At 43.4% G+C, this 144,179-nt stretch overlaps 3 protein-coding genes across 3 annotated transcripts; 1 reads left to right on the forward strand and 2 right to left on the reverse strand.

Annotated features, from left to right (window-relative positions):
* Window positions 1-10,262: 10,262 nt before the first annotated feature.
* supt7l (SPT7 like, STAGA complex subunit gamma) lies at window positions 10,263-27,438 on the reverse strand. The gene is made up of 5 exons (XM_038967726.1): window positions 27,343-27,438; window positions 14,889-15,368; window positions 14,250-14,574; window positions 13,002-13,239; window positions 10,263-11,084 (listed from the first exon to the last, which is right to left on the reverse strand). Exons 2-5 carry the CDS (start codon window positions 15,323-15,325, stop codon window positions 10,804-10,806), a joined length of 1,281 nt encoding a protein of 426 aa, XP_038823654.1. The 5' UTR covers window positions 15,326-15,368; window positions 27,343-27,438; the 3' UTR covers window positions 10,263-10,803.
* A 207-nt stretch (window positions 27,439-27,645) lies between these two features.
* On the forward strand, window positions 27,646-41,212 carry LOC120023680 (solute carrier family 4 member 1 adaptor protein). Its single transcript, XM_038967733.1, has 14 exons — window positions 27,646-28,507; window positions 28,733-28,931; window positions 34,568-34,696; window positions 34,790-34,850; window positions 35,102-35,241; window positions 36,664-36,824; window positions 37,149-37,218; window positions 37,531-37,720; window positions 37,959-38,061; window positions 38,306-38,531; window positions 38,991-39,080; window positions 39,364-39,449; window positions 39,842-39,911; window positions 40,939-41,212. Exons 1-14 carry the CDS (start codon window positions 27,647-27,649, stop codon window positions 40,986-40,988), a joined length of 2,436 nt encoding a protein of 811 aa, XP_038823661.1. The 5' UTR covers window position 27,646; the 3' UTR covers window positions 40,989-41,212.
* A 5,710-nt stretch (window positions 41,213-46,922) lies between these two features.
* si:dkey-16j16.4 lies at window positions 46,923-107,996 on the reverse strand. The gene is made up of 5 exons (XM_038967541.1): window positions 107,344-107,996; window positions 89,044-89,125; window positions 88,361-88,869; window positions 58,418-58,471; window positions 46,923-47,680 (listed from the first exon to the last, which is right to left on the reverse strand). Exons 1-5 carry the CDS (start codon window positions 107,410-107,412, stop codon window positions 47,555-47,557), a joined length of 840 nt encoding a protein of 279 aa, XP_038823469.1. The 5' UTR covers window positions 107,413-107,996; the 3' UTR covers window positions 46,923-47,554.
* Window positions 107,997-144,179: the final 36,183 nt, after the last annotated feature.

Here is a 144,179-nt window from a genome sequence, read left to right on the forward strand (position 1 = left end):
ATAAGGCAGGAAAATTATGTGGATATATTAAAGCAACATCTCAAGACATCAGTCAGGAAGTTAAAGCTTGGTCCCAAATGGACAATGACCCCAAGCATACTTCCAGAGTTGTGGCAAAATGGCTTAAGGACAACAAAGTTAAGGTATTGGAGTGGCCAACACAAAGCCCTGACCTCAATCCCATAGAAAAGGTGTGGGCAGAACTGAAAAAGCGTGTGCGAGCAAGGAGCCCTACAAACCTGACTCAGTTACACCATCTCTGTCAGGAGGAATGGGCCAAAATCACCCAACTTATTGTGGGAAGCTTGTGGAAAGCTACCCAAAATGTTTGACCCAATTTTAACAATTTATAGGCAATGCTACCAAATACTAATTGATTGTATGTACACTTCTGACCCAGTTGAAATAAATCATTCTCTCTACTATTATTCTGACATTTCACATTCTTAAAATAAAGTGGTGATCCTAACTGACTTAAGACAGGGAATTTTTACTAGGATTCAGGAATTGTGAAAAACTGAGTTTAAATGTATTTGGCTAAGGTGTATGTAAACTTCCAACTTCAACTGTATTCTACTGTATTTTAGTCAATGCCACTCAGACATTGCTCGTCCTAATATTTATTTATTTCATTCTTTTACGTGTGTATTGTTGTGAATTGTTAGATACTACTGTAGTGTTGGAGCTAGGAACACAAGCATTTTGCTACACCCGCAATGACATCTGCTAAATATGTGTATGTGACCAATAAAATTGGATTTGATTTGAGGGAATTCAATGTGAAATCAACAAAACATTTCACCATGTCATTGGATCTAAGTTAAAAGTTGGGTGGAAAAAATACTGTTTTCCACATTATTTCTACATTATCACACAGATTTCTTGGTTTGAAATTACGTGGAAACAACATTGATTCAACCAGTTTTTGCCCAGAGGTTAATATGTTGAAGTGACAAAAGCCCTCTTCCTCCTTCCTCTCACTCTCTCTTACTGCTGGAGATGGCAAGGGACAGGGTTCAGTAATGCCTCAGAGAGAGAGAGAGAGGTGAATGAAAATATGGTGCCGTGTAGGCGTGGGATTGACTCAAATCGTGGTTGGCTGTCAGTGTGAAAATGTGTTCTTCTCACATTAATTCAATCTAAACTAAAGGGAGTGGGTGAGCTCTTAAAACCCTCTAATGGAATGTGGTTGCACATGGCTGGTCTCAATGGGACTCATGTCATTGTAGCACCAGAAAGCGGCGTCTACTTTAGTGTTTACTGGGAGACGTTATGAGCTGTTTTGTGATATGCCGCTTGTGGTTGTAAAAGTACCAATTTTTCCCCCTGCTGTAGCAAACTGGCTCAATATAAGCTCCATGACGGCGAGTGACGATTCAATGACTGACATCGGATTACATCTCACCACTGAATCTAGACATACTGTGCCTTGCAAAATTATTCATCCCCCTTGAAGTTTTTCCTATTTGGTTGCATTACAACCTGTAATTTAAATTGATTTTTAAATTTGGATTTCATGTAATGGACATACACAAAATAGTCTAAATTGGTGAAGTGAAATGAAGAAAATTACTTGTTTAAAAAAATAAATAATTATAACTTTAAATGGAAAAATGGTGCAGGAATATGTATTCACACCCTTTGCTATGAAGCCCCTAATAAGATCTGGTGCAACCAATTACCTTCAGAAGTTACATAATTAGTTAAATAAAGTCCACCTGTGTGCAATCTAAGTGTCACATGAGCTCAGAATATCTACACACATCTGTTGTGAAAGGCCCCAGAGTCTGCAACACCACTAAGCAAGGGGCACTACCAAGCAAGCGGCACCATGAAGACCAAGGAGCTCTCCAAACAGGTCAGGGACAAAGTTTTTGGGAGAAGTACAGATCAGGGTTGGGTTCCAAATTTTTTAAATCAGAAACTTTGAACATCCCACGGAGCACCATTAAATCTATTATTAAAATATGGAAAGAATATGGTACCACAACAGCCAAGAGAGAGCCGCCCACCAAAACTCACGGACCAGGCAAGGAGGGCATTAATCAGAGAAGCAACAAAGAGACCAAAGATAACCCTGAAGGAGCTGCAAAGCTCCACAGCGGAGATTGGAGTATCTGTCCATAGGACCACTTAAAGCCGTACACTCCACAGAGCTGGGCTTTACGGAATTGTGGCAAGAAAAAAGCCATTGCTTAAAGAAAAAAATAATCAAACACGTTTGGTGTTCGCCAAAAGGCATGTGGGAGACTCCCCAAACATATGGACGAAGGTACTCTGGTCAGATGAGACTAAAATGTAGCTTTTTGGCCATCAAGGAAAACGCTATGTCTGTCGCAAACCCCGCAAACACCTCTCATCCCCCCGAGAACACCATCCCCACAGTGAAGCATGGTGGTGGCAGCATCATGCTGTGGGTATGTTTTTCCATCGGCAGGGACTGGGAAACTGGACAGAATTGAAGGAATGATGATGGCGCTAAATACAGGGAAATTCTTGAGGGAAACCTGTTTCAGTCTTCCAGGGATTTGAGACTGGGACGGAGGTTCACCTTCCAGCAGGACAATGACCCTAAGCATACTGCTAAAGCAACACTTGAGTGGTGTAAGGGGAAACATTTAAATGTCTTGGAATGGCCTATTCAAAGCCCAGACCTCAATCCAATTGAGAATCTGTGGTGTGACCTTAAAGATTGCTGTATACCAACAGAACCCATCCAACTTGAAGGAGCTGGAGCAGTTTTGCCTTGAAGAATGGGCAAAAATCCCAGTAGCTAGATGTGCCAAGCTTATAGAGGCAGCAAAATAGGAAAAATGCTTGGGGTCATTATCAATTTGGAAGACCCATTTGCGACCAAGCTTTAACTTCCTGACTGATGTCTTGAGATGTTGCTTCAATATATCCACATAATGCCATCAATTTTGTGAAGTGCACCAGTCCCTCCTGCAGCAAAGCACCCCCACAACATGATACTGCCACCCCCATGCTTCACGGTTGGGATGGTGTTCTTCAGGCTTGCAAGCCACCCCCTTTTCCTTCCAAACATAACAAAGGTCATTATGGCCAAACAGTTCTATTTTTGTTCCATCAGACCAGAAGACATTTCTCCAAAAAGTACGATCTTTGTCCCCATGTGCAGTTGCAAACCGTAGTCTGGCTTTTTTTATGGCGGTTTTGGAGCAGTGGCTCCAAAACCGCGCAAACAGCGCAAACTGTCTCAAACCAGAATAGAAAGAGGAGCGGGAGGCCCCAGTGCACAAGTAAAAAAGATTTTCCCCTAACACTATAATATTTTTTAAATATAATTTTCCCCTAACCCTACCACCCCTCTCCTAATTGGAGTAAACTAATGGACAACACTTAGGCTTCTACTTCCAGCTTATACATACTATATACATTTCCAGGAACAATTACATTAGGCAGACTGGGAATGCACATAAACTCAGCAAAAAAATAAACGTTCCTTTTTCAGGACCCTGTCTTTCAAAGATAATCCGTAAAAATTCATTGTAAATGGTTTAAACACTGTTTCCCATGCTTGTTGAATGAACCATAAACAATTAATATACATGCACCTGTGGAACGGTCATTAAGACACTAGCAGCTTACAGACGGTAGGCAATTAAGGTCACAGTTATGAAAAGATGCCCAGGGTCCCTGCTCATCTGCGTGAACGTGCCTTAGGCATGAGGACTGCAGATGTGACCAGGGCAATAAATTGCAATGTCCGTACTGGGAGACGCCTAAGACAGCGCTACAGGGAGACAGGACTGACAGCTGATCGTCCTCACAGTGGCAGACCACGTGTAACAACACCTGCACAGGATCGGTACATCCGAACATCACACCTGCGGGACAGGTACAGGATGGCAACAACAACTGCCCGAGTTACACCAGGAACGCACAATTCCTCCATCAGTGCTCAGACTGTCCGCAATATGCTGAGAGAGGCTGGACTGAGGGCTTGTAGGCCTGTTGTAAGGCAGATCCTCACCAGACATCACCGGCAACAACGCCGCCTATGGATGTAACAGTTTAACTTCAGACCGTCCCCTCGCCCCGACACGGGCGCGAACCAGGGAACCTCTGCACACATCAACAACAGTCACCCACGAAGCATCGTTACCCATCGCTCCACAAAAGCCGCGGCCCTTGCAGAGCAAGGGGAACCACTACTTCAAGGTCTCAAAGCGAGTGACGTAACCGATTGAAACGCTATTAGCGCGCACCACAGCTAACTAGCTAGCCATTTCACATCCGTTACATGGGCACAAACCCACCGTCGCTGGACCAGACAGGACTGGCAAAAAGTGCTCTTCACTGAAGAGTCGCGGTTTTGTCTCACCATGGGTGATGGTCGAATTCGCGTTTGTCATCGAAGGAATGAACGTTACACCGAGGCCTGTACTCTGGAGCAGGATCGATTTGGAGGTTGAGGGTCCGTCATGGTCTGGGGCGGTGTGTCACAGCATCATCGGACTGAGCTTGTTGTCATTGCAGGCAATCTCAACGCTGTGCGTTACAGGGAAGACATCCTCCTCCCTCATGTGGTACCCTTCCTGCAGGCTCATCCTGACATGACCCTGCAGCATGACAATGCCATACTGCTCGTTCTGTGCGTGATTTCCTGCAAGACAGGAATGTCAGTGTTCTGCCATGGCCAGCGAAGAGCCCGGATCTCAATCCCATTGAGCACGTCTGGGACCAGTTGGATCGGAGGGTGAAGGCTAGGGCCAGAAATGTCAGGGAACTTGCAGGTGCCTTGGTGGAAGAGTGGGGTAACATCTCACAGCAATAACTGGCAAATGTGGTGCAGTCCATGAGGAGATGCACTGCAGTACTTAATGCAGCTGGTGGCCACACCAGATACTGACTGTTACTTTTGATTTTGACCCCCCCTTTGTTCAGGGACACATTATTCCATTTCTGTTAGTCACATGTCTGTGGAACTTGTTCAGTTAATGTCTGAGTTGTTGAATATTGTTATGTTCATATAAATACTTACACAGGTTACGTTTCCTGAAAATAAATGCAGTTGACAGTGAGAGGACATTTCTTTTTTTTAGGTGCACACACACACACTTGGAATTATATTCTTCAGACTACCATCTGCTCTGGAAGACAAGCTAGGTCTGGTTCCCCTCTAAGCAGGAGTGTCTTCTTGTTGCAGGTTCAGGGTGAAACATGGTTGTGTAAAAACAGTCTCTCAGGGATAATTATCTCACTGAGTACATAACATGTTTTAATTTGGGCAGAGGAGCCACCGTTGATATCACACGTGCCAATGGAAACATCTGGAATGGATTACTTTGCCTCCCTCCAATAGAACTGCTGCCAGTTCAGTAGGAATCACTGTTCAATAGCAGCAGTACTAAGAGGAGTATGGAACACCCAGTCTGCGGAGGAGGATTCAACTGTCATGATTGGCGTGTGGCACAATACTGCCACCTGATGGAGAAAGTGCACTGAAAGCCCGATGGGAGAAAATATAATTTGTCAAAGAGTTGCTGATTTAATGTCACCTGTGTTTTCCTGTATAATTAGGGATGGTAACCGGATCCTAAATCTATGTTGGCATTTTCTTCCCGGAGTGTGAGGAAATTGATGTGGTGAAAATATAAGATACCTTTTCAAAAAAGTGAGGGATTGAAAACATTGTGTTGGAATTACTTTTTAAACAGAGATTCTCATTTAGGACAGCACGAGACCAAAACAAACTGTTGGATCACCCTAATGGTCAAGAAAACCGTTTTAGGTTAACCCCACTTGAACTTACAGTAATACCCTTTTCCCAGCCAGCACCCAGTCTCCCTCCAATCACCACAAAGGATAGGATAGGGTTGATATATTGTGGGCTATGGGTAATTAAGCATCTTCCAGCACAATCTCCAGTAAGTATTTATAATTTGTTTTCAGGTAAGAGTACAAACAGGAGAGATTCTTAGACTTTTCAATATCCCACAGAATTAACATGAATGCTATTGAAGATAGAAATGCCTTTCCATGTCAGTGATGCTTTCACTGCAGTGTCTACACAAGTGTTCCCAGATCAGTGATGCTTTCACTGCAGTGTCTACACAAATGTTCCCAGATCAGTGATGCTTTCACTGCAGTGTCTACACAAATGTTCCCAGATCAGTGATGCTTTCACTGCAGTGTCTACACAACTGTTCCCAGATCAGTGATGCTTTCACTGCAGCGTCTACACAAGTGTTCCCAGATCAGTGATGCTTTCACTGCAGTGTCTACACAACTGTTCCCAGATCAGTGAGGCTCTTTAACTTTTGTGAGATACATTTGCTTTCATTCCTCTGAGAGAAGATGTTTAAGTTATATTGCAGAGTGACTCATAATTGGTACGAGTCAGACTCAATTTATCAGCCCAATCAATAATAAACGTTCTTGAATCAAAACGTTTTAAAGTATGTTTTCCCCTCATTTATTGCACCTTATAAGCTGCAATAAAGGCAACTAAAGCTGTGGTTTTCTCTTTACTTAAAATAAGAGAAGCAATTGCACATCTGAGTTTTCTGAAGTTTGTGAATCCAATTGTGATCGTTTGCTGAGTTGAAGTGTAAGAAGAATGTTATGCGTGATTATTTCCCCCTAGAGAACCAGTTTCATGGTTTGATTGAACAGGGTCCTAGGTTTATAACAGGAGAGCACCAAATCACATACTGTTTCACAGGGGGCATGAAGACAAGGGCTTTAAAGCGACAACAGCGGGGGGAAAAATTGTCTTGAACAGGTAATCAAATGGCTTACTCATTTAGCATGCAGATGTATGCACGCTGTAATTAATTTGCCATTAAGCCTTGATTGATGTCCCTTTGCTTTTTGAAGCCGACATCAGGCTATAATTACTTCCCGTGTTGCACTCGCAGCACTGTTCCATTAGGGTAAACAGATGCTAATTTAGCTGTGCAGTATCTTTTACAGTTGCAGCATAGGAAAGTGTTGAATAGGAGTGTACAACTTCATGGGAATTTGTCCTGCCGTGTGCGGAGTATGACCATGCGTGGAGCGTGGAGGAGCAATTGGGGATTGTTCCTTAATGTGAGGTCTTGTAGTTGCTGCCGTTTCATGTTCTTGGGTGCATAATATATTCTCTATGTCGACAGTGTGTAGTGACTGGTAATGGCCGTTGATTGCTACACAAACGGTAATGGATGGTAATAACTGTTACACTAACGGTGTATGTGACCTGTGGGACAAGACATAGGAAGTAGCATAATCCTCATTCAGCTGGTAAATAGCATCAATCCACACTAACACATTTGACAACAAGAAGGCATTTATTAATTTTAACATTAAATGAACACCATCTCAAAGAAAGCATTTATCCAATTAATATTTCCTACATGGAAGAACATAAACTAATGTCTTCACTATCAGTTCATCAAGTGAGGAGTTGGTGGGAAAAAACAAAACTAAGAGCCATTAAATCATTTGGAAAATAGAGAAAATAAGTACTACCTGACCCACAGAATGTGTGTAACCGCGCCATCTTGTTATCTCCTTTCATGGCCATCCATTTGCATTCTGCAGTCTCTCAATGGTCCTTCTGAAGAACTTTGTATGACCACCCGGTCCAGTAGATAGAATGGCCACCTCTACTACTCAATAGCCTTTCCCGACGCACACCCAAATCTAACCTGACACTAGGTTACATTTTGGTCATATTAGTGTTGTCACAATACCAACATTTTACTAACGATATGATATCAACCCAAGTATCACAATATCGAGTAGTATTGCAACACCACGGGGGGAAAAATTCAGAGCTGCCTAGCGTCCTGTTCGTCCCATCCCCCACTGACGCTTGTTCATGTTTCTAAACGTTATGTGCTTATGCTACACAAAAAACCTCTCACTGATATTCACACTTCTACTCAATACAACACATATTGAATTTAACTTCACACTGTTCACTTGTATAATAGAATACTGCATAGAAATGGCTGATTTGATCATATTTGCAAAGGCCTACCTGTGATTTGGTTGGAGGAATGGGAGGAAGGAATATACATGCATAATGATCTGCATGTCATTGTGGCAGTAAGGGGAAAACACTACATTACATTTTCTTTACTCTTCAGTTAAGAGACCCACACACTCTCTCCCTCCATCCCTCACACACACTGTCTCCCTCTCTCATAAACACACACTGCTCTCTCTCCCACAAACACATACACACACTGCTCCCAACTTTAAAAACGTTAATCACCAAGCATAATTTAAGGGGCACCAGAAAGAGATTTTTTTTATATACTGAACAAAAATACAAATGCCACATGTAAAGTGTTGATCCCATGTTTCATGAGCTGAAATAAGATTTCTGTGCATATGGGATATTTTATTTCTCTCCAATATGTTTACATCCCTGTTAGTGAGCATTTCTCCTTAGCCAAGATAATCCATCCACCTGACAGGTGTGGCATAACAAGAAGCTGATTAAACAGCATGATCATTACACAGATGCAACTTGTGCTGGGGACAATAAACGGTCACTCCACCCAGCACAGCCAGAAGAGGACTGGCCACCCCTCATAGCCTGGTTCCTCTCTAGGTTTCTTCCTAGGTTCTGGCCTTTCTATGGAGTTTTTCCTAGCCACCGTGCTTCTACACCTGCATTGCTTGCTCTTTGGGGTTTTAGGCTGGGTTTCTGTACAGCATTTTGAGATATCAGCTAATGTAAGAAGGACTTTATAAATAAACTTGATTTGAATTTGAGTCACTCTAAAATGTGCAGTTTGTCACACAACACAGTGCCACAGATGTCTTAAGTTTTGAGGGAGTGTGGCATTGGCATGCTGACTACAGGATTGTCCTCCAGAGCTGTTGCCAGAGAATTGAATGAATTTCTCTACCAATGTCGTTTTAGAGAATTTGGCAGTACATCCAACCGGCCTCACAACCGCAGACCACGTGTAACCATGCTAGCCCAGGACCTCCACATCATGCTTCTTCATCTGCGGGATCGTCTGAGACCAGCCACCTGGACAGCTGATGAAACTGAGGAGTATTTTGGTCTATAATAAAGCCCTTTTGTGGGGAAAATTGGCTGGGCATTGCTCCCCAGTGGGTGGGACAGTCTCCCAAGTGGATGGGCCTATGCCCTCCCATGGCTGCGTCCCTGCCCAGGCATTTGAAATCTATAGATTGAGGCCAAAGGAATTTATTTAAAATTGACTGATTTCCTTACATGAACTGTAAAATAGTTTTAATTGTTGCATTTATATTTTTGTTCAGTATAGTTTAGTCTTACATTAGGCCTATATAAATCCTACCTTTTGAGGCACATCTCATGAGTAGCAGATCATTTTGCTAGACCTACTGTCAAGTTACAAGATTGTTAGCTAGGTAACATGACTGAACAACGTTTTTTTTCTTATCAAACCAATAATTAGCGAACCTGGATTCAAACAAGTTGGTTTGTGAAATTATTTGAAAAAACTTGCTAGACAAGCTGTTTTCTTTGCTGTAATGCTGCAATCATGTCTTTAGCGAAGCGGCTTTTCCTCTCTGGCACTTAAGAGGCTGCATGACAGCGAACTTGCAAAGCCTACTCAGATTGGCCTGTGGTCTTGGTTATTCCAGGGATGAAATTATATTTTTATATTCTTAATCCCATTCCTTTACTAGATTTGTGTTATATGTTGTGTAATTGTCAGACACTACTTGTTACATATTACTGCACTGTCGGAGCTAGAAGCACAAGTATTTCGCTACACCCACAAAAACATCTGTTAAACACATGTGACCAATACAGTTTGACAATGTATTCACTTTTCTCGCTCTGCTTCAATGTATAACATTTAACAACTGAAGACCTCTCAGGGTCTGCATCCCCGCTTGCCATCACAGCTAAAGGAAGTGCGGAAGGAGGAAAGCAGGTGAGTAAGGGCTGATAGGGGATGTGGCTGGCGGATTACAGCTGCCACACGTGATATGCGCATGAAAGTGAAGTGGACTTTATTGGACTGGCACATACAAGACTAGATTCTGTTGCTTACATTACACTGTATTTATAAACAAAACGGACTTTATAACAGGCGCCAGTGGGTTCTTTAGATCGTATGGGGCGAAATGTGGTAGTACTGGTATTTTTTAAAATGTTGGTATCATGACGTTTTGGTACTGTGATATTACCGTGGTACCGGTATACCGTGCAACACTAGGACATAGACCCCTTTCCAGTACACAACACACTGACGTCACCCACAGATGTGCGCCACTCTTGGCTGCGCTCATTCAACATAGACTATATTACATTTTTTATTACTTCTAAACAAAATAACCTTTACAGTGCTTGAACAGTCGCTAAGATTACATTTGGTTGTGATCGTTGCAAAATAACTATTTTGGATGCAGCAGTTGTTCGCTAGAATGCTAACGCTCATTGCCAAAGAGCCATTTTACTGGTTGAAGTTGAAGTGTTTTTTTAAGTATAATGCAGTTGATTTGCGATGATGACACACATATTATATAAAGCGGGACATTCACACGAGCCTTAAAATCCAATTATAATCCAAAAGTAGTGTGAAATGCATTCATAAGCAACATGTAAATAGAGGCTTTTTTCGCTGGCATTCTAGAATAACTCCCGTGTTCTGCCACCAACTAGCGCGCATGGCCCTCGTGCGGAAATGTGTCCATTGTTGAGACCTATCCAATACTTTCAGATCTGTTCGGGCAAAATGGACAACGGCATAGGAATTTGTTTGCAGCCTTGCAATGGTTCTTATCGCCACTATGTGCCCATGTTACCTTGACACAAAATGGCTACCTCCGTGAGGCTCCTCATATCTTCTTCATGCGCTTCCTGGGCCTCTGGTTGAAAACAGGTGACGTGCCCATGAGTGAGTCGGGAGAGTGCGAGGCGTAGCTGCCGTCCGACGCCGCCCCTCCGGGCGAGGGCGCCATGCCATCTGCCTCGCTCATGGTGGACATCGGCCCTCCCTCCTCGAACACATCACCTCCCAGTACCCCGTGGCCTGACACCTGGCCCTCCTCGCTGTCCTGGGGCTCCATCTTCACCTGCGACAGGTGCCACAAGGGGGAGCTGATGGCAACTCCGCCGCCTGTCAGGGACACAATGGCCAAGATGAAGGACAGAACTCGGTTACAAATATTGTATATGAAATAGTTATTTGTAATCAAATCTATCTCATGAAAACAATGCTATGTTATACAGTTAATCCTATCATTGCCTCTTGGTCCCTGAGGGTATCATACCAGTGTTTGTCCGACTTAAGTAAAGTACTTATATCATGTAGGCCTAAATGAAGCATATATCTATGTCAAATGCTAAATGACACTTTTATACGATCACTGTTATGATATCATGCGAGCCAATGTTAGAATCAGTGCAATACTTTTAGGGTATTTTTTAACACAACCAAGTATGTCCTTACCATATGTATTTGGGCAGTGAAGCTAACATGTTCACTTGAGCTCTAAAGAGCATTTAGAATTTCAGATCAAATGATCACTGTGGCACGATAGTACAGAATGTCACCTCTTATCTGACCTGGGGAAAACTGGATTTCATCCACACACACACACACATATTTATTCACCTTTATAATAAAGCATTGCATGCATTACATCGCATTTGCGTAGTGGCATGAAGCAGTAAATTAGAGGCACTTACAGAAGTTGCCCACATGGAAAAATGTTTTTGGTAACCTAGGGTCCGGTACAATTGTTGACTTTTATAAATACAATTCTACGTCATTTTACATGACTGGAGACTTTGGCAGAATCTTTTTTTTAAATGCGTACAAATAATCAAAATGACAGGCTACTTTGACACTGAGAATCTGAGATCAACAAAGCTGAACTTGTCTTGAATCAATGGCCCGAGGCGTATGGAGACATATTGTCGGCTACAATATCAGGAGGAAATTATCCTCCTAAAAATGCTTTCCAGTTTCACTAACTCACACAATGATGTTCAGCTCATTCACTGGTGATGGCCTATGCACTCGTGCCAAAAGTCTTTCTCTCGTTTTACTTTAAAAAACATATTTGGAAGTTGATCAAATATTTTGGTAGCCTACAGCAGACAGATTCGTCTTCTCTTTTCAGCAGGAACCATTTGCTTTCCAACCTGTGTTTTCCCTCAATTGTATTTGAAATATTGCAAAAGGCCTGTTTTAACTGCATGCTGTTTGTTCACTGACAGATTTGCCATGTGTTCCCGACTGTAGGCTATGCCTTGTTATTGGGCTACATCCACAGCTTGGAGAATTAACGAAGAGGCAACTCGAATGAACTTTGATCTCTTATTATAATTTTTTTAATATTGCAAAAAGTGAATTATTTTTCATGCCACGACAGGTACCGGATCCAGCCAAATAGGTTCCGTATTGAAACAGTCCAAAACGGAGATGTTCCGGATCCTGTTCGGGCAGGATCTGGCTCAAATGAATCACTATACATATGTTTACATTTGGACATAACAGCACTTTATGGATCTAGTCCCCCCCATTTGAAGAAATCATAACTATTTGGACAAATTCACTTGTATTAAAATAGTCTAAAGGTTTTTGTTCCCATATTGCTTGCACCCAATGACTACATCAAGCTTGCGTCTCTAAAAACGTGTTGGGTGCATATGCAGTTAGTTTTGGATAAGTTACAGAGGTTACACAACATAACCTCTCACCATTACCAATAACAGGGAAGGTTACCATTTTTGTACCATCTTTGTACCTCTAACTTTATCACTCGTCATTATTCACGATTCATTCATGATTTGTCATCATCGCGGTAGCATCCAAATGAATGTAAGAATGTTCAGACAGACAGTTCAGTCATTGCGTGCAAGGGATGAGACCAAATACTACACTTTAAACAACATTATGTTAATCATTTGATCTCAATTCCAAAATGCTAGAGTACAGAGCCAAAATAAAAAAATGTAATTTCACTGTCCAAATACATATGGTGAGGACTGCACATAGTATTATTATTATGGGGGGTATATACGGTACCTGAGGTGTGTGGTGAGTGTTCCCCCTCCAGGCCCCCAGCCAGCCTCTCGTTTGGGGCCCCCAGAACCCCCATGGGGAGGGCCTGGTCCCCAGAGGCCTGGTCCGCCTCTGGCTCCTCGCTGATGGGGAAGGCAATGTCATTCATTGGTTCCTCTTTGATCCGCGGGGGCTTGGAGTCCTCCAGGGCCTTCTCAGGGTTCACCAGCCGCTCATACTCCTCCGACAGCTCCTTGCTGACCTGGGAACAGCCCCAGGGGATAGATAGAGGGTTAACAGTGAGCTCCTTGCAGGGCCCTACACTGACATTGTTTTTCTAAAATGAGCAAAAATGTTGGAGCACACAAAGAAATTTAGGAACACAATGAAAGTATGCTTGTTTTTATAATAAATGACTAATGGTTCATGAATAAAACGTTTTTAGGAGTGTTCCATGCTCAATCAAGCACAATGTACCCTCAAATATTTCAATTACTTAGGTGAGACAAATGTTCATCTGCCCTTTTAAGGGCCGGAGGTTACAGTGGTAACAGGACACTGTCTGTCCGACCATCTTCTCGCAAGCAGTTGAGCAAGCTCAAACTGACATTGAAAAACGACCTAGCGTGTGAACAGAATAATGTAAATAGCCAAGAAACACGAGGACATCACACTTTAGTAGACGTTCGGGTAAATTGGACTTCTATGCCTGTGCGCTTCTAAAAGTGACTCTTTCAGCACTTCACTCAGAGTGCGCACAGCCCCCCCCAGGCACTATTGCTGCGCGAGGTGGGATAGCTATATGGGATCCGTAGTTCTTTGTGTGATTAGCTACCCGCTATAAAACAGCTTGCACGTGCTCAGAGTTGACTTTTTTCTGTTCTCACGTATACATGTTTGGGCGCAAATGCGAGTAAAATGGTTGCACTGTGGAGCCTGGTATTGCTGACTTTGAACAGAACGAAGGGATAGTTTTAACAGTGGGGTGGTAAATAGCTCTTGGCTGACCTAGGAACAGTGGGATAATCTAACCTACACAGGACTAGAAGGTCAAATAAACTCCTCAGGGTGCAGGTGCCTGGTCTCACCTAGCCATGTCAATATCAGGGTCATGTTCCGGAGGGAGTAATACTATCGGAGTCTGTTGTACACAATGGATGTCTATATGATCCTTTCACAACGTTGTGTCCTACTAAACACGACACACTTTTCTCCCCCAGCCACCACATCACAAACAAAGTCCATCCCAAAACAACACCAGCAATTCCTCACCTGGAGCATGTGGCTGTGGTAGTCCTTGATGCGCACCTGCCAGAAGCGCTGCAGGGCCAGCACGCTGCCGATGCCCACCTCGTGGAACACCTGCTCTACCACGTCCGGGAAGGGCGTGGCGCCCAGGCGGGCCTCGCGGTCCGCGGCCGTGCGCAGCAGTCGGCTGAGGCGCAGGTAGTGCTCGTGGGCCAGGTCAGTCAGGGTCTCCAGCACGCTCTCCTGGGCCGACTCGAAGCCGGCGTGGGCCAGGACTGTGGCCACTGACTGGTACAGGAGCTGTCGGCACGATGGCCAGCTCAGCTCCGTGACGGGCTCACCTTTTCCCCTGTATGGGGAGAGGGGAGGAAGAGGGGGTGAGAGACAGAGGGGGAGAGAGGTGAAGATTGAAGGAGGGATAAGACAGAACTAGCTCACAGGAGAAAACTTGGAACTTAACTGATAATTCCTTGCCTCATTGTTGCCAGAGCACTGTTCACCACATTCTTCCACAAAAAAAATACGATCATAATCCATTTTGCTTATCTTCATTTGCTTATTGTGACTTGAATGCAAAGTTCAATTAATAAACATAGATCACAATACAAAGTGACACTGTGAATGCCACTGCAACAAGTCAAGACACAGCCATTACTCTCTTACATGTAAAAGTCACTCTCAGGGTCGCTGTGGCAGAGCTGGAAGGGCTGCCAGGGTGCCTTGCTGTCCAGGGGCAGCAGGTCATCGGGGGCGGCCGGCGGTGTGGGTGGCCGTGGGGGCAGAGCCTCCCCTTCCTCCAGCCTGCTACTTCCTCCAGCACCACCGCCCTCCGAGGGGACCAGACCTTTCCCCTGGGCTGCAGCCAGGAGGCTGCGGAGGCGTCGGGTGTGCTGGCATAGCTGCACTGTGTGGATGGTGAGACTGCAGGGCTCAGAGGGAATGTCCAGCATGGTGGTGGGCCGGGGCCGCTGGGCCGAGGGCTGGTGCAGAGGGGGGTCCTGCATCTCCACCGAGCGGAACTCGCGCTGGAGCAGGTCGAAGGAGCTGCGGCTCGGTGGGGCGCCTGCCGGCCCGGGGATCTCGCCCCAGTAACGCATCATCGTTCCCTAGTGAGCCGCTTCAGGCTCTCGTGTGATGAGGTTTCTGGTATGTGACAAAGCAGGGGAGATGGCAATCAGCACACACTAAAAGGAACAAGGAACTAATTTCTCTTATCTAGCCCTATATTTCTGCCTACCGTTCTGGAGTGTGAATTGATTACACTTAGTAACACAAAAAGGGAAGGACGGGGATAAGGGAACAAAAATGGCCCTACCAACTAACCCTACACTCATTAAAACCACTATTCCACTACTTGGCCATATCTGATCCTGCACCAGGCCAGCAGCCTGGGAAGACGGGACACTATTGTTCAACACACCTTGAAACTCTTCTGCAGTAAAATCTCGTACACCCACGTACTTCTCTGCAGCTGCTACCACAAAATGTTTTTTTCCTGTGATTTAAATTCCAGTTCTGCAGTACAGTTGCTAACAATAAACACTAAGAAACCAACCATACTGAAGCACGTTATTCCCATCACTCTCTATTGACCTCTGCCTACTCACAGCAAGCCTCTTAGGATCCCTCCTCCTGGACCCATCTTCCTCCACTACTCTCTTCACTGTCTAAGCACTGTCTTCTGTGCTACTCCGATCCTGGCAACCTCAACCTGCCTTCATCTCACCGGACACTTCTAAGCTCCAGCACCATTAGTACCCAATTCCTTTGCGTCATGCCCCTCCTGCACACGTCTCACATCTAGGAATCTCCTAGCCCTTCATCAGGACTCTCAGTTCCATTACATTACAGATGAGAGTCATTGGACGAAGGCGTCTTCTGTACAGGGGAGTTTTGCTAAGAACATTAACACGTATCGCTTGCAGTACGGTTTTGGAAGCATAAGGACCTTATATTAAAAAAAAAAAATTTAAAAAAAAAAAAAAAAACTCAAGGTTCAATTGATACACACTTTTATAGGGTTAGTGTTCCCACACGGCCATATCTCCACGTTACAGCGCGCGTTTACAGAAGACAGAGGGACCCCCTGTGCTAATTAGCCATCTAAGCATGTTTACGAACACCTGTGTGTAACGGAAGAAGGCTGCAACTGTCGGCTGCAATTGTGATGAAGCCGGTTAAAACACAGTACATACATTAAGTGTATATTCGCATTTGGGAAGTTATTTTTGATGTGATATGAAAGTAAAGGGCTTTATGTTTCTAGAACAGTATTGCAATTGAGAATCGATTCAACAGGTGTAGACCTTACCGTGAAATGCTTACTTACAAGCCCTTAACCAACAATGCAGTTCAAGAAATAGAGTTAAGAAAATATTTACCAAATAAAATAAAAAGGAACACAATAAAATTACAATAACAAGGCTATATACAGGGGGTACCGGTACCGAGTCAATGTGTGGGGGTACAGGTTAGTCAAGCTAATTTGTACATGTAGGTATGGATATAGTGACTTTACATAGATAATAAACAGCGAGTAGCAGCGGTGTAAAAAAGTGGGAGGTGGGGGTTCCTTGTAAATAGTCTGGGTGGCCATTTGATTAATTGTTCAGCAGTCTTATGCTTGGGGGTAGAAGCCGTTAAGGAGCCTTTTGGACCTAGACTTGGCGCTCCAGTACCGCTTGCCGTGCGGTCGCAGAGAGAAGAGTCTATGACTTGGGTGACTGGAGTCCTTGACAATTTTTGGGTCTTTCCTCTGAGACCAACTAGTATATACAGTTGCAAGAAAAAGTATGTGAACCCTTTGGAATTACCTGGATTTCTGCATAAATTGGTCATGAAATTTGATCTGATCTTCATCTAAGTCACAACAGACAAACACAGTCTGCTTCAACTAATAACACACAAATGATTGTATTTTTCAAAATATTCTGTGGACAGATGAAACTACAGTTAAGTTGTTTGGAAGGAACACACAACACTATGTGTGGAGAAGAAAAAGGCACAGCACACCAACATCAAAATCTCATCCCAACTGTAAAGTATGGTGGAGGGAGCATCATGGTTTGGAACTGCTTTGCTGCCTCAGGGCCTTGACAGCTTGCTATCATCGACGGAAAAATTAATTCAAGTTTATCATATTTTGCAGGAGAACGTAAGGCTCTCTGTCTGCCAATTGAAGCTCAACCAAAGTTGGGTGACGCAACAGGACAACGTCCCAAAACACAGAAGTAAATCAACAACAGAATGGCTTCAACAGAAGAAAATACACCTTCTGCAGAGGCCCAGTCAGAGTCCTGACTGAAACCCGATTTGAGATGCTGTGGTATGACCTTGAGAGCGGTTCACACCAGACATAAAGAATATTGCTGAACTGAAACAGTTTTGTAAAGAGGAATTGTACAAAATTCCTCCTGACCATTGTGCAGCTCTGATCCGCAACTACAGAAAACGTTTGGTTGAGGTTATTGCTGCCAAAGGAGGGTCAACCAGTTATAAATCCAAGGGTTCACATACTTTTCCCACCCTGCACTGTGAATGTTTACACGGTGTGTTCAATAAAGACGTGAAAACATCTAATTGATTGTGTGTTATTAGTTTAAGCAGACTGTTTGTCTATTGTTGTGAAATCCAGGTAATTCCAAAGGGTTCACATACTTTTTCTTGCCACTGTAGGTCCTGAGTGGCAGGAAGCTTAGCCCCAGTAATGTACTGATCTGTACGCACTACCCTCTGTAGCGCTTTACGGTCGGATGCCGAGCAGTTGCCATTCCAGGCGGTGATGCAACCGGTCAGGATGCTCTCAATGGTGCAGTTGTAGAACATTTTGAGGATCTGGGAACCCAGGCCAAATCTTTTCAGTCTCCTGAGGGGGGAAAGGCATTGTCGTGTCCTCTTCATTACTTTCTTGGTATGCTTGGACCATGATAGTTTGTTAGTCATGTGGACACCAAGGATCTTGAAACTCTCTCGACCCGCTCCACTACAGACCCGTCGATGTGAATGGGGGCGTGTTCGGCCCTCCTTTTCCTGTAGTCCACAATCATTTCCTTTGTCTTGCTCACGCTGAGGGAGGGGTTGTTGTCCTGGCACCACACTGCCAGGTCTCTGACCTCCTCTCTATAGGCTCTCTCGTTGGTGATCAGGCCTACCACCGTTGTGTCGTCACCAAACTTAATGATGGTGTTGGAATCGTGCTTTGCCACGCAGTCGTGGGTGAACAGGGAGTACAGGGGGGGACTAAGCACACACCCCTGAGGGGTTCCCATGTTGAGGGTCAGTGTGGCAAATGGGTTGTTGCCTACCCTTACCACCAGAGGGCGACCCGTCAGGGAGTTCAGGATCCAGTTGCAGAGGGAGGTGTTTAGTCCCACAGTCCTTAGCTTAGTGATGAGCTTCGAGGGCACTATGGTGTTGAGCTCTGAGCTGTCATACCGACCTTGTGCCATACTGGGATATTCGGTAATACCCCACTCATACTCTTTAATCCAAATGTTAGCAATGCTAACAAGTACATGTAAAATTCCATTGAGAAGCCTAACTAAATGCTAATGAGTGCATTGTGAACATTTTGTACACTTTCGGACCTAAAACTACACAAATAATTAAAAAGTGCTACTCAGTTTGCTGCACGCACAAAACAAATATTAGACAGCAAGGCTCTTGATCCATTAGGGGTTCTTAAGAGGGGATTCTCTGCTTTTAACAAGCGAATGCTTGCTTTTGGAAGAAGCTAACTAGCTACTAAATTAGCAAACCATATGCACAACTGCAGAGCATTTAGCACATTTTAGACAGTTAACTTTATAGTTGTAAGCCATCTAGCTGGCAAACATTTAGTTGTGAATTCCCTACTGTAATTAGATCACCTGGCGCATGCTGCACAACATTGAGTGACTCACAAGGCTCTGGTCTCTTGTAGTTGTGTGCTTGTAAACAGACTACAGACTAAGCTTCATAATAATTTGACAGGTGAAATGAAGAGCGCAATGTTCTTTATCTCCTAACATATTGCACAAGTTGACTGCATGTATTTTCTTACAAAGTAGCTACAAATATTCAAATTCATAAGATTATTATTTATTTTTTTAATAGTTCCAATGGTATTGATGGTATTGAAAAACCATCCTGTGGCTTTTTCCAAATAACCCGGTATACGGTATACCGCCCAAGTCTAGCATCCACTACTCCAGGGGTTTTTCAAAATGCATACTACCATGCTCCAAGCATGCAAATTGGAGCACGGGACGGTCGGAGTATGATCCAAATTAAAGTATGCCAACCGGAGCATGGACGTCACTTCTCGAATGTGTACTCCGTTTGTATACTGAACAAAAATATAAACACAACATGCAACAATTTCAAAATTTTTACTGAGTTACAGTTCATATAATTGAATGCCACACCTTTGTGCACAGAATTTGAGAGAAATAAGCTTTTCTGTGCGTATGGAACATTTCTGGGATCTTTTATTTCAGCTCATGAAACATGGGACCAACACTTTACATGTTGCGTTTATATTTTTGTTCAATTTGACGCAACCACGTAAAAAATGTGGCACAATTTCTTGAAATCAATGGCGGACATTTATTTGAGCTGAAGCGATAGAAAATACATTCCAATTTAGGAATAAAATGTTGCCTATTCACATCTCATATGTTGCCTGACTAAAATATTTTATCTTGACATGTTAATAAATACATGCTGCGTTAATTTTGGCATATTTACCTGCCTACCAACCGTAGATCGCAATCCCATAATAAGTCAATAGGGCTAACTGGCTAGCTACTGATGTTAGCTAGCCAGATAGCCACGAAGAATTGTTAGCTAGCTACCCACGAACAATTGACATCTAACTTGCATCACTGTCTGTAATTTGTCTCAATAGACGTCATGATGTGTAGCCTAACATGTGCACAATGATGTACCAAATCTGTGATTTAGTGCATTTTTATTGAGTAAGCATTAGAATAAGGCGACTTAATATTTGCAGGCGTAGGTGGTAATATTTCTCTAGGAAGAAATAATTCTAATGTTAAGGTAAGATTTGAATGGAGAACGCTGATCATAGAGCAGTGCTCCCTTTCTTTTGATCCTATCAGTATCGACACATGCTCCAACGACGCACTTAGCACAGTTCTCTCTGTGTGTTGTTTTGGGAAACGCATGTTACATCTTTGGCCGTTGTAGGAAAGATACATAATTAAAAACACTAGTAAGCCTAAGTTCCATCGCTATCGGAAAACCGGACCCTGGACCCTCATTTATAAACGGTGTGTACATTTTACACTAAATATCTGCACCAAAATATTTATAAACTTGGCTCAAGCCATACATACACCAGTGGCGGCTCCTCAGAGGAGGAAAGGGAGGACCATCATCCTCAGTGAATTTCATTAAAATAAACAATTTAAAAAATGTTATCCTTTTCGAAAAAACTATAATTAATATAATCACATCACCAAATAACTGATTAAAACACACTATTTTGCAATGATGGTCTACAGTAGCCTCAACAGCACTCTGTAGTGTCGCACCATGGTGTAGCCAGAGGACAGCTAGTTTCCGTCCTCCTCTGGGTACATTGATTTCAATACAAAACCCAGGAGTCTCATGCTTCTCACCCCCTTCCATAGACTTACACAGTAATCATGACAATTTCCGGAGGACGTGCTCCAACCTATCAGAGCTCTTGCAGCATGAACTGACATGTTGTCCAGAGAATTAATCTAGTACTGAAAACATAAGCTACAGCTAGCTAGCACTACACTCAGGGTCCGGAATTAACACCCGCCAAGTGCCAAATGCGGGTAGATTTTCTGTTTGGTGAGTAAATCTCAGAAGGCTATCCGCAACACTGGCGGGTAAATGTTTGAACCAAAAGAGTAATGTACTAAAATATCTGGCGTGATGGTTCGGAGGAAACGACTCATGTTTGCCAGCCACAGACCGTCTCTAGTGCTCCTAGTTTCGCGGCATTGTTTATACCATACGGGACATCAGCTACTCGACATTGCTCACTTGCCACGGGTCTGCTGCTAGCTACCGTTCATTAAATAGCTGTTATGTGCCGACATTTACCTGGGGTAAGCCAACCTTTGAAACGAAAACCCACCGAAGAAAAGGAGGACGAATCACATTTAAAAAAAATAAAGTTTTGTGAGAAATGGAGGTTTGGAGATAAAGGAGTTTCAAGAGGCTGGCTACAGTATGATGCTGAGGCTGTGGTGATGAGTTGTTCTATGTGTCGCCAGTATGCTAAAGATAAAAGCAGAAACAACTCATTTGTCATCGGAAAAAGAAAACGATGAAGCTGGCGAACATTCGTGACCATGAACACAACAAGTGTCACATTGCCTGCGTGCCTGTGTCCCGGGCTCAATCGGAGCCTCTCCTCTTGACACCCTCTGTGACAGCACTAATGGCAATGTCAGAGCAGACCAGTACGAAGATGAAGATACTGTTAGGACTGTACATAACATTGGCAAGGCAAGACCACTTTCTGACTTTGAGTGGATGTGCGTGCGGATGTCCAGTATTGTAGGTTATTTCTCAGCTCTTGATAAGCTTTGGTTCACCTCAAAATAGTGTATAAATACCATAAAATTATAGGCCTACTGATGCTGACATGGATCTCCAAGCTTTCCTATGGCTCTGTAACATTCTATTTCAATGTTAAACAGATTACCGACCATTTCGAATCCCACCGTACCTTCTCCGCTATGCAATCTGGTTTCAGAGCTGGTCATGGGTGCACCTCAGCCACGCTCAAGGTCCTAAACGATATCATAACCGCCATCGATAAGAGACATTACTGTATACATTACGTATTCATCGACCTGGCCAAGGCTTTCGACTCTGTCAATCACCACATTCTTATCGGCAGACTAAACAGCCTTGGTTTCTCAAATGACTGCCTCGCCTGGTTCACCAACTACTTCTCTGATAGAGTTCAGTGTGTCAAATCGGAGGGCCTGTTGTCCGGACCTCTGGCAGTCTCTATGGGGGTGCCACAGGGTTCAATTCTCAGGCCGACTCTCTTCTCTGTATACATCAATGACGTCACTCTTGCTGCTGGTGATTCTCTGATCCACCTCTACGCAGACGACACCATTCTGTATACTTCTGGCCCTTCTTTGGACACTGTGTTAACTAACCTCCAGACGAGCTTCAATGCCATACATCTCTCCTTCCGTTGCCTCCAACTGCTCTTAAATGCAAGTAAAACTAAATGCATGCTCTTCAACCGATCGCTGCCCGCACCTGCCTGCCCGTCCAGCATCACTACTCTGGACGGTTTTGACTTAGAATATGTGGACAACAACAAATACCTAGGTGTCTGGTTAGACTGTAAACACTCCTTCCAGACTCAAATTAAGCATCTTCAATCCAAAATTAAATCAGCTTCCTATTTCGCAACAAAGCATCCTTCACTCATGCTGCCAAACAAACTCTTGTAAAACTGACCTTCCTACCAATCCTTGACTTCGGCGATGTCATTTACAAAATAGCCTCCAACACTCTACTCAACAAATTGGATGCAGTCTATCACAGTGCCATCTGTTTAGTCACCAAAGCCCCATATACTACTCACCATTGCGACCTGTACGCTCTCGTTGGCTGGCCCTTGCTTCATACTCGTCACCAAACCCACTGGTTCCAGGTCATCTACAAGTCTCTGCTAGGTAAAGCCCCGCCTTATCTCAGCTCACTGGTCACCATAGCAGCACCCACCCGTAGCACGCGCTCCAGCAGGTATATCTCTCTGGTCACCCCCAAAACCAATTCCACAATTGGCCGCCTTTCCTTCCAGTTCTCTGCTGCCAATGACTGGAATGATCTCCCTCACTAGCTTAAGCACCAGCTGTCAGAGCAGCTCACAGATCACTGCACCTGTACATAGCCCATCTGTAAATAGCCCATCCAACTACCTCATCCCCATACTGTATTTCTTTAATTATCTTGCTCCATTGCACCCCAGTATCTCTACTTGCACATTCATCTTCTGCACATCAATCACTCCAGTGTTTAATTGGTATATTGTAATTACTTCGCCACCATGGCCTATTTATTGCCTTACATCCCTTATCTTACCTCATTTGCACACACTGTATATAGACTTTTCTATTGTATTATTGACTGTACGTTTGTTTATCCCATGTATAACTCTGTGTTGTTTGCTTTACTCTTGGCCAGGTCGCAGTTGTAAATGAGAACTTGTAAAATGTTTGTCTCCAGATGCTGTTCACATTTTAAAGCATTGTGACACAATCGACTTTACCAGCCTTATAGTGTTGATCCTTAAGTAAACAAAGGGTAGAAGGCTAATTTAGCACAATCAACTGCCAGCTAAATTGGATAACACGATTGTATATTTAATTATTATTGAATTCATTTGATGTTTGATTTTTGCAGTTTGAAAGAAAAAAAGGAATTGCTGTGGGCTCAGCATATAGAAAGGAGAAGCAGGCCAAATAGTTTTTGCACCATATTGCAGAGGTGGAGAGAAACAGCATCAGAGAGAATCTGAAAAACACCACATTTCTCTCCATCGTGTCAGATGGCTCCACAGACAGTTCTGTGAGAGGAGGAGTTAGTTTGTCAGATTCTGTCACAAGAGCAAGATCGAGTCGAAGTTTGTTGGAATCAAGTCAGTGGAGAAGGCAGACGCGGCACCCATAAGCAACACCATCAGTGCCATCATGGAGGGAGCGTGTGATGAGTGGGGGAGCAAGTTGGTCGCTCTGGGAACAGATGGAGCTGCTGTGATGACCGGAGCCAAGAATGGTGTGGTCAGCCGGCTGAAGGGTACCAGGGCCTACATCATCGGCATCCACTGTATGGCACACCGCCTTGAACTGACCATTTCTGATGCCATCCGGTCCAACGTGATGTTTCAGAAAGTAGAAGACCTCCTCAGTGGGCTCTACACCTTCTACCACACCAGTTCACTGAACAGGGCAAACCTGGTAAACAGCTTCCAGGTTATTGGGCACACACCACTGGTGCCCACCAGAATTGGCGGGACCCAATGGGTTGGACACCTATTGCGTGCACTGGACCACTTCCTGCGAGGTTACCAGGGGCTTGTCCAGCACCTGGAATAGGTAGTGGCTCTAGATTGCTATGCTAAGTACTCCAAAAGTCATCATCAATATGTAATGTCCAGTAAACAACAAACACGGTTACAATTGGTAACATCATGTTTCAATGATTTATGCACTGATAAATGTGTCACATCTAATATAGGTTTTTTTGGACAGCAATTAATTGTCTATTTGTATGTCTTTGTTCTTTATGTATTTCAGATGCAATCTGCTGATGCCCAAAATGTACAGACTTCATGGAGCGTGTGAGGAGTTTGATGAAGATGATTAAAAGTTGATTAAAATGATTAAGCATTTGATAGGTTTACAAAACCTTCAAATGTACTTTTATGTTTGATCCTTAAAGTACATTTAGTAGCAAATCATTTTGAGTTCAAGACTTCTTCAGTTGGATTCAGGCTGGGAAATTAAATCTAAACCTATGGCTGTTACATTGAACTGAGTGAATGGAATATGAATGACAGTCATCCAATATGCTGTATTAGAAATAAGGCCATGCTCATGGAGAAAAAAAGAATCATCCTCCCTCATCTTAAACGGCACTGACATACACGTTTCCCGTTATAAATCAGACCGGTCATAAAACTGTGCATGTGAGAACGAGCATTATAACTCTGCCTGAAAAACACCCATTATTCACCTTACATTGTGACAATAATGCCCTTATTTGTTGTGTACCTTGAAAGTATAGGAATTAGGCAAAGGCAGTATCTAAAGGAGTTAGCAATGGTGAACTTGATCAAATGTCTTAGGAGGTGTTGGCGGATAAAAAATAATTGTAGTGACATTTGTTGTATCTGACCATTTCTGAAAGACAAAAACAATTGCAAATTGTTCTGGAACTGTAAACAGATGGTTGGAATTCGATAGTGTTCTGAATGTACTTTTCCCAAATCTAAATATGGTGCACTGCCCGCAAATTCTAAAATATTGTCTACTCTGAAAAACATACAACTACAGTAGCCTACAAAAGTCAATGCAACAGATCAACTTCATGTTCACCTGTATGTTATAAACAGCTTTTAAACCGCACTCCCTTTCGGATGCATAGAGCAAAAACTTGAAATAATAATAGCCTTTCGAATAGGCCCAATTAAAAGAGAGATGTGCATGGTAATTTGTTTTATGGCTACGTCGTGAATAATAACTCATCATGGCCAGAAAATGTGAGGAATTTATTCTGCAATATTGCCAATTTCTTTGCAATATATTAGGCCTATGTATTGTTTATAAATGAAATATTGTCTACTCGAGAAATGTAACATTCCATTATTCAGACATAGCCTACAAAAGGTAAATGGAAAAGGTGAACCGTCTGTTCTACCATTAAACTGCACTACGGATCGTATCGCATAGAGCAAAAATACTTGAAATAGAGCATCTATTTACTACTGTGAAGTGGGTCCAATTAAATGAGAGATGGGACAAATGGTAGCCTATCCTAACTTGGCTTTTAGGCCATTTCGTGAGTACAAAACCATCAGTCACAAACAGGTGAGGAATTGATTCTGCAATTATCATGCAAATTAAATTAATAATATAAATAGATGCCTCATTCTAATTATTTTTGAATGTAAAGATAAAATACAGATATTTTCACAAGTCACGAACAGCAAATGATTGCATCTTATTATATTTAGGCCTAACTGCAAGTTTTTTTTGTTACGAATAAGATTGCCATCATATATTCCCCAAGGTTACTACTAGGCTACTTTTGCCTTCTTACAATGTAATACTTCAACCACTAGAACTTGTCCGTTTTTATGGTCTAAAGGTTATGGGAGGATAAGCACATTCAAGTCAAGTTCAGTTTTTATAAATGCCAACTTTAGCTTGGAAACTGGCCCACGCATGTTTTGGGGCATTTTTGTGCGTTTGTAGCGTTTATAAATGCGGCCACTGTCCACTTTGACTCTACCTTTCCCAGTGCAGCCCCCATCTCCCTGACCGCAAATGGATCTCCCAAAAACACATCATTTTCCATGAAACGTACTCAAACAAGGAACGAGGCATTATTAGATAATATAGATAGAATACTATCTTTATTAACAACTTTAGTCCATTTTGCTACATTTTCAACGCTACAATGTTCCATTAACTCTACTCAACGCGCCATCCGAGTCTAACATACTTCCGCCTTTCCCACAGACAAGTCTGAACCAAAGATTTATATAACTAAACCAAGATACAACCACATCCTTTCGTTTGCATTGGGAACAAATTAGTCATAGTGGGCAGACCAAACACGAGCTAGCAGGCATCTGCATATTTCCGTTAGGGAAAATCTACTCTGAAGTAGAATCTCAATTCGTCTTTGCACTCCTAAACAACGCGATTTTTTACAACTCTGCCAAAAGTTAGTCTACAAAACGCAGTCCACTCTGTTCGTAACATATTTCTAGTTTCGGGAACAGAAAAATGTACTGAGATCAAATGTTTCATCCATGATAAAAGTTATCGGCCAAAATCCATCTCCTTCCACTATCATATTTGGTATTGAGTGGAAACGCCAAGCGAAAGCTTCACATTTATACATCCGGTGAAATATCTGTCTCATTGTTCTGTCTGAACCGTTTCCACTCTCTGTACAATATCACGCTCTGTACAATATCACGCTCTGTACAATATCACGCTCGTCAGGTTTAATTTCTTAGCTACCGGAGTACGTATTTTAGTACTTGACGCCAGTCTTCGTCAATACTCAACTCCTCCAAAAAAATCGACACGCTTCTTTCTGCTACTTCATCCAGTTGTAGAAAACTGTTCAAACGGTTTTTGTATCTTGAATTTGCCGCCATTACCCCAATACCATTTCTGCCCATAGTATAGTGCTAGCTGGTTACTCGATACAAATTGCAATTACACAAATAAGGTGCATAGGTTGTTCTATGTAGCTTCTTAACTAGCTACGCCCGCTCAATTAATAATCCACGATTGGCGGCGCTTTATAATTTAGCTAGTTAACACAGCGATTTTATAGATTAGTACAAAATATATAGCTAGCTTCTCACCGTATTCGAAGAGATGTAACAAGAGTATAGTTTACGTCCAGAACAAAACAGCTTTCAGACGTTGCTTCTGGTCCGTGTCATTAAAAGGCACCGTGTAAATAATTGGAATGTTTGGAATAGTTCCTCCTTGCGAATAATTTGGCTTCACACAGTAACGTTAATGTATAAAAAAAAATCGTTAACATGGTACCGCTTTACGGGTTCTGTATTTTAGGGTAGTTCATAATATTTGCATAATATCGGTAACAATTAGTATAGAATTGTGTTACAGCACGGTCCGAGTTGAGAGCCGAACCAAATAAACATGGCGGATTCCTCGCGCACAGTAGAGTGTGAAATATTTACTGGTAAAGAAATGGACACTCAAATGGAAGAACGTGTGAGTAATGAGAATGGTGGTGAATGTGACAAGGAAGAGGACGTGACTAACACTCAAACAGAGGACCCTTTCAAAAAACCTGCTCTCTTTGCGGCGCCTTCGCTCATGAGTAAACGAGGTCTTGTCGCGAGCAGAGCACCAAAAAAGCCTACACATGAAGAAAATGGCGACAAAGAACAACTACAACCATCTACTTCTGATAGTAGTGAGGCATCTTCAGATGAGCAAACCACCCCTTCCACGTCGGATAATGACAACACAACCTCACGGAAAGGTGCAGAGAGCGAAAAACATCCCGAAAAAGACAAGACTAGTGATGGTGTAGCCGCAAAGACCAAACTGCAAGACGTCCAACCCCCACCAAGATTTCCTGTCAAAGGAACACCTATTGGCAAATTTAAACCCCACCCTCCTGTTCCATACGCCGAACCTCCTTGGGCAGGAGTGGCAGATGTCCCATATTCCCTAGAAACCCTCAAGAATGGCACTATAGTTGATACGGTCCCACTCACCCAGCAGAGTTATTTTGTGGTCGGGCGTTTACCTGTGTGTGATGTATCCCTGGAACACCCCTCAATCTCCAGGTATCACGCTGTCATTCAGTACCGTGGGCTGGCAGGAGAGGAGGAGGCAGTTGGAGAGGCGAGAGGGTTCTATGTCCATGACCTGGGCAGCACACATGGTACATTCGTCAACAAGAACAAGATACCACCGAATACCTACATCAGAGTGCGGGTTGGGCACGTACTCAAATTCGGGGGAAGCACTAGACTTTTCATCATGCAGGTAAAAAATATAAGAATTGTTCCTTCATGCCAGAAAACATTACTTAGTGTTCATACCATTCAGAAATAGGCTAAGTAAAATGTTATACACAGTGCACTTACTACCACAAGTAGGCTAGATGTACTAGACCAGAATAGACATCCTTAGACTTCAAACCTCTATCACTTATGTAGTCCTTTACCATTGTAGTTCTGAATAGCCCTATTCTACTGTCTGTCTCTGCAGGGTCCAGAGTTTGACGAAGAGGCGGAGTCAGACCTGACTGTCACAGAGCTGCGGGAGCGAGCCAGGAAGCAGCGGGAGGACCTGGAGAGGAGGATGATGGGAGAAGGCTCGGATGAGGAGGAAAAGGAAGAGGGGATAGAAAGCAGTGGCATCAGGGGAAAGAGTTTAAACGATGATTCGGGCTGTTCCTGGGGAATAGGTAAGCTTTCAGTGCTCAGCACCAGGAGAGACTGTAATGCATGGCTCAGAATAGTTTACTTACACTAATTGCAATTAACCACTGCTACCATATCACAGCTCTGTAGCTTCAACCCAAGCCCTCAATATGTTAACTTTAATCTCTCTCTCGCCTTCCTATCTATACATACAGTTGAAATCAGAAGTTTACATACACTTAGGTTGAAGTCATTAAAACTAATTTTTCAACCACATTTCTTGTTAACAAACTATAGTTTTGGCAAGTCGGTTAGGACATCTACTTTGTGCATGACCCAAGTAATTTTTCCAACAATTGTTACCAGACAAATTCTTTCACTTATAATTCACTGTATCACAATTCCAGTGGGTCAGAAGTTTACATAGACTTAAGTTGACTGTGCCTTTAAACAGCTTGGAAAATTCCAGAAAATGATGTCATGGCTTTAGAAGCATCTGATTGGCTAATTGACAGAATTTGAGTCAATTGGAGGTGTACCTGTGGATGTATTTCAAGGCCTACCTTCAAGCCTCTTTGCTTGACATCATGGGAAAATCTAAATAAATAAGCCAAGACCTAAAAAATAAAAATTTCCCACCTTTATTTAACCAGGTAGGCTAGCAATGCAGGTGTAGAAGCACGGTGGCTAGGAACAACTCCCTAGAAAGGCCAGAACCTAGGAAGAAACCTAGAGCGGAACCAGGCTATGAGGGGTGGCCAGTCCTTTTCTGGCTGTGCCGGGTGGAGATTATAACAGAACATGGCCAAGATGTTCATAGATGACCAGCAGGGTCAAATAATAATAATCACAGGAGTTGAGGGTGCAACAGGTCAGCACCTCAGGAGTAAATGTCAGTTGGCTTTTCATAGCCGATCATTGAGAGTATCTCTACCGCTCCTGCTGTCTCTAGAGAGTTGAAAACAGCAGGTCTGGGACAGGTAGCACGTCCGGTGAACAGGTCAGTGTTCCATAGCCGCAAGCAGAATAGTTGAAACTGGAGCAGCCAGGTGGACTGGGGACAGCAAGGAGTCATCAAGCCAGGTAGTCCTGAGGCATGGTCCTAGGGCTAAGGTCCTCCGAGAGAGAAAGAGAGAATTAAAGAGAGCATACTTAAATTCACACAGGATACCGGATGAGACAGGATAAATACTCCAGATTTAACAGACTGACCCTAGCCCCCTGACACAAACTACTGCAGCATAAATACTGGAGGCTGAGACAGGAAGGGTCGGGAGCCACTGTGGCTCCGTCCGACGATACCCCCGGACAGGGCCAAACAGGCAGGATATAACCCCACCCACTTTGCCAAAGCACAGCCCCCACACCACTAAAGGGATATCTTCAACCACCAACTTACCATCCTGAGACAAGGCCGACTATAGCCCACGAAGATCTCCGCCACGGCACAACCCAAGGGGGGGCGCCAACCTGGACAGGAAAATCAAGTCAGTGACTCAACCCACTCAAGTGACGCACCCCTCCTAGGGACGGCATGGAAGAGCACCAGTAAGCCAGTGACTCAGCCCCTGTAATAGGGTTAGAGGCAGAGAATCCCAGTGGAGTGAGGGGAACCGGCCAGGCAGAGACAGCAAGGGTGGTTCGTTGCTCCAGTGCCTTTCCGTTCACCTTCACACTCCTGGGCCAGACTACACTCAATCATAGGACCTACTGAAGAGATGAGTCTTCAGTAAAGACAAAGTCTGCGTCTGTCACATGGATGGGCAGGCCATTCCATAAAAATGGAGCTCTATAGGTGAAAGCCCTGCCTCCAGCTGTTTGCTTAGAAATTCTAGGGACAGTAAGGAGGCCTGCGTCTTGTGACCGTAGCGTACATGTAGGTATGTACGGCAGGACCAAATCGGAAAGATGGGTTGGATCAAGCCCATGTAATGCTTTGTAGGTTAGCAGTAAAACCTTGAAATCAGCCCTTGCTTTAACAGGAAGCCAGTGTAGGGAGGCTAGCACTGGAGTAATAGGATATTTTTTTTTGATTCTAGTCAATATTTTAGCAGCTGTGTTTTTGCACTAACTGAAGTTTATTTAGTGCTTTATCTGGGTAGCCGGAAAGTAGAACATTGCAGTAGTCTAACCTAGAAGTGACAAAGGCATGGATTATTTTTTCTGCATAATTTTTGGACAAAGTTTCTGATTTTTGCTATGTTACGTTGATGGGGAAAAAAGCTGTTCTTGAAACAGTCTTGATATGTTCGTCAAAAGAGAGATCAGGGTCCAGAGTAATGCCGAGGTCCTTCACAGTTTTATTTGAGACGACTGTAAAACCATCAAGATTGTCAGATTCAACAGAAGATCTTTGTTTCTTGGGACCTAAAACTAGCATCTGTTTTATCCGAGTTTAAAAGTAAAACATTTGCTGCCATCCACTTCCTTATGTCTGAAACAAAGGCTTCCAGGGAGCGCAATTTTGGGGCTTCACCATGTTTCATTGAAATGTACAGCTGTGTGTCGTCCGCATAGCAGTGAAAGTTAGTTATTTTTCCGAATGACATCACCAAGAGGTAAAATATATAGTGAAAGCAATAGTGGTCCTAAAACGGAGCCTTGAAGAACACTGAAATGTACAGTTGATTTGTCAGAGGACAAACCACCCACAGAGACAAACTGATATCTTTCCGACAGATAAGATCTGAACCAGGCCAGAACTTGTCTGTGTAGACCAATTTGGGTTTCCAATCTCTCCAAAAGAATTTGGTGATCGACGGTATCAAAAGCAGCACTAACGTCTAGGAGAACGAGGACAGATGCAGAGCCTCGGTCTGACGCCATTGAAAGGTAATTTACCACCTTCACGATTGCGGTCTCAGTGCAATGATAGAGTCTAAAACCAGACTGAAGCGTTTCGTATACATTGTTTGTCTTCAGGAAGGCAGTGAGTTGCTGCGCAACAGCTTTTTAAATTTTTTTTGAGAGGAATTGGAGAGTCGATATAGGCCGATAGTTTTTTATATTTTCTGGGTCAAGGCTTGGATTTTTCAAGAGAGGCTTTATTACTGCCGCTTTTAGTGAGTTTGGTACACATCCGGTGGATAGAGAGCCGTTTATTATGTTCAACATAGGAAGGCCAAGCACAGGAAGCAGCTCTTTTAGTAGTTTAGTTGGAATAGGGTCCAGTATGCACTTTAGAGGCCATGATTATGTTCATCAATGTGTCAAGAGATATAGTATTAAAAAAACGAGTGTCTCCCTTGATCCTAGGTCCTGGCAGAGTTGTGCAGACTCAGGACAACTGAGCTTTGGAGGAATACGCAGATTTAAAGAGGAGTCTGTAATTTGCGTAACTTTTCCTCAACGAAGTTCATAAATTTATCACTGCTGAAGTGAAAGCCATCTTTTCTTGGGGAATGCTGCTTTTTAGTTAGCTTTGCGACAGTATCAAAAATACATTTTGGATAATTCTTATTTTCCTCAATTAAGTTTTAAAAATAGGATGATCGAGCAGCAGTGAGGGCTCTTCGATACTGCACTGTACTGTCTTTCCAAGCTAGTCGGAAGACTTCCAGTTTGGTGTAGCGCCATTTCCTTTCCAATTTTCTGGAAGCTTGCTTCAGCGCTCGGGTATTTTCTGTATACCAGGGAGCTAGTTTCTTATGACAAATGTTTTTTGTTTTTAGGGTTGCGACTGCATCTAGGGTATTGCGCAAGGTTAAATTGAGTTCCTCAGTTAACTGATTTTTGTACTCTGACGTCCTTGGGTAGGTGGAGGGAGTCTGAAAGGGCATCTAGGAATCTTTGGGTTGTCCGAGAATTTGTAGAACGACTTTTGATGATCCTTGGTTGGGGTCTGAGCAGATTATTTGTTGCGATTGCAAACGTAATAAAATCGTGGATTATGAGGGAAAAACATTCAGAACATTTATTCCACGGGACAAAACTAGGTCCAGAGCATGACTGTGGCAGTGAGTAGGTCCGGAGACATGTTGGACAAAACCCACTGAGTCGATGATGGCTCCGAAAGCCTTTTGGAGTAGGTCTGTGGACTTTTCCATGTGAATATTAAAGTCACCAAAAATTGGTATATTATCTGCCATGACTACAATGTCTGATAGGAATTCAGGGAACTCGGTGAGGAATGCTGTATATGGCCCAGGAGGCCTGTAAACAGTAGCTATAAAAAGTGATTGAGTAGGATGCATAGATTTCATGACTAGAACCTCAAAAGACGAAAACGGCGGGGTTATTTTTTTTTTGTAAATCGAAATATCGTAAATGTTAACAACACCCCCGCCTTTCCGGGATGCACGGGGGATATGGTCACTAGTGTAACCAGGAGGTGAGTTCTCATTTAACACAGCAAATTCATCAGGCTTAAGCCATGTTTCAGTCAGGCCAATCACATCAAGATTATGATCAGTGATTAGTTCATTGACTATAGCTGCCTTGGAAGTGAGGGATCTAACATTAAGTAGCCCTATTTTGAGATGTGAGGTATCACAATCTCTTTCAATAATGGCAGGAATGGAGGAGGTCTTTATTCCAGTGAGATTGCTAAGGCGAACACCGCCATGTTTGGTTTTGCCCAACCTAGGTCGAGGCACAGACACGGTCTCAATGGGGATAGCTGAGCTGACTACACTGACTCCACTTAACTGGCAGGCTGGCCTGCACGCACCCTATCTCATTGTGGAGCTAGTCTGGTTCATCCTTTGTAGCAATTTCCAAACATCTGAAGGTACCACGTTCATCAGTACAAACAAGTATAAACACCATGGGACCACGCAGCCGTCATACCGCTCAGGAAGGAGATGCGTTGTCTCCTAGAGATGAATGTACTTTGGTGCGAAAAGTGCAAATCCCAGAACAGCAAAGGACCTTTTTTAAATGTTATGTAACTAGGCAAGTCGGTTAAGAACAAATTCTTATTTTCAATGATGGTCTAGGAACAGTGCCTAGACTGCCTTGTTCAGGGGCAGAACGACAGATTTTTACCTTGTCAGCTCGGGGATTCGATCCTGCAACCTTTCGGTTACTAGTCCAATGCACTAACCACTTGCCGACCTTGTGAATATGCTGGAGGAAACGGGTACAAAAGTTTCTATATCCACAGTAAAACTAGTCCTATATCGACATAACCTGAAAGGCCGCTCAGCAAGGAAGACGGCCATAAAAAAGCCAGACTATGGTTTGCAACTGCACATGGGGACAAAGATCGTACTTTTTGGAAAAATGTCCTCTGGTCTGATGAAACAAAAATAGAACTGTTTGGCCATAATGACCTTCGTTATGTTTGGAGGAAAAGGGGGGAGGCTTACAAACCTGACTCAGTTACACCAGCTCTGTCAGGAGGAATGGGCCAAAATTCACCCAACTTATTGTGGGAAGCTTGTGGAAGGCTACCCAAACGTTTGACCCAAGTTAAACAATTTAAAGGCAATGCGACCAAATACTAATTGAGTGTATGTAAACTTCTGACCCACTGGGAATGTGATGAAATAAATAAAAGCTGAAATAAATCACTACTATTATTCTGACATTTCACATTCTTAAAATAAAGTGATGATCCTGACAGACCTAAGACAGGGAATTTTTACTAGGATTAAATGTCAGGAATTGTGAAAAACTGAGTTTAAATGTATTTGGCTAAGGTGTATGTAAACTTCTGACTTCAACTGTACATGTGTAGATGATGAGGCAGCCCCTGAAGAGGATGAGAACGAGGAGAACCCCTTCTCCACAGAGTTCCAGGAGGACCAAGAGGCTGCTTACCTGAAGGACCCTAAGAAAGCACTGCAGGGCTTCTTTGACAGAGAAGGTCAGACCTTTGGAGAAAGACATTCACTAGTACCATAATCATGTTTCCTGTTGGTGTGTTTGACAGTGTCTCGCTATCTGTCTTTTATTTCAGGGGAAGAGCTCGAGTTTGAGTATGAAGACAAAAGCCACGGTACCTGGCTCTGCAGAGTAAAGTAAGCTTTTTATTTTGTCTGAGGGTATGTAATTGTGTGCAATCATGTATTATATCATGCAAATTATATTGCCGTCCTTCTCAAATTTGGACCTGTAGGTCTGCAGCCCCTCTGGTTTTTATTCATCCCAACTAATCAGGGACTGATTCAGACCTAGTCAATTACTGACATTTATCTTTCAACGAACTACCAGGTAGAAAATTGACATACTGAATAGAATGTTAAACATGTCACCTCCTTTCCACACACAGGCTCCCAGTGGATGACGCTTCAGGGAAGCAGCTGGTCGCTGAGGTGACCCACATAGGGAAGAAGAAAGATGCGGCCATCCAGTCTTCCCTGGAGGCGTGTCGCATCCTGGAGGCCCGGGGCCTGCTCAGGCAGGAGGCAGGTGGGGGTCCTAGCAGAGCTGCTACATCAGCCCACAACAGAACTGTTACTATTTACTGTAGTCAATGCAGCCTGCTACATCAGCAGTATGAGTGGTTCAGCAGCTCCTAGTCATTTGTTCAAATATTCCAAAGTTATATTGAAATGTAACATTATACACAGTGAATACCCTACAAAACAGTGAATAGCTCACATTGAAGGTGATGGCTTGCAGTTTTGGTTGTTATTCAAGTTTTTATTTACAATGTATATTTATTATAATAATTCATTTAATTTGTAAAGCGATTTTCACAGACACAAAAATGAGACATTTAATAAAAACAATCCAGAACACAGACAACAATCAAAGCTATATACAGGTGTCGCCAGATCCGGAGAACAGAATTAGTAGAGAACTGCAGCCTAATTGTGTCTGGAAATACATCCCACAGCCGCGGCGCCACGCAACTGACAGTCTTGTCACCCATAGTCTACTGCGGGGCTGCTGAAGGGATACAGACCTGGTGAAGCGAAGGGTGCGTGTGGGACAGGAGGGTAGAATGAGGTCAGACAGATACTTCAGTCCAGAGATAGCTTGGTAGGTTTGAACCAGGATTTTGTAGTCGACGTGTGAACATATGGGGAGCCAGTAGAGGTTGAACAGCACTGGAGTGATGTGCTTGCGGGAGAAGGTGTGGTTGAGGACATGTGCAGCATAGTTCTGGACATATTGTAGCCTGTTTAGGCACTTGGAAGATGCGCCAACAACTTTGTTTATTCCATATGTAGGCTTAACCCCTTGGTCCGCCAGACGTTGAGTCCTTACTCTGTACCATTGAGTATGTTTACATGCACACTAATAATTCAATTTTAAACATTAAGGCAGATTATGGCATTAGTCATGTAAACACCTTACTCTGCTTATCTTAACCGGCGTAAGGTCATAATCGAAGTAAGCATACGCCGATTAAAACACCTGCTTTTTCTGAGCAATACATGTATAAAAAATAAATAAAAAAACTTCAAATCGGCATCTGCGCATGTTCCAGCACCGGGTAGCGCAAGCCTCCCTCTTGCGCTCGAGTGAAGTGAGTTCAGAAAAACAAAGTATGCATCTTGTAAATAGTTTTCACATACAAACTTCATATGTCCAAACTGAGAATCAAAAAGTATTAGCAAAAATAACATGGTCACTGTTGATTTTGATGACCGATTTTCTGCATTTATCAAAAGGCCCATCAGTAGCCTGATTTCCGTGTCCATGTAAACAGGATTATTAGGGAAATCGTTATTTTTGCAAAGCATGTAAACGTTTTAAACAAATCATTATAGTAACCTGACTATCCACAATAATCACTATTGTGTGCATGTAATCGTGCTCATTGTCTGTAACTTACTTCTACTGTTGTTGTACTTTAACTTGTTCATAATCCACTCCCTCTAGTTTCCCGTAAGCGCAAGAAGAAGAACTGGGAGGACGAGGATTTCTATGACAGTGACGATGATAACTTTCTGGACCGCACCGGTGCTGTGGAGAAGAAGAGACAGGAGCGCATGAAGAGGGCGGGAAAGATTCAAGAGCGCCCGGACACTTACGAGTCACTGGTAAAGACCCATGTCATTAAATACGCTTTCTCACAGTTCTACCTCAGGAATTGAAAAAGGTAATACAAAGTCTCTCTCAAAATGAAGTGCTCACCTAAGATAGTGCACCACATACAGCGTTGTAATGTGATAGCACTGACGTTGCTAATTCTCTGCAACAGAAGTACACTTTACAAATCCCTAAAACAAAGTTTTTGTTTCAAATAGCCTCTTCTGTCTATTGAAATGTTTTGTGTGCACAGTATGTGATATGTCAGGGGAGGAAGGGTACTATAGCTTTTATGGTGTGCGCTAGAGTGACAGGGTGCTTGTTATCTTGCTAAGGTGGCCAAACTGTTGGTGGTTGAGAAGGAGCTGGCAGAGACCGAGAAGAAGCTCAGTGCTACAGGGAGAGGTAAGTGGTGCACAGAAAAGGTATTTTCAACCACCTTTCATCGCAATGTGGGTTCGTGTTTCTGAATCCTGTTTCCTTTGAAAAGTGGAATCAGGTGTGTAGTGCTAGGGCAAAAACCAAAATGTTCACCCCTTTGGTTCCCCAGGACCAGGATTAAGAAACACTGGTACACTTACGTTGCTGTCTCTACTATGTGTAGTTTCACCCAAGTGAGTTGTGTTGTATCTGTCAGTTTGTCTGTGTATGTGTGCGAGTGAGACAGAGTGCTTTATCCTCGGGTTTCCATTCACTTCTATTTCTCTTCCCTATCAGACGGCTCTCACTCGTCCTCCGAGGACCCCCTGGATGCCTTCATGGTCGCTGTGCGCAGCGAGGCGGCGCTGGACGGAGTGGAGCGCCGTAAGCTGCACGTGCACGCCGCCGACCTGCGCAAGGAGGCCCAGAGACTGCGTCGGCTGGTGGAGCTCACGCGGCCAGCCCAGATGCCTTCACTGCAGACGGGGTGATATATATGCATATGCATGCAGCTATCCCCTAATATCTGAATCACCTAGTTGAATGTTGCGTCTTGGTGCCTATTTCTCACAATGTATCCATTCGTCCGTTATTCTCTCAAATGCCTGTAGATGATGATTGTATATTAGTAGTGCCTATTGCTGTTCCCTCCTAGGAATACTGCATGTCCGCTACACATGGTTGTACAGTATTGCACTCTGACAATTTCTTCTTCACATGTCTAGGAGTGGGTCGTCCGACGCAGACAAGCCTAAGAAGCGATCCCTACCGCTGTTTGGTGCCATGAAGGGAGGCGCCAAGTTCAAACTGAAGACTGGGACCATAGGGGTATGTTCACTTGGCAACAGAGGAGAATATCCATAATAGCCTTTCATAAGAGGGTTTTTGCAAATACTGGAAAAGCTTTACAGTTTACACTATCCCTATTTCTGCATTTTCTTTCTGTCCACCTATTTCTTTAGCTCTCCCTCTCTCTGCATCTCTTACTCAACAGTTGCCTCTTCTTCACAACCACTCCCAATTTTTTTGTCGTCTCACTCCTCATAATGTGCTCTCTTTCCCTCTTTCTTAGAAGTTGCCCCCGAAGCGAGCCAACCTGCCCGCAGAACTCTTTAACATGAAAGGAGAGGAAGAGGAGGAAGAAGAGGAGGAGGATGACAACAAAGGGAGTGAAGACTTGACTGAGGCTGACATCCAGGCTGAGGAACCCCAACGGTCCAATGAAAGCACTGATTCCACAGAGGGCTGCAGTACAGGATGCCAGAGGCAGGACCCACCTCTGTCCCAACTCCCCAGAGGTATGATATAAAAGTTGGATGCTGTGTCTTGCCACCTTTTTCTCACTGTGGCTGTGTTCCCGATTCTCTACCCTTCTCCAGAGGTGTGCACTCGTTTACTTTCCCCTCATACATTTAAAAGCATTTGATTGGTGCAAGCATGACTGCTGGGAGTTTCCACCATATTCCTTACAGCAGTCCATTCCTTTAAATCAATGAGGGGGTGTAGGCGTGCACAATTGAAGGGTAGTTAATTGGAATGTAGCCTGTGTCTATTTTATCCATATGGAGCTGTTGTTCTCCCAATCTCCTGTAGATGGCAGTGTTACTTTGGACAGAGCTATACATATTATACTACATATCTATGTATCTCCAAAGTTTGGCTCTGATGTGGCATCATCATGGTGAAATTGTTTTCCGTAACAACGTATCACTATTCAGCTGTGGTCATTGAACAGTGTTTTTGTCTGGTTTTTATAGGGGAAAAGCTGTCCCAGAGAAGTATAGATGTAGAGGAGCCTGAGGAAACCATGGAAGATGCGCCTCTCGGCCGTTTAAAGCCCTTACCAGGTACAGGGACTCAAGTTTGTGTCTCTTTGCTCTTCTGTTGGTACACTGTTTTTCTCTCTGTCTGGCTATGTGCACTATGTCCACGGGAGAATCTGTTTCATTTCCTGGGACCTCTCGACCTCCTCAAAACCCATTGGTTGAGAAGTTCGGAGGTCCCGCTCCTCTGACCTTCTTATCCAATGGGGTTTGAGAAGGAGGCAATGCAATTGAGATTCTCCCATTGTGTGGATGGATTTTAGTCCCTAACTTTAGTTCTGGTGTTTCTCCTCCCATCTTTCTTTAGACCCTAAAGAAGGGGGCAAGGAGGCGGCAGCTGCCAAGCCTAGTCCTAAAAAGTTCTTGAAAAAAAGAACCACCGGCCCCAACAGAGTAAGCACTTCGAGCTCATTCTCCCCCACACACATTCACTCACTCTCACACACACTAGCCAATAACGAGCCAAAACTTGATTGAGAATGAATTAATACTGTTAATCAAGAATGCTGGCATTCTAAACAATCCCCCAAATTTAAATCCAGTGTACTTTTAGACCAACATTAGTTATACAAAGATACTGGGCTGATACAAAACTAGGTTACTCTGTGAATTTTCTTGTACCATGCGAAGATTCACCCTCTTAATCTCTCTTATATTCGGTCTATATTCCATTTACTACCTAATTTGTACCATGCGGAAAGAGAGCTACTTTGTGGTGTTGGTGCATTTTCTTTCTTCGCTCGTTAGAGAAATGCTGTGTCACATTGTCATGCTTTTGTCTCCAGCCTCCAACCGCCCAATCAGGACCGTACCCTGAGGATGACCCAGACTATTGTGTCTGGGTGCCCCCCACAGGTATAAATAACTTCTTGTGAATATTCACTTGTTTATTGCTATGAGTTCTTTCATCTTGTGATGTTAATCACCTACCACCTGGCCCCTTGACATAGGGCGGCCATGTCTTGAGGTGAACGCTAGGGTAACACAGAGGTCAAAGACAACAATTTGGCTCGGCTTTGACTAATAAGCCAGGCCCTTAACCTCGTCAACTGTTGTTCAACCATTTAACAGTAATGTAATTTCTGTCAATGTTTTTGCTGAAGAACCTTCATCAAGACATAAGACCTTTTTGTCTGAACAATCTCACAGGCTTGTAACCTCGCAGCTAGGTGACATTTGGAGTTACGCCAAGAGTTTCAGGACTGAGGAAATGTACATTACAGAGCAAGATTATTGTTGAACACAATGTTCTTTATCAGAAGGACTATTTGTGTTCTCTACCACTCCTGAGTAAGAGGAATAAGGTTGTCCCTGACCTCTGGGATGAAGGGAGCTAGGGAGAAAGAGAAAAGGGAAGTAAACAGGCTTTATGGCCAATTTGTGAGAAGGGAGAGTTTAGACTGCATTTTCATCAGTGGCCAAGGAATGCAGATCAAAGCCACACTGTTAAGATAAAGTTTTAACGTTTTGCGGGGGTAAGTACACTGCTAAGAGCCATTTGGATTCATTGACAAAACTCTTGGTATTTAGCAACTAGCAAGAAACCCACAATTTGGTTCTTGGATAAGATTGCGTGTGAGTACCTAAAGGGAAACGTATGTCATTGGAAGACACTGCGACATGTGAGGAAGGTTGGCATGGTTAGGTGGAATAATTTATTTCCCACATAGCTGTTACACACATGTGACTACGTAGGGTTTTGTTCTTGGAGCAGATAGCCAGTGACTTAATATAGCAACAAAACAGGCCAACATACTAAATGTGTTTTGCGAGCCGGTCTTAAAGCAGGCACTTTAGACTCTTTGGTCACTGCACTGTCACTACTTTTTTAATGTTCATGTTCTGAATAATATGCCTAAAACGTTGTCCTCCATGTCTACAGGTCAGTCTGGGGATGGCCGCACCCACCTCAACGAAAAGTATGGCTACTGAACACAAGGCTCAAACTTTTGACCCTTTTTTTCCTCAACTCCACCCACCTGCAGACTTAGCAGCAACACACAAACAGGCCTCCACCCCCTCAGTATCTATTTGTGTTCTATGACACTCCTGAGTAAGGGATATTGCATACAACATACACTACTGTTCAAAAGTTTAGGGTCACTTAGAAATGTCCATTAAAATAACATCAAATTGACAGACGTCTCACAAGTCCTCAACTGGCATCTTCATTAAATAGTACCCGCAAGACACCAGTCTCAACGTCAACAGTGAAGAGGTGACTCCGGGATGCTGGCCTTCTATGCAGAGTTCCTCTGTCCAGTGTCTGTGTTCTTTTGCCCATCTTAATCTTTTATTTTTATTGGCCAGTCTGAGATATGGCTTTTTCTTTGCAACTCTGCCTAGAAGGCCAGCATCCCGGAGTCGCCTCTTCACTGTTGACGTTGAGACTGGTGTTTTGCGGGTACTATTTAATGAAGCTGCCAGTTGAGGACTTGTGAGGCATCTGTTTCTCAAACTAGACACTAATGTACTTGTCCTCTTGCTCAGTTGTGCACTGGGACCTCACACTCTTTCTATTCTGGTTAAAGCCAGTTTGCGCTGTTCTGTGAAGGGAGTAGTACACAGCGTTGTACGAGATCTTCAGTTTCTTGGCAATTTCTCGTATGAAATAGCCATAATTTCTCAGAACAAGAATAGACTGGCGAGTTTCAGAAGAAAGTCTTTGTTTCTGGCCATTTTGAGCCTGTAGTCGAACCCATAAATGCTGATGCTCTAGATAATCAACTAGTCTAAAAAAGGTCTGTTTTATTGCTTCTTTACTCAGGACAACAGTTTTCAGCTGTGCTAACATAATTGCAAAAAGGTTTTCTAATAATCAATTAGCCTTTAAAAATGATACACTTGGATTAGCTAACACAACGTGCCATTGGAACACAGGAGTGATGGTTGCTGATAATGGGCCTATGTAGATATTCCATAAAAAGTCAGCTGTTTCCAGCTACAATAGTCATTGACAACATTAACAATGTCTACACTGTATTTCTGATCAATTTGATGTTATTTTAATGGACAGAAAATGTGCTTTTCTTTCAAAAACAAGGACATTTCTAAGTGACCCCAAACTTTTGAACGGTGGTGTACCCTTTACCACATTTGAATTCACTTCTGGGAAAATGGCAACAATGTGGAGGCTGGCACTGGGAAAGCGTACAGTGTTGCCCTCTTTGTGAAAATGACTAAATTTGTTGGTTGCTAGCAGGTTTGTAGTTGCCTCATGGTAACCATTGCCTTCTTTCTCCAAGATGACCATGTCATTGAAATAACTTGGTGAATGTTTTGCATTACATATCCTCGAACAGTGTGAAAAAGGACCAGTCTCATTACAGTTAAGATATCAGTCCTCACATACTGGTTAGTTTGCTAGCCAGCAGATCCGAACCACTTGCTTTTACAGCTGCACTAGGGTCGGAAAGCATTCCTGTGTGTATTAAGACACCGCTGAGCCGGTGCAAGATATAGCTCGGAGAATGAACCTCAATCCAGGGATGAGAAATGTTGGAATAATGGAACAATTCGGAGTATAATGCATTTCACATCCCTGGATTGAGGTTCGTTTCCCGAGGCATATCTTGTACAGGCTCAGCTGTGTTAATAAAAACAGGAATTATGCCTGACCCTAGTGTAGCTGTAAGGAAGCAGGTTGGATCTGCTGGCTAGTTACTGTAGTAGGCCTGCCTGAAAGCACTTGACTCACCCCCTTGTATGTAATAGAGATAGGCTGCACTTAAACCGAGTCCAATTTGAATTGGCCCTATCCTATGTCAGATGAGTGTACAGCATATAGTGAAGGATTTAGTGTTAGTGCCCACATTCACTCATCCGAGGTCAGCTTTGTTACTTTGGCTGCTCTCTCGCAGCTAAGCCCACCTGACGTCCGAACAGTATGGGTTCGCTGTTGGGTTTCACTGTCAATTGCTGGCGTAACCCTTTTTCAAAGGAGAGTGAGTGTGAGGGAGCGCATTTAAGCAGCTTGCAGACCATCTGGACATGTGTGTGGCATTACTGGATAAAACGCAAGCTGATAATGAGTCAAGTCAAAAGTAGTAGTGTGTGTCCTCCCTCTCCAAAGTGTCTTTTTAACCAGATCTTCATAACAAGTGACTCAGCGTTTAGGAGCCTGGTGTGTGTGAAGTAGGGTTTCGTTTGTGGCAAGCTACCTAGAGCAGGATTACACTGCCTCAGAAATCCCACACGGCATTTATTCTTGTTCATTTTCTCCCTCCACCTCACTACTATTCTATCTTATTCTGTCCAGCTGAGAATCTTAAACTTGGGAGGTTAAAAATAATACTCTTCCAGAAGTTGTGTATTTTGTAACTTTTTATTTGTACAATAAAGTTGTCCACACGGTACTTAGCCCACGGGGTTGTTCAGATTCCATCTTTGAAGGTTTGCAGTGAAGACTCATTTCCCCACAAATAAATAACTCCATGTTTTTAGACATTTGTTTGAGTCTACAACTGCACATCTCCTCTCCAGTTCAACCACTGAATCTCTACCCCTCAATTTTCACAATCCCCAAAGCCTCCACCCTCCCCATCCATCTCGATGTATACCGGCATGTTTCTCACAGCCAACCATGTGGAGTGGTGCTTACGTTAGCTAGTGTGTGAGATCCACTATGTTTCCATTAACTTGTCCAGTGACTTTGTTGACATAGAAAATAGATGCGACAGTTGCCTGCTACGGTGTGTTTCCACTTAAACATCCTATGTCGATTTTAAAAACTGCTGGACGTAATGTCACACCTCAACAAAAGAAAGAAACCAGTGTTGAATACAAGTTAAGTGGTTGAAGTGTTTCCATCACCCATTTAGGCAAATTGTGCAATAATACATTGGTGACAGCCTGTATGCCCTCCCACCGATCATTTTCCTGTCTCTGGTAGCCTGCAAAAGCCAGCATGTATAGAACGCAATAATTGACTAATATTTGCCATATTCTAATAATGATCATGTGTCAACGTGTCACCTCGGTCCGTGCCATGGTGAGATTTGCACTCCTGTAGATCTGTTATAATTGGATGGTTAAACTTGCATCCAGCCAACCAGAAAAGCAAGACGAAACAATTCAGGCATTCTTGAGTCAGGACAATCCTTGTACTGCAAAGAACATTTTTGTTTAAAAAAAAATAATTTCCTAGCAGGAGACATTTAAAATTGAATGTGAAGTGGAGCTTTAGTTGTGATGACATCACGTGGCTTGCAAACTTATTCAGCAAACATTGATTCAAGGGGGAAAAAAAGAAAAAAACATTCTATCTTCATTTGTCACGAAGTTCAACCAAAAAATCCACCCGTCAATCGGATAAAAATGTTACCGATGTTTAGAAAATATGTATATCTGCCGTTTCCATTACACGTCGCAAAGATTTTTTTTGCTTCGTCGAATAAACCTGAGAATGGAAACCTACCTACTGACACAAACAGTCTGATCTGGCAATAAGCAGCTTGCACCATTTGGTGAGATGTTCTGCTGTGATCCAGTGAGGAGGGGTGGGAACCTTGCCGTCTTGGCAGGCTTTGATGTGACACATACGCAAGTCCTGCTTCACTCTACGCCACCACTCAGCCTTTGCACCCGCATAGACACACTATTATTCGCGCATACACTCTGATATGTGGGTATCTATGTGCAGAAGCCCTAGAAGCACATAACTCACATACCAGGTGCACAAGCTGCACGCACTTCTGCAAATACACACAGGTTGCATACACACATACTTTATGCAAGCACGTACTGTACTCACACACACGTTCAAATCTCAGTTCCCATAAACACACTTTTCCAAATCCCAGTGCCGCAGGACCTCCAGACAGCTTTGGCCCTGGGCTCTCGCTCCAGAGCCTCCTCTCTAAGCTCCTGGCCCAGCCCACTCCCGACCATGCTGCCTGACCCCTCTATATCCTCCTGACCCAATTGGCTCTTGAAGGATGGAGTAATCCCAGATTCAACTCCCAGAGCTCCACCAGTACTGGAGCTAGAGATGCAGTAGACCAGGGTCATGGATCAGAAACTGGGTGGGCCACGGCAATGAGGAAGGCGACACACAGAGTGACAGGGAGAATATGTCCTCACTGAAAATAAATGACACTCGTTTTTTGATTCACCTCGTGCATTGACTGGATTGAAATGGGATTGATGCTAACCCTGGTACACAGCTAATCCAAAATGGTAATCGTGTCAATGCACGTAGAATTAATCTATGTAATGTGATCTAAAATGTATCACTCCTAAGAATCAAGATGCCACAGAGCATTTATTTGTTCATAAATTATGCGAGTGACACAGAAATGTCAGAGCGCTGCACAACATTCACTCTAGCAGAGCTTGGTTATGGTGACAACCTTGTTTTGATCGCAACATGTCCACCAAGGGTTACATTCATTTGCATAAATAGGTTGTCTGGTCACTGATTACGTTAGCATATCGACCCTACAGTCAAGACTAGCCTCCGTTTTACGTTCAATACATCAGGAGTGTCATTCAGAGGCATAAAGATGAGACGTTTGGGATGACTGTCGGTTGTCTCATACATGTGGCGATGTGCCACCGAAGAAAAGGAGGTACATACAGGGTTAGAAATGTGTTGCATAGCGTACTACACAAACTCATGACACAGCACTGAAATTAAAGCAGTAAATCATGTCATATTCTCATAGATTTCTTTTACTTCCTTTCTCATGACCTTTCTTTTCTGCACCACAGCACAGTGAAATGCATACAGGAAAAGAGGACAAAGTATTTGATGTTGTCCTGTTTTCCTCTTAAGGTAATATTCACAAACTCGTCAACAGGTTGAGGGTTACATTGTTAAAGGTTACCTTTTGAACTAGTTATACATTTCGTAGTGTCTCGTGACCTGAGCCCGGTTTCCATAAAAGCATCTTAAAGCTGCTAAGTTCATCGTTAAACCCTTCGTAGGAGCAACGTTAAATATCCGAGCTGTTTCCCATAACTATCATTAACATTGCACTTGAAAGCCCTCGTAATCTAACGCCTGACTCGGATCACTCGTAGAATAGTTAAGTGCAACTTTAGATACATTTTGTTGCCCTCTAGCATCACTTAATGAACGGAAGATCTCGGCTAAACATAGAATCACATGGTTGACTGATCTCTCTGTGACCGCCGATAACTTCAGAACAAAGTTGACTACAAAGACGAATTTGCTAATGTCTTTGCAATTGATACAAACGAGTGACGTATAAAAATATGCTTCAAAATGAAAACCGAGATGACTGCATTAAAGTATAAACAGTAGGCTGTAGGTGTTTTCAATAATATGTTGAAATACATTTCATGTTCAATCAATTGAGTTCTATTTTGCTACATGTAGGCTGCTGTATACAATTTCTCTAAATATATTTCATGATGTGTAGTCTAACATGTGCGCAATGATGTACCAAATCGGTGATTTAGTGCATTTTTATTGGCTAAGCGTTAAAAGCATTAGAATACGCCGCTCAATATTTGCAGCCGTAGGTGGTAGTATCTCTCAAGGAGCTGATCCGTCGTCAGTATTGTGAAATAATTATAATGTTAAGGAAATATTTGAATGGAGAAAGCTGATCTCCATTTCGACCCTAGTATCGACGCACTTAGCGCTGGTTGATATCACGAAATATAGACTCTTTACTTATATCTTGCAGTGTACATCTTGCAATGTATCAAGAAAGTCCCTGTTCATGATTTGTCCTAATGAGCTGTTGTCCGTCTAGATCAGGGTTTCCCAAACTCGGCGGGGGGCCCCTGGGGTGCACTTTTAGTTTTTTTCCCCTAGCACTACACAGCTGATTTAAATAACCAACTCATCATCAAGCTTTGATTATTTGAATCAGCTGTGTAGTGCTAGGGCAAAAAAACTAAAATGTGGGGAGCCCAGGACCGAGTTTGGGAAACCCTGGTCTAGACAACAAACCTGTCTTGCGTTTGTTTGACCTTTTGATTGTCGTCAACATACATTTCCCTTGTATCAAGGGCATTGGAGTAGTCTTTGAATGCTTTCGAATGCTTGTGTTTTCCTTCAAAAATATCTTTGATAATCCATTTTTAGAACAAACATCCATTGAAAATGTGTCCAAAAGACAGCTGTTAATGTATGAAATACCTGAAGTGTCCTTGGAACGGAGAGCTTGAGTGAAGCGGTGTATTTTCAAAGCAATTTCTATTGTAGCCTTGTTGTTCACACATACCGTCTGCCCCCGTCTCACATCATCATCCAATATCAGGGTTAAGATCTCCCCATTCTTAGTGTCTTAGATGGTTCTGTCAAGTGAACCAGTTGTCCGAGCAACAACATGATTTGACAGAGCAGGATTATCTGAGAGTACAATATTGACCTTCAAACATTGGCATTGTCAAGTTGTCCTAACGTTCATACCATAATGGTATGACTCATTATTTAGCTCAGTCTCGTCTTCAGAGTTTGAAGTCTGGCAGTCTCCTATAGAGTCAATAAGTGAGGAAGGAGGGGTTTTGTTGGTGTTATCCCCTCACACACACGGGGGGTCTTCGGACGGAGTCAAGGGATTGCAAGGAGGGACCCTGCTGAGGGACCGGAAGGCAAAAATTGAGGGATCGTAGGCGTACCTGGGCAGAGGGCGAGTCCCAGTCAAGTTCTGTGGACAGAAAGAGAGAGTATGATTTTTTAAAAATTAATAAAAATAGGAAAAAGTTTGAGAGAAATTTTGGGTTTTGGCTAATCTGGCTTTTATCCTCCATGGATCTGGGTGGATGGAAATAGCAGGGCTCAAGATTCACAGTAGGCAAGAGAGAGACTGAAAACTAATTATGGGATGGAGCCCTTTCTGAATGTTAGTTAGAAACTGAGTTGTGTGTAAAGCTGTTGGTTTCCAGTGTCTGGGGTTTGTGAGTTTACATTCTATAATTTCATCATCCTCCTCTCTTTTCATCCCTCCCTCAACCTGGACCCGTTTCTCCAATCTCCACCCCACCCGACATCCCTTCAGTCCCATATTTCTCGGCCTTTCCCATCACCTCAATATACATGCTGTTACTGTAATGAGCAGCCTTGTAAAGCAGTGTAGTTTCCTTATGCAATATTAGATTGTGGTGGCATTGGAAAAACACCTAATGACATCACCACTATATGATATGACTACATGTCTTTAGGGATCCGACACCGACAGAGACTACTGCGCCACTGTGGCAACAAATCCCAACAGTGCTTGTTAACACACTCCACACCCAGGCAGACTCAGTCCGTCAATGACAGAAAAAAGCTTTCACCGGGTTTTGTTTTTGGCCGTTGAAGGATTAAACACATCTTCCCTGGGAGGAAATTGCAGTGTGGGAGAGACAGGTTCCAGGTCAAGAGTCGTAGATGCAGTAAAGTTAAATTGTTCTCCATATGGCTAGCTGCAAGGCAGCCCATTGCGTGCGCGAGTGGTTACACCTTGGGGACGGATCCGCGTCTGCTGCACATGTTAGCATTCCCCAGAGTCATATAGAGTCATCCAGCGTCTAGGGCCTGATAGACATCATAGCCCAAAATGGTCAAACAAAGGTCGAGTTCTGAGGATACTGCAGACAGTTAAAAAAATAAATACGTGCTACAGGACCAGTAGTTGAAAACAAATTGATAAATATTTTTGGGGGGAAACAGCTGTCTCATTACATGACCCTGGTCCACAAAGGGAGGTGTCTTCTGCTCTAGACCAGTGGTCACCAACCTTTGAGTCAAGATCATTTTCGCTGTCAAAAAACAAGCCGAGATGTACCGCTCTGAATTTATTTATTTTTTACATTACTTAAATTCTTTTACATGATTTTAATAAAAACAGTTATGTAAGAATGAGGTTTTGTGCAGTAGGCCTAACACTATCACAGCATATTGGCTATATGCCTGGCCTGAAAATATTTTTCTTCTCAGACCATATTTTATTTCAAAACTTGAGCTTGATTAAAAAAAATATATCATTTGGTGTAGCACTTCCAAGGCACAGCTGAGCATGAATTTAAATAATTCACTTTTTCAATTTTACTGGACTGATGGTAACTGTATCTGATGGTCATGATGCGTTCAAGACAACTGGAGGTCAAACTATGACGTCAGTGATCTTCAGGTCAGAAAGTCGGAGCTCTAGAAAGATGTCAGAGTTTCCGACTTGGAATTTCGAGTTGGTTGACCGTTCAAATCGATTTTTCCCAGTTGAATCTCGTTTTTTTCTCCTTCGAGTTCCCAGTTGTCTTGAAAGCACCATGACAAAATAGATCATGGTACCTCATGCACAAATTCATGTTGTTCCGATGACCAGAGAAAGTTAAGTATTCCTCAATATTAAAATAGACAAGACGAGCTGCTAATAATAATTAAAATGCAGGGCTATCGATACACTTGGTTACTAATTCATTGCAGCTGCAGCGCAAGTGGTAGTATGGAGAAGTGCGTTTTTTGTTTTGTAATAAAAACTTAAACATGAACACACTCATAAAAACAGCAGCTCTTTGCTGTATTCTTCAGGCTCTCTCTGGTCATGGTTTTTAAAAGTTATTAAATCTCATGTAGGCTAGTATCAAACTTTGCTGGAATCTGTAGGCAAGGTGATTTGAGCTATCCAATTTAGCCACAGATGGGAACACTGCCGACCCGTTGCGTAAGGGCTTCTGAATCTAAGTTCACCTACTGCCAACAGCAGGAGCGCAAGCCTTTATCGTTCGCTTTTATACAGAAATGTTTGGTAATAGACTAGGAATGCCTTGAAGATCGACCAGTCGATCACCCGGTTGGTCACAACTGCTCTATATCCACCATAAGGCTTGGGCAGCTACCGAACAGTAAGTTTAAACATAGACAAACCTTTATGTTAAAACATTGAACTTACTAAATAGCTTAATAATGTGATTCCTTAGGCCAATTAGATTTATTAACAAAATAAAGATAATAGTATTTGTATCAATTGTCATCCCTTGACGCAGCCTATATTCTGGATACCACTCACAACAGAGGGCCCCAACCCACAGTGGGAACCAATGGTCTGCTCTACAATACCTCAAGGTAAGTTGTTCTGATCAGCGGCTCTAAATAAGCTGTAATTTAAGTCTCCTCTTCACTCCCATATGCTGACCTGAGCCTTGATCAAAATCAGACTAAAATTGCTAGTTAGCACGATAACGTTATATGTAGAAGGACACAGGGAGGTGTCGTCAGTCTCACGTCTCTTAACCTCAGTCTTACTCCATCTCTCCAACTCACTCTTCCTCTTCCCCATCCCCTTCGGGGTCTGAAAATGCCGCCGGAAAGAATGTCTGACGTTTTACATGCTCCTAACCAACTGTGCTATTTTGTTCGGGTTTTTTTTGCATTGTTTGTAACTTATTTTTTTACTTATTTTGTACATAATGTTGCTGTTACTGTCTCTTATGACCGAAAATAACTTCTGGACATCAGAACAGCGATTACTTACTCACCTCAAACTGGAAGAAGCTTTTTCCTTTAACGAGTCTGACGAGAAGGATATACTGCTTTCCAGAGAACAGGCCCAAATCCCTGCCATTTGCTTGAAGAAAAGACGGAGAAAAAGAGGGCGGAGGTCGGGCTGCCTTCTGAGAATTTGTAGGCGAGCAAGTAAACTTCCACTGCCATCCGTTCTATTAGCCAACGTGCAATCATTGGAAAATAAAATAGATGACTATTATAAAATAGATGAAGATCAAGATTATCCTACAAACGGGACATTAAAAACTGTTATCTTATGTTTCACCGAGTCGTGGCTGAACGTCGACACAGATAATATAGAGATGGCTGGATTTTCCATGCACTGGCAGAACAGAGAAGCTACGTCTGGTAAGACGAGGGGTGGGGTGTGTGTCTTTTGTCAATAACAGCTGGTGCGCAATGTCTAATGTTAAAGAAGTCTCGAGGTATTGCTCATCTGAGGTAGAGTACCTTATGATAAGCTGTAGACCACACTATCTACCAAGAGAGCTCTCATATATATTATTCGTAGCCGTCTATTTCCCACCACAGAACGATGCTGGCACTAAGACCACACTCAACCAACTCTATAAAGCCCATAAGTAAACAAGAAAATGCTCATCCAGAATTGGCGCTCCTAGTGGCCGGGGACTTTAATGCAGGCACACTTAAATCCGTTTTACCTCATTTCTACCAGCATGTCACATGTGCAACCAGAGGATTAAAAAAAAAACAGGCCACCTTTACTCCACACACAGAGATGCAAACACAGCTCTCCCCCACCCTCCATTTGGTAAATCGGACCATAATTATATCCTGATTCCTGCTTACAAGCAAAAACTAAAGCAGAAAGTACCAGTGACTTGCTCAATACGGAAATGGTTAGATGACACGGATGCTACGCTACAGGACTGTTTTCCTAACACAGACTGAAATATGTTCTGGGATTCATCCAATGGCATTGAGGAGTATACCACCTCAGTCATCGGCTGCATCAATAAGTGCATCGACGACGTTGTCCCCACAGTGACCGTATGTACATATCCCAACCAGAAGCCATGGATTACAGGCAACACCTGCATCAAGCTAAAGGCTAGAGCTGGCACTTTCAAGGAGCGGGACACAAATCCAGACGCTTATCAGAAATCCCGCTATGCCCTCAGGCGAACCATCAAACGCGTCTATACAGGATTATGATTGAATCCTACTACACCAGCTCTGACGCTCGTCAGATGTGGTGGGCTTGAAAACTATTAGGGACTACAAAGGGAAACGCAGACGCGAGATGCCTAGTGACGGGAGTCTACCCGATGAGCTAAATGCCTTTTTATGCTCGCTTCGAGGCAAGCAACACTGAAGCATGCACGGGAGCACCAGCTGTTCTAGATGACTGTGTGATAACGCTCTTGGTAGCCAATGTGAGCAAGACCTTTAAACAGGTCAACATTCACAAAGCCGCGTGGCCAGACGGATTACCAGGACGTGTACTCAAAGCATGCGCGGACCAACTGGCAAGTGTCTTCACTGACATTTTCAACCTCTCCATGACCGAGTCTGTAATACTGACACCATAGTGCCCACGAAGCTCATCACTAAGCTAAGGACCCTGGGACTAAACACCTCCCTTAGCAACTGGATCCTGGACTTCCTGACGGGCCGCCCCCAGGTGGTAAGGGTAGGCAACAACACGTCTGTCACGCTGATCCTCAACACTGGGGCCCCTCAGGGAGTTGTACTTAGTCCCCTCCTGTACTCCCTGTTTACCCACGACTGCGTGGTCAAACATGACTCCAACACCATTAAGTTTACTGACGACACAACAGTGGTAGGCCTGATCACCGACAACGATGAGACAGCCTATAGGGAGGAGGTCAGAGACCTGGCAGTGGTGCCAGGACACAACCTCTCCCTCAATGTGAGCAAGACAAAGGAGCTGATCGTGGACTACAGGAAAAGGCGGGCAGAACAGGCCCCCATTCACATTGACGGGGCTGTAGTGGAGCGGGTCGAGAGTTTCAAGTTCCTTAGTGTCCACATCACCAACAAACGATCATGGTCCAAACACACCAAGACAGTCGTGAAAAAGGCACGACAACACCTTTTCCCCCTCAGGAGATTGAAAAGATTTGGCATGGGTCCCCAGATCCTCAAAAGGTTCTACAGCTGCACCATCAAGAGTATCCTGACCGTAAGGCGCTACAGAGGGTAGTGTGTACGGCCCAGTACATCACTGGGGCTAAGCTTCCTGCCATCCAGGACCTATATACGAGGTGGTGTCAGATGAAAGCCCAAAAAAGTGTCAGAGACTACAGTCACCCATGTCATAGTCTGTTTTCTCTGCTACCGCACGGCAAGTGGCACTAGAGCGCCAAGTCTAGGACCAAAAGGCTCATTAACAGCTTCTACCCCAAGCCATAAGACTGCTGAACAATTAATCAAATGGCCACCGGACAATTTACATTGACACCCCCCTCCCCACCCCCATTTGTTTTGTACACTGCTGCTACTCGCTGTTTTATTATCTATGCATAGTCACTTCACCCCAACCTACATGTACAAATTACCTCGACTAACCTGTACCCCCGCATATTGACTCAGTACCAGTACCCCCTGTATATAGCCCCGTTGTTATTTTGTGTTACTTTTTATTATTTTTTACTTCAGTTTATTTGGTCAATATTTTCTTAACTCTTCTTGAACTGCACTGTTGGTTAAGGGCTTGTAAGTAAGCATTTCACGGTAAGGTCTACACTTGTTGTATTCGGCGCATGTGACAAATACATTTTGATTTGATTTGAAACCAGACGCTTTGGCGGCTCCATCCCTGGGAAAGATCTCTCTCCTCCACCTCCCACCTCCTACTCTCTCCCACCCCAGAGAGGAAGTTTCAGGAATAGACAGGAGCAGGGTTTTTTTCTTGTTTTCCTATTCCTTGCTCCATCCACAAATCATTTCCCTCTAACAACTACCATCCCTGCATATATATCTAGTGTCTCTCCTGGACCCATGCCAGGAAAAAGAGAGGAATAATTAAGTTGGACAAGGGTGAAAGAGCAAGAGAGAAATACAGAGGCAAGGAGAAAGGGGAAAAGGAGACGTGTAGTGGAAGTTGAAGGGGAGAGTAACAAGGAGAGCAAGCTGGGGAGGGGGAAGGGAGGAGGGCAAGAGTGCTGAAGAGAAAGAATATTGAAAAACGGGATAACGAGAGATCTACTTACTGTACTAGAAAATGCTGTGCCTGGAAAATACCCAAGGACCACAAATCATCATTTTATTTCATTTTTTTAACTATGAGAGGAAGAGATAATAAACATCTCTGTAGCAGAGGAACACAACAGAGCAGCCGGTTGGCAAAAAATGGAAAGTCACTTCATCCCTGATGATACACCACAGGGCAACCACACACACACTCCTCCTCCATCTCAACTCTTCCTCCACCACTTTGAAAGATGAGCCTCAGTTACATATTTCAGTCAACACTTAGAGACGACGAAAGTAGTGTTCAACTATATGGAAAAGGGTAGCCTATGCATGTAGCCATTCTGTAGCTGTGTGTGTGTGTGTGTGCACCTATACGCGATTATTATTATTTGTATTATTCTGCTTTTACTGTGTGTGTGTTTGCCAACCTCAATGGTGTGTCTGTGCGCATAAGTGTGTGTATGCAGTGGGCCACAGCTTATAGTAACCCACACAGACCGTAGCGTCACTTTCCCGCCACACTCTGTGCGTCCTTCTGGACTGTCCTGATTTGTGCCAAAATGACCAGGTGCCTTCAACTCCACTCGAGCTGCCCAACCAGCCTCCACCCACCCTTTACACAACCCAGGAACTACACACACACTTGTCCTGCTAGTCACACATGTCGCTCTCCCAAAATATACCTCAATGGTCTGAGATCATAGAGCTAGCGTATATAGCTTGCATCTTCACTGAGCCACTAAGAAAATGATGACCCATTGCAGGAAAATAACATTTAAGTGTAGTGCCACTTGCTTTAAAGAAACCTTTGGTTTCCTTGGTTCAGAGATAAACTGAATGGTAAACTCCCAAAGATGATATAAAGTACAGTGCCTTCAGAAAGTATTCACACCTCTTGACTTTTTCCACTTTTTCTTTTTTGTTGTGTTACAGCCTGAATTTAAAATGTATTAAATTGAGATTTAGTGCCACTGATCTACACACAATGTCAAAGTGGAATTCTGTTTTGAGACATTTTTACAAATTTAATAAAAAATGTAAAGCTGAAATGTCTTGAGTCAATAAGTATTCAACCACTTTGTTTAGGGCAAGCCTAAATATATTCAGGGGTAACAAATTTGCTTAACAAGTCACATAATAAGTTACATGGACTCACTCTGTGTGCAATAATATTGGTTAACATGATTTTTGAATGATTACCCCATCTCTGTACCCCACACATATACGGATATTTGTAAGGTCTCTCAGTCAAGTAGTGAATTTCAAGCCCAGATTCAACCACAAAGACCAGAGAGGTTTTCCAATGCCTCGCAAAGAATGGCACCCACCTATTGTTAGATGGGTAGAAATTAAAAAGAGCAGACACTGAATATCCCTTTGAGCATTGTGAAGTTATTACACTGAACAGAAATGTTAAACGCAACAACTTCAAAAAATTTACTGAGTTACAGTTCATATAAGGTAATCCGTCAATTAAATTAAATAAATGAGGCTCTAATCTATGGATTTCACATCACTGGGAATACCGATATGCATCTGTTGGTTACAGATACCTTAAAAAAAGGTAGGAGCGTGGATCAGAAAACCAGTCAGTATCTGGTGTGAACACAATTTGCCTCATGCAGCCCAACACATCTCCTTCGCACAGAGTTGATACGGCTGTTGATTGTGGCCTGTGGAATGTTGTTCCACTCCTCTTCAATGTCTGTGAGTAGTTGCTGGATATTGGCAGGAATTGGAACACGCTGTCGTACATGTCAATCCAGAGCAACCCAAACATACTTAATGGGTGACATGCATGGTGAGTATGCAGGCCATGGAAGAACTGGGGCATTTTTAGTTTCCAGGAATTGTGTACAGATCCTTGCAATACGGGGCTGTGCATTATTATGATGAAACATGAGTTGATGGCGGCGGATGAATGGTACGACAATGGGCCTCAGGATCTCGTCACGGTATCTCTGTGCATTCAAATTGCTATCGATAAAATGCAATTGTGTTCCTTGTCCGTTGCTAGCCCATACCATAACCCCACGGCCACCATGGGGCACTCTGTTCACAACGTTGACATCAGCAAACCACTTGCACACACTACGCCATACACACTGCCATCTGCCTGGTACAGTTGAAACCGGGATTCATCCATGAAGAGCACACTTCTCCAGCGTGCCAGTGGCCATCGTAGGTGAGCATTTGCCCACTGAAATCGGTTACGACACCAAACTGCAGTTAGGTCAAGACCCTGGTGAGGACGACGAGCATGCAGATGACAGTTTGTGTAGAAATGATTTGGTTGTGCAAACCCACTGTTTCATCAGCTGTCTGGGTAGCTGGTCTCCGATGATACCACAGGTGAAGAAGCCGGATGTGGAGGTAATGGGCTGGGGTGGTTACACGTGGTCTGCGGTTTTAAGGCCAGTTGGACGTACTGCCAAATTCTCTAAAACAACGTTGAAGTCAGCTTATGGTAGAGAAATTAACATTCAATTCTCTCGAAACAGCTCTGGTGGACATTCTTGCAGTCAGCATGCCAATTGCATGCTCCAAAACTGCACATATTAGAGTGGCCTTTTATTGTCCCCAGCAGGTGGACAATAAATAAGGTGCACCTGTGTAATAATCATGCTGTTTAATCGGCTTCTTGATATGCCACACTTGTCAGGTGGATGAATTATCTTGACAAAGAAGAAATGCTCAATAACAGGGATGTAAACCAATTTGTGCATACAATTTAAGAGAAATCAGATTTTTGTGCATATGGGAAATTTCTGGGATGTTTTATTTCATGAAACATGGGATCAAAGCTTTACATGTTGTGTTTATATTTCTGTTCAGTATAATTACGCTTTGGATACACCCAGTCACTACAAAGATACAGGCATCCTTCCCAACAGTTGCCGGAGAGGAAGGAAATTGTGATTTTAAAACAGTTATAGTGTTTAATGGCTGTGATAGGAGAAAACTGAGGATGGATCAACAACATTGTAGTTACTCCACAATATTAACCTAAATGACAGAGTGAAAAGAAGGACGTTGGTAGAGAATAAAAATATTCCAATAGCATCCTGTTTGCATTAAGGCACTATAGTAATACTGCAAAAAAAATGTGGCAAAGAAATTAACATTTTGTCCTGAATACCAAGCAATATGTTTGGGGCAAATCCAACACATCACTGAGTATCACTCTTCATATTTTCAAGCATGGTGGTGGCTACATCATGTTATGGTTATGCTCGTCATCGGCAAGTACTAGGGAGTTTTTTTTCAAGATAAAAATACACAGAATAGAGCTAAGCACAGACAAATCCTGGAGAAAGAGAGCTTGGAGAGTTAAAAAATTATGGGCAAATATTGTGCAATCCAGATGTGCAAAGCTCTTAGAGGCTTATCCAAAAAGACATTAGAAGCCAAAGGTGATTCTAATGTGTATTGACTCAGAGGGTTGAACATGTGTTTTATTTTTCATGAATTAAAGATATATTAGTGTTTATTTTTCATGAATCTCAACTGTGAGGGAACAATAATTGCTTGCTGTTTAATATAGACTTCCTACTTTCTTGTTAGAAAATGTATAGTGGCTATAGCAGAGGGTCATGGGAACCAGTCAAGGTGTTAGATGCTTTCCCAGCATGCATTTGGAGGGGCATCAAGGTGTAGGCAGCAAAATAGACTGGGTTGTTCATGACCTTTCAGCCTTTTCTCTACTGTAATGGACACGGCCATCTCGACTTGGTATTGTGGCTCAGCTTGAAAGGATAAGGACTCAGAGTGTGTGTGTGTGTGTGTGTGTGTGTGTGTGTGTGTGTGTGTGTGTGTGTGTGTGTGTGTGTGTGTGTGTGTGTGTGTGTGTGTAATTGAGTCATGCAATTGAGTTTCCATTCATTAAAGGGCCAAAAGGAGTGTGACAATGTCTGTAGCTAGGTTTCCATCCACTTGTTGAAATATTTTCAAGCGATTTATCAAATACTTGCATTCAAATGATATACATTTTACCCGCGGAGGTGTGTTTCCATCAAACTGGCTTGTTGTGGATAAAAAGCTGTGCGTAATGATGTAGTGCACATAAAAAGCACTTTGTTGTATAACTTTTCATTTGCCATTTTTAACTCTTTCGGTGGTTTTGCCACAGAAAGTCTTGTGATAACAGCACATTCGCCCACTCTGGTCCTGGCACACGTGCTCTGTCCTACGGCTCGCAGGTACAGTGCAGAGGGTACATGAGATTAGCCTAGCACTGATCATCATTTTCACATCATACAAATTAAGATATTTATATATAACTATATTCATGGGAAATGAGCATCAAGCTCATCACCGTGCACTTTCTCTAAACCGTGAATGCTTTCCCAGGTCCTGGTGGGAAGGACCACACAACATAGTGTCTCGTGACTGCAGTTTACTTAGACATTACAGGTATTCTATCAACAATTGCGCAAAAAAAGCATTTCCACTGCCATTTGTTGCTTGATCCATTTGACCGGCAAAAAATGATCCACCCGTCTAGCGTATTTTGTTTTGTCGACATATAGGAACGTTTATTGACAATCATGCTGATTTCTATTAGGCCTGTCGTGAGTATTTTTTTTAACCTAAATATACTTTACTCACATGAAAATGATTGTATGGAAACATATTTTGTGAGTGGTTTAGTGTGTGTTTGGGATTATGAGTGTTTTTCTGTACAATAAAGTGAAATTGCAAATGAATGTAAACTTACCCGGATCTTTATGGTCCGTGTTTTCCCACCACAGTTCTTTTTCAGGAGCATTTTCTGAGGGGAACCAAGGAGAAAGACTGATTAGCAAACATACCTCTTTGGACCAACTTCATCCCTCGGCACACTAACACTGACTCATTTCAAAACACCACTGAATAATAATAATGCATTTATTTGTAGAAAACACTTCATACAAAGAATGCAGTTTAAACTTCACAATTAGGGGGACGTTTATTCCTCAGAGAGCAGTCAATGTGTTTCATTATGAGTGAGGAGCAAATTAATGTTTGTTGATGTCACAGCAACTGACTATTGTGAGTCAATTAAGAATTATAATCAAGAAAGTGACCGGAGTGCAGCTGCTGCTAAACCAAAGAAGCCAGTCAATGAAGCTTATGTAACATCCTGTCAAAGACTCCTTCCCAGTCCACCCAGCAGAACCATTCTCGTAAGTGACAGAGGCCCTTTACAATCGAGGAATTGTCTGGGGGGGAGGCGGGAGACTGGTGCTTTTGAAGAGGAACAGGGCTCTTGGAAGAGGGGAGTAGAATGGAAACGCAAGACTCCTGCTGTTGTGGAGGGAGGGAGAGTTGGTTTGGATACCCCCTTAACAACAATGTGAGTACAGTCCGTTTAGAATTTGAAAGTATGGTGACTATCATTAAATAGCCCTTAAAATGTCCTCTGTGTCACCCCTGAAACCTTATATGCATTTCAGTCATTTGAAGACAACAAAGAATATTCCGATTTTTTTTCAAGGCGCATATCTGACAAACCGATCATTTGTTGCAATAAATCTGCCACACAAACGGTTTGCGATGACAATCGTTTCCTATACTTCTTTCACAAATCAGGCAACGTTTTTAAGAACCCAATTCATACAGTCCAATTTGACCACATCCTTGACGGGATAAGCCTTTTACACCTCCCATGCACATGCCAGCAAGTTCAGGAGTGGGAGCAGACATGGGGCGATGTGGGTAGGCTTCTATTTGAATAGATCCATTGAATATACACCATCACAAATAAACCCAATTATTCATTTGTTTACGCAGGTCCTAAGAACCATTTTCAAAAGAATAGAATAGTATGTTTTGAGTTGAATTACGTTACTGGTCTATGCAGCCTATAGGATACATGGCTGCGCCATGCAAATGAAATCAATAATTCCTTATTTTATTCATTAAACAGACAAGACACACATATTTCATAGTAAGAATATAATGGAATATAACAGAATAAAATACAACTAATATTTTTCCTACACAACACACAAAACAGTGAAATTTTGAAACAGAGCCCACGCCCATGTTTTTTTGATCCACTTCCCAGTCGACACGGTGGGTTCGGGCCTATTCCGTTTGAGACTCGGGGGACTCGGCATCGACTCGGACTCGGGGGGCTTCATACGGGCCGAGCTCTTCCCGAGTTAGGCAGAGTCATATTACTCTGGCTTCCGGCTAATGGTACTCGGGCCGAGTCTACCTCAGTATACCTGGCCCCTTCGGCCAATCCTGGCTTAATATAATGACATTTGCAATTTGTGTGACATTGAAAAATATCCTGCATGGAACTTTTGACAGTAGCAATGGGCTGCCTGTGCATTCTGAGAAGACAGAGGAAAATAAAACAGCGTATCTAAACCGGGTAACTTATGAATTGCTGAACCTAAACATAGAACATAGACAAAGTTTGATTCCAGATAGACAAAGTTTGATTCCAGATTGAGACCTCACATCACCAAGTCAACAATAGGCTACTATTTCCTGTCAGTTTTACAAATCTGTGATTGCAATTTTCAGCATAGCAAATAGCAGCATACATGTATCGTCAATTGCCAACATCAATGCTGGAGGGTACTATCTATTTATTCAATTCCATTCCTTTATTTAGATTTGTGTGTATTAGGTAGTTGTTGTGGAATTGTTAGATTACATGTTAGATATTGCCTCACTGTTGGAACTATAAGCACAAGCATTTCGCTACACTCGCAATAACATCTGCTAACCATGTGTATGTGACCAATAAAATTTGATTTGATTTGGAAAGTCAGGCGCCAAGTCCGGCTCGAGCGGCAAAGCAGACCGCTCGAACAGCAGAGGCCACCACTGCTTGATCGTGTGTTTTTGTTTTATTTAGAGGTAATGCAAAAAAAAAAGTGTGTTGTCTATCAACAATGACAAGCCACCGGGGTCTGACAACTTGGATGGAAAATTACTGAGGATAATAGCGGACGATATTGCCGCTCCTACTTGCCACATCTTCAATTTAAGCATACTAGAAAGGGTGTGCCCTCAGGCTTGGAGGGAAGCAAAAGTAATTCTGCTACCTAGTAAAGCCCCCATTACTGGCTCAAATAGCCGACCAATCAGCCTGTTATCAACCCTTAGTAAACTTTTGGAAAAAATGGTCTTTGACCAGATACTATGCTATTTTACAGTAAACAGATTGACAACAAAATTTCAGCATGCTTGTAGAGAAGGACATTCAACAAGCACAACACTTACACAAATGATTGGCTGAGAGAAATTGATGATAAAAGATTGCGGGGGCTGTTTTGTTAGACTTCAGTGCGGCTTTTGACATTATCGATCGTAGTCTGCGGCTGGCAAAACGAATGTGTTATGGCTTTACACCCCCTTCTATATTGTGGATAAAGAGTTACCTGTCTAACAGAACACAGAGGGTGTTCTTTAATGGAAGCCTCTCCAACATAATCTAGGTAGAATCAGGAAGTCCCCAGGGCAGCTGTGTAGGCCCATTAGTTTTTTCAATCTTTACTAATGAATTGCCACTGGCTTTGAGGAAAGCCAGAGTGTCTATGTATGCAGATGTCTCAACATTATACATGTCAGCTACTACAGCGACTGAAATGACTGCATCACTTAACCTCACTAGGGAGTGTTGGACGCTAGCGTCCCACCTGGCCAACATCCAGTGAAATTGCAGAGCGCCAAATTCAAAAACAGAAATACTCATTATAAAAATTCATGAAACATACAAGTGTTATACATGGGTTTAAAGATAAACTTCTTGTTAATCCAACCACGGTGTCAGATTTCAAAAAGGCTTTACGGCGAAAGCATACCGTGCGATTATCTGAGAACAGCGCCCAGCAGACAAATCATTACAAACAGTAAGAAGCCAAGTAGAGGAGTTACACAAGTCAGAAATAGTGATAAAATGAATCATTCACCTTTGCTGATCTTCATATGTTTGCACTCAAAAGACTCCCATTTACTCAATAATTGTTTGTTTTGTTCGATAAAGTCCATGTTTATATCCAAAAACCTCAGTTTTGTTAGCGCGTTTTGTTCAATAATCCACTGTCTCAAACAACATCCGGTGAAATTGCAGAGCGTGAAACTCAAAACAGAAATTCTCATAATAAACATACATAAAAGATACAAATGTTATACACCAGCTTAAAGATAAACTTTTTGTTAATCCAACCGCTGTCAGATTTCAAAAAGGCTTTACGGCAAAAGCAAACCATGCGATTATCTGAGAACAGCGCCCAGCAGGCAAATCATTACAAACAGTTAGCAGCCAAGAAGAGGAGTAACAAAAGTCAGAAATAGCAATAAAATGTATCACTTACCTTTGATGATCTTCTTATGGTTGCACTCCGAAGACTCCATGTTACACAATAAATGTTTGTTTTGTTCGATAATGTCCCTCTATGTCCAAAAACCTCAGTTTTGTTGGTTCTGTTCAGCAATCCATTGGAACAAAGCGCGGTCACAGCAGACAGACGAAAAATCAAAAAAGTACAATAAAAGTTTGTAGAAACATGTCAAACGATGTTTAAAATCAATCCTCAGGTTGTTTTTGTCATAAATAATCAATAATATTTCAACCGGACAAAAGCTTCGTCAATAGAAAAGGAGAAACAAGAAAGACATGCGCTGGACTCATGTCTGGAAATTTCCACTGTCCTCTCATTGAAAGTGCTGTATCTCCCTCATTGTTCAGAGTAAAAGCCTGAAACAGTGCCTAAAGACTGGCCGCATGTAGAAGAAGCCATAGAGATCGTGAACTAGGTCCTAAGTCTTTGTATGATTGATAGGCTTTCAATGAAAAACAGCCTTTCAAAATAATAGTACTTCCTGGATGGATTTTCCTCAGGTTTTCGCATGCCATATCAGTTCTGTTATACTCACAGACATTATTTTAACAGTTTTGGAAACTTTAGAGTTTTCTATCCAAATCTACCAAGTATATGCATATCATAGTTTCTGGGCCTGAGTAGCAGGTAGTTTACTATGGTCACGCTTTTCATCCAAAATTCAGAATGATGCCCACTACCCTAGTGAAGTTAACAAAGAATTGCAGTTAGTTACTGAGTGGGTGGCAAGGAATAAGTTAGTCCTCAATATTTCTACAACTAAAAGCATTGTATTTGGGACAACTCATTCACTAAACCCTAAACCGCAACTAAATCTTGTAATAAATAATGTGGAAATTGAGCAAGTTGAAGTGACTAAACTGTTTGGAGTAACCCTGGATTGTAAACTGTCCGTAGCTAACATGGGGAGAAGTATGTCCATAATAAAGCGCTGCTCTACCTTCTTAACAGCACTATCAACAAGGCAGGTCCTACAGACCCTAGTTTTGTCGCACCTGGACGACTGTTCAGTCATGTGGTCAGGTGCCACAAAAATTGTAATTGGCTCAGAACAGGGCAGCACGGCTGGCCCTTGGATGTACACAGTGGGCTAATATTAATAATATGCATGTCAATCTCTCCTGGCTCAAAGTGGAGGAGAGATTGACTGCATCGCTACTTGTATTTATGAGAGGTTGAATGCACCGAGCTGTCTGTTTGAACTACTGGCACCCAGCTCGGACACCCATGCATACCCCACAATACATACCACAAAAGGTATCTTCACAGTCCCCAAGTCCAGAACAGACTATGGGAGGCACACAGTGTTACATAGAGCCATGACTACATGGAACTCTATTCCACATCAAGTAACTGATGCAAGCAGTAAAATTATATTTAAAAAACGGATTAAAAAAACACCTTATCGAAGAGCGGGGACCGTGAAGCAACACAAACATAGACAGACACACACACAGACACACACACACACACTATAACATACACACTATACACACACACGTACACATGGATTTTGTACTGTAGATATGTGGTAGCGGTGGAGTAGGGGCCTGTGGTAGCCATGCTGGTTAAGTGTGCCTTGAATTCTAAATAAATCACAGACAGTGTCACCAGCAAAGCACCATCACACCTCCTCCTCCATGCTTCACGGTGGGAACCACACATGATCATCCGTTCACATACTCTGCGTCTCACAAAGACACGGCGGTTGGAACCAAAAATCTCATCAGACCAAAGGACAGATTTCCACCTCTCTAATGTCTATTGTTTGTGTTTCTTGGCCCAAGCAAGTCTCTTTATTATTATTGGTGTCCTTTAGTAGTGGTTTCTTTGCAGCAATTCGGCCATGAAGGCCTGATTCACGCAGTCTCCTCTCAACAGTTGATGTTGAGATGTGTTTGTTACTTGAACTCTGTGAAGAATTTATTTGTGCTGCAATTTCTGAGGCTGGTAACTCGAATGAACTTATCCTCTGCAGCAGAGGTCACTCTGGGTCTTCCTTTCCTGTGGCGGTCCTCATGAGAGCCAGGTTCATCATAGCGCTTGATGGTTTTTGTGACTGCACTTGAAGAAACTTTCAAAGTTCTTGAAATGTTCCGCATTGACTGAACTTTATGTCTTAAAGTAATGATGGACTGTCGTTTCTCTTTGCTTATTTGTGCTGTTCTTGCCATAATATGGACTTGGTCTTTTACCAAATAGGGCTATCTTCTGTATACCACCCCTACCTTGTCACAACACATCTGACTGTCTCAAATGCATTGAGAAGGAAAGAAATTCCACAAATGAAAGTTTAATGAGGAACACCTGTTAATTGAAATGCATATCATGAGGCTGGTTGAGAGAATGCCAAGAGTGTGTCAAGCTGTCATCAAGGCAAAGGGTGGCTACTTTGAAGAACTTTGTATAACACTTTTTGGTTACTAAATGATTCCATATGTGTTATTTCATAGTTTGATGTCTCCACTATTATTCTACAATGTAGAAAAGAAAAACCCTTGAATGAGTAGGTGTGTCCAAGCTCTTGACTGGTACTGTGTGTATTCAGACCCTTTGCTATGAGACTCGAAATTGAGCTCAGGTGCATCCTGTTTCCATTGATCATCCTTGAGATGTTTCTACAACTTGGAGTCCACCGGTGGTAAATTCAATTGATTGGATATGATTTGGAAAGGAACACACCTGTCTATAAAAAGGTCTCAGTGCATAGTTGACAGTGCATTTCAGAGCAAACATCAAGCCATGAGGTCAAAGGAATTGTCCGTAGAGCTCTAAGAAAGGATTGTGTCGAGGCACAGATCTGGGGAAGAGTAACAAAAAATGTATGCAGCGTTGAAGGTCCCCAAGAACACAGTGGCCTCCATCATTCTTAAATGGAAGAAGTCTGGAACCACCAACTCTTCCTAGAGCTGGCCACCCGGCCAAACTGAGAAATCAGGGGAGAATGGCCTTGGTCAGGGAGGTATCCAAGAACCCAAAGTTCACTCTGACAGAGCTCTAGAGTTCCTCTGTGGAGATGGGAGAACCTTCCAGAAGGACAATCATTTTGCAGCACTCCACCAATCAGGCCTTTATGGTAGTGGCCAGACGGAAGCCACTCCTCAGTAAAAGGCACACGACAGCCCACATGGAGTTTGCCAAAAGGCACCTAAAGGACTCTCAGACTATGAGAAACAAGATCCTCTGGTCTGATGAAACCAAGATTGAACTCTTTGGCCTGAATGTCAAGCTTCACATCTGGCACCATCCCTATGGTGAAGCATGGTGGTGGCAGCATCATGCTGTTGGGATGTTTTTCAGCGGCAGGAACTGGGACACTAGTCAGGATCGAGGGAAAGATGAACGGAGCAAAGTACAGAGAGATCCTTGATGAAAACCTGCTCAAGACCTCAGACTGGGGCGAAGGTTCACCTTCCAAAAGGACAATGACCCAAAGCACACAGCCAAGACAACACAGGAGGGGCTTCGGTACAAGTCTCTGAATGTCCTTGAGTGGCCCAGTCAGAGCCCGGACTTGAACCCGATTGAACATCTCTGGAGAGACCTGAAAATAGCTGTGCAGCGACACTCCCCATCAAACCTGACAGAGCTTGAAAGGATCTGCAGAGAAGAATGGGAGAAACTCCCCAAATACAGGTGTGCCAAGCTTGTAGCATAATACCCAAGAAGACTTGAGGCTGTAATCGCTGCCAAAGGTGCTTCAACAAAGTACTGAGTAAAGGGTCTGAATACTTATGTAAATGTGATTTAAGTTTTTTGTTTTTAATAAATTAGCAAAAATAACCTGTTTTTGCTTTGTCATTATGGGGTACTGTTTGTAAATTGATGAAGGGGGGAAAAAACAATTGAATACATTTTAAAATAAGGCTGTAACGTAACAAAATGTGGAAAAAGTCAAGAGGTCTGAATAATTTCCGAATGCCCTGTATATCTCTCGATCTGTTTGACTCGGTGTTGAAATTGAAAACCTCTGGGATTATTGTGTTGTGTTGATTGTAGATTGGGATTCTTGGGATTTTTTTGTGGTGTCAAAATCGGACTAATTATTAAGAACTTATTTTGCTAATTGTTTCTGTTATTCAAATGTGCTGTCAGGAGAAACACTTTCACGTCCAAGGCAACAGATGGAGAGACAAAGAAGTTGGAGACAGAGACGGAGGCAGAAAGGATAGGACTGAACACAGCATGATACATTTACATACATACATACATACATTACATTATCTGGAAATAATGGACGATTTGGTACTGCCGAGTTTCTTAGTTCCAGATAATGCACAGAGCAGAGGCGTTAAGCTGCATTTGCGTTTGTTTAAGCTGCTTTCTAGTGACATTTATTTGGATAAATCCATGCTAGTGGACATATGTAGTGCCTGTTGAGGGATGAGACAAAGTCTAATTAATCTATTTAAATACAAGGTTTAAAATGAGAAAATGTCATGTGTATTTTATGTTTCTTGTTCATAGTTGATAGCTGCAATATTACTACTTACATTTAAAATGTATTTTTTCTTGTGGGGGGGGTAGAATCAAGTGGATTTGGGCCATTGCTGGGCTGATTCTGGCCCCAAAATCGCAGCTTTGGCTCAGTTCAGGCTGCCAGATCTGGAACGAATAACTCGGGCCTAGTCTGTACCGTCGTCATTCATTTCGGACAGGCCGGATCCGGCTGCCAGACCCTGGCAAGCAGTTTTAGATCTGGCATGCCGGAATCAGGCCAGATGTTTGTGTTACCTCGGTTTCATCTTTTTCATTACATTCACTCCGCATTGTTAGGGAGCAGGCGTAGTCTTACATTGAGAGTATCTTCATCATGATACCGATAGAAAATAATAGAAAACTAGATTTTCAAACGAATGCGAGTCTTGTGTTCATACACTTAATTTAGGCTATATTATTGCATGCTAAATGTTTCTGATCAGGAATAGATGAGAAAACTAATAGATGACCTATACCACCTCCACTTATTTGCCCAGCCAGAGAGACAATTAACCAAATACAGAGATTCAGTGAAATAAAATCACATTATCAGACAAGTCACAGGCTTTTGGTCGGGAGTAGGCCAAGGCTACTAAGTGAAGAGCAAAATAATCCACTTGTTAAGCTACATAACATGCTGGCAAAATGTTCTGATCACTGCTAATAAATTAGCCAACTAGACAAGATGACCTTGAACAGAACTCACCTCAACTTAGCTAACATTCGGGCTTCTGGTTTAGCATGTGAATGGAAAAGAAACTTGTGGACGAGGCTCCTACGCATTAGTTCATTTTGCCAAATTCTTACTTTGCATTCCACTTTCTTACATATCAGATTTGATTGATGTGTTTGTAAGTTACCTTTTTGATTCAAATGTCACACGATTTGAGGAGGAGAAGACCTGTAACTATTGTTTCAACCTTGATGGTAAACGTGAATTGTAATGGCGCCGACTCCGGTCCAACCGTTACGGAGTCTCATGCGCTCACACTCCCCACAGATCTTCAGAACCTCCGTACACTTATTTGGCCATCCTTAAGACACATTGTACGTGTTGCACTGATTGAAGACTCCCTGAGTCAGGACAGTTCCGTTTTACTGTTATGGGGTTTTCTGTCTTTGGTTATCTATCGACCTACTTTACCATTTTGTGAATGCCATTTCAGATGTATTTCACTACTCCTGCTATGGAGCCTCTCCGCGTTAGGATAGGACTGTTTTCGGTTTATATGCACCGACGCTACACAAACGTGTCAACCTGCTGTCACCATTCGCTGGGGAAGGAGACTTTGGTTTTGGGTGGGAGGGGGAGTGACCTTGTTTGGTCTTATTTAAAAAATAAAAAAATCTTTAATATTTTTTTCTTTGCTTTTTTCATCAGTTTTCTCTTATCTTTGCAAATGCTTGGTCTGTTTTCACACATTTTTCCTTTCAATATTTTAGATGGCTAAAACAACACTAATAATGGTAATATTGGAATAGGTAGGCCTAATCCTATAAAGTTACTTTGGAAAACAATGAATAATCCTGTCAAGGATTTTACACATTAAAGATCACTAAAGGCTACAAAACTCCAGGTTCAGTAAGGTTTTCCATTCAGACTTTAACTCCAAAGCCAGTGGGGTTGCAATTTTGGTTAGTAAAATAATACATTTCTCTACTACTAATGTTATTTCAGACAGTAAATGGGATATTTAAGATAAAATGCTCCCAATTTTGATGATGTTGAATTTGCCAATGGGTTGCTGGGGAAATTCCCTTCTCTGAACACCCATCTTTTGTTATTTGGCGGTGATCTGAATTGTGTTATTTGCCCGGCTTTAGACCGCTCAAACGCCAGAACTATGTCTCCTATGTCAAAGTCCTTCTCAGATTTTATGGTTCAGAATGGGTGTACAGATCCCTGAAGATTTCAGAATCCCCAGGCAAGAGAGTATTCCTTCTTTTCATATGTACACCATTCTTTTTCTCATATTGACTATTTCTTTATTGATCATAAGTTACTTCCAAATGTCACCTCTTCTGAATATTTACCCATTGTATTTTCTGACCATGGACCTTCAGCCCTCGACATAGTCCTATCAGGACAAACTCGTTCTCCTCTCTGTTGGAGATTCAACTCTCTTCTCCTGTCTGATGCAGACTTCTGTAACGTTATCTCCACTTCTATTGAACATTTTTCTTTTTTCAAATCAGACAAACTCAACCTCTCATTCTCTCTTATGGAAATCACTTAAGGCCTATCTTAGAGGAACAAAACTTGGAAACCTAAACTATAAGAACTCTCGAAAGCCATCCTTGATTTAGACCACCAGTATGCCTTGACGTCATCTCCAGAGCTATATAAGCAACGCTGAACTTACAATCTGAATTCTATCTCTTGTCCACTACAGATGCAGAACAGTTGCTATTGCATTCACGTGGCACCTACTATGAACATGGCGACATGGCAAGTCATCTGCTCGCACACCAATTAAAACGCAGCGCTGATTGCTCAAATTAAAGATTCCGCTCATAGCTTGATTTCTGACCCTACGGGGATCAATGACACCTTCAAATCTTTCTATTCCTCCCTGTATACATATATTACTGGGCTGCCAACTTTCAGATATTGCCATTCTGGTTACATGCTCCAGATACCCCATGGTGCCACCTAGAGGCACATTCTTGTATTTCTGCTTCTCTTCCTGCTTTGCTCTTCTCTCCCAGCATTCCCCTCTCGCTATACTGGCAAGCCTGTAGTGCTGTCCACACTTAAGATTTAGTACCAGTTTCGAAGGCATTTTCTGTTCTCCTCTGCATCTACTATGGGTCCTATTGATAAGAACCACTTATTCCCCACTTCCCTAATAGATAATACCTTTCCTTGTCCAGTAAGAGAAAGCATTAAGTCCTTCCAAGACTTATATGTAAATAATGTTTTTCTAGTTTTCTCAACCTGGCCTCTAAATAATCTTTGCCTCCATCTCACGGATAGGTAGGGAAGGGACTGGGGGCGTTGATGTGTTGTGTGGAGGGAGGGTGGTTTGGATATGGTAAAATCTTTGTACTTACATTGATGTACATTTTGTAAAACTTGAATAATTTTTTGTATTTTTTATTAAAAACTTAGCTAACATTTCCCAGCCTAATTGTAACCTAACCAATATCCAAACTGAGATTCAGTGAAAACAAAAATCTGACATTGATTTCATACAGAGGATCCCCCACACTTTCTCAAAGCAGCGTGACTTCGCGTGATGGGTGAAGTGACAAAGGCAGAACTTTACCACAACCATAACTAGGTTGGTTGCCGGCAATACCTTTCTGATATAAAGAAAATTCTGCAAAAAGTTGGTGGCATGCTAAAGTTGGCAGAAAAACATTTTCGTATGAATGGGATACTACAGACAATGGCCCGTGCCACATCTGAGCAATTGATTCGGATAAGCATGAGCCAGTGGATAAGAAGTAAAGACACCAAAAAATGGGATAGACATTTGAAAATAAATCAATTCATTGCCCTATCATGATGGAACGGTCCTCAACCCCTGTGTATGAGTGTCTGTGCGTGTGTCTGTGACTTTAAACAAAAGTTTAAAAAGTGTTGATAGGGGTCAGAATATGTCACACCATCAAATTTTTGGCTTTTACATCACTCTTACAGAACTTCCACGTGGGCAAGGATATTGGAAATGTAATCAAATTTAATTGGATGACAACTTGTTTTTAACTAGGACAGAAGAATTTATAACAGACTTTTTCAAACATAACATAGGTACAGAAGATCCCCTTATTGTATGGGACACTTTTAAATGTATCACAACTCAGGATATGACCCAGATGCAGACACGGGAGAAGGATAGTACAGTTCTCAGATGATTTATTAGGAACACGGGGCAGGCAAAGGGCAGGTCGAGGGCAGGCAGAGGTTCGTGATCAGGTCAGAGTCAGGCAGGTACAGGACGGCAGGCAGGCACGGGGTCATGGCAGGCAGAGGTTTGTAATCAGGTCAGAGTCAGGCAGGTACAGGACGGCAGGCAGGCACGGGGTCAGGGCCGGCAGAATGGTCAGAACCGGGAAAAACTAGGAAACAGAACTAGAGAAACAGGAAAGTGGAAGAGAACGCTGGTAAGACCTGACAAGACGAACTGGCAACAGACAAACAGAGAACACAGGTATAAATACACAGGGGATAATGGGAAGATGGGCAACACCTGGAATGGGATGGAGACAAGCAAAAAGACAGGTGAAACAGCTCAGGGTGCGACAAAATGTGCCTTTAGGTCAAAAGAGTTCATATTAAAAAAGAAAATGGAGGGACTAACGGTACAGATAGATAGTAATAAAAACTGTACCATAGAGGCACAGAATACAAAAAGAAATGGAGGAACTTATTCAAGAAAGAGCAAGTGTAATGGAATATGGGGAAAATAATTTTGTGCATTTTATTCATCTTCAAAATATAAATGCTACCAAAAATATTTGACTGAAACCAAACAAATCACCAAACAATATTTTGAAAGAGGAAGCAAAGTACTTTAAGTATATGTTTTTGTTTCAGTCTCTTCCATCTCCACTGACCATGGTTCAGTGTAAGGATTTTTTTCTATTAATAATGTAAAATCAACAGCTATACAGAAAGACTCATGTGAAGGCCAAATTACAGAGGAGGAACATGCAATTAAAGCCTTTAAGTCCGGGAAAACTCCAGGGATGGATGGCATACCAGTTGAGGTACACCAAATCTTTTTTGATATAGGCCCGTTATTAGCATGTTTTAACCACTCCTATAAAAATGGTAGATTATACTCAACAAGAAGGTCTGATTTCATTATTATTGAAACAGGACCCAAGTGGTAAATATAAAGATCCAGTCCATTAAAATAATTGGAGGGCCCCTTAGACTTCAGTGTAATGCTGCAATTTTTTTAGCAAAATGCATAGCGCATAGAATTAAAATGGTATTGTTGGATATTATTAATCCTAATCAGACAGGTGTTTTACATTTACACTATATATTGGAAATAATATAAGTCCTGGAAACAATAGATCACTATGAAAAATCTGGGAAACCAGGCCTGGTATTCATAGCTGAATTTGAAAAGGCTTTTGATAAAGTACAACTGGAATTTATATATAAATGCATGGAATATTTCAATTTTGGAGAATCTCTTATACAATGGGTTAAAGTTATGTATAGTAACCCTAGGTGTAAAATAGTAAATAATGTCAACTTCTCAGGAAGTTTTAAACTGTCCAGAGGAGTAAAACAAGGTTGTCCACTATTGGCATATATATTTATTATGGCCATTGAAATGTTAGCTATTCAAATCAGATCCAACAATAATATCAAGGGGCTAGAAATCCAGGACTTAAAAACAAAGGTGTCATTGTACAGTCCTGGCCAAAAGTTTTGAGAATGACACAAATATTAATTTCCACAAAGTTTGCTGCTTCAGTGTCTTTATATATTTTTGTCAGATGTTACTATGAATACTGACGTATAATTACAAGCATTTCAGAAGTGTCAAAGGCTTTTATTGACAATTACATGAAGTTGATGCAAAGAGTCAATATTTGCAGTGTTGACCCTTCTTTTTCAAGACCTCTGCAATCTGCCCTGGCATGCTGTCAATTAACTTCTGGGCCACATCCTGACTGATGGCAGCCCATTCTTGCATAATCAATGCTTGGACTTTGTCAGAATTTGTGGGTTTTTGTTTGTCCACCCGCCTCTTGAGGATTGACCACAAATTCTCAATGGGATTAAGGTCTGGGGAGTTTCCTGGCCATGGACCCAAAATATCGATGTTTTGTTCCCGAGCCACTTAGTTATCACTTTTGCCTTATGGCAAGGTGCTCCATCATGCTGGAAAAGGCATTGTTCGTCACCAAACTGTTCCTGGATGGTTGGGAGAAGTTTCTCTCGGACGATGTGTTGGTACCATTCTTTATTCATGGCTGTGTTCTTAGGCAAAATTGTGAGTGAGCCCACTCCCTTGGCTGAGGAGCAACTCCACACATGACTGGTCTCGGGATGCTTTACTGTTGGCATGACACAGGACTGATGGTAGCGCTCACCTTGTCTTCTCCGGACAAGATTTTTTCCAGATGCCCCAAACAATCGGAAAGGGTATTCATCAGAGAAAATGACTTTACCCCAGTCCTCAGCAGTCCAATCCCTGTCCCTTTTGCAGAATATCAGTCTGTCCCTGATGTTTTTCCTGGAGAGAAGTGGCTTCTTTGCTGCCTTTCTTGACACCAGGCCATCCTCCAAAAGTCTTTGCCTCACTGTGCATAAAGATGCACTCACACCTGCCTGCTGCCGTTCCTGAGCAAGCTCTGTACTAGTGGTGCCCCGATCCCGCAGCTGAATCAACTTTAGGAGACGGTCCTGGAGCTTGCTGGACTTTCTTGAGTGCCCTGAAGCCTTCTTCACAACAATTGAACCGCTCTCCTTGAAGTTCTTGATGATCCGATAAATGGTTGATTTAGGTGCAATCTTACTGGCAGCAATATCCTTGCCTGTGAAACCCTTTTTGTGCAAAGCAATGATGACGGCACGTGTTTCCTTGCAGGTAACCATGTTTGACAGAGGAAGAACAATGATTCCAAGCACCACCCTCATTTTGAAGCTTCCAGTCTGTTATTCGAACTCAATCAGCATGACAGAGTGATCTCCAGCCTTGTCCTCGTCAACACTCACACCTGTGTTAATGAGAGAATCACTGACATGATGTCAGCTGGTCCTTTTGATGCAGGGCTGAAATGCAGTGGAAATGTTTTTTGGTGATTCAGTTCATTTGCATGGCAAATAGGGACTTTGCAATTAATTGCAATTCATCTGATCACTCTTCATAACATTCTGGAGTATATGCAAATTGCCATCATACAAACTGAGGCAGCAGACTTTGTGAAAATTTGTGTCATTCTCAAAACTTTTGGCCACGACTGTACGCTAATGATTCATGTTCTTTTAAATCCACAATTTGGATCCCTCCACAGCCTCATAAAGTATCTAGATCATTTTTCTAACCTCTCTGGATTACAACCAAATTATGATAAATTGATGATATTACATATTGGATCACAAAAAAATACAACTTTTACATTACCGTGTAGTTTAGCAATAAAGTGGTCTGACGGTGAAGTGGACATACTCGGTATTCATATCCCAAAAGAAAGAAATGATCTCATCACGATACATTTTAATAGAAAGTTAGCAAAAATAAATACGGTCTTGCTACCATTGAAACGGAAAATCACCCTGATTAACTCTTTAGTCATATCCCAGTTTGCTTATGGCCTAGCGACTTGTTTTTTAACATATATGAGCAACAAAATATTACATTTCATTTGGAATGGTAAGACAAACAAAATTAAACGGGCCTATTTATGTAATGATTATGATTTCAGAGGGCAGAAATGATTAAATATTAAAGCATTAGACCTCTCACTAAAGTCTTCAGTCATACAAAAGCTATACTTGAATCCAAACTGGTTCTCTAGCAGATTAGTAGGAATGTCTCACCCCATGTTCAAGAATGGCCTTTTCCCCTTTATTCAGATTACAACCTCTCACTTTCGGTTAATTGAAAATGAAATCACCCCCACAATATCGCTATTTTTAAAACAAGCAATAGAAAGTTGATTGCAAATTCAGTTTAATCCACCAGAAAAAAAACAGGACAAATTTTACAACAAATATTATGGTTAAACTCAAATATAGAGTTGAAGTCGAAAGTTTACATACACTTAGGTTAGAGTCATTAAAACTCGTTTTTCAAACACTCCACAAATTTCTTGTTAACAAACTATAGTTTTGGCAAGTCGGTTAGGACATCTACTTTGTGCATGACACAAGTAATTTTTCCAACAATTGTTTACAGACAGATTATTTCACTTATAATTCACTGGATCACAACTACAGTGGGTCAGAAGTTTACATACACTAAGTTGACTGTGCCTTTAAACAGCTTGGAAAATTCCAGAAAATCATGTCATGGCTTTAGAAGCTTCTGATAGGCTAATTGACATCATAGGAGTCAATTGGAGGTGTACCTGTGGATGTATTTCAAGGCCTACCTTCAAACTCAGTGCCTCTTTGCTTGACATCATGGGAAAATCAAAGGAAATCAGCCAAGACCTCAGAAAACAAATTGTAGACCTCCACAAGACTGGTTCATCCTTGGGAGCAATTTCCAAATGCCTAAAGGTACCACATTTATCTGTACAAACAATAGTACGCAAGTAAAAACATCATGGGACCACGCAGCCGTCATTCCACTCAGGAAGGAGACGCGTTCTGTCTCCCAGAGATGAACGTACTTTGGTGCGAAAAGTACAAATCAATCCCAGAACAACAGAAAAGGACCTTGTGAAGATGCTGGAGGAAACAGGTACAAAAGTATCTATATCCACAGTAAAACGAGTCCTATATCGACATAACCTGAATGGCCGCTCAGCAAGGAAGAAGCCACTGCTCCAAAACCGCCATAAAAAAGCCAGACTACGGTTTGCAACTGCACATGGGGACAAAGATCCTACTTTTTGAAGAAATGTCCTCTGGTCTGATGAAACAAAAATAGAATTGTTTGGCCATAATGACCATCGTTATGTTTGGAGAAAAAAGGGGGAGGCTTGCAAGCCGAAGAACACCATCCCAACCGTGAAGCAGGGACTGGTGCACTTCACAAATAAGATGGCATCATGAGGCAAGAAAATTATGTGAATATATTGAAGCAACATCTCAAGACATCAGTCCTTCCTGTTTGGCCCTGTCCGGGGGTATCTTCGGATGGGGCCACAGTGTCTCCTGACCGCTCCTGTCTCAGCCTCCAGTATTTATGCTGCAGTAGTTTATGTGTCGGGGGGCTAGGGTCAGTTGGTTATACCTGGAGTACTTCTCCTGTCTTATCCAGTGTCCTGTGTGAATTTAAGTATGCTCTCTCTAATTCTCTCGTTCTCTCTTTCTTTCTCTCTCTCTGAGAACCTGAGCCCTAGGACCATACGTCAGGACTACCGGGCATGATGACTCCTTGCTGTCCCCACTCCGCCTGGCCTTGCTGCTATTCCAGTTTCAACTGTTCTGCCTGCGGTTATGGAACCGCCACCTGTCCCAGACCTGTTGTTTTTCAACTCTTAATGATCGGCTATGAAAAGCCAACTGAAAATTATTCATGATTATTATTTGACCATGCTTGTCACTTATGAACATTTTTGAACATCTTGGCATAGTTCTGTTATAATCTCCACCCGGCACAGCCAGAAGAGGACTGGCCACCCCTCATAGCCTGGTTCCTCTCTAGGTTTCTTCCTAGGTTTTGGCCTTTCTAGGGAGTTTTTCCTAGCCACCGTGCTTCTACACCTGCATTACTAGCTGTTTGGGGTTTTAGGCTGGGTTTCTGTACAGCACTTCGAGATATTAGCTGATGTACGAAGGGCTATATAAAATAAACTTGATTGATTGATTGATCTGTCAGGAAGTTAAAGCTTGGTTGCAAATGGGTCTTCCAAATGGACAATGACCCCAAGCATTCTTCCAAAATTGTGGCAAAATGGCTTAAAACCTGTTGAGGATAGAGGGAGCTATTTACACTTTGGGGGAAAATCGTGCCCAATTTAAATGGCCTCGTACTCTATTCTTGCTCGTACAATATGCATATTATTATTACTATTGGATAGAAAACACTCTCTAGTTTCTAAAACCGTTTGAATTTTGTCTGTGAGTAAAACAGAACTCATTTGGCAGCACACTTTCTGACCAGGAAGTGGAAAGTCTGAAAATTATGCTCTGTTCAAGGGCCTGCCTATAAATGGGCATGATACGTATGAGTATACATGCACGTCATACACCTTCCCCTAGATGTCAAGATGAAGTGAGAGAAAAAATGAAGTGTTTATCTTGGTCTGAGGTGGAATATATCCTCTTGGCACGACGAGTCATCCATTTCCTGTTTTCTGGAGAGCGCGAAGGTGGACCTGGAATTGCCTTCTGAAAAGCCGTCGTTATAGGCGACTACTATCTCCGGCTTTGATTTTATTTGATACATGTCACAATATCATCGTAAAGTATGTTTTTTCAATATAGTTTTATTAGATTTTTGAAATTTATTCGGGACGTTAGGCGTGTTGCGTTGTGTGCCTTTGTTCAGAAAGGAGAGCTTCGAGCCACTTGGCCAGTGTGCTTGCTAATTCAAGAGGGAAAAGCGATGTTCTAAATCCAAACAACGACTGTTCTGGACAAAGGACCCCTTGTCCAACATTCTGATGGAAGATCACCAAAAGTAGGACCCATTTTGTGATGCTATTTCATATATCTTTCGAACTGTATACTAGTAGTTTTGCGCCCAGATTTTGGGCACTCTCTCGCTATAACGTAAGGTGGATGTCGTAATGAAGATATTTTTAGAATTCTAACACTGCGATTGCATTAAGAACTAGTGTTACTATCATTTCCTATACAACATGTATTTTTTTGTAATGTTTATGAATAGCTATTTGGTCAGAATAGGTGAGAGTCTAATAGAAATATCCGCACATTCTGGGAAAAAGAAGCTACGTTAGCATAATGGATAACCACTGATTTCAGCTCTAAATATGCACATTTTCGAACAAAACATAAGTGTATGTATAACCTGATGTTATAGGACTGTCATCTGAGGAAGGTTTATGAAGGTTAGTGAAAATTAATATCTTTTGCTGGTTTATTCGCTAACGCTAACGTGCCTATTGCTATCGCTAACGTGCCTTGATGAATGAATGCGGAAGTGTGGTAGGCTATTGTAGTAAGCTAATATAATGCTATATTGTGTTTTCGCTGTAAAACACTTAAAAAATCTGAAATATTGGCTGGATTCACAAGATGCTTGTCTTTCATTTGCTGTACACGATGCATTTTTCAGAAATGTTTTATGATGAGTATTTAGGTATTCCACGTTGGTCTCTATAATTACTCTGGCTGCTTCGGTGCTATTTTTGACGGTAGCTGTGATGGTAGCTGCAATGTAAAACTGATTTATACCTCAAATATGCACATTTTTCGAACAAAACATAGATTTATTGTGTAACATGTTATAAGACTGTCATCTGATGAAGTTGTTTCTTGGTTCGTTTGGTTGGTTCTTGGTTAGTTAGGTTGGCTTTGTGCATGCTACCTGTGCTGTGAAAAATGTCTGTCCTTCTTTGTATTTGGTGGTGAGCTAACTGTAACGGCTGTCCTCCTCCTCTTCGGAAGAAGAGGAGGAGTAGGGATTGGACCAAAGCGCAGCGTGATAATTTGACATAATGATTTATTAAAGAAAAGACGAAAACACAAAAACTCTGTAACAACTACAAAACAAATAAATGATGTAGACAGACCTGGACCTGAGAACTTACATATAACACGAAGAACGCACGAACAGGTACAGACTACAACAAACGAACAAACAAACCGAAAACAGTCCCGTGTGGTGCAACATACACAGACACAGAAGACAATCACCCACCAACAAACAGTGTGAACAGCCTACCTTTATATGGTTCTCAATCAGAGGAAACGTCAAACACCTGTCCCTGATTGAGAACCATATAAGGCTAATTACACCTGACCTAAACATAGAAACACAAAACATAGAATGCCCACCCCAACTCACGCCCTGACCAACTAAACACATACAAAAATAACAGAAAACAGGTCAGGAACGTGACACTAACATAAATATACGTGCTGTTTTCGCTGTAAAACATTTAAAAAATCGGACATGTTGACTGGATTCACAAGATGTGTATCTTTCATTTGCTGTATTGGACTTGTTAATGTGTGAAAGTTAAATATTTCTAAAAAATATTTTTTGAATTTCGCGCTCTGCCTTTTCAGTGGAATGTGGGAGGAGTTCCGCTAGCGGAACGCCTCGGCCAGACAGGTTAAGGACAACAAAGTCAAGGTATTGGAGTGCCCTGACCTCAATCCCATAGAAAATGTGTAGGCGTGTGAAAGCGTGTGCGAGCAAGGAGGCCTACAAACCTGACTCAGTTACACCAGTTCTGTCAGGAGGAATGGGACAAAATTCACCCAACTTATTGTGGGAAGCTTGTAGAAGGCTACCCGAAACATTTGACCCAAGTTAAACAATTTAAAGACAATGCTACAAAATACTAATTGAGTGTATGTAAACGTCTGACTCCCTGGGAATGTGATGAAAGAAATAAAAGCTGAAATAAATCATTCTCTACTATTATTCTGACATTTCACATTCTTAAAATAAAGTGGTGATCCTAACTGACCTAAAACAGGGAATTTTTACGAGAATTAAATGTCAGGAATTGTGAAAAACTGAGTTTAAATGTATTTGGCTAAGGTATATGTAAACTTCCGACTTCAACTGTATTTTAATCTCACTTTCTATCTACGAACTAAATATACTTTCCTGCAACCCACCTCACTCAATGTGGTACAGATCTGCATTTTTTATTCCTTATAACTGGAACCTCCATCAGGAGCTAGCCAGCGAACTAGCTACTATCTATTAGTCTTTGGTAGCCACAGCTAGTGGTCTTCACCTTTAGCTCAGACATCAGCCAGCTTTAGCTCAGACAATGCCTGCCAGTCTGCACAGCACGATATCAACCTTGAGCATATCGGACTGCTTCTCTCTACCACATCACCGGATTCCTGCTGCTCTGGATCATTACACCGGATCATCGCAGCTAGCTAGCTGCAACCGAGTGGCTACTGTTACCTAACGCCTCTGTCCTGAATAAAGCACTAGTTAGCCTTGAGCTAGCATCGAGCTAGCCCATATACCAGCTAATTCTTGGGCTACAATACCTCTTTTGCCAATTGGCCTGGACCCTTTATTGTCAACACGGAGCCCCGCGGATTCATCACGACTGGTCTGCCGACGTAATCGTCCGATGTGGTCTCAACCCTGCTTTTCCGTTGCGATGTCTCCGAAGACTCAACTGTTAGCCCCGGCCCGCTAGCTTTCTGAACGTCGTGTCTCCCGCTCACCTAGCGTAGTAGTGACTACCGAACGGCTCCCTGACTCACCTATTGCTGCTCATTGGGCCCTATGATCACTCGGCTACACAGCTGATGCCTCCTGGACTGTTTCAATATGTTTTGTTTATCTGTCGGCCCCAGCCTCGAACGCAGGTCCTGTATGTACCTAACTGACCCGCTCTGCCCATTCATCGCCATTTACCCGTTGTTGTCTTAGCTCTCCCGAACAACACCTGTGATTGCTTTATGCCTCTCTCTAATATCAATATGCCTTGTCTACTGCTGTCTCGGCTAGTTCTTTTGTTTTATTTCACTGTAGAGCCCTCAGTCCCGCACAACATGCCTTAGATAGCTCTTTTGTCCCACCCCCCTCCAGAGACGAAACCTCTCTCATCGTCCCTCAACGCCTTGGTTTACCTCCACTGTACTCACATCCTACATTACCCTTGTCTGTGCATTATGCCCTGAATCTATTCTACCACGCCCAGAAATCTGCTCCTTTTATTCTCTGTTCCCAAAGCACAAGACGACCAGTTCTTATAGCCTTTAGCCGTACCCTTATCCTACTCCTCCTCTGTTGCTCTGGTGATGTAGAGGTTAACCCAGGCCCTGTAGCCCACAGTACCACACCTATTCCCCAGGCGCTCTCATTTGTTGACTTCTGTAACTGTAAAAGCCTTGGTTTCATGCATGTTAACATCAGAAGCCTCCCTCCCTAAGTTTGTTTTATTCACTGCTTTAGCACACTCCGCCAACCCTGACGTCCTAGCCGTGTCTGAATCCTGGCTTAGGAAGGCCACTAAAAATTCTGAAATTTCCATCCCCAACTACAACATTTTCCGCCAAGATAGAACTTCCAAAGGGGGCGGAGTTGCAATCTACTGCAGAGATAGCCTGCAGAGTTATGTCATGCTATCCAGGTCTGTGCCCAAACAGTTCAAGCTTCTACTTTTAAAAATCCACCTTTCCAGAAATAAGTCTCTCACTATTGCCGCTTGTTATAGACCCCCTCAGCCCCCAGCTGTGCCCTGGACACCAAATGTGAATTGATTGCCCCCCATTTATCTTCAGAGTTTGTACTGTTAGGTGACCTAAACTGGGACATGCTTAACACCCCGGCCGTCCTACAATCTAAGCTAGATACCCTCAATCTCACACAAATGATCAAGGAACCTACCAGGTACAACCCTAAATCCGTAAACACGGGCACCCTCATAGATATCATCCTGACCAACCTGCCCTCTAAATACACCCCTGCTGTCTTCAACCAGGATCTCAGCGATCACTGCCTCATTGCCTGCGTCCGTAATGGGTCCGCGGTCAAACGACCACCCCTCATCACTGTCAAATGCTCCCTAAAACACTTCAGCGAGCAAGCCTTTCTAATCGACCTGGCCCGGGTATCCTGGAAGGATATTGACCTCATCCCGTCAGTAGAGGATGCCTGGTTATTCTTCAAAAGTGCTTTCCTCACCATCTTAAATAAGCATGGCCCATTACATTTTTTTAAAACTAAGAACAGATATAGCCCTTCGTTCACTCCAGACTTGACTGCCCTTGACCAGCACAAAAACATCCTGTGGCGTACTGCATTAGCATCGAATAGCACCCACAATATGCAACTTTTCAGGGCAGTTAATAACCAATATACACAGTCAGTTAGGAAAGCAAAGGCTAGCTTTTTCAAACAGAAATGTGCATCCTGTAGCACAAATTCCCAAAAGTTTTGGGACACTAAAGTCCATGGAGAATAAGAGCACCTCCTCCCAGCTGCCCACTGCACTGAGGCTAGGAAACACCACCGATAAATCTACGATAATCGAGAATTTCAATAAGCATTTTTCTACGGCTGGCCATGCTTTCCACCTGGCCACCCCTACCCCGGCAAAAAGCTCTGCAACCCGCAGCAATTTGCCCAAGCCCCCCCCCCCTGCTTCTCCTTCACCCATATCCAGATAGCTGATGTTCTGAAAGAGCTGAAAAATCTGGACCCCTACAAATCAGCTGGGCCCTCTCTTTCTAAAATTATCCGCCGCAATTGTTGCAACCCCTATTGCTAGCCTGTTCAACCTCTCTTTCGTATCGTCTGAGATCCCTAAAGATTGGAAAGCTGCCGCGGTCACTCTAGACCCAAACTGTTACAGACCTATATCTATCCTGCCCTGCCTCTCTAAAGTCTTCGAAAGCCAAGTTAACAAACCGATCACTGACCATTTCGAATCCCACCGTACCTTCTCCGATATGCAATCTGGTTTCAGAGCTGGTCATGGGTGCACCTCAGCCACGCTCAAGGTCCTAAACGATATCATAACCGCCATCGATAAAAGACAATACTGTGCAGCCGTCTTCATCGACCTGGCCAAGGCTTTCGACTCTGTCAATCACCGCATTCTTATCGGCAGACTCAACAGCTTTGATTTCTCAAATGACTTCCTCGCCTGGTCCACCAACTACTTCTCAGATAGAGTTCAGTGTGTCAAATCGGAGGGCCTGTTGTCCGGACCTCTGGCAGTCTCTATGGGGGTGCCACAGGGTTCAATTCTTGGACCGACTCTTTTCTCTGTATATATCAATGATGTCGCTCTTGCTGCTGGTGATTCTCTGATCCACCTCTATGCAGACGACACCATTCTGTATACATCTGGCCCTTCTTTGGACACTGTGTTAACAAACCTCCAGACGAGCTTCAATGCCATACAACACTCCTTCCGTGGCCTCCAACTGCTCTTAAATGCTAGTAAAACTAAATGCATGCTCTTCAACCGATCGCTACCCGCCCGCCTGACTAGCATCGCTAATCTGGACTAGAGGTCGACCGATTATATTAATTAGGGCCGATTTCAAGTTTTCATAACAATCGGTAATCATTATGGCCGATTACATTGCATTCCACGAGGATACTGCGTGGCAGGCTGACCACCTGTTACGCGAGTGCAGCAACGAGCCAAGGTAAGTTGCTAGCTAGCATTAAACTTATCTTATGAAAAACAATCAATCTTCACATAATCACTAGTTAAATACACATGGTTGATGATATCACTAGGTTAACTAGCTTGTCCTGCGTTGCATATAATCAATGCGGTGCCTGTTAATTTATCATCGAATCACAGCCTACTTCGCCAGGTGATGATTTAACAAAAGCACAATCGTTGAACGAATGTACATAACCATAAACATCAATGCCTTTCTTAAAATCAGTTCACAGAAGTATATATTTTTTTAAACCTGCATATTTAGTTCAAATAAATTAATGTTTGCAGGGAATATTAACTAGGGAAATTGTGTCACTTCTCTTGCGTTCATTGCACGCAGAGTCAGGGTATATGCAACAGTTTGGGCCGCCTGGCTTGTTGTAAACTAATTTGCCCGAATTTTACATAATTATGACATAACATTGAAGGTTGTGCAATGTAACAGCAATATTTAGACTTAGGGTTACCACCCATTCGATAAAATACGGAACGGTTCCGTATTTCATTGAAAAAATATACGTTTTGTTTTCGAAATGATAGTTTCCGGATTTGACCATATTAATGACCAAAGGCTCGTATTTCTGTGTTTATTATATTATAATTAAGTCTATGATTTGATATTTGATAGAGCAGTCTGACTGAGCGGTGGTAGGCAGCAGGAGGCTCGTAAGTATTCATTCAAACTTTCCTGCGTTTGCCAGCAGCTCTTAGCAATGCTTGAAGCACAGCGCTGTTTATTACTTCAAGCCTATCAACTCCTGAGATTAGGCTGGCAATACTAAAGTGCCTATTAGAACATCCAATAGTCAAAGGTATATGAAATACAAATGGTATAGAGAGAAATAGTCGATGTGTCATTATTCCTATAATAACTACAACCTAAAACTTCTTAACTGGGAATATTGAAGAACTGGGAATATTGAACCACCAACCACATGTTCTGGGCAAAGAACTTAAAACTTTAGCTTTTTTACATGGCACATATTGCACTTTTACTTTCTTCTCCAACACTGTGTTTTTGCATTATTTAAACCAAACTGAGCATGTTTCATTATTTATGAGACTAAATAGATTTTATTTATGTATTATATTAAGTTAAAATAAAAGTGTTCATTCAGTATTGTTGTAATTGTCATCATTACAAATATATATCTATATATAAAAATCGGCTGATTAATCGGTATCGGCTTATAATCGGTATCGGTATTGAAAAATCATAATCGGTCGACCTCTAATCTGGACGGTTCTGACTTAGAATATGTGGACAACTACAAATACCTAGGTGTCTGGTTAGACTGTAAACTCTCCTTCCAGACTTACATTAAGCATCTCCAATCCAAAATTAAATCTATAATCGGCTTCCTTCCTTCACTCATGCGGCTAAACATACCCTCGTAAAACTGACTATCCTACCGATCCTTGACTTCGGCGATGTCATTTACAAAATAGCCTCCAACACTCTACTCAGCAAATTGGATGTGGTTTATGACAGTGCCATCCGTTTTGTCACCAAAGCCCCATATGCTACCCACCACTGCGACCTGTATGCTCTTGTTGGCTGGCTGGCCCTCGCTTCATATTCGAGGCCAAACCCACTGGCTCCAGGGCATCTATAAGTCTTTGCTAGGTAACCATAGCAGCACCCACCCGTTGCACGCGCATAGCGGCAGGTAGCCTAGTGGTTAGCGTGTTGGACTAGTAACCGAAAGGTTGCAAGATTGAATCCCCGAGCTGACAAGGTAAAAAAAATTGGTCGTTCTGCCCCTGAAAAAGGCAGTTAACCCACTGTTCCTAGGTCGTCATTGAAAATAAGAATTTGTTGTTAACTGACTTGTCTAGTTAAATAAAAAATAAAAAAACAATTATCTCAGCTCACTGGTCACCATAGCAACACACACCCTTAGCACGCGCTCCAGCAGGTATATTTCACTGGTCAAAGCCAACTCCTCCTTTGGCTGCCTTTCCTTCCAGTTCTCTGCTGCCAATGACTGGAACGAATTGCAAAAATTACTGAAGCTGGAGACATATCTCCCTCATTAAATGTTTTACTCCCTCCTTGTTTTACTTGCTATATTGTATTTACCTCGCCACCATGGCCTTTTTTTGCCTTTATCTCCCTTATCTCACCTCATTTGCTCACATTGTATATAGACTTATTTTTCTACTGTATTATTGACTGTATGTTTTGTTTATTCCATGTGTAACTCTGTGTTGTATGTGTCAAATGGCTATGCTTTATCTTGGCCAGGTCGCAGTTGCAAATGAGAACTAGCCTACCTGGTTAAATAAAGGTGAAATAAAAAAATAAAAAATAAAAATGTACTTTAAGCTTCAGCTGTCAGAGCAGCTTACCGATCACTGTACACAGCCCATCTGTAAATAGCCCACCCAACCCCCTCATCCCCATATTCTTATTTATTTTTGCTCTTTTGCACCCCAGTATCTCTACTTGCACATCATCATCTGCACATCTATCACTCCAGTTATAATGCTAAATTGTAATTATTTCGCCACTATGGCCAATTTAATGCCTTACCACCCTAATCTTACTACCTTTGCACACCATATTTATAGATTTTTCTATTGTGTTATTGACTGTACGTTTGTTTATCCCATGTGTAACTCTGTTGTTGTTTTTGCCGCACTGCTTTGCTTTATCTTGGCCATGTCGCTGTTGTAAACGAGAACTTGTTCTCAACTTGCCTACCTGGTTAAATAAAGGTGAAATACATTTAAAAATCATCTTTGAACTTGTTTTTCCTTCCAATCTATTGCAAAGGTGCAATTGTTGAGGTGTTTGGCTTATTTATAAACTTATATCGCTAGTTGCAGGTGGATACATTGTCGGATTATTTAATGTAGCAAAAATGGTGCAAACATTTTTTTTTAAATGTTATGTTCTACCTGCAACTAGCGATGGAAGTTTAGAAGACACCACTGTCTTCCAAGTTGAGAACAAAGAAAGTATCGCGATGTAAAGGTTAGTCGAAAATGTGCCTTTTACGGCTATAAGCAGCCTGTTATCAACGGTTATCCAAGCATGATGAGAACTGTTTAATTTAAATGTGTGGTCCACTGTAAATAGAGTTGTTTGTGTGAAAGAAGACAAAGAGAAAGGTTGAGAGGCAGGAAATTACTTTTTAGACTGTTGTGACATGAAAGAGAAAACAGAGGTTGAGAACGTTTGATAGGGAGGAGGTAAGAAGTCTAGAAAGTTGTTCAGATGGATAATTTGGAGACTAACTCTGCATCCCAAATGGCACTCTATTCACAGGCCCATAGTGCACGACTTTTGGCCAGGGACACAGACTTGGAGTTGCCCAGCTAAAGGGTTAATGGGAGAGTACTGTCTGGCAGCTCTATTGTATTCCCTCCAATACCTCCCATTCCACTTGTCCGAGCTCACATACACACATAAAGATGCAGACACACACACACACACACACAAAGATGCAGACACACACACACACACACACAAATATGCACACACCCTAGTCCTTCTCACTGCTGCCCGCTGTCTCTCATCTGTTCCCTTTTTCCAGAAACACCCACGGACATATGGACCTCTCAAACCCTACCCTACACACAGGCGCATACACACACTTCCAATATCCTAGCCTCGGCCAATGTGGCTATTGGATTTTAACCATCACTGGACCAGCTTCTCTGTGACTCATTAGTCTGCATTTTCCGTTTATTTCATTCACTCCTTCTGCGAGGGCAGACATCTGCCGTCCGTGCGAGGGCAGACATCTGCTGTCCGTGCCACCCTCTCCATCTCTCCGGACCACCGAGGTGGCAAGCGCCCAGCCATGGAGTGAGTGTGTGTGTCTGTGTGTGTGCGCACAAGGGGAATGCTATTGTGCCCCTTAAACTAATCCCAAGCTCAATGTAATGAATCATAGTCTAACTGGCAGGTGGTACAAGGCTACCCTACAGTATGGCCTAGTTCCACAGTGTACTTCATACAATCTGAGCAACATACACTACCGTTCAAAAATTTGGGGTCACTTAGAAATGTCCTTGTTTTTGAAAGAAAAGCACATTTTTTGTCCATTAAAATAACATCAAATTGATCAGAAATACAGTGTAGACATTGTTCATGTTGTACACTGTGTGAAAGCACTATTTTCATATTGCGATGCGTTGCACTGAAAACTGTCTCTTTAAAAACGTCAGGTTCGTTTGTGATGAAGACATGCAATAGATCAGTCATTCATTCATTGCTCTGATCATTGATCTCATGAAGAAGCTGTCCCTTTACATTTCTTTCTGTTCCCCCAAAGGTTTGAATATACTGGTAAAGGAACCAGGTTGTTAGCTTGCTAGCCAATGAGGCAAATTGACTGAATGGTTTTAGAACGGCCCATGAAATGGTTCAGGAATGTAAAATGTGGTCCCGGTGATCCGCTTTGGGAAGATACAAATGTTGCACTGGTAATATGGTCAGATCTTTTGACCTGGTTGACGTTTTGACCTACAAGCAAGTTGTTTTCGCTGTAGAAATAGTGCATCCATGAAGCTAACGAATCCTCATTCGCTTGTTTCTCTAGGGCACTAGGAAACAACAGTACAGCAAAGCCTTTTCATTATGACAATTATTATCTGGGAGACGTTTTTCATAGTCGCACAGTGCTCCCAAAATAAAAATCCTGGTCGCACAGCTAAATATTTTATTGCATATGTGACCAAATTGGTCGCACTTTAGAGCTCTGTCCACACCCAAACAAGAGTTGGAATATGGCATTATCTGCCAACATAAATAAATAATTCCTCCTAACTGTTTCAAACATTTGGTGATGCTTAAAGGGTTTGTCCATCCAAATATGATAATTTCCAGTTTGTTCTGTAAGATTGGATGTAGGCTACAGGGAGCAGACGGCAATCCAAAATAGCTTTCATTCCTTACATATTGGTAGTCAAAAAGAGCTATTATCTATTATTGCTCATTTCTAGAGACCTAGGCCTCAATTAGCATTGAAAACTAGCATATAAAAATAATCAAACAGCATAATTGTAAAACTGTCTTCATTTTGCTGGACCCCGGGAAGAGTAGCTGCTGCCCTGACAGGGCTTTTAAATAAAATACATGATTTGTTTTCTCTGAAAATCCTCATTTTGGAATGTCCCATGTCATGTCCCACATCATTTTAACCTACTTAACCCCAAAGATTTTCCCAGTTTTCAGAATTTGTAAAACCCTAGTTATTTTTGTTGCTTTGGGAAAGTAAATACAGAATATTTTTACTTATATAATGTAATTGGTGATTCATTTACATTTGCCCCTTAGGTTTAATGTCAACCCTGTAACGTGAACTGAACTCGTTTTAATATCGTAAAACTAATATGGTTAAAATACATTTGAAAGAAACATTGAACATCTAATACTCAAATCATAGTGTAAAAGTAGGTGAGCTGGTTCTACTATTTTTGGTCATTTTCTTTAGTTTTCTGGTGGGAAACCCTGGCTGCTACCCATAGACAGACAGGCTAGAAATGTTTTAAGTTAAAATACTGTTGTGAAGCTTGCATTCAATTTCCCCTCAGTGTTGCACACAACAAGCTTCCATTACCCCTGTCACAAGGGGAGTAACGTTAATGGCTGATTTAAGATGTAATCATCCCTGTTACGATAAACCGTGTGACTTTTTTATTTATTTTCATTTCTGAACATGTCAGAATATAATTATTTGGTGAAATAAATTGTAATTTTGGACAAAATTACACTTCCCAAAAGGCACTCTATTCGTAGAATGACCCAGCTATGTGATTCTATGATTGCCAAATACTTGTGAGATGCTACCCAAACCACAACACGGTAAGCTGATTGGAGGATGAACAATGCTATGCTAACGGTCACTATTCAAGAACAGTAGACGCAACGTAATGGCACTAACCTGTTGCATTTTCTCCAGGTCCAGACTTGGCCTCCCCAGCTCTCCCCCGTAGCTGTGCCTGTGTTTCCTATAGGGAGCCGCCGACTGGTCGAAGTGGGTCAAGATGATAGGCTTGGCAGCAGGCTGCACCCCCTGGAACTGGAGCTTAATTGGAGGCGGTGGCTTGAGGCTGCGAGGTGGGCTAGAGCTAAAGAGCACCGGGCTGGTGGAAGCGGCCAGGCAAGTCCCAGGCTCCAAGGATGCTGCAACCGGGCCGCAGCCACACAGGTCCCACACCTCCTCGTCGCTGGAGGCACTGCTGTGGTGGTCACTGTGGCGATGGTGCAGCGTCCACTTCCTGCCGTCTCCAACGCCGTGGCTGATTCGCTCCAGCTCTTCTTCAGACGAGTGACGGTCCAGAGTCGGGTCTAGAAGGAGGCGTAGGTGATGGAGGCGTGCCGGAGATAGGGGACCCTGATTGTGCTGCTGGCTGGTGGCCAGAGGGGTGAGGCCGCAGTTCCGCCGCCTCTCTGAGGGGGGTGACCAAGAGCACATGTCAAAGGTGAAGAGGCAGAGATAGCGACAAGCTTGTCTATTTCTATACTGTGTAAACTGAAAGTTTCTTTATGACCATCTTGTACACATCCATGTAAAATCGAAGAACATAGAAGACTTGGGTTGGTTTGAGCAGGCGGGCCACATACCTCTGTCAATCTGTGCAAGCTCCTGGTTCTCCCCCTCGGAATCGTCGCTCTCCGCTCCCTCGCCACTGCCATGGTAGGAAATCTAGACGGGAAAGGGTTAAAGGATAACTATTTAATTGGGCAACATATGGCTTGTCCCTCAACTTCCTACATGAGATAGCATACAGTTAGCATCAGTACAATACACTCTTTGGGGCTTGCTAGGTTAGGGTCAACAAGTAGCGTAATACCCATATCATTGCAACTATGAAGCAACTAGGAAGCAGTATCTTTACCAAATCACCATTCCACTTGCCTCACATCTCTACAGCTAGCGCAACTGCATCACTAAGCAACAGGGTGGCCCACTGACATAATTCTCAACTAACATCATTTTATCTAAAGACTCAAATAAACATTGTGTTAGAGAAATTGTGCAAAAGGTCGAGATTGGGGCAACTCTGTTTCGCGTATAACGTGCACATCATGCTAACGCCCAAACTTGGCCAAATGTCTTTATTTCCTGGAAAAGTCCTTACTCTCAAATTGGAATTTGGAAGAGGGATGACATTTACAAAAAGCTGAAATCTAGGCCTGGTCAATCTAGCCTCTTCAGTTCAGTGTAAACTCTTGTCAGCTCTTGGCAATTTCCAAGTCCCAGATTGGCCCTTTAAGAGCAGTTCCTTTTTGAGGGGTCTACGACGACAACAGTAGACACCCAGCAGACTGCAGCACTGAGAGTTAAGTAACACGCCACACACACAGTAATTACCACACTGAGGCAGAGCAGCTGCCATCTGTGCTCACACACACATGCACACACACAATGCCTCCCCTTCCCTACCGAAGCACTTCAAACAGAGCGAAGGAGAAAGAGAGTGCAAGAGAAAGGAACCAGGGCCTCAAATCCTACTCCAGCAGGCAGCGTACACTTCTACTACATACAACTGGGGTGCATTCAGAGTTCACTGTGACATTGTAGGACACACAATGTTGAATGTTGAACAATGCTGAATGTTTGCGACTGGTACACTGTACACTACATTTTATTTATTTATTTTATTTCACCTTTATTTAACCAGGTAGGCAAGTTGAGAACACGTTCTCATTTACAATTGCGACCTGGCCAAGATAAAGCAAAGCAGTTCGACACATACAACAACACATAGTTACACATGGAGTAAAACAAACATACAGTCAATAATACAGTGAAAAATAAGTCTATATACAATGTGAGCAAGTGAGGTGAGATAAGGGAGGTGAAGGCAAACAAAATATATATAAAAATAAATAAAAATATAAAAAAGGCCATGGTGGCGAAGTAAATACAATATAGCAAGTAAAAACACTGGAATGGTTGGTTTGCAGTGGAAGAATGTGCAAAGTAGAGATAGAAATAATGGAGTCCAAAGGAGCAAAATAAATAAATAAATACAGTAGGTAAAGAGGTAGTTGTTTGGGCTAAATTATAGATGGGCTATGTACAGGTGCAGTAATCTATGAGCTGCTCTGACAGCTGGTGCTTAAAGCTAGTGAGGGAAATAAGTGTTTCCAGTTTCAGAGATTTTTGTAGTTCGTTCCAGTCATTGGCAGCAGAGAACTGGAAGGAGAGGCGGCCAAAGGAAGAATTGGTTTTGGGGGTGACCAGAGAGATATACCTGCTGGAGCACGTGCTACAGGTAGGTGCTGCTATGGTGACCAGCGAGCTGAGATAAGGGGGGACTTTACCTAGCAGGGTCTTGTAGATGACCTGGAGCCAGTGGGTTTGGCGACGAGTATGAAGCGAGGGCCAGCCAACGAGAGTGTACAGGTCGCAGTGGTGGGTAGTATATGGGGCTTTGGTGACAAAACGGATGGCACTGTGATAGACTGCATCCAATTTATTGAGTAGGGTTTTGGAGGCTATTTTGTAAATGTAAATCACCGAAGTCGAGGATTGGTAGGATGGTCAGTTTTACAAGGGTATGTTTGGCAGCATGAGTGAAGGATGCTTTGTTGCGGAATAGGAAACTACATAGTACTCTTACTTCCCGATCAGTATCAAAATACAGGCTATACTGTATCTGGCTATGAAATATCTTTAGCCTATCTTTACAAATGTTCACACCATCAAGCAAACGATTTCCACTACTACCTTAGCGAAGTACAAATTTGAAGCAGTGTACAGTATATAGCAGCATAGTTCTCGATCAATTCTTTACATCAACAGCCACAGTAGAGAGCACACCAACTCCACTGCCATTGCCCGTTCTATCTCCATGACATCACCCACTAGCACCACATTGGCTTGTGCGGGAGGCTGATAGTATTTTTCTCTTCCCATTTAGGATCGGGGGTAGGGTAATCTGATCCGAGGTCAATTTTAAGGGCAACTTCTACCTCAAGCAAAGGGTTAAGGGCTCAAGTCCAGGTTAAAGGTAAAGGGTGTGTCAGTCTTGGAGCAAGTCAGACTCTATTGTCAGAGGCAAGAGGATGAGCCAACATAACAGTGACGTTGCATGTTGACTCAACTATTTGGCCTCGCTCTGCCCCCAGGGCAGTTCAGAGAAGCTGGTATTAATCACTTATAAGGACAGTAGGTGAAAGAGAGGGCACACAACCGCACAAACACACATGCACACACACATTTACATTGCACTTAAAAGGTATACAAGCACCACGCATACTGTCAAGCAACAAAGTGCTTCAGTGTGTTTATACGACTGGGGTAGGCTACTTATCTCTTTGCAGTCCAACTTAGTCTCCCGATCTATGTTACATACTTCCTCCCCACACTGGATAAACGGGGCATTTGTTTTATCTGAGCAACTCAAACCACAACAGGGTTCAAATAACTGGACCATGAAAATGTTTAATTTTAAATGGGGTTTTCATGACTAAGGTGTGACTGTATGGATTTGAATAGATGTTTTTCCTCTCAAACCTTGAGCCATGATACCTGTGTTGAGCATGTAGTATCAGAAGGTACTCTTGTAAAGGACATCAATGTTATGTGCAGTGCACAGTGAACTTTTGATGCTTGTCTGAGTATGACAGAGTTTCTTGTTAATTACATTTATGGTGTGGGTTCGTGCAACAGTTGAGGGAACAGTGTGTAACAGTTGAGGGAACGTTGGCAGTATCCGAATACCCATACTTGCATCTTAAATAGTAGGCTGAAAAGAATGTGTTTAATAGTATGCAACATTTCTGAAATTGAGTATACTTAAATTGCCCGGATGTCGTACTAATTTCGGCTTAGACAACACCTGAAATGGGGAGGGGCTACTGAAATCAACGAATAGTGGGAAACAACGCAATCGTGCATTACGCATGCGAAAATATTATGTTTAATAGTATGTGAATTTTCAATTATCGAGTATGGTTTAAATGCCAGGTGTTATACTTATTTCGTCTCTTCATCTAGTAGAATTCGATGCACACTTTTCCATAACGTTATGGAAAAGGTGGGTTGCGAGTGATAGGCCCTAATTCTCTTTAAGTAGCCAAACTACAAAACTAGGCTACTTAATTGGGAGGATTCCGAATAGCGAAGCTTCTGCGGTGCCGTTCAAAAGTAGGGTAAGTCGTTTTTGTTCTCCTTAGAATGATCAAGAGTATTGCATCGTAAGCTACATCTTTAAAACAGAAGTCTTAAAAAAAATGTTTTTACCCTAATTGGATTTCTGTTTTCTCATTGAAAAATGTTTATTGTTCTAGTCAGAGCTTTTTTGTATTTTTTTTTTTTACCCCCTTTTCGTGGTATCCAATTGGTTGTTACAGTCTTGTCTCATCGCTGCGACTCCCATACGAACTTGGGAGAGGCGAAGGTCGAGAGCCGTGTGTCCTCCGAAACACAACCCAGCCAAGTCGCACTGCTTCTTGACACAATGCCCGCTTAACCTGGAAGCCAGCCACACCAATGTGTTGGAGCAAACACTGTACACATGGAGACCGTGTCAGCGTGCATTGCGCCCGGCCCACCTCAGGAGTCGCTAGAGCGCGATGGGACATCCCTGCCGGCCAAACCCTCCCCTAACCCGGACGACGCTGGGCCAATTGTGCGCCGCCCCATGGGTCTCACGGTCAGGGCCAGCTGCGACAGAGCCCATTGTCAGAACTTTTAAACTAAATACTAAACCATCTTTTGATTTCCAAATGTGTCGGCACCAGAGACTCAGGATGTGGGTGGCAGGTTAATCAGGCCTATTGATTGGAACATATGGATTGTTTAAGTATTGTAGGCAAGGCTACCTATTATTTAATTATGGATCAAGCCTTAGCAGTCATTCTGATCTCGTTCCCAATGATCAGTGCTTTAGTTTATTATGTTGCTGTCCAGCGGTTCTGAATTTGTGATGCAACCGACTGTCCACGTTTTTCTGTGCAATACCCTTTTTATTTGAACATTTGAAAAGTTTTGGTGTGTACTAGGCAATTTGATTTAATTTATATACAGTACCAGTCAAAAGTTTGGAGACACCAACTCATTCAAGAGTTTTTCTTTATTTTTACTATTTTCTACATAGTCGAAGTGATGACAGCATTGCATACTCTTGACATTCTCTCAACCAGCTTCACCTGGAATGCTTTTCCAACAGTCTTGAAGGTGTTCCCACATATGATGAACACTTGTTGGCTGCTTTTCCTTCACTCTGCGGTCCAACTCATCCCAAACCATCTCAATTGGGTTGAGGTCGGGTGATTGTGGAGGCCAGATCATCTGATGCAGCACTCCATCACTCTCCTTCTTGGTCAAATAGCCCTTACACAGCCTGGAGGTGTGTTGGGTCATTGTCCTGTTGAAAAACAAATGATAGTCCCACTGAGTGCAAATCAGATGGGAGGGCGTATCGCGGCAGAATGCTGTGGTAGCCATGCTGGTGAAGTGTGCCTTAAATTCTAAATAAATCACAGACAGTATCACCAGAAAAGCACCATCACACCTCCTCCTCCATCCTTCACGGTGGGAACCACACATGCAGAGATCATCCGTTGACCTACTCTGCGTCTCACAAAGACACAGCGGTTGGAACCAAAAACCAATTTGGACAGATTTCCACCGGTCTAATGTCCATTGCTCGTGTTTCTTGGTCCAAGCAAGTCTCTTCTTCTTATTGGTGTCCTTTAGTAACGGTTTCTTTGCTGCAATTAGACCATGAAGGCCTGATTCACGCAGTCTCTTCTCAACAGTTGATGTTGAGATGTGTCTCTTACTTGAACTCTGTGAATCATTTATTTGGGCCGCAATTTCTGAGGCTGGTAACTCTAATGAACTTATCCTCTGCAGTAGAGGTAACTCTGGGTCTTCCTTCCCTGTGGCGGTCCTCATGAGAGCCAGTTTCATCATAGCGCTTGATTGTTATTGTGACTGCACTTGAAGAAACTTTCATGGACTGTTGTTTCTCTTTGCTTATTTGAGCTGTTCTTGCCATAATATGGACTTGCTATTTTACCAAATAGGGCTATCTTCTGCATACCACCCCTACCTTGTCACAACACAACTGATTGGCTCAAACGCATTAAGAAGGAAAGACATTTCTAACAAGGCACACCTGTTTATTGAAATGCATTCCAGGTGAATCCCTCATGAAGCTGGTTGAGAGAATGCCAAGAGTGTGCAAAGCTGTCATCAAGGCAAAGGGTGGCTATTTGAAGAATCTCAAATATAAAATATATTTTGATTTGTTTAACACGTTTTTGGTTACTACATGATTCCATATGTGTTATTACATAGTTTTGATGTCTTCACTATTCTCTACAATGTAAAAAAATAAAAAAATAAAGAAAAACCCTTAGTGTACTTAGCGATCAAATCTGTAGTGAACATTACTCCTTAAATGCCTATAAACTAGTACTGCCATTATGCCACACAAATGGCTCTTGCTTGCATGTTATGTTGAGCATAAGAAATGCACCAACAATCCTGATTCCCGAGGACCACCCTTACCCTTGAGGTCGCATGTTAAATGTGCAACCAGAGGGGAAAAAACTCTAGACCACCTTTAATCCACACACAGAGACGCGTACAGAGCGCTCCCTTGCCCTCCCTGGCCTTCCATTTGGCAAATCTGACTATAATTCTATCCTCCTGATTCCTGCTTACAAACCAAAACAAAAGCAGGAAGCACATGTGACTCGGTCAATAAGAAAGTGGTCAGATGAAGCAGATGCTAAGCTACAGGACTGTTTTGCTAGCACAGACTGGAATATGTTCTGGGATTCTTCCAATGGCATTGAGGAGTACACCACATCTGTCATTGGCTTCATCAATAAGTGCATCGATGACGTGGTCCCCACAGTGACTGAACTTACATACCCCAACCTGAAGCCATGAATTACAGGAAAAATCTGCACTGAGCTAAAGGGTAGAGCTGCCGCTTTCAAGGAGCAGGACTCTAACCCGGAAGCTTATAAGAAATCACACTATGCCCTCCGACGAACCATCAAACAGTCAAAGCGTCAATAGAGGACTAAGATTGAATCGTACTACACCGGCTCAGACCATCGTCGGATGTGGCAGGGCTTGCAAACTATTACAGACTACAAAGGGAAGCACAGCCACGAGCTGCCCAGTGACACGAGCCCACCAGACAAGCTAAATTCATTCTATCCTCGCTTCGAGGCAAGTAACACTGAAGCATGCTTGAGAGCATCAGCTGTTCCGGGACGACTGTGTGATCACGTTCTCCATAGCTGATGTGAGTAAGACCTTAAAACAGGTCAACATTCACAGGGCCAGACGGATTACCAGGACGTGTACTCCGAGCATGCGCTGACCAACTGGCAAGTGTCTTCACTGACATGTTCAACCTCTCCCTGTCTGAGTCTGTAATACCAACCTTTGTCCACCAGACCATCATAGTCCCTGTGCCCAAGAACACGAAGGTAACCTGCCTAAATGACTACCGACCTATAGCATTCACGCCTATAGCCATGAAGTGCTTTGAAAGGCTGGTCATGGCTCACAACACCATTATCCCAGAAAACCTAGACCACTCCAATTTGCATACCGCCCCAACAGATCCACAGATGATGCAACCTCTATTGCACTCAACAGTGCCCTTTTCCCACCTGGACAAAGGGAACACCTATGTGAGAATGCTATTCATTGAATACAGCTCAGCATTCAATACCATAGTGCCCTCAAAGCTCATCACTAAGCTAAGGACCCTGGGACTAAACACCTCCCTCTGCAACTGGATCCTGGACTTCCTGACCGGCCGTCCCCAGATGGTAAGGGTAGTTAACAACACATCCACCACACTGATCCTCAACACGGGGGCCCCTCAGGGGTGCGTGCTCAGTCCCCTCCTGTACTCCCTGTTCACTCATGTCTGCATGGCCAGGCAAGACTCCAACACTATAATCAAGTTTTCCGATGACAACAGTGGTAGAGCCTGATCACCAATAACAATGAGACAGCCTATAGGGAGGAGGTCAGAGACCTAGCCGTGTGGTGGCAGGACAACAACCTCTCCCTCAATGTGATCAAGACAAAGGAGATGATTGTGGACTACAGGAAAAGGAGCACCGAGCACACCCCCATTCTCATCGACAGGGATGTAGTGGAGCAGGTTGAGATCTTCAAGTTCCTTGGTGTCCACATCACCAACAAACTATCATGGTCCAAACACACTAAGACAGTTGTGAAGAGGGCACGACAAAGCCTATTCCCCCTCAGGAGAATGAAAAGATTTGGCATGGGTCCTCAGATCCTCAAAAGATTCTACAGCTGCACCATCGAGAGCATCCTGACTGGTTGCATCACTGCCTGGTATGGCAACTGCATGGCCTCCGACCGCAAGGCACTACAGAGGGTAGTGCGTACGGCCCAGTACATCACTGGGGCCAAGCTTCCCGCCATCCAGGACCTCTATACTTTGCGGTGTCAGAGGAAGGCCCTGAAAATGTTCAAAGACTCCAGCCACCTGAGTCATAGACTGTTCTCTCTGCTACCGCACAGCAAGCAGTACCGGACCGCAAGAGGCTTCTAAACAGCTTCTACCCCCAAGCCATAAGACTCCTGAACAGCTAATCAAAGGGCTACCCAGACCCCTCTTTTACGCTGCTGCTACTCTCTGTTTATTATATATGCATGGTCACTTTAAGTCCACATATTACCTCAATTACCTCGACTAACCGGTGCCCCCGCACATTGACTCTGTACTGGTACCGTCTGTATATATTGCTATTGTTATTTTACTGCTGCTGTTTAAATATGAGTAAATTATTATTATTTTTTACTTCTCTATTTTTACTTAACATGTTTTTCTTCTCAACTTCTTAAAGCATTGTTGGTTAAGGGTTTGTAAGTCAGCAATTCACTGTAAGGTCTACACCTGTTGTATTCGGCACATATGAAAAATAACATTTGATTTGAGATATTACCATGTTAGATATACCGTGCCTTCGGAAAGTATTCAGACCCCTTCACTTTTTTCCACATTTTGGTACGTTACAGCCTTATTATAAAATGAATTAAAACTAAAAAAATCTTAGCAATCTACACACAATACCCAAAACAGGTTTTTAGATTAGTTGTTTGCAAATGTATTAAAAATAAAAAACTGAAATTCCTTATCTACATAAGTATTCAGACTCTTTGCTATTAAACTGAAATTGAGCTCAGGTGCATCCTGTTTCCATTGATCATCTTTGAGATGTTTCTACAACTGGATTGGAGTCCACCTGTGGTAAATTCAATTCATTGGACATGATTTGGAAAGGCACACACCTGTCTATATAAGGTCCCACAGTTGACAGTGCATGTCAGAGCAAAAACCAAGCCATGAAGTCAAAGGAATTGTCCGTAAAGCTCTGAGACAGGATTGTGTTGAGGCACAGATCTGGGTTACCAAAATATGTCTGCAGCATTGAAGATCCCCAAGAACACAGTGGCCTACATCATTATTAAATGGAAGTAGTCTGGAACCACCAAGACTCTTCCTAGAGCTGGCCACCCAGCCAAACTGAGCAATCGGGGGAGAAGGGCCTTGGTAAGGTAGGTGACCAAGAACCTGATGGTCACTCAGACAGAGCTCTAGAGTTCCTCTGTGGAGATGGGAGAAACTTCCAGAAGGACAACCATCTCTGCAGCACTCCACCAATCAGGCCTTTATGGTAGAGTGGCCAGACGGAAGCCACTCCTCAGTAAAAGGCACACGACAGCCCGCTTGGAGTTTCCCAAAAGGCACCTAAAGACTCTCAGACTATGAGAAACAAGATTCTCTGGTCTGATGAAACCAAGATTGAACTCTTTTACATGAATGCCAAGCGTCACATCTGGAGGAAACCTGGCATCATCCCTACGGTGAAGCATGGTGGTGGCAGATGTTTTTCAGCGGCAGGGACTGGGAGACTAGTCAGGATCGAGGCAAAGATGAATTGAGCAATGTACAGAGAGATCCTTAATGAAAACCTGCTCCAGAGTGCTCAGGACCTCAGACTGGGGTGAAGGTTCACCTTCCAACAGGAAAACGACCCTAAGCACACAGCCAAGACAACGCAAGAGGGGCTTCGGTACAAGTCTCTGAATGTCCTTGAGTGGCCCAGCAAGAGCCCGGACTTGAACCTGATCGAACATCTCTGGAGAGACCTGAAAATAGCTGTGCAGGAACACTCACCATCCAACCTGACAGAGCTTGAGAGGATCTGCAGAGAGGAATGAGAGAAACTCCCCAAATACAGGTGTGCCAAGCTTGTAGCATCATACCCAAGAAGACTTGAGGCTGTAATCGCTGCCAAAGGTGCTTCAAAAAAGTACTGCATAAAGGGTTTGAATAATTATGTAAAATGTGCTGTTTACGTAGTTTGTTTAAATATAAATTAGCAAATATTTCTAAAAACCTCTTTTCGATTTTTCATTATGTGGTATTGATAAGGTAAAAAAACTATTTAATCCATTTTAGAATAAGGTTGTAACGTAACAAAATGTTGAAAAAGTCAAGGGGTCTGAATACTTTCCGAATGCACTGAATCTAATTATTATGGAAGTAAACGCTAGGGGTCCATTTGGGATTGGGCATAAAATCACCTTGCATTCAGCTATCCTCATTTATGGTGTGACATGGATTTCTCCAACCTCTATGTAAGGGGCTATACAGTGAGAGCACATCCACCAATTTCCCAGTTCCTCTTTCCTTCCTGCTTCGTACAATTTGTTCCGTGTCAGGCCGAAAGCTCACAAGCACTGACCTCCTAGCTTTCACTCCACACCTGTCTGGTAAGGTCATGACCCCGGTGTTATCTCCCGTACTTAAAGCAGGTGATTGCAGGTCTAATGAGTGATACGGGGGTTGTTAAAAACAGCTGCTACGCCTGAGTGGCAAAGAAAGAGGAAAGAGTGGAGATGCCATGGTAAGGCCGGATGGATAAAGGGATAGTGGCAGTTTGTGTGTACACGTATGTGTGTGTGCGCGCCTGTGTCCAAAAGGTAAAAACCAAAAGAGCTAGATCATCTGTCACCAGCTTGGCATGATGGTGTCCACCTGGCTGTGACATATTTGACATGTCCCGTGTTCATGTGCTGCTTGGGAACACGTGTGAGGTGAGAGGGATTGGCAGTGCCATCATGAGTGTGTGAAGACTGTTTGTGCCCTTAGGATAATTCCAAAGAATATGGTCTATTTAACACACTTAAAGGGATATTTCGATTTTTAGCATGTTAGACCTCATTTTCCAGACAGCTGTTTTAGTCAGAGTTCCATTCATGAGATGTCTTAGTTGTTTGCTCGAGCCATACAGTGCATTGGTCAGACTCGCAAACATAAAAGTGTATAACTCGAACTGTGTTAACTTCCTGTATTGCCCTTGTCTTGGAACACATGTCTCACGTAGCCACACCTCCAAATTTCACAGAGCCTGGTTCTCGAGGCTAGTGCAGTGCAGACACGGCTTTCAAGCGCTACACCGCCGAAAATAATTTAAACAGATTCAGAACATGTCTGAGTCGGACAGCTACGAGCCTCAAGAGGATGCATACTTTGCAGAATCATATTTATAATTTATGAGCCAGAATATACTGACGATGAGTTTTGACAGATAGAAGCAAAGACAGCACGGGGGGAAATGGCAACAGGTGATCTGGCAGACCAGCAACAGGGCCCAGTTAACTAGGGGTATAAATGTGAAAAATCTGAGAAAAATGCAAGGCAATGCCGACTGAAATTTTGTGTCTGGGCTGTGCCGATGGGACTTGATAATGCCAACACTTGAAGATCTACATTTGTTTGCCGAAGACACTAAGGATGTCGGTCACAGCACAACAGTCTGTGTGACAGATCATTCAGATTCCCCAGCCCTTATCAACCCAGGAGTAATTGAAAAAAAAATCCATGTCAATAAGATCAGCTGAAAAAAAGTGAACATATCCAGCGGGACCAAATGGGCAGCTGTCCATAGAGTAAGTAAACGTTTGAAATTGAAGTTATCAATAGTGCATACATATCAATTTGAATATGTTATTGGTTTCCTATAATGATATTCCCATGTTCCAGAGTCAATATCTTCTTGTTGCGTATTGCATTGTGATGGAATGGGCACTCAAGGGAGATAAAAAGGTAACAGACAACGTCCTGCGTCGTTGGGGCCGTCCACAGAAAGTATCCTTCATCTTCAGGAGGATACTTTGCATTCAAGGAGTCTGAGCACGTGCACCTGCTTCTCTGAACCACTTGGTTCTCAAGAATGTCTCGTATAAAGACTGAACACGTAATGACACTAAGTTTTATGACACAACCTGTCTATGGCTATGACCATGTAAATACAAGGTGTTTAACTAGCCATGAGTATGTGAACAACATAAAGTTACTTGTTCTTCAACACAAACGTGGTCCCAAATAAAGACAACACTGCAAGTATGTGTTGTAGACAATCAATTTGTGATAAAGGTTATAAAAGTAAAACACACATACAACTAATAGAAAAATACACTTGAATAAGTAAATGGACATATAAACGTGTTCTACACTACTACTACACTACTACTTTAGCAGTCCAACTACCTATGTAGCTTCTTCTTCGACATCTAGACTATACATATCCTTATCCTTGTACTAGCTAGTGACATCTATCCGTATCCTTATCCCTGTCGTGGCTAGTGAAATGCAGCTTGTTTTCCTTATCTGTATTTCCGTATGTGTAGCCACGCGCTTTGTTGACAAGTGAGAGATGACAGGCCTACTCCGGAGAGTCAGACTTGTTGCTCACTTGAGCGGAGCAACACTGGCAACTTACTTTGGCTGAAGTAGCTAGTCTGTTTTCTTGGAGTCTTTTGTCTCCAATAATGAAAATTATGTAAAAATAAATAAATAGTCACCACCCCCTTTCAAAATGTTCACCTTTTGTTGCCTTACAGCCTGAAATAAAAACGGATCCAAATCTGACTTTTCCCGGCTATATTTACACACAGTAAACACACAATATCCAAGTATTAAAAAAAGATGTTACTCTGAAAATGAATTACAAGTAAAACAGTAAAATACCCTATTTGGATAAGTGAACACCCCCCTGAGTTAATAGTTAGTGGAACCACCTTTTGCTTGAATTATAGCCGCGAGTCTCTTTGAATACGTCTCGAATAACTTTGCACACCTAGACTGTGCAATATTTGCCCATTCTTCCTTGCAGAATTGTTCACCCTCAGTCAAATTGCATGGTGACCGCTCATGGACTGTACTCTTCAAGTCATTCCACAGATTCTCGATGGGATTTAGGTCGGGGCTCTGACTAGGCCACTCAAGGACATTCACCTTCTTGTCCTTCAGCCACTGTACGGTTGCTTTGGCGGTTTGCTTTGGGTCATTGTCATGTTGAAACGTGAACCATCTTCCCATTTTCAACTTCCTGGTAGTGGGCTGCAGGTTATAAATATAAAGTTTATTTGGAAAGTAATATATATATATATATATATATATATATATATATATATATATATATATATATTTAAAAGCATTCATGATTTGCGTAAATGTAATATACTAACTATACTCTTGTTAAAAATATGAAATGGTATTACATTTGGTGAAGAGCACATTATGACTTGTTTAGGACTCGAAACTCAAAAGGTTAAGATTTGAGACTTGTCGGTCTTGAATTGGGACTTGAGTGCTAAAACTTGAGACTTACTTGTAACTTGTAAAACAACGACTTGGTCCCACCTCTGCCAACAGGTGTCTACTAGTCACAGAAAAAACTCTATCACACCCATGTGTACACTCATGCGGGCTACTATAATTACAGCCACACTCAAATAGACTTGAACTCTCAAACACACACAGTCAAACATTATCATAATTGTACTCATCCCACTCACTTTGTGAGAGCTATATTTCTTTCTACCCTTGCTCTGCCTCTTCATTTTTGGGAGTGTTTCCCAAATGTTGAGCAAGCAAATGCTAGCCTAATCTTGCTAATGACATAATTTCCCCTCTGTTGTTTACAATGTACAACCCTCCAACTTTCGAATGTTCCCAATTGGCTAAAGACTTGGCTGCTTGTTTGCGGAATCAGAAGATACAGTTGAAGTCGGAAGTTTACATACACCTTAGCCAAATACATTTAAACTCTGTTTTTCACAATTCCTGACATTTAATCCCAGTAAAAATGCCCTGTTTTATGTCACTTAGGATCACCACTTCATTTTAAGAATGTGAAATGTCAGAATAATAGTTGAGATAATGATTTATTTCAGCTTTTATTTCTTTCATCACATTCCCAGTGGGTCAGAAGTTTACATACACTCAATTAGTATTTGGTAGCATTGCCTTTAAATTGTTTAACTTGGGTCAAACGTTTTGGGTAGCCTTCCACAAGCTTCCCACAATAAGTTGGGTGAATTTTGGCCCATTCCTCCTGACAGAGCTGGTGTAACTGAGTCAGGTTTGTAGGCCTCCTTGCTCGCACACGCTTTTTCAGTTCTGCCCACAAATTTTCTATAGGAATGAGGTCAGTGCTTTGTGATGGCTTTGACTTTGTTGTCCTTAAGCCATTTTGCCACAACTTTGGAAGTATGCTTGGGGTCATTGTCCATTTGCAAGACCCATTTGCGACCAAGCTTATCCAACCTGAGCGGTATGACGGCTGCGTGGTCCCATGTTGTTTTTACTTCCGTACTATTGTTTGTATAGATGAACGTGGTACCTTCAGGTGTTTGGAAATTGCTCCCAAGGATGAACCAGACTTGTGGAGGTCTACAATTTGTTTTCTGAGGTCTTGGCTGATTTTTTTTATTTCCCCATGATGTCAAGCAAAGAGGCACTGAGTTTGAAGGTAGGCCTTGAAATACATCCACAGGTACACCTCCAATTGACTCAAATTATGTCAATTAGACTATCAGAAGCTTCTAAAGCCATAACATGAATTTTCTGGAATTTTCCAAGCTGTTTAAAGACACAGTCAACTTCTGTAAACTTCTGACCCACTGGAATGTGAATTATAAGTGAAATAATCTGTCTTCAAACAATTGTTGGAAAAATGACTTGTGTCATGCATAAAGTAGATGTCCTAACCGACTTGTCAAACTATAGTTTGTTAACAAGAAATTTGTGGAGTTGTTGAAAAACTAGTTTTAATGACCGCAACCTAAATGTATGTAAACTTCCGACTTCAACTGTAACTATTACCAGCTAGCCTAATTCCAATCCGATGTCAAACATGTTACCACATCAAAAGGAAGTAGCATGTTTTTTTAACTGGTGGAATTAGTGAGATGTATATGCTATTCAACGGCGTATGTCCATTTACAACAAACCAATCACCCCAGAAACTGTGCTGTTGTGCCATGGCCTGATCTTATTCTGGAGTCAATAAGAGGGCAAACAAACACACACACACTTCAGTGCATTGAATCACTACATAAAGCGACAACCTAAAATACTCCCCCTCCTGTGTGTGTGTGTGTGTGTGTGTGTGTGTGTGTGTGTGCGTGCGTGTTTCCTGATGAACTGTAGCCTATGCAAGCGTGAGTAGTATGTCAAGTATGCTTGAAATAAATCCCTGTCACTGAGCAGCTTTCTAAGCTGGATCGATGGGAATCTTGGAACACACAGACACACACACTGGCTAGTCCACACGCATATGCTTTACATAGCAGCACATTCACACAGACAAGGAAATACACTGCCCACCTGAACTACAGGCCTCACACTACCTCCTCTCTGATACAGAGTATGACAAACTGTTGGTGAACCATCATGTCTGCAAGCTCATTTTAGCTTTCCTTGCAATAACGGAGTGAATAGCACGTAGACATACGTGTGATTTCTAGAAGAATGTAGATTAGACATGCAAACATAACTACATAAACAGACCCATGCCAGACACACAAACTTCAGCTGCTTCAACTCCCAAATCCTATAAAACTGACACAATCTCTCTTTCTCTCGTGAACTAGACCCCAGGTCTGACTTGTCTTTCCGTTCCTGGCATGCTCACATGGGGATCACGTCCATGTAACTGGCCCTGTAATTGTCTTCATTAGTCTCACCTCCGAGAGTCAGGAGTGGAACGGGGCCCATCCACACCAATGAGGATAATTATCTTTGGGTGTCCTAAGCCCTCGCTATCAAGAATGACCACTTTCACAGCCTCCACCGTGGTCAGTGACACACCAGTGACACATATCTTCCCAAGATGTCTGAAAGGGGTTGTGCCTTGAAATAATTCCAATAATTAGAAGAGCTTGCAGCCAGGGCTTACTGATACAATGGTATCAGTGACGTTTGGGTGGAGCTTTCCAACATCTCCACCAGGCCATTCAAAATGTGCAATGGTGGCACAAAATGGCTGCTCACTTTGGAGTTGGTTGCGTCACAACATAGAGCGCCTCTACACCCGGCATGAAAAGTTAGCACTGTTGCACAAAACGGGTGCCATGTAACATTGAAGTGGGTGCCACTAAAGGTTGAAGCGGAGCAAGTGTAAAGGAGAGTGACTTCAATCATCTATCACCATCATTATATGAAATGTATGAAAATTGGTGATGCCGCCGCCTGCCAACAAACACTCAGTGTTCTTATTGAAGACCGTGGCGGCTGCAGCGCGGTATATTGCTGCGGGGATCCTTAGTGCTCCACCTAACATGCTGACCAAACCGCTCGCGCCCGTGTGTCTGCGTACGCATGTTGATTTTGTAACCCCACACCAGACACGATCAGGACACGCAGGTTGAAATATCAAAACAAACTCTGAACCAATTATATTATTTTGGGGACAGGTCGAAAAGCATTAAACATTTATGGCAATTTAGCTAGCTAGCTTACTGTTGCTAGCTAATTTGTCCTGAAATGCACACGTCACACACAAGGTGTGTGAAAGTATTCTAGGCAGTTTAGGATGGAAACACTGTTGAGCTATGGTCCATACACACAAAAGCCAGATTCCTGTTTTCAGAGGAGAACCAGATGTGTAATAAATTGAAGTAGGGTGTGTGTGTGTGTGTGTGTGTGTGTGTGTGTGTGTGTGTGTGTGTGTGTGTGTGTGTGTGTGTGTGTGTGTGTGTGTGTGTGTGTGTGTGTGTGTGTGTGTGTGTGTGTGTGTGTGTGTGTGTGGCTGCAGTAGTCTCTTTCAAAGTAACCAGGTCATTCACCTAAAGCCACTGACCCAAGCAAAAACGCTCTGCATCAGTGGTGACCAGTCATTCAGGGCAGTTTTGCCTCTCTTGCATGTTATTTTGAAATTCGTGTCACATATCAGTTTGCAAACTAACAATGTAAACAAAAATGTATTTAGTTAAATAAAGCCACATACAAACATGGTCTATATTTTGCTTTCTTGAGTAAGGCAGCTCCAAAATGCAGGTGTTTCAGCCTAGTTCAGAGCTTTCTGTGGTGGATCTTCTCTAGTTGTGCCATGACTGGCTCAGTGTTCCATCAATCATGGGGACACTACGTCACCGCAAAATCTACAGGGAGAGCTTGAAAGTTCAAGCCCCTTGGGTGCTGCCATATATTTACATTAGAAGTGCCCATCCAAGAAGGCTCAAGGTCACCGGCCACAGATAAAATGACGTCAAATCACGTTATATCTACCGTAGCTTTGATCGGACTGATCATGTCAACATCATACTTTCAGAATCTTAGCTAGCAAGCTAGCAGTCATCATCATGAATCACGTCGACAATCTACTGGCAAATCCTTTTCAATCCTTGTCATATGAAGAGAAATTATAGATAAAGCGTATCAGTGCTCATCGGCCATTGGGATATAAACATTACACAACAAGTTGGAAATTCAACAATGAGTGGTTTGGAAGGAATCAGTGGCTAACTGCAAGCGTTGCAAAGCAATTCCTATTTTGCTTCCCCTGCCTGCTATTCAGTGGAGAGGGCGTGTGGTCCAAGTCTGGTTTTAAGGGTCTCTTTTCCAAGCTTAAAAGGATAAACATTCACATGCAACACCATGGGCCAGAAAAGGTTGAGTACATTGGCCGACTTCTGCTGCGTTCAAAACAACTGGAAACTTGTAACTGGGACATCTCAGACTTCAGTGAGTTCAAGACAACTGGGAACTTTAAAAAAAAAAAACAAGTTCCGACTGGGAAAATATGTTTTGAACTGTCATTCAACTCGGAATTCCAAGTCGGGAACTCTGGGCTGTTTCTAGAGCTCCGACCTGAAGATCACTGATGTCATGATTCAACCTTGTTTGAGCGCAGCACAACTGTGAGTCTAAAAATGTATGCTGCTGCATAAATTCTGTAATATGCCAGGGAGATATGTATAATGTAGCTAAGAAAGTATTACTAAGTGTATGTTGTGTAGTAAGCTGTTAGTAGACCATGTGCCTCACACTAATAATTTAGTCCCTTTGCCCTACTGTTCTGAATTGGTGGTGCACATGCAGCCTACAGCCTGTTTTAGAGAAATGTCATCATCGAATATAGTAAGAGCTTTCATTGTCTGCTTATATGCCCCCTTTATTTATCCTACGGTTCTGACTCGCTGTACAGGGATAATACCGTAAGAAAGAACCATGTTCTGAATTCTGTCGCTGTACATTTAGTTATTTGTACATCTCAACTGTCAGTAGAAACCACATTTGTTGAAAAGAAAGCTCTGCTGAAAGAAAGCTCTCCTGTAGGGACAGCTTTATGTAGGCTCTAACAGTTTGTGGGCACCATTTGTCACTGTTATAGTGCAATTCATGTATTGTTTAGTGTTGTGTTGTGTAATGGCTTTGCTGGCATGCATCTAAAACTTTTTTGTCTGACCAAGATTTACATGCTCTGCATAATGCAATACTAATTAACATATAACAATGTTACAATGTGTCTTTATAACATGATGTAGTGGTGGACGATGTCACTGGGGGGGGGGGGATTCGACAATACCATGAGGCTTACCTTAAATTGAAAAGGATGAATCTCGTTGAGCGAGTGTCTTCTTAGCTTCTTGGTTAAAGTCTTCAACATCCTGAACTTTTACGGATATGGCTTATCTATCTTCACTAAACTATTTTTGTTGCTGGTGTGAAGCCATGCAACAATTACTTTGAAATGTACATCAGTTTGCACATTAAAAGGCACACACTTACTAAAGCAAACAGTAACACACATTCACACTCACACACACACTCACGCTCACACACACACACAATGACAAACTCAACTTTTGTTGAAGAGAAGAACCAGCCCCCAATACCAGGCTGAAGACATAGTTTGTGCAGGTAAATATCTTGACATAATAGCGGTCGAAATCCGTTATGTGACAGGCTGTATTAAGACCAATTTGAACTCAAACCGACTTCGTTATTGTGCGTTCATTTAGTTTGCTAGCGACGTAGCCAGTCCTGGTAGCTTGTTTCCCAGGTCCCAAATTAATAAACCATAATAGTTTCGACTTTCTCCTCCTCGGCTTTGAAAAAATAATTGTGGGAATAGCGCGCGAGCTATGTAGTCTACTTTTCCTCAATTTGCTCACGTTCAGACACGCGCGCGCGCACACACACAGCCGAATATGTACGTGTACACGTGTACACACACACACACACACAGCCGAATCTACATGCTCTCCTACAAGAACATATTCCAGTTCTCTCGTTCATGGATCCGGATTTTTCATTGGCTTCTCCACCGAGTGATGTCATGTTTTTCTCAAGAAGGAGGGGGTGGCTGCCTGTTTCTTAAAGCAATATCTTGTTTACTTTGACCGATATCAACCGTATATGTCTATATACGGTCTTTATAAGCATTAAGAATGTAATATATTTCTGCCAATTTTCATCTATTGGAGAACCATAGGGTTACTTAGATTTGGGAACTCATCAGGATGATGGCGTTCAGGGGCATCATTTATAAACCATGCATATGTACAAAATATACCCCAAAATGTTCTTGCTCCAGTTTTCACGCAAAAGTTTGCATTTATACACATTTAACTTGATGTGAGAATGTGGTCAGCTTCCCTCAAACTTTAGACCATGCACGTCTGCTAGTGGTTGAAATATTGTATTGCAAGCTGGCAAGTAAGTATTTTGTGCAAATCGTGGATATGATGACAAATTTATTCATTAAAAAAATGAAAACTGGAAACATATTAAAAAGAATGCAACCTTTTGCCATTACTGAGAAGTCTATGTGTTTTATTTTTTTCTAAAATAGTAAGACATTGGAATCTTCCTTTTCATAACCTTTGCAGAATAAATTCTTCACATTTTCTGGCTGTGATGGGTTCATATTCCGTTAGGAGACAAAAAAAATAAAATAAAAATAATATATGCATTACCAGTCAAAAGTTTGGACACACTCATTCAAGAGTTTTTCTTTATTTTAACTATTTTCTACATTGTAGAATTGTCACGACTTCTGCCGAAGTTGCAGCCTCTCCTTGTTCGGGCTGCGTTCGGTGGTCGTCATCACCGGCTTTCTAGCTGCCACCGATCTACGTTTCTTTTTCCATTTGTTTTGTCTTGATTGTACACACCTGGTTCCCATTACGTTAATATTTTTTCCCTATTTAACCCTCTGGTTCCCATGATGTTTTGTGCGTGATTGTTCCTTGTTTAGGGTTATTCTTCTGTGTTATGGTGTGTTTTCCCTGCGTGGAATATATGGTTGATTATTTTTCGTGTATGTTATTTTACTCAGTTCTATGTCCTGTGCCTGACTCCGTCCTACCCTCTGCACACTGATACTTGACAAGAATAATAGTGAAGACATCAAAACTATGAAATAACACATATAGAATCAAGTAGTAACCAAAAAAGTGTTAAAAAAATCTGAATATATTTTATATTTGAGATTCTTCAAATAGCCACCCTTTGCCTTGACGACAGCTTTGCACACTCTTGGCATTCTCTCTACCAGCTTCATGAGGTAGTCACCTGGAATGCATTTCAATTAATAGGTGTGCCTTGTTCAAAGTTAATTTGTGGAGTTTCTTTCCTTCTTAATGTGTTTGAGCCAATCAGTTGTGTTGTGACAAGGGAGGGTTGGTATACAAAAGATAGCCCTATTAGGTAAAAGACCGAGTCCATATTATGGCAAGAACAGCTCAAATAAGCAAAGAGAAACAACAGTCCAACAGTCCATCAAGGTCAGTCAATGCGGAACATTTCAAGAACTTTGAAAGTTTCTTCAAGTGCAGTCACAAAAACCATCAAGCGCTATGATGAAACTGGCTCTCATGAGGACCGCCACAGGAAAGGAAGACCCAGAGTTACCTCTGCTGCAGAGGATAAGTTCATTAGAGTTACCAACCTCAGAAATTGCAGCCCAAATCAATGCTTCACAGAGTTCAAGTACAGACACATCTCAACATCACCTGTTCAGAGGAGACTGCGTGAATCAGGCCTTCATGGTCCAATTGCTGCAAAGAAACCATTAACCATTAACCATTAACACCAATAAGAAGAAGACACTTGATTGGGCCAAATACACAAGCAAAGGACAATAGACCAGTGGAAATCTGTCCTTTGGTCTAATGAGTCCAAATTTGAGATTTTTGGTTCCAACCACCGTGTCTTTGTGAGACGCAGAGTAGGTGATGATCTCCGCATGTGTGGTTCCCACCGTGTAGCATGGAGGAGGAGGTGTGATGGTGTGGGGGTGCTTTGCTGGTGACACTGTCTGTGATTTATGTAGTGACTTTACTTTCATTCATCTGATGACTGTTATTTATCGAATCAACTAACAATGTTTAATTGTTACCCGATTAAATTAATCATGTAACAATTAACGCAATAGGAATTTGGGGCACCACGAGAGCGGTTGTTTAAAGAATTACCATCTCCCAAATGAAACTCTAAATGTTAAACTCTAATTGGAACGAGAGCCAGTCGGGGAGAAGAAGGTGAACTTGGAGGGGAGTGAAGCGGAGACAGTTAAGGAGTTGATGGTGAGATTGGAGGAGAGAGTTAGGAGAGAGCTGCTGTGTTGGTGCATGAGGCACGACATTCGTCCTATGGAGTGTGTCCTCAGGTTAATGTCACCTGAGTCAGCTCTCCATACTCGTCCTGAGGTGCGTGCAAGCCGTCTGGTGAAGACTGTGCAAGCCCCACGCACCAGGCCTCCTGTGCGCCTCCCCAGCCCTGCACGTCTTGTGCCAGCTCTACGCTCCAGACCTCCAGGGCGCCTCCACAGCCCGGTGAGTCCTGCGCCGGCTCTGCGCACTGTGTCTCCGGTGCGCTGTGACAGCCCGTTTCGTCCTATGCCTGCGCTCCGAACGTGCCGGGCAAAATTGGGAATTCAGCCAAGAGGAGCGGTGCAAGGTCTAAGCACCAGATCTCCAGTGCTCCCCCACAGCCCGGTTCGACCTGTGCCTGCGCTCTGGAGGTGCCGGGCCAAAGTGAGCATTCAGCCTGGAAGAGTGGTGCCAAGGAGAAGCACCAGATCTCCAGTGCTCCCCCACAGCCCAGTTCATCCTGTGCCTGCTCCACGGGCCAGTCCGGAGCCTCCAGCGACGGCCTCCAGTCCGGAGCCTCCAGCGACGGCCTCCAGTCCGGAGCCTCCAGCGACGGCCCCCAGTCCGGAGCCTCCAACGACGGCCTCCAGTCCGGAGCCTCCAGCGACGGCCTCCAGTCCGGAGCCTCCAGCGACGGCCCCCAGTCCGGAGCCTCCAGCGACGGCCCCCAGTCCGGAGCCTCCAGCGACGGCCCCCAGTCCGGAGCCTCCAGCGACGGCCCCCAGTCCGGAGCCGCCAGCGACGGTCCCCAGTCCGGAGCCTCCAGCGACGGTCCCCAGTCCGGGGCCTCCAGCGACGGTCCCCAGTACGGGGCCTGCAACGAGGGTCCCCAGTCCGGGGCCTGCAACGAGGGTCCATCAGTCCGGGGCCTGCAACGAGGGTCCCCAGTCCGGGGCCGGCAACGAGGGTCCCCAGTCCGGGGCCTGCAACGAGGGTCCCCAGTCCGGGGCCTGCAACGAGGGTCCCCAGTCCGGGGCCTGCAACGAGGGTCCTCAGTCCGGGGCCTGCGGCGAGGGTCCCCAGTCCAGAGGGGACGATCTGCAGTCCAGAGTCTTCAGCGACGAGCTGCAGTCCAGAGCCTCCAGCGGGGGTTCCCAGTCCAGAGCCTCCGGCGGCGATCTGCAGTCTGGTTCCTCCGGCAACGATTCACGGTCTGGAGTCTCCAGCGACGATCCACGGTCCGGTTCCACAGAAGCGGAGGGATCAGCGTAGGGAGCGGGGGCTCCCTGCGACGGACGACTGACGTAACATCAGCATTTGTGGGTTTGATTGCAGGCTCAAAATGGCCAGAAACGAAGAACTTTCTTTTGAAACTCGTCAGTCTATTCTGGTTCTGAGAAATTAAGGCTATTCCATGAGAGAAACTGCCAAGAAACTGAAGATCTGTACATCATGTTGAAGAGGCACCTGAGATTGAAGGATGAGTTTCTGTTGGGGATAAAGCCTGTTTGGGATAAAGCCGGTCTTTTCTGAATGTATCAATTTTCCTACTAAAGTGCTAAGCCTGTTAGCTAGAGTTTTTGTTAAGATCTTCTGGTATTTATTGAGGATAGCTATTGGTCTGTATGACCCTACTTCTTTCGGATCTTTACCCTTTTTTATGTATAACTAAAGTAACTGCCTCATCCAAAGTAGCTGGGAGAGCTCTATCGTCATTGGCCTGAACAAACAGTTTGTGCAGGTAGGAAGAGAGAATGTTGCGGAATGTTTTATAGAATTCACCAGGGAATCCATATGGGTCTTACCACTCTTTAGAGATTTAATTGTTTCTCGAATTTCTCCGAGAGTTATTTCCTTATTCACGAGGTTAGAATCTTCCTGGTTCAGGGCGGGGAGATTACAGTCCTCCAAAAAGTTTTGCATGATTAAAAGGTTAGGATCTGCTTAATAAAGAATCTCATAAAACTGACAATCTGTCATTGGTGTCCTTGGGAGAAGAGAGTAATTCCCCAGTTACAGATTTAACTTGGTGAATCATTCGGTTAGTCTGAAGTTTTTTAAAGTTGTCTGGACAGTAATTTGAGCGTTTTGTCACCCAACTCAAAATAATTTTGCTTGGTATAGAGAATACAATTATATTCAAATTTTAAAGGTATAATTTGTGTATGTTTCTCAATAGATGGATGACTAGCATTCTCCCCATCCATTAAGTCAATTTGTCCCTCCCACAATATTGCTGAGGAAGTCTCTGTTTTCGTTTGTTTAAAAATAATAATTTCATCTTTAAGATGTTCACAGAATGTCAGAGCTGAGGATTAAACATCCAGACCGTCTTTCTTCATATGATGTCACCCAATCTCAGGGAAAAGGTGAGTGGACTGTGGTCAGAGATTATAATAGCATGATACCTCACATTACAGGTAAAAGGGAGTAATTTAGCAGTGGTGTAGAAATACTTTAAAGTACTAAAGTCGTTTTTTTGGAGTATATGTACTTTACTTTACTATTTATATTTTTGACAACTTTTACTTCACTACACTCCCAAAGAAAATAATGTACTTTTTACTCCATACATTTTTCCCTGACACCCAAAGTACTTGTGTCATGACTTCCGCCGAAGTCGGCCCCTCTCCTTGTTCGAGCGGTGTTCGGCGGTCGACGTCACCAATCTTCTAGCCATCGCTGATCCATTTTTCATTTTCCATTGCTTTTGTCTTGTCTTGTCTTCCATCACACCTGGTTCCAATCCCATCAATTACATTATGTGTATTTAACCCTCTGTTTTTTGTGAAGAAGGAGGGAGGTCTGCGTCTGTGTATTGACTACCGGGGTCTAAATCAGATCACGGTGAGGTATAGTTACCTGCTACCGCTCATATCCGAGAGGGAGACGAGTGGAAGACGGCTTTCAGTACCACCTCTGGGCACTATGAGTACCTCGTCATGCCGTACGGGTTGATGAATGCGCCATCAGTCTTCCAAGCTTTTGTAGACGAGATTTTCAGGAACCTGCACGGGCAGGGTGTAGTGGTGTATATTGATGACATTGATGACTCCGCTACACGCGCCGAGCATGTGTCCCTGGTGCGCAGAGTAATTGTCGCCTTTTGGAGCATGACCTGTATGTCAAGGATGAGAAATGCCTGTTCTTCCAACAGTCCGTCTCCTTCCTAGGGTATCGCATTTTCACCTCAGGGGTGGAGATGGAGAGTGACCGCATTGCAGCCGTGCGTAATTGGCCGACTCCCACCACGGTAAAGGAGGTGCAGCGATTCTTAGGGTTTGCCAATTACTACCGGGGGTTTATCCGGGGTTTTTGTCAGGTAGCGGCTCCCATTACTTCACTGCTGAAGGGGGGTCCGGTGTGCTTGCAGTGGACAGCTGAGGCGGACAGGGCTTTTAGTCACCTGAGGGCTTTGTTTACCTCGGCTCCCGTGCTGGCCCATCCGGATCCCTCTTTGGCGTTCATAGTGGAGGTGGACGCGCCCGAGGCTGGGATAGGAGCTGTGCTCTCTCAGCGCTCGGGTACGCCACCGAAGCTCCGCCCTTGTGCTTTCTTCTCGAAGAAGCTCAGCCCGGCGGAGCGAAACTATGACGTTGTTGGCTGTCGTCAAGGCCTTGAAGGCGTGGAGACATTGGCTTGAGGGGGCTAGACACCCTTTTCTCATCTGGACTGACCACCGCAATCTGGAGTACATCCGGGCGGCGAGGAGACTGAACCCTCGCCAGGCAAGGTGGGCCATGTTTTTCACCCGTTTTGTGTTTACCCTTTCTTACAAACCAGGCTCCCAGAACGTTAAGGCAGACGCATTGTCCCGGCTGTATGACAAAGAGGAGCGGCCCATGGATCCCACTCCCATACTCCCCGCCTCTTGCTTGGTGGCGCCGGTAGTGTGGGAGCTGGACGCGGACATTGAGCGGGCGTCACATGCAGAGACCGCTCCCCCTCAGGGTCCAGCTGGGCATCTGTACGTTCCGTCTGCTGTCCGCGACCGGCTGATCTATTGGGCCCACACGTCACCCTCCTCTGGTTATCCTGGGATCGGCCGGACGGTGCGCTGTCTTAGTGGGAAGTACTGGTGGCCCACTTTGGCTAAGGATGTGAGGGTTTATGTTTCCTCCTGCTCGGTGTGCGCCCAGTGTAAGGCTCCTAGGCACCTGCCCAGAGGTAAGCTATGTAAGCTAAGACTGCTATGAGAATTGTTTTACAGATGGGTTTCTTGCAAAAATATATCAGACAAGAGTGATTTCAAGTGGGCCAGGACATTGCCTATCTTGATTGGTTCGTAAAACCATTGACATTCCAGGAAGTAAATGTAAGCCCTGCCCTCCTCTCGTTTGTAGTTCCTATGGTGTCCTGCACCCACACTTGAGCCGTCTCTAACCGATGCAAGCCCCCTTACTCCTCACCCTGTTCCCCTACCTTCCAACATTTACCCTCCCCCTCAACCAACCTTTAACAAGCATATACAAAGAGGGGGAAAACAATTATAACAAAAGAAACTGTCTGGCTGATGCCAAAAATGCATGACCTCGAACGAGAGGTAAAACTAAAGAAATCCCAAATATACATTAACCTCTCACTATCCTAGAAATTCTAACATGTGAACTGAGGCTCCCGCAAATCAAGTGTTCGTTTAGCGTCTAATAAACCAAAAGAGAGTAAGATGCAACATAAATGTATATTGTTGAATTCCAACATAATGCTGACTGGTCCACAACAATTTGCCATTGTTTACTCTTTCAGAAACTCTGACATAATCCTTTTCCAGATACAACATAAATTACTGCTTAAGATTAAAACATCCAGCCAACAGAGTAAACAGGGTGGTAGTTTATGTAAAATATTTGCCAGTATGGGTAGGCTGCATGTTGAGTGATAGGACGGCAATATCATTGCCTAGTTCATCTCAGAGCCTATTCCAAGGCAAGACATGGAAACCCAATAATTTATTGATAAACTAAATATTGAACAACAATTCTTCTTTTGCATGCTGTGGCCTAATGCCAATAGTTCCAAATGATGCGCAGACTTTTCAGAAATGGCTCACACAAATGTGTGAAATTTACGTGAAGATTATAAGGCCTTTCTACTGACTCTGAAAAACACCAAAAAGAAAGATGCCCAGGGTCCCTGCTCATCTGCGTGAAAGTGCCTTAGACCATGCTGCAAGGAGGCATGAGGACTGCAGATGTGGCCAGGGCAATAAATTGCATTGTCTGTACTGTGAGACGCCTAAGACAGCGCTACAGGGAGTCAGGACGGAAAGCTGATCATTCTCGCAGTGGCAGACCACTTGTAACAACACCTGCACAGGATCGGTACATCCGAACATCACACCTGCGGGACAGGTACAGGATGGCAACAACAACTGCCCGAGTTACACCAGGAACATACAATCTCTTCATCAGTGCTCAGACTGTCTGCAATAGACTGAGAGAGGCTGGACTGAGTGCTTGTAGGCCTGTTGTAAGGCAGGTCCTCACCAGACATCACCGGCAACAACGTCGCCTATGACCCACCGTCGCTGGACCAGACAGGACTGGCAAAAAAGTGCTCTTCACTGACGAGTCACGGTTTTGTCTCACCGGGGGTGATGGTCGGATTTGCGTTTATCGCCAAAGGAATGAGCGTTATACCGAGGCCTGTACTCTGGAGCGGGATCGATTTGGAGGTGGAGGGTCCGTCATGGTCTGGGGCGGTGTGTCACAGCATCATCGGACTGAGCTTGTCATTGCAGGCAATCTCAATGCTGTGCGTTACAGGGAAGACACCCTCCTCCCTCATGTGGTACCCTTCCTGCAGGCTCATCCTGACATGCCCTCTAGCATGACAATGCCACCAGCCATACTGCTCGTTCTGTGCGTGATTTCCTGCAAGACAGGAATGTCAGTGTTCTGCCATGGCCAGCGAAGTTCCCGGATCTCAATCCCATTGACAAGTCTGGGACCTGTTGGATCGGAGGGTGAGGGCTAGGGACATTCCGCCCAGAAATGTCCGGGAACTTGCAGGTGCCTTGTTGGAAGAGTGGGGTAACATCTCACAGCAAGAACTGGCAAATATGGTGCAGTCCATGAGGAGGAGATGCACTGCAGTACTTAATGCAGCTGGTGGCCACACCAGATACTGACTGTTACTTTTGATTTTGACCCTCCCTCTTTGTTCAGTGGCACATTATTCAATGTCTGTTAGTCACAAGCCTGTGGAACTTGTTCAGTTTATGTCTCAGTTGTTGAATCTTGTTATGTTCATACAAATATTTACACATGTTAAGTTTGCTGAAAATAAACGCAGTTGACAGTGAGAGGACGTTTCTTTTTTTGCTGAGTTTACATTTATCCTGAATGAAGAGTCTGAGCCACGAGTTGAGGACCAATAAAATCAAGATTCCCTCCCTCTTGCAAAAATGGTCACCTACTTCATTTGAGGAAGATGACGGATTAAATATTTTATTAATTAATCAAAAATGTTCTTGTGTGTTAAAAAATAGTAATGTTAAAATACCTATGACATTAAACATTTAGTAATGACAAATGCATTTGAAACTTCACCCACAGTAAAACTTTTGTATGACTTAATAAAATTAGGCTATTTGATCGATAGGAGTGTGAAGAAAGGTGCTCATGCATTGAAAACCACATCAAAGCACACCAAAGTAATAAAATAAAGATGGAACTTCTAGTATGAAAAATGTATGCGCTAACTACTGTAAGTCGCTCTGGATAAGAGTGTCTGCTAAATGACTAAAATGTAAATGTAAAATATAAGTCTATTTCACACGATAGCCTGCTGAATTTGTAAAATAACTTTTCTTTCATTAGATTTTCGGCACAAATGAAAATGTGGCACTGACTCACCCATGGATTGATGTTTCAGCATTGTCTCAATGAAGAGTTCACCGTTCGACTAGTCACATGCCATAAGACTGCCATAAGCCATAAGACTGCTGAACAATTAATCAAATTGTAATTTGATTTGATGTGACATGCATGCGCAGTTACAAGCCTGCTAGAGGTAGTGGCAGGCGGATGAGCATTATCCACCGGATATGAGCTGGAATGGGAGCTGGAACTATAAAGTACTTTGTTTTTGTCACGTTCCTGACCTTATTTCCCTTGTTTTGTATTTATTTAGTATGGTCAGGGCGTGAGTTGGGGTGGGTTGTCTATGTGTGTTTTTCTATGTTGGGATTTTGAGTTCGGCCTGGTATGATTCTCAATTAGAGGCAGCTGTCAATCGTTGTCCCTGATTGAGAATCATACTTAGGCAGCCGGGGTTTCACGTTTGGTTTGTGGGTGTTTGTTTCCTGTGTCAGTGTTTGTGCCACACGGGACTGTTATCGGTAAGCCACATTTGTTATTTTGTATTTGTTTAGTGTTCAGTATTTACGTAATTAAAATTATGTTGAACACGAGCTACGCTGCGTCTTGGTCCGATCCCTGCTACACCTCCTCTTCTCATGAAGAGAGGGAAGGCTGCCGTTACAGAACCACCCACCAAACTCGGACCAAGCAGCGTAGCAACGGGCAGCAGCGACAGCAGCAGCGGTACCAGGAGGAATGGACATGGGAGGAAATTCTGGACGGTAAAGGACCCTGGGCAGAGCCAGAGGAGTGTCGCCGCCCCAAAGCGGAGCTGGAGGCAGCAAAAGCGGAGAGGCGGCATTATGAGGCGCTAGCAAGGCAGAGCGGCTGGAAGCCCGAGAGGCTCACCCAAAAATGTCTTGGGGGGTGCTAAAGGGGAGTGTGGCGAAGTCAGGTAGGAGACCTGCGCCAACTTCCCGGGCTTACCCTGGAGAGCGAGAGTACGGGCAGACACCGTGTTGTGCGGAAGAGCGCACGGAGTCTCCTGTACGTGTGCTTAGCCCGGTGCGGTACATTCCAGCTCCACGTATCGGCCGGGCTAGAGTGAGCATCGAGCCAGGTGCCATGAAGCCGGCTCAACACATCTGGTCTCCAGTGCGTCTCCTCGGGCCGGTGTACATGGCACCAGCCTTACGTATGGTGTCCCCGGTTCGCCAGCACAGCCCAGTGCGGGTTATTCCACCTCGCCGCACTGGCCTGGCTACGGGGAGCATTAAACCAGGTAAGGTTGGGCAGGCTCGGTGCTTAAGAGCTCCTGTACGCCTTCACGGTCCGGTATATCCGGCGCCACCTTCCCGCCCCAGCCCAGTACCACCAGTGCCTACACCAGGCTTCCTGTGCGTCTCCAGAACTCTGTTCCTCCTCCACGCACTCTCCCTATGGTGCGTGTCTCCAGCCCAGTACCTCCAATGCCGGTACCACGCACCAGGCCTACTGTACGCCTCAGCAGGTCAGAGTCGGCCGTCTGTCCAACGCCGCCTGCACTGCCCGCCTGCCCAGCACCGTCTGCACTGCCCGCCTGCCCAGCGCCGTCTGCACTGCCCGCCTGCCCAGCGCCGTCTGAGCTGCCTGCCTGCCCAGCGCCGTCTGAGCTGCCCGCCTGCCCAGCGCCGTCTGAGCTGCCCGCCTGCCCAGCGCCGTCTGAGCTGCCTGCCTGCCCAGCGCCGTCTGAGCTGCCTGCCTGCCCAGCGCCGTCTGAGCCGTCCGTCTGTCCCGAGCCGTCAGAGCCGTCCGTCAGTCAGGAGCCGCTAGAGCTGTCCGTCAGTCAGGAGCCGCTAGAGCCGACCGTCAGTCAGGAGCCGCTAGAGCCGTCCGTCAGTCAGGAGCCGCTAGAGCCGTCCGTCAGTCAGGAGCCGCTAGAGCCGTCCGTCAGTCAGGAGCCGCTAGAGCCGCCAGCCAGTCAGGAGCCGCCAGAGCCGCCAGCCAGTCAGGAGCCGACAGAGCCGCCCGCCAGTCAGGAGCCGCCAGAGCCGCCCGCCAGTCAGGAGCCGCCAGAGCCGCCCGCCAGTCAGGAGCCGCCAGAGCCGCCCGCCAGTCAGGAGCCGCCAGGGCCGCCCGCCAGTCAGGAGCCGCCAGAGCCGCCCGCCAGTCAGGAGCCGCCAGAGCCGCCCGCCAGTCATGAGCTGCCTTCCAGTCATGAGCTGCCCTCCAGTCATGAGCTGCCCTCCAGTCATGAGCTGCCCTTCAGCCCTGAGCTGCCCCTCAGCCCTGAGCTGCCCCTCAGTCCGGAGCTGCCCCTCAGTCCGGAGCTGCCATTAGTCCGGAGCTGCCCTTCAGTCCAGAGCTGCCTCTCTGTCCAGGCTGCCTTTCAGTCCGGAGCTGCCCCTCTGTCCTGAGCTACCTCTCTGTCCTGAGCTACCTCTCTGTCCTGAGCTGTCTCCTCAATCTAGTGGGGACCTTGGTGAAGATTCCTAGGCCAAGGTCGGGGGCGAGGGTCGCCACTCAAAGGACGCTAAGGAGGGGGACAAAGACAATGGTGGAGTGGTGGCCTCGTCCTGCGCCGGAGCCGCCACCGCGGACAGATGCCCACCCAGACCCTCCCCTTGAGTTTTAGGGGGTGCGTTCGGAGTCCGCACCTCAGGAGGGGGGTACTGTCGCGTTCTGACCAATGTTCTTGCGTGTTTTGCTTGTTTTCGTGTTGGTCAGGACGTGAGCTGGGTGGGCATTCTATGTTGTGTGTCTAGTTTGTCTGTTTCTGTGTTCGGCCTAATATGGTTCTCAATCAGAGGCAGCTGTCAATCGTTGTCCCTGATTGGGAATCATATATAGGTGGCTTGTTTTGTGTTGGGGATTTGTGGGTGGTTGTTTCCTGTCTCTGTGTTTTCTCTGCACCAGATAGGGCTGTATCGGTAAGCCACATTTGTTATTTTGTATTTGTTTAGTGTTCAGTATTTACGTAATTAAAATCATGTTGAACACGAGCTACGCTGCGTCTTGGTCCGATCCCTGCTACACCTCTTCTCATGATGAGAGGGAAGGCTGCCGTTACAGTTTTGAACAAAATTGGGAATAGAATAACATTTAAATACAATACATTAGAATAGAATATCACTTTATTTCTCCATCATACAAAGTTAATGGTAACCCGATTTGTCCGGTTCCATTGTTAGTTACACTACCGGTCAAAAGTTTTAGAACACCTACTCATTCAAGGGTTTTTCTTTATTTGACTATTTTCTACATTATAGAATAATAGTGGACATCAAACCTATGAAATAAAACATATGGAATCATGTAGTAACCAAAAAAGTGTCAAACAAATCTAAATATATTTTGATTTGAGATTCTTCAAATAGCCACCCTTTGCCTTGAATTATTTTCCAACAGTCTTGAAGGAGTTCCCACATATGCTGAGCACTTGTTGGCTGCTTTTCTTTCACTATGCGGTCCGACTCATCCCAAACCATCTCAATTTGGTTGATGTCGGGGGATTGTGGAGGCCAGGTCATCACTCCAGCACTCCAACACTCTCTTTCTTGGTCAAATAGCCCTTACACAGCGTAGAGGTGTGTTGGGTCATTGTCCTGTTGAAAAACAAATGATAGTCCCACTAAGCCCAAACCAGATGGGATGGTGTATCGCTGCAGAATGCTGTGGTAGCCATGCTGGTTAAGTGTGACTTGAATTCTAAATAAATCACAGACAGTGTCACCAGCAAAGCACTCCCACACCATCACACCACCTCCTACATGCTTTACGATGGGAAATACACATTTGGAGATCATCCGTTCACCAACACCGCGTCTCACAAAGACAATTTGGACTCCAGACCAAAGGACAAATTTCCACCGGTCTAATGTCCATTGCACGTGTTTCTTGGCCCAAGCAAGTTTCTTCTTCTTATTGGGGTCCTTTAGTAGTGGTTAATTTGCAGAAATTCAACCATGAATGCCTGATTTACACAGTCTCCTCTGATCAGTTGATGTTGAGATGTATCTGTTACTTGAACTCTGTGAAAAATGTATTTGGGCTGCAATTTCTGAGGCTGGTAACTCTAATGAACTTAGAGTTCAGCAGAAGTAACTCTGGGTCTTCCATTCATTTTACATTTACATTTTAGTCATTTAGCAGACGCTCTTATCCAGAGCGACTTACAGTAGAGTGCATACATTTTATTACATTTTTACATACTGAGACAAGGATATCCCTACCGGCCAAACCCTCCCTAACCCGGACGACGCTATGCCAATTGTGCGTCGCCCCACGGACCTCCCGGTTGCGGCCGGCTGCGACAGAGCCTGGGCGCGAACCCAGCCCAGCCTGGGCGCGAACCCAGAGACTCTGGTGGCGCAGCTAGCACTGCGATGCAGTGCCCTAGACCACTGCGCCACCCGGGAGGTCAATGTGGCGGTCCTCAGGAGGTCGATGTGGCGGTCCCCATTCCTGTGGCGGTCCTCAGGAGAGCCAGTTTCATCATAGCGCTTGATGGTTTTTGCGACTGCACTTGAAGAAACTTTCACAGTTCTTGAAATTTTTCGTATTGACTGACCTTCATGTCTTAACGTAATGATGGACTTTCATTTCTCTTTGCTTATTTGCGCTATTCTTGCCATAATATGGATTGGTCTTTTACCAAATAAGGCTATCTTCTGTATACAATCCCTACCTTGTCACAACCAAACTGATAGGCGCAAACACATTAAGAGGGAAAGAAATTCCACAAATTAACTTTTAAGAAGGCCCACCTGTTAATTGAAATGCATTCCAGGTGATTACCACATGAAGCTGGTTGAGAGAATGCCAAGAGTGTGCAAAGCTGTCATCAAGGCAAAGGGTGGATATTTTAAGAATCTCAAATCTCAAATCTATTTTGATTTGTTTAACACTTTTTGGGTTACTACATGATTCCATATGTGTTATTTCATAGTTTTGATGTCTTTGTTATTCTACAAAGTAGAAAATAGTAAAACATTTAGATAAACTCTTGAATGAGTAGGTGTTCTAAAACTTTTGATCGGTAGTGTACAAATAATAGCTTCTGAACTCCAAAGACAGCTTAAAGAAAATAAAAGGGGCACCCCAAAAGTTACAGATGACCACAAAAACATGAACAATTGTGCATTACAGCCGTATATTGTGAGTTATGAAAGGGTTATACGGTTTTACTAAGCCCATGAGGCATTCATAAGTTAGTTTCTTCAGGAATAAATGTATATCATACATTTGTTTACCATTGAACAGCTGGAAATCTTCCAGATTGCGCCTTTACTGTAAGTGAGTGTATCAAAAAGAGGGAAAGAAGAGAGGGAGGGGGAGAGTGATATATGTCCAGTGGTGTGAAGTACTTAAGTAAAAAATACTTTAAAGTACTACTTAAGTTGTTTTTTGGGGTATCTGTACTGTACTTGACCATTTTTGACAACTTTTACTTCACTACTTTTAAATAATGTACTTTTTACTCCATACATTTTCCTTGATACCCAGAAGTACTCGTTACATTTTGAATGCTTAGCACGACAGGAAAGTGGTCCAATTCACACACTTATCAAGAGAACATCCCTGGTCATCCCTACTGGCTCTGATCTGGTGGACTCACTAAATATCAATATTTTGTTTGTAAATTATGCCTGAGTGTTGGAGTGTGCCCCTGGCTATCTGTACATTTTAAAAAACAAGAAAATGGTGCCGTCTGGTTTGCTTAATATAAGGAATTTTAAATGATTTATACTTTTGATGCTTATTTGAACAATTATATTTATACTGAACAAAACTATAAAGGCAACATGCAACCATTTCAAAGATTTTACTTAGTTACAGTTCGTATAAGGAAATCAGTCAATTTAAATAAATTAATTTGCCCTAATCTATGGATTTCACATGACTGGGAATACAGATATACTGTACATCTGTTGGTCACAGATACCTTAAAAAAAGGGTAGAGGCATGGATCAGAAAACCAGTCAGCATCTGGTGTGACCACCATTTGACTCGTGCAGCGTGACACATCTGCTTCACATAGAGTTGATCCGGCTGTTGATTGTGGCCTGTGGAATGTTGTCCCGCGTCTTTCTTTTTCCCAACGCAGTTAAGCCAAAACCACGGCCCGTTATTCAGAAGTCTCCAAGAAATTATGAATAATAAGCATATGTTTTAACCTGATAATAGACTACTAATGATAATATAACAACTTTAAATAACGAGCTAGTAACGTTAAGTAGCCTAGGTGTCAAGGCTGTGGGTAACTGGTGAAAGGAGTCAGGCGCAGGAGAGCTGAGATGCGTGGACAAGGTATTTAAGTCAAGAAAACACCAGTATAAACACAATACTATGGTGCTGGAAAAATACCGGTACCACGAAATAAACGGGCGTAATAACAAAACCTGGTAACAATATACCAGCCGTCAGATACAGCCTTACAATAAAACAAACACGCACACAAACATGGGGGAAACCAGAGGGTTAAATAATGAACAGATAAATGGGGGAATTGAAACCAGGTGTGTAAAAAACAAAGACAAAACAAATGGAAAATGAAAAGTGGATTGGTGATGGCTAGAAGGCCGGTGACGTCGACCGCCGAACGCCGCTCGGACAAGGAGAGGGACCGACTCCGGCGGAAGTCGTGACACTAGGTTAATTTAGCTGACATTCAATTGGGGGAATTGAGCAGAGTTCTCAGACATTTTTACAACTCATTGATACATGGGCAAATGTTACCAAACATGTTAATAATAGGCCTGCATTACGGTCGGCAGCTAATTGTTAAATTACACTTTCCATCCTTACCTTGGAAGGTCACTGTCTCTCAGGGGTATGTGTTCATCCATGTCTCTCTTTAACAGGCTGTGAGGCAACAGCTGTCGTGAGCCAACAGCTGACTAGATGCGCTGATCGCCTGTGAGTGAGACAACGCTAGCCAATGGGAGCATAGTAGAACGCCCCTCTGAATAACAGGGCGTGGTTTTGGCTTAACTGCATTGGGAAAAAGAAAGACGCTGTTGTCCCACTCCTCTTCAATGGCTGTGTGACGTTCCTGGATATTGGCAGGAACTGGAGCACGCTGTCATACACATCGATCAAGAGCATCCCAAACATGTTCAATGGGTGACATGTCTGGTAAGAAAGCAGGCCATGGAAACCTGGGACATTTTCAGCTTCCAGGAACTGTGTGCAGATCCTTGCGACATGGGCCTGTGCATTATCATGCTGAAACATGAGGTGACGGCGGCGGATGAATGGCACGACAATGGGCCTCAGGATCTCATCACAGTATCTCTGTGCATTCAAATTGCCATCGATAAAATGCAATTCTGTTCATTGTCCATAGCTTATGCCTGCCCATACCATACCATCACTGCACATTTCAGAGTGGCCTTTTATTGTCCCCAGCACAATTTGCACCTGTGTAATGATCATGTTGTTTAATCTTCTTGATATGCCACACCTGTCAGGTGGATGGGTTATCTTGGCAAAGGAGAAATGCTCACTAACAGGGATGTAAACAGATTTGTGCATACAATTTAAGGGAAATAAGCTTTTTGTGTGTATGGAACATTTCTGGGATCTTTTATTTCAGCTCATGAAACATGTTGTGTTTATATTTTTGTTAGTGTACTTTTGATATTTATGTATATTTCAAACCAAATACTTTAACTTTTACTCAAGCAGTTTTTTATTGGGTGACTTACACTTTACCTTAAGGTACAGTATCTCTACTTTTACTCAAGTATGACAATTTGGTACTTTTTCCACCACTGTATATGTCATATAATAGTCTTCATATAGGCTACTTACTGTAACTTCAGGCTGCTTCTGGTCTGTTCTGTGACATGTTAGCTTTGGCAGCATTGGATTTGTTTCTTGTCATTCCAATAAAGACAATTGAACAAAAATCTGAGAAAGGGGGATAGTGAGATGTGGGTAAGAGAGAGAAAGAGCGAGATGAGAGAAAGAGGAGGATGGAGAGTCAGGTATAATTGGCGAGATTGGAGTGATTGTATTACAATTACGTCACCCTCTAGCATTATGAAAATGTGTGTGTGTGCGTTTGCATGTGTGTGTGCATGCATGTGTGTGTGCTGCCACGTGTATGTCTGTGTGCGTGTGGTTTTGTGTGTCATAGGTATTTTTCATTGGCTGCCAGCAGCCTTTTCCATTTTCATTATGACACAAGTTCACACAACCCAGTTCCAAGATAAATGTTAGCAACGGTTTGCAACTACACCCTATCATGCATTTATGAATAAATGAATTCAGTAAAAGATTAAAGTCTGCCCTTCCATATCTCAAAAGTGTCTTTATTCACTTATTCCAACAACATGCTACTTACAATTTCACACTTCATACACAGAATTAGGGTTTTTGAACAGATGTGATCAGAGAGAGCACGTCCTAGGTATCCCCTTTCCCTTTCCCTTTCCCATTGACAGGGCCACAGAGGAGAGGGCGAAAAGGCTGAAGAAATTGGGCTTCGCCCCTAAGACCCTCACGAACTTCTAAAGATGCACCATTGAGAGCATCCTGAATGGGCTATATCACTGCCTGGTACGGCAAATGCATCGTCCGCAACTGCAGGGCTCTCGTTCGCAACGCACCACCGGGGGCACACTGCCTGCCCTCCAGGACATCTACAGCACCGGTGTCACAGGAAGGCCAAGAAGATCATCAAGGACCTCAGCCACCCGAGCCACGGCCTGTTCACCCAGCTACCATCTAGAAGGCAGAGACAGTACAGGTGCATCAAATCTGGGACAGAGAGACTGAAAAACAGCTTCTATCTCCAGGCCATCAGGCTGTTAAATTAGTCACCACTAGCCAGTCTCCGCCCAGTACCCTGCCCTGAACTTAGTCACTCTTACTAGCCAGCTACCCCCCAGTACTTTACCCTACACCCTAGAGGCTGCTGCCCTATGTACATAGTCATTGAACACTGGTCACTTTAATAATGTTTACATACTGTTTTACCCACTTCATATGTATATACTGTATTCTAGTCAAGATTCATCCAAAATAACTACTGCTGTACACACCTTTTTTTGGGTGGGAGGGGTATTTTACCCACTTTTTTCTCCCCATTTTTGATCTTGTCTCATCGCTGCAACTCCCCAACGGGCTCAGGGGGCGAAGGTTGAGCCATGCGTCCTCCAAAACATGACCCGCCAAACTGCGCTTCTTAACACCTGCCCACTTAACCCGGAAGCCAACCGCACCAATGTGTCGGAGGAAACACTGTTCACCTGACGACCCGAGGTCAGCCTGCATGCGCCCGGCCCGCCACAAGGAGTCGCTAGAGCGCAATGAGCCAAGTAAAGCCAAACCCTTCCCTAACCCGGACGACGCGGTGCCAATTGTGCGCCGCCCTATGGGACTCCCGATCACGGCCGGTTGTGATACAGCTCGGGAACGAACCAGGGTCTGTAGTGACACCTCTACAGCTGCGCCACTCGGGAGCCCCCTAGTACACACCTTTTCTATTCATACCCTGTTCATAACGTCTAGACCCACCATCATATACTGTACATAAATACACTACATGACCAAAAGTATGTGGACACCTGCTGGTTGAACATCTCATTCCAAAATCATGGGCATTAATATGGAGTTGGTCCCTCCTTTGCTGCTATAACAGCCTCCACTCTTCTGGGAAGGCTTTACACTAGATGTTGGAACATTGCTGCGGGGACTTACTTCCATTCAGCCACAAGAGCATTAGTGAGATCGGGCACTGATGTTGGGCGATTAGGCCTGGCTCGCAGTCGGCGTTCCAAAGGTGTTTGATTGGGTTGAGGTCAGGGCTCTGTGCAGACCAGTCAAGTTCTTCACTTTGTGCACGGGGGTATTGTCACGCTGAAACAGGAAAGGGCCTTCCCCTGTTGCCACAAAGTAAAGCACAGAATTGTCTAGAATGTCATTGTATGCTGTAGCGTTAAGATTTCCCTTCACTGGAACTAAGGGAGCTAGCCCAAACCATGAAAAACAGCCCCAGACCGTTATTCCTCCTCCACCAAACTTTACAATTGGCACTGACCCATGGATTGATGTTTCAGCATTGTCTCACTCAATCTTCTGTTGAAATTTAGATTTCGTTCACATAGTCTTGGTTACGTTGAGGGAGAGGTTGTTATTCTGGCACCACCCGGCCAGGTCTCTGACCTCCTCCCTATAGGCTGTCTCGTCGTTTATGGTGATCAGGCCTACCACTGTTGTGTCGTCTGCAAACTTAATGATGGTGTTGGAGTCGTGCCTGGCCATGCAATCGTGGGTGAACAGGGAGTAGAGGAGGGGACTGAGCACGCACCCCTGGGGAGCACCAGTATTGAGGATCAGCGTGGCAGATGTGTTGCTACCTACCCTCACCACCTGGGGGCGGCCCGTCAGGAAGTCCAGGATCCTTAGCTTAGTGATGAGCTTTGAGGGTACTATGGTGTTGAACGCTGAGCTGTAGTCAATTAATAGCATTCTTACATAAGTGTTCCTTTTGTCCAGGTGGGAAAGGGCAGTGTGGAGTGCAATAGAGATTGCATCATCTGTGGATCTGTTTGGGCGGTATGCAAATTGGAGTGGGTCTAGGGTTTCTGGGATAATGGTGTTGATGTGAGCCATTACCAACCTTTCAAAGCACTTCATGGCTACGGATGTGAGTGCTACGGGTCTGTAGTCATTTAGGCAGGTTGCCTTTGTGTTCCTGGGCACAGGGACTATGGTGGTCTTCTTGAAACATGTTGGTTATTACAGACTCAATCAGGGACATGTTGAAAATGTCCGTGAAGACACCTGCCAGTTGGTCAGCACATGCCCGGAGCACACGTCCTGGTAATCCGTCTGGCCCCGCAGCCTTGTGTATGTTGACCTGTTTAAAGGTCTTACTCACTTTGGCTACGGAAAGCGTGATCACACAGTCATCCGGAACAGCTGATGCTCTCATGCATGCCTCAGTGTTGCTTGCCTCGAAGCGAGCATAGAAGGGATTTAGCTCGTCTGGTAGGCTCGTGTCACTGTGCAGCTCGCGGCTGTGTTTCCCTTTGTAGTCTGTAATAGTTTGCAAGCCCTGCCACATACAGTAAGACGAGCGTCGGAGCCGGTGTAGTATGATTAAATCTTAGCCCTGTATTGACGCTTTGCCTGTTTGTGGTTCGTCGCAGGGCATAGCAGGATTTCTTGTAAGCTTCCGGGTTAGAGTCCTGCACCTTGAAAACGCCAGCTCTACCCTTTAGCTCAGTGCAATTGTTGCCTGTAATCCATGGCTTCTGGTTGGTGTGTGTACGTACAGTCACTGTGGGGACGACGTCCTCGATGCACTTATTGATAAAGCCAGCGACTGATGTGGTGTACTCCTCAATGCCATTGGAAGAATCCCGGAACATGTTCCAGTCTGTGATAGCAAAACAGTCCTGTAGTTTGGAATCTGCTTCATCTGACCACTTTTTTATAGACCGAGTCACTGGTGCTTCCTGCTTTAATTTTAGCTTGTAAGCAGGAATCAGGATAGAGTTGTGGTCGGATTTACCAAATGGAGGGCAAGGGAGAGCTTTGTACACGTCTCTGTGTGTGGAGTACAGGTGATCTAGAATTGTTTTCCCTCTGGTTGCACATTTAACATGTTGATAGAAATTTGGTAGAACTGATTTAAGTTTCCCTGCATTAAAGTCTCCGGCCACGCCGCCTCTGGGTGAGTGGTTTCATGTTTGCTTATTTCCTTATACAGCTGACTGAGTGCGGTCTTAGTGCCAGCATCTGTCTGTGGTGGTAAATAAACAGCCACGAAAGGTATAGCTGAAAACTCTCTAGGCAAGTAGTGTGGCCTGCAATTTATCACAATATACTCTACTTCAGGCGTGCACAATCTAGAGACTTCCTTAGATTTTACAGTTTTTGATGTCCCGTTGGAAGGATACTAGTTTATTGTCCAATGATTGCACGTTGGCGAGTAGTATTGATGGTAACGGCAGCTTTCCCACTCACCTTCTCCGGGTCCTGACCAGGCATCCGGCTCAAATTGACATAATTTGAGTCAATTGGAGGTGTACCTGTGGATGTATTTCAAGGCCTACCTTCAAACTCAGTGCCTCTTTGCTTGACATCATGGGAAAATCAAAAGAAATCAGCCAAGACCTCAGAAAACAAATTGTAGACCTCCACAAGTCTGGTTCATCCTTGGGAGCAATTTCCAAATGCCTGAAGGTACCACGTTCATCTGTACAAACAATAGTACGCAAGTATAAACACCATGGGACCACGCAGCCGTCATACCGCTCAGGAAGGAGACGCGTTCTGTCTCCTAGAGATGAACGTACTTTGGTGCGAAAAGTGCAAATCAATCCCAGAACAACAGCAAAGGACCTTGTGAAGATGCTGGAGGAAACAGGTACAAAAGTATCTATATTCACAGGTCCACAGGTCTGGTCTGATGAAACAAAAATATAACTGTTTGGCCATAATGACCATCGTTATGTTTGGAGGAAAATGGGGGAGGCTTGCAAGCCGAAGAACACCATCCCAACCGTGAAGCACAGGGGTGGCAGTTTCATGTTGTGGGGGTGCTTTGCTGCAGGAGGGACTGGTGCACTTCACAAAATAGATTGCATCCTGAGGCAGGAAAATTATGTGGGTATATTGAAGCAACATCTCAAGGCATCAGTCAGGAAGTTAAAGCTTGGTCGCAAATGTGTCTTCCAAATGGACAATGATCCCAAGCATACTTCCAAAGTTGTGGAAAAATGGCTTAAGGACAACAAAGTCAAGGTATTGGAGTGGCCATCACAAAGCCCCGACCTCAACCCTATAGAAAACTTTTAGGCAGAACTGAAGAAGTGTGGCGAGGAAGGAGGCCTACAAACCTGACTCAGTTACACCAGCTCTGTCAGGAGGAATGGGCCAAAATTCACCCAATTTATTGTGGAAAGCTTGTGGAAGGCTACCCGAAACGTTTGACCCAAGTTAAACAACTTAAAGGCAATGCTACCAAATACTAATTGAGTGTATGTAAACCTCTGACCCACTGGGAATGTGATAAAAGAAATAAAAGCTGAAATAAATCATTCTCTACTATTTTTCTGACATTTCACACTCTTAAAATAAAGTGGTGATCCTAACTGACCTAAGACAGGAAATATTTACTAGGATTAAATGTCAGGAATTGTGAAAAACTTAGTTTAAATGTACTTGGCTAAACTTCCGACTTCAACTGTATCTGACTCATGTCAGGTAGCCCTAGTTAAATAATGGTGAAATAAATTGCCATGAAAGCCAGCATGTATCGAATGCAATAATTTACTAATATTTGCCTTATTCTAATAATGATCATGTGTCAACGTATCACCTCGGTTCGTGCACTCCTGTAGATCTGTTATAATTGGATGGTGAAACTTGCATGCAGCCAACCAAAAAAGCAAAATGAAGCAATTTGGCCATTTAAAAGTCAGGTTAATCCTTGTCCTGCAAAGATAAACATTTTATTTTGCAAACAGTAAGCCTGGTCTCATAGACTGGATGTAACACAGTAAACGTAAATCCGGGACACTCAAATTAGTATGATATGTTACATTTGGTATGGCTACATAAGACAGAAGGTTACTTAAGACAGAAAATGAAAGGAGAGTGTTTGTTCCCGGTGGATGGGTGGGCGTATAACGCAAACCCCTAGCAACCTTTGCGTGTTTAAATGTCATCTTGGACAAGTTGAGCATTTGATCTAATTAGCAACTTTTCAACTACTTACTACTTTTTAGCTACTTTGCAACTACTTAGCCTGTTAGCTAACCCTTCCCCTAACCTTAACCCTAACCACCTAGCTAATGTTAGCCATAACTAATTGGTATTTGTAACATATCATACGTTTTGCATATTAGTAACATATCGTACGTTTTGTATATTCGTAGCATATTGTACATTTTGCAAATTTGTAAGATATTGTACAGTACATTTTGCAAATTCATAACATATCATACAAATTGTAATTCGCAACATTTCATACCAAGTGGATGATGGACATCCACAAATGAATACATACCATATGCAGCTATCGAAAATATATTGGAATATCTGCTCAATCCAAACATACAAACAACTGATTGCATATTTCCACAAAAATGGAGGAGGCACGTGGAAAAGGGAGAAGGTAGGGAACTTGTTTGCCTGACATATATTAAAGATACAAATTGGCTGAAAGGAATTGGCATAAATAGACAAATATACCAGTTTCATTTGAGGACAAAAATGTTGACAGTTGAGCCATACAGGTTGCAAAATAAATGGGAAGAGATTTTCGATGTACCGACTCCATGGCACATGGTTTATGAACTGGTACAAAAAACAACACTTGATTCAACACTTAGAGTTTCCAATTTAAATGATTATATACAATTATTGCCACCAAATTGTATATAGCAATCTCAGCTCTATAGATTTTGCTTCTAAGAGACAGAATCAATAGATAATTTTGTCTGGCATTGTCCCTATGTTTCTGGTCACAGGTTCAGGAATGGTTAAAAAATCACAACATGCATTTTAAATGAACCTTACAAATAGCAGTGTTGGGAGATTTGGAAAGCCATAGCCAATCAATAAATAATATAATAATACTTGTAGGAAAGGTGTTCATCTTTAGCTCACAATCTGTGGACACTGTTTGTGTTTGTGAACATAGCCCCAGGACCAGCTTGCTTAGGGGACTCTTCTCCAGGTTAATCTCTCTGTAGGTGATGCATTTGTTATGGAAGGGTTGGGAATCTCTTCCTTTTAGGTGGTTGTAGAATTTCATTAAACACCTCTTTTCTGGATTTTGATCATTAGCAGGTATCGGCCTAATTCTGCTCTGCATGCATTATTTGGTGTTTAACGTTGTACACAGAGGATATTTTTGCAGAATTTTGCATGCAGAGTCAATTTGGTGTTTTTCCCATTTTGTGAATTCTTGGTTGGTGAGCGGACCCCAGACCTCACAACCGTAAATGGCAAAGGGTTCTATAACTGATTCAAGTATTTTTAGCCAGATCCTAATTGGTATGTCGAATTTTATGTTCCTTTTGATGGCATAGAAGGCCATTCTTTCCTTGTCTCTCAGATCGTTCAAAGCTTTGTGGAAGTTATCTGTGGCGCTGACCTTTAGGCCGAGGTACGGTGCATTCGGAAAGTATTCAGACCCCTTTTTCCACATTTTGTTACTTTACAGCCTTACATGCTGACCAGACCGCACATGCACGTTGATTTTGCCCCCCCACACCAGACGCGATCGGGACACAAAATGTACTCTGAACGAATTATATGAATTTGGGGACAGGTCGAAAAGCATTAAACATTTATGGGAATTTAGCTAGCTAGCTTGCTGTTGCTAGCTAATTTGTCCTGGGATATAAATGTTGGGTTGATATTTTACCTGAAATGCACAAGGTCCTCTACTCCGACAATTAATCCACAGGTAAATTGATAAATTATTGTTTTCTAGTAATCTCTCCTCCGTCAGGCTTTAAAAGGTGCATTACCACAACCGACTGGAGCGTGGACCTCAGTTCATCTTTCAATCACCCACGTGGGTATATACTCCTAAAAACCAATGAGGAGATGGCTCATTTGTTTTTTCCCTCATCAATCTACACAAAATATCCCATAATGTCAGAGTAAACTAAAATATAAAATATCACATTTACATAAGTATTCAGACCCTTTACTCAGTAATTTGTTGAAGTCGCCCCAGTCTGAGGTCCTGAGTGCTCTGGAGCAGGTTTTCATCAAGGATGTCTCTGTTCATCTTTCCCTCAATCCTGACAAGTCTCCCAGTCCCCGCCACTGAAAAACATCACCACAGCAAGATGCTGCCAACACCATGCTTCACCGTAGGGATGGTGGCAGGTTTCCTCCAGATGTGAAGCTTGACATTCAGGCCAAAGAGTTCAATCTGTGTTTCATCAGACAAGAGAATCTTGTTTCTCATGGTCTGAGAGTCTTTAGGTGCCCTTTGGCAACTCCAAGCGGGCTGTCATGTGCTTTTTACTGAGGAGTGGCTTCCATATGGCCACTCTACCATAAAGGTATGATTGGTTGAGTGCTGCAGAGATGGTTATCCTTCTGGAAGTTTCTCCCATCTCCACAGAGGGACTCAAGAGCTCTGTCAAAGTGACCATCGGTTTCTTGATCACCTCCATGACCAACGCCCTTCTCCCCCATTTGCTCAGTTTGGCTGGGCAGCCAGCTCTAGGAAGAGTCTTTGTGGTTCCAAACTTCTTCCATTTAAGAATGATGGAGGCCACTGAGTTCTTGGGGACTTTCAATGCTGCAGACATTTTTTGGTACCCTTCCCAGATCTGTGCCTCGACACAATCCTGTCTCGGACAATTCCTACGACCTCATGGCTCTACGGACAATTCCTTCGACCTCATGGCTTGGTTTTTGCTCTGACATGCACTGTCAGCAGTGGGACCTTATATAGACAGGTGTGTGCCTTTCCAAATAATGTCCAATCAATTGAATTTACCACAGGTGGACTCCAATCAAGTTGTAGAAACATCTCAAGGATGATCAATGGAAACAGGATGCACTTGAGCTCAATTTCGAGTCTCATAGCAAAGGGTCTGAATACTTAAGTAAATAAAGTATTTCTGTTTTTCATTTTTAATCAATTTGCTAACATTTCTAAAAACTTGTTTTCACTTTGTCATTATGTTGTATTGTGTGTAGATTGAATCCATTTTAGAATAAGGCTGTAATGTAAAACATTTGGAAAAAGTGAAGGGGTCTGAATACTTTCTGAATGCTCTGTATGTATAGTTGTTTGTGTGCTCTAGAGTAACAGTGTCTAGATGGAATTTGTATTTGTGGTCCTGACAACTGGACCTTATTTTGGAACACCATTATTTTGGTTTTACTGAGATTTACTGTCAGGGCCCAGGTCTGACAGAATCTGTGCAGAAGATCTAGGTGTTGCTGTAGGCCCTCCTTGGTTGGGGACAGAAGCACCAGATCATCAGCAAACAGTAGACATTTGATTCTAGTACGGTGAGGCCGGGTGCCAATTCGTAGATTTATATGTTGAAGAGGGTGGGGCTTAAGCTGCATCCCTATCTCACCCCACGGCCCTGTGGAAAGAAATGTGTGTGTTTTTTGACAATCCCCCAACGGCACTTTCCATCAATTTGTGTAGCAGACCCTCATGCCAAATTGAATGAGAAGACTGCCTTAGTTTTGGTTTGTTTGTTTGTCAGTTACGGTGTGCAGGGTGAGTACGTAGTCTGTCGTATGGTAACTTGTCAAAAAGCCAATTTCACATTTGCTCAGTACATTGTTTTCACTGAGGAAATGTACAAGTCTGCTGTTAATAATAATGCAGAGGATTTTCCCAAGGCAGCTGTTGATGCATATCCCATGGTAGTTATTGGGGTCAAATTTGTCTCCACTTTTGTGGATTGGGGGTTATCAGTCCTTGGTTACAAATATTGGGGAAGATGCCATAGCTGAGGATGATGTTAAAGAGTTTAAGTATACACAATATACTTCTTGGTTTAGTGTGTTCCAATTTTCCCAGAAGTGGTTAGATTCTACGCATTGAGCTGATTTCTTATGCGCTGTTCCATCTTTTTCCGTAGTGCATTTCTGTATTGTTTTAGTGATTGACCATAGTGAAGGCGTAGACTCAGGTTTTCAGGGTCTATATGTTTTTGGTTGGATAGGTTTCTCAATTTCTTTCTTAGGTTTTTGCATTCTTCATCAAACCATTTGTCATTGTTTTTCATTTTCTTAGGTTGTCTGCTTGACATTTTTTAGATTTGATAGGTCAAATATACTTTTTAGGCTTTCTACTGCCAAGTCTACACCTCCACTATTACAGTGAAAAGTTTTGCCTCGGAAGTTGTCTAAAAGGGATTGAATTTGCTGTTGCCTAATTGTTTTTTGGTAGGTTTCTACATTACCTTCCATCTATAGCATTTTTTAATATTGTGCAGTTCCTCATGATTAAATATAGCTCTGTTCAGGTAAACTGTGATTTTGATGGGATATATGTAGCACAAATTAGGACATTTTTCTCTGTTGAGATCATTTCCTTGTTCATTTCTAGACAGATGTAAAATGTTCCTGTTTTGACTCATTTAAAATAGTGGGTTAGGTCTGCACTATATCAAATTAGCATGCCTCCTGAGTCTAGCTTGGTGGATACGACTACCAGCTCTCTGTAACCTAAAGGGCAACCAGTGGGTCTGTCTCTTCTATACCATGTTTCTTGTAGGATGACAATGTCTGTATTTCCAATTTATTTGATGAAGTCTGGGTTCTTGCTCATTAGGCCAAAGGCAGATGACCTCAGACCTTGTATATTCCAGGATGAGATTGTTATGTTTGGGTTTTCCTCAACATGGTTCTGAGTTCGGTATGTTTGGTATGTATACTGTACACCTACATAAGTACTTTTACAACAACAAAAAATCCACCACTATTTATTTATTTGAAAACAAAACATATTCAGTCATTACATGTATCTTTTAATGTCAGTTTATTAAGCACTTCAACAGTTATAATGTTCTTTAAATATCTTCACAATTTTTTGGTTCTCTGAAAGTGCTTTTCCAATGAGACTAAACACTCACACCAGTGTTATATGTTACAGTGTTATATGTTAATGCCAGCTCTAGTGTAATTGTTTACATCAGGAGTGTGACACTAAAGACTTGGGGAGAGTAGAATCAACCTCTGTCTGCATCATTCAAGACAGTTTCTTTTGCGATATACCGTTATTGATGCACAGACCAGTTTAGGTTTTTACTTTATCTTCTATACCGGTATTTTAATGTTTGGTTTGTTAAATGTGATATGCAGTGTGTAACGTCCATTTTTATGGTTTACTTCGCTACTTGAGTCATCTCTCTCCACTCTCACTATGCCGCTTTCCACACAGACCTAGCCAGGCCCCCCGTCACTCAAGGAGCGCATTTGATGTTCCTCAACCACGAGACACTTGCGTTCAGTCTGCCTGGTCAATGATGATAACGATGCAGTTGTCACTTTGCTTCTTAATATAAATCTACTAGCATTCTATAATTACACTATTAGCTTGTGTTTCTTACATCTGCAAACAGCTAGTGTCTTCTAAATTAAAGAGGTAAACGCAAAGCAAGAATATGTTAGCTACATGAAGTAGCTAGGGGTCCCCTAGGAAACACCTATCAACACATTAGTTCCTACCCTGTAGTGATGGGTCGTTCATGAACGAGTCGGCTGTAAGACCCGTGTTTTGCTCTAAATGGCAAGTCAAATTGCAACATTTGGTTAAAAATAAGGCCCAGATTACTTGCCCATATTGTGCAGCCCTACGTGGCAGTGTGGAAATGATCTCAAATGCAGAAATTGATGAAGATTAAGACTTTTTTGGGGTTGAAGTTGAATTGAACAGTATAAAACAATCAGAATGGACAAAGACCCATTGAAATCACTTAAAATGTATGTGTTGCCACCCTAAGGTCATGCACTACTCATAAAGCAAATTTAGAACTTTTATTATAAAAAAATATAGAATACTGTCAAATACCGTCATACCGTCATTTAAAAAAAAAAAATACAGTGAGATAATATTTTGGCCATATATCGCCCAGCCCTAGTGAGAAGGTGTTAAAGTTCACAGTTAGCCATTGCTATGTTTTTTATTTACATTTTATTTAACTAGGCAAGTCAGTTAAGAACAAATTCTTATTTGACGAGGCCAAACCCTCCCATAACCCGGACGACGCTGGGCTAATTATGCACCGCCCTTTGGGACTCCCAATCACAGCCGGTTGTGATACAGCCCAGGATCAAACCCTGGTCTATAGCAATGCCTCTAGCACTGCAATGCAGTGCCTTAGACCGCTGCGCCACTCAGGAGCCAATTTAAATGAAAGATGAAAAGTATTCACGGCAGGTCCGCCGGAGCCATGGCACAGTCAGACACGGGTGCCGGTCCGCGTAAATGGAAACAAAAGTCTGAGTCTTTAGGGTAAAACACCAAGGTTAATCAGCGTAATAAATATTCTGTGCCAGTTGATCTATTCATTTACAGATTTATTTTTAAATCTTGCCATGAGAGGGCACTAAATCCCTTCTTTTGTTGAGAACATGTGAGGTCAACAAATGAGGAGCCTCTACACAGGGGTTGGCAACTCCAGTCCTCGAGGGCTTGATTGGTGTCACACTTTTTCTCCTTTCCTAGCAAACACAGCTGATTAATCGGATGTCATTCTAAACTGAAGATCATGATTAGGTGATTATTGGAGTCAGGTGTGTTAGCTGTGACTGGGGCAAAACCGTGACACCAATCAGGCCCGCGAGGACTGGAATTGCCCACCCATGCCCGGTGACGTTCTAAGGAATGGTACTGTAGATATCGAATATGTAGTAGCTACATTATCAGCTTACAAAATCAATGGATAAACCTGACGTGGATGGAAAATAGCTGTAAAATGCCATATCTTGACACAACTGTACAATAACAGTAAAACCATGAACCATTATAAATGGTTATGTTATGATGATTTTGTTCACCGTAAAGAGTTTGTTTTTGTAAATCATATTACTGAGGAATGTATTGAATGTAGAACGCAGACAATGTAGTGTATAAAGTGTTTTATATATGCTGAGACACAATAGTCTGTTTTGTTAACTCCCTGCTGGCAACAATTTGATACTGCAGGGCCTCCTTCATGTAGGCCAGAGGTCTCCAACCCTGTTCCTGGAGAGCTACCATCTTGTAGGTTTTCGCTCCAACCCCAGTTGTAACTAACCTGGTTCAGCTTATCAACCTGCGAATTATTAGAATCAGATGTGCTAGATAAGGGTTGGAGTGAAAACCTACAGGATGGTAGCTCTCCAGGAACAGGGTTGGAGAGCCCTGGTGTGGGCTATAGCTAGGCAGCTGATATACACACTGATATACAGTACCAGTCAAAAGTTTGGACACACCTACTTATTCCAGGGTTTTTCTAAATGTTTTACTATTTTCTACATTGTAGAATGATAGTGAAGACATCAAAATTATGAAATAACACATATGGAATCATGTAGTAACCAAAAAAGTGTTAAACTATTCAAATTATATTTTATATTTGAGATTCTTCAAATATCCACCCTTTGCCTTGATGACAGCTTTGCACACTCAACCAGCTTCATGAGGTAGTTTCCTGGAATGCATTTCAATTAACCGTTGTGCCCTATTCAAAGTTCATTTGTGGAATTTCTTTCTCTCTTAATGCGTTTGAGCCAATCAGTTGTGTTTTGACAAGGTACAGTAGGGGTGGAATACAGAAGATAGCCCTATTTATTAAAAGACCAAGTCCATATTATGGCAAGAACAGCTAAAATAAGCAGAGAAATGACAGTCCATCCTTACTACATGAAGGTCAGTAAGAGTTTCTTCAAGTGCAGTCGCAAAAACCATCAAGCGCTATGATGAAACCTTCTCTCATGAGGACCGCCATAGGAAAGGAAGACCCAGAGTTACCTCTGCTGCAGAGGATAATTTATTAGAGTTACCAGCCTTTGAAATTGAGCCCAAATAAATGCTTCACAAAGTTCAAGTAACAGACACATCTCAACATCAACTGATCAGACGAGATTGCGTGAATCAGGCCTTCATGGTCGAATTGCTGCAAATAAACCACTACTAAAGGACACCAATAATAAGAAGAAACTTGCTTGGGCCAAAAAACATGAGCAATGGAAATCTGTCCTTTGGTCTGATGAGTCCAAATTTGATATTTTTGGTTCCTACCGCCGTGTCTTTGTGAGACACAGAGTAGGTGATCTCTGCATGTGTGGTACCCACTGTGAAGCATGGAGTAGGTGTGATGGTGTAGAGGTGCTTTGCTGGTGACACTGTCTGTGATTTATTTAGTATTCAAGGCACACTTAACCAGCATGGCTACCACAGCATTCTGCAGCGTTACGCCATCCCATCTGGTTTACGCTTAGTGGGACTATCATTTGTTTTTCAACAGGAAAATGACCCAACACACCTCCAGGCTGTGTAACTCAACCAAATTGAGATGGTTTGGGATGAGTCGGACCACAGTTTGAAGGACAAGCAGCCAACAAGTGCTCAGCATATGTGGGAACTCCTTCAAGACTGTTGGGAAAGCATTCCAGGTGAAGCTGGTTGAGAGAATGCCAAGAGTGTGCAAAGCTGTCAAGGCAAAGGGTGGCTACTTTGAAGAATCTAACTTGAAAAATATATTTGGATTTGTTTAACACTTTTTTGGTTACTACATGATTCCATATGTGTTATTTCATAGTTTTGATGTCTTCACTATTATTCTACAATGTAGAAAATAGTAAAAATAAAGAAAAACCCTTGAATGAGTAGGTGTTCTAAAACTTTTGAAAGGTAGTGTATTTCAAAATATCTAGTGGTCATCATCATAATACATTTACAGCATTACTCATACAGTAAAACTGGAGTATTTTTAGCAGACATCATGCCTTTACAGTTCATGATCTGGTCAAACAAGTTGTCTGTACGCAATGCAGACACTCTTATCCAGAGCGACTTGTGGTAGCGAGTACATACATTTTCATTCGTAATTTCATTGAAATGGCGTGGAAACAACATTGATTCAACCAGTGTGTTCCCAGAGGTAACGTTACCCTATACTTGACATAACCTTATACTGTATGGCTGTATAAGTACAACAAACATCTATTTTAGAACAAGCAAGTGTTATTCAAAAGGCATGTTGCACAGATCATTGTCAAATCGGAAGAATACGGGGCAAATGGCAGGAACACACGGAATGATGAGGTCAACACTTTCCTTCTTCGCTCTCACCAGTTTGTTTGACAGTGCTAAAATAGCTGATGACAAAGACTCGACCTGACCTCGCCTTGGCGTAATTTCTGTCACGTCCACTTCTCTCCACCCTTGCCCACTTACCCACAGGCGGAAAGCGTGGGCCATCTGCGTCGGAAAGAGTCTGATTTTAGAACGCCAGGATGCTATTTTCTCACTCACATTTCAATAACAGGCAGATTTACGCAATGCCGCTCTCGCGCTCTCTCTCCACAGAGAAGTATGGCTTGTTTACACAAGAGTGGACTCGGCCAAAGGCAGTGTGTGGAGACTGTGGACTTACAGGAAGCAAGATAGTCAAATATAGATATTGAATACGCTCCTCAACATCAGGCTTGAAAAGTATTACATTTCATATCAAGATGAAGTATTTTCCCATGGTGAAATACTGAGCAAATTAGTAGGCTTTCAACAATGTAATATATACGTATTTGTAAAGCTGAATGTCCTAGGATATCAAATATCCACTTCACCTTCCATCAGATACCAAAAGAAGTATCCAAACACTTCCAGATATCATATCCACTTTTTAAAGCTTCCAAAAGCTAGATACCCACTTTTTCAAACAGATACCCAATGCCCTCTATACCAGTCTCACAATGCCTATAGATATTGGCCTAAATTAGACCTTGCATTTTTTAGGACACTGTGTGTAATGACAGTATCTGACATCAGAGGAAGTGAACTCATCATGGCCTGAGAGTGTGCGTGGCTGATCTACTAACTGTTCATGAAATCATAGGGGAAACTAACTTCAAAAATACTATTACTGCTTTTCCAACCACGGTAAAGTAATTCTATTAAAGTCCCTTTAGTAAAGTCCTTATCCAGGACAAAATTATATTTGCGGATAAAGGTTGCAATTCTGCGTATGAGAATCAAATACAAATGTGTGTATGTGTAAATGTTTAAATGTACATGGATTATGAGTAAAATCTTTGTCTATTTATTCTGTCTGTATATCATGTTTATTGTGCAATATTTCACCAGGTCAAAGTCCTGGTCGTAAATATACTTGGTAAATAAAGGTGATTCTGATTATAGCCTAGACACACAAATACATTGTTATGAATCAGAACATTCCCACATATACTACTACATCACCCGTAACTTGATGTATCTGTTTTCGTTCAGGAGGTACCATTTTCCCATCATCAGTATTATCCTGTTCTAACCTTCTAAACTGTATTTCAACTTTATTCCATATAAGTGGAATTTGAAAGTTGTGGTTCATGTCATGTCCAGTGGCATTTTGGAATGGAACCTTGAGTCACATCCCAGAATTCTTCACAAATCAAGTATAAGCATGCTTTCACCATCCCTTCCCATGGCCCAGGAAGTGATGAGTGATTGGCCAATGCTATTTCTTTGTACTGTATGTATGTGTGTGTGTTTACCAGATCAGTACCATCCTCTTTGATGGTACGATGGAATACAGGTTAGTGGTCTCCTCTGCGAGTTGCAGCACACAGACACATGCATGTACAGTACATGCACACACACACACGTGTGTGAATTAAGATGGCACCGTACTGTATGGCTACCGTTGTAACGGTTTTCCTCTTCCTCTTCATCCGAAGAGGAGGAGCATGGATTGAACCAAGACGCAGCGTTGTGATAAGACATGATTTTAATAAACAAAACAGAAAACATGACGAACACTTGAATAATTACAAAACAATAAAACGATGTAGACAGACCTGGACGACGAACTTACATGAAACACGAAGAACGCATGAACAGGAAAAATGACTACATAAAACGAACAAACAAACAAAACCGAAAACAGTCCCGTGTGGCGTAACATACACTGACACAGGAGACAACCACCCACAACAATCAATGTGAAAACACCTACCTTAATATGGCTCTCAGAGGAAATGAAAACCACCTGCCTCTAATTGAGAGCCATATCAGGTCACCCTTTAACCAACATAGAAACACATAACATAGACTACACACCCAAACTCACGCCCTGACCATCAAACACATACAAAATAACAGAAAACCGGTCAGGAACGTGACATAACCCCCCCCTCAAGGTGCGTACTCCGAACGCACCACCAAAAGTCTAGGGGAGGGTCTGGGTGGGCGTCTGACCACGGTGGTGGCTCAGGCTCTGGGCGAGGTCCCCACCCCACCATAGTCAATCCCAGCTTACGTCTCCCCCTTAGAATGACCACCCTCATCTTACACCCACTTAATTTAACTGGTAACTTTAAGATAAGGGGCAGCACCGGGACAAGGGGCAGCACCGGGATAAGGTAGCTCAGGACAGAGATATAGCTCAGGACAGAGAGGTAGGTCAGGATAGAGAGGTAGCTCAGGATAGAGGGGCAACTCCGGACTGAAGGGCAGCTCCGGACAGAGAGACAGCTCTGGACTGAGGGGCAGTTCTGGATAAATGACCGCTCTGGGCTGAGGGGCAGCTCATGACTGGCTGACGGCTCTGGACGCTCATGGCTAGCTGACGGCTCTGGACGCTCATGGCTGGCTGACGGCTCTGGACGCTCATGGCTGGCTGACGGCTCTGGACGCTCATGGCTGGCTGACGGCTCTGGACGCTCATGGCTCGCTGACGGCTCTGGACGCTCATGGCTCGCTGACGGCTCTGGCCGCTCATGGCTCGCTGGCGGCTCTGGCCGCTCATGGCTTGCTGGCGGCTCTGGCTGCTCATGGCTCGCTGGCGGCTCTGGCAGATCCTGTCTGGTTGGCGGCTCTGGCAGATCCTGTCTGGTTGGCGGCTCTGGCAGATCCTGTCTGGTTGGCGGCTCTGGCAGATCCTGTCTGGTTGGCGGCTCTGGCAGATCCTGTCTGGTTGGCGGCTCTGGCAGATCCTGTCTGGTTGGCGGCTCTGGCAGATCCTGACTGACGAATGGCTCTAGCGGCTCCTGACTGACGAACGGCTCTGACGGCTCGGGACAGACGGGCGGCTCTAATGGCTCGGGACAGACGGGTGGCTCAGACGGCACTGGGCAGACGGATGGCTCAGACGGCACTGGGCAGACGGATGGCTCAGACGGCACTGGGCAGACGGATGGCTCAGATGGCGCTGGGGAGACGGATGGCTCAGATGGCGCTGGGGAGACGGATGGCTCAGATGGCGCTGGGGAGACGGATGGCTCAGATGGCGCTGGGGAGACGGATGGCTCAGATGGCGCTGGGGAGACGGATGGCTCAGACGGCGTTGGGCAGACTACAGACTCTAGCCGACTGAGGCGCACTGTAGGCCTGGTGCGTGGTGCCGGAACTGGAGGCACCGGACTGGAGACACGCACTTCAAGGCTAGTGCGGGGAGCAGGGACAGGGCACACTGACCTCTCGAAGCGCACTATAGGCCTGGTGCGTGGTACCAGCACTGGTGGCACCGGGCTGAGTGCACGCACATCAGGACGAGTACGGGGAGAAGGAACAGTGCGTACAGGGCTCTGGAGACGCACAGGAGGCTTAGTGCGTGGTGCCGGAACTGGAGGCACTGAGCTGGAGACACGCACCATAGGAAGAGTGCGTGGAGGAGGAACAGGGCTCTGGAAACGCACTGGAAGCCTGGTGCGTGGAGTAGGCACTGGTGGTACTGGGCTGGGGCGGGGAGGTGGCGCCGGAAATACCGGACCGTGCAGGCGTACTGGCTCCCTTGAGCACTGAGCCTGCCCAACCTTACCTGGTTGAATGCTCCCCGTCGCCCGCCCAGTGCGGGGAGGTGGAATAACCCGCACCGGGCTATGTAGGCGAACCGGGGACACCATGCGTAAGGCTGGTGCCATGTAAGCCGGCCCGAGGAGACGCACTGGTGGCCAGATGTGTAGAGCCGGCTTCATGGCACTTGGCTCAATGCTCAATCTAGCCCTACCAGTGCGGGGAGGTGGAATAACCCGCACCGGGCTATGCACACGTACAGGAGACACCGTGCGCTCTACTGCGTAACACGGTGTCTGCCCGTACTCCCGCTCTCCACGGTTAGCCTGAGAAGTGGGCGCAGGTCTCCTACCTGCCCTTGGCCCACTACCTCTTAGCCCCCCCCCCCAAGAAATTTTTGGGGTTTCTTCACGGGCTTCCGTGCTAGCCGCGTACCTTCATATCTCCGGTCTTGAGCTTGATTCTCCGGCTTCCAGCCACGTCTCCTTGCTGCCTTCTCATACCACCGCTCCTGGGCTCTCGCTGCTTCCATCTCCTCACGAGCGCGGCGATATTCCCCAATATGAGCCCAGTGTCCTTTTCCCTCCAATACTTCTTCCCA

This window comes from Salvelinus namaycush, chromosome 28 (assembly GCF_016432855.1).
Source record: "Salvelinus namaycush isolate Seneca chromosome 28, SaNama_1.0, whole genome shotgun sequence".
NCBI classification, from domain to species: Eukaryota; Metazoa; Chordata; class Actinopteri; order Salmoniformes; family Salmonidae; genus Salvelinus; species Salvelinus namaycush.

Bases quoted from the DNA above. Each gene is read 5' to 3' on its own strand.
- supt7l (XM_038967726.1), bottom strand. From the start codon at position 15,325: ATGATGCGTTACTGGGGCGAGATCCCCGGGCCGGCAGGCGCCCCACCG. The intron at 14,575-14,888 runs GTAAGAGAGTAA...CTCCCCATACAG, and splicing joins CCTGAGAGTGACTTTTACAT to GGGAAAAGGTGAGCCCGTCA. The intron at 11,085-13,001 runs GTACCGTATATA...TGTCCCTGACAG, and splicing joins ACACTCACCACACACCTCAG to GCGGCGGAGTTGCCATCAGC.
- LOC120023680 (XM_038967733.1), top strand. From the start codon at position 27,647: ATGGCGGATTCCTCGCGCACAGTAGAGTGTGAAATATTTACTGGTAAA. The intron at 34,697-34,789 runs GTCAGACCTTTG...CTTTTATTTCAG, and splicing joins GGGCTTCTTTGACAGAGAAG to GGGAAGAGCTCGAGTTTGAG. The intron at 35,242-36,663 runs GTGGGGGTCCTA...CACTCCCTCTAG, and splicing joins CCTGCTCAGGCAGGAGGCAG to TTTCCCGTAAGCGCAAGAAG.
- si:dkey-16j16.4 (XM_038967541.1), bottom strand. From the start codon at position 107,412: ATGTTGAAGACTTTAACCAAGAAGCTAAGAAGACACTCGCTCAACGAG. The intron at 58,472-88,360 runs GTTAGTGCCATT...GGTTCCCCTCAG, and splicing joins ACCTGGAGAAAATGCAACAG to AAAATGCTCCTGAAAAAGAA. The intron at 47,681-58,417 runs GTAAGTTTACAT...TTCTGTCCACAG, and splicing joins CACGGACCATAAAGATCCGG to AACTTGACTGGGACTCGCCC.